The 117,195-nt window shown below is 44.4% G+C and overlaps 8 protein-coding genes across 8 annotated transcripts; 7 read left to right on the top strand and 1 right to left on the bottom strand.

The window, feature by feature from the left end:
- The first annotated feature begins 1,489 nt into the window (after positions 1-1,489).
- On the top strand, positions 1,490-11,138 carry LOC142184143 (cytochrome P450 2A4-like). Its single transcript, XM_075258873.1, has 9 exons — positions 1,490-1,778; positions 1,891-2,053; positions 6,054-6,203; positions 6,643-6,803; positions 7,005-7,181; positions 7,338-7,479; positions 8,050-8,237; positions 9,359-9,500; positions 10,910-11,138. The coding sequence occupies exons 1-9, from the start codon at positions 1,599-1,601 to the stop codon at positions 11,092-11,094; spliced, it is 1,488 nt and encodes a 495-aa protein (XP_075114974.1). The 5' UTR covers positions 1,490-1,598; the 3' UTR covers positions 11,095-11,138.
- A 1,266-nt stretch (positions 11,139-12,404) lies between these two features.
- On the top strand, positions 12,405-23,111 carry LOC142184134 (cytochrome P450 2A4-like). The gene is made up of 9 exons (XM_075258860.1): positions 12,405-12,689; positions 16,077-16,239; positions 17,440-17,589; positions 17,961-18,121; positions 19,199-19,375; positions 19,536-19,677; positions 21,359-21,546; positions 21,676-21,817; positions 22,731-23,111. The coding sequence occupies exons 1-9, from the start codon at positions 12,510-12,512 to the stop codon at positions 22,913-22,915; spliced, it is 1,488 nt and encodes a 495-aa protein (XP_075114961.1). The 5' UTR covers positions 12,405-12,509; the 3' UTR covers positions 22,916-23,111.
- Positions 23,112-25,563: 2,452 nt separating this feature from the next.
- Positions 25,564-33,870, bottom strand: LOC142184135 (cytochrome P450 2C8-like). The gene is made up of 9 exons (XM_075258862.1): positions 33,285-33,870; positions 31,670-31,832; positions 30,551-30,700; positions 30,102-30,262; positions 29,756-29,932; positions 28,742-28,883; positions 27,607-27,794; positions 26,869-27,010; positions 25,564-26,062 (listed from the first exon to the last, which is right to left on the bottom strand). The coding sequence occupies exons 1-9, from the start codon at positions 33,462-33,464 to the stop codon at positions 25,878-25,880; spliced, it is 1,488 nt and encodes a 495-aa protein (XP_075114963.1). The 5' UTR covers positions 33,465-33,870; the 3' UTR covers positions 25,564-25,877.
- Positions 33,871-37,261: 3,391 nt separating this feature from the next.
- On the top strand, positions 37,262-44,491 carry LOC142184138 (cytochrome P450 2C8-like). The gene is made up of 9 exons (XM_075258865.1): positions 37,262-37,468; positions 38,801-38,963; positions 39,609-39,758; positions 40,007-40,167; positions 40,667-40,843; positions 41,709-41,850; positions 42,865-43,052; positions 43,144-43,285; positions 44,147-44,491. The coding sequence occupies exons 1-9, from the start codon at positions 37,289-37,291 to the stop codon at positions 44,329-44,331; spliced, it is 1,488 nt and encodes a 495-aa protein (XP_075114966.1). The 5' UTR covers positions 37,262-37,288; the 3' UTR covers positions 44,332-44,491.
- A 3,982-nt stretch (positions 44,492-48,473) lies between these two features.
- Positions 48,474-57,706, top strand: LOC142184149 (cytochrome P450 2H2-like). Its single transcript, XM_075258880.1, has 9 exons — positions 48,474-48,671; positions 48,999-49,161; positions 50,551-50,700; positions 52,430-52,590; positions 53,569-53,745; positions 54,031-54,172; positions 56,057-56,244; positions 56,895-57,036; positions 57,478-57,706. Exons 1-9 carry the CDS (start codon positions 48,492-48,494, stop codon positions 57,657-57,659), a joined length of 1,485 nt encoding a protein of 494 aa, XP_075114981.1. The 5' UTR covers positions 48,474-48,491; the 3' UTR covers positions 57,660-57,706.
- Positions 57,707-69,121: 11,415 nt separating this feature from the next.
- Positions 69,122-75,174, top strand: LOC142185609 (cytochrome P450 2C8-like). The gene is made up of 9 exons (XM_075261036.1): positions 69,122-69,301; positions 69,943-70,105; positions 71,525-71,674; positions 72,497-72,657; positions 72,887-73,063; positions 73,144-73,285; positions 73,636-73,823; positions 74,365-74,506; positions 74,990-75,174. The coding sequence occupies exons 1-9, from the start codon at positions 69,122-69,124 to the stop codon at positions 75,172-75,174; spliced, it is 1,488 nt and encodes a 495-aa protein (XP_075117137.1).
- Positions 75,175-84,155: 8,981 nt separating this feature from the next.
- On the top strand, positions 84,156-91,402 carry LOC142184150 (cytochrome P450 2C8-like). The gene is made up of 9 exons (XM_075258881.1): positions 84,156-84,335; positions 86,280-86,442; positions 86,842-86,991; positions 87,156-87,316; positions 87,402-87,578; positions 88,433-88,574; positions 89,532-89,719; positions 90,206-90,347; positions 91,194-91,402. The coding sequence occupies exons 1-9, from the start codon at positions 84,156-84,158 to the stop codon at positions 91,373-91,375; spliced, it is 1,485 nt and encodes a 494-aa protein (XP_075114982.1). The 3' UTR covers positions 91,376-91,402.
- An 8,183-nt stretch (positions 91,403-99,585) lies between these two features.
- LOC142184151 (cytochrome P450 2A5-like) lies at positions 99,586-114,933 on the top strand. Its single transcript, XM_075258882.1, has 9 exons — positions 99,586-99,779; positions 101,020-101,182; positions 101,373-101,519; positions 102,413-102,573; positions 102,714-102,890; positions 102,992-103,133; positions 104,648-104,835; positions 105,057-105,198; positions 114,661-114,933. Exons 1-9 carry the CDS (start codon positions 99,600-99,602, stop codon positions 114,840-114,842), a joined length of 1,482 nt encoding a protein of 493 aa, XP_075114983.1. The 5' UTR covers positions 99,586-99,599; the 3' UTR covers positions 114,843-114,933.
- Positions 114,934-117,195: the final 2,262 nt, after the last annotated feature.

Genomic DNA, 117,195 nt, shown 5'->3' with positions numbered 1-117,195 from the left:
TTGTTAATGACCAGGTAAGGCTGTATTTACACTGAGTAACGCTGGCGTTTTTTGTGCTTATTTTTGCACATAGCGCCGCGTTGCGCCGCGTTAACGCTGCGTATACGCCGCGATAACGCCACGCTATTTTGCGGTGGCATTGACCGGCGTTAACGCGGCGTATACGCGGTGCTATGTGCAAAAATAAGCACAAAAAACGCCAGCGTTACTCAGTGTGAATACAGTCTAAGTCAGTATTTTTAAGGGTTAAAGCTGACTATGAGACCTGCATTGCTGTCTTAGACTTTGGATCCCAAAATTTCTGAGCACTGAATGGGAGCGCCTACTTCATCATGAGGCTGAATTAAAGGGGTTGTCCACTGCCTAGCAAACCTGGATACTGATGACAGTTAATGGTATCACTTCAGTTTGGATCCTCATTGATCTGATGTTTCAATGCCCGGAGTCCGATACAAGGTGCAGCTCCTGTGTTCCTATTAAAGTCATTGGGAGCGAGGCTGAAGTTCCCGGTACCACTGCTAGACCGTACAGGAAAGTGTATACACCATATATAGCTGTGTATTTGGGATGTGCAGCCCCGCTCCTATTCCCTGTTTTGGATCAGTGCCGCTTCTGTCCGTACACAGACATTGTATATGGCTGAAACAGCAGACTGGTGCAAGGTCCAATTTTTTTTATGTCTTGGACAACCCCTATAACAGCGCCTTCTGCTGGGCAGGCAACATCGGCTGGCATAAAATGACCCCCCCCCCCCCAATATCTATTCCTTTGCCATCCACATAACTGAATCAGGGCTTACATTTGGTGCAAACTATGGCAACATAGACGTCAGCAGAAGTGACTTCAGAAATTTCCCTCCTAATACATAATCTTCCTTATACGTCCTATTTCCAAGCAAACTCTTACTTCAATACATACGTCTATGTTTACTGCACTGCCCATTATGGCGTCCACCAAGTGTCAGCCATCCCTGCGCGCCCCACCATACTGTGCAATATTATTTAATACCCACTGCATATATATTTGTATACTGTATAGAGGAAGAATCAAATGTATTAGAGCAAAGTATATGGGAGCAAAAATCTGCAAAGATATGTTTTAGTATTGTCTTGTGCAGGAGCGCTGTGTCCTAGGAGCAGATCCAAAATACTTATCATGGACACATCAGGGTGGTCCAGACGTATGAGGGGGATTCATAAATGGGAATGTCATCCTGGTTACGTAGGTGTATGTATCTTGGAGTGCGGAGATCTTGTAGGGCCGTGTCTGGAGAGTCGCTGTCGCTGCTTCTACCCGGCGACTTGCAGGAACGAGCTTAGGAAATGCAGTGGTCAGGTCTGCAGAGCCCGGTGTACACAGCCAATAACACTTCTGGACAGACACCAAGAGGACAAGGGGGGGGATGGAAGAACTACTTGGAGAGACAAGAACAAATAGACTTTGTGACCAGAAACCCCTTTAAATTCTAAATATCACAACATTTCTAGTACATTGCACTCTGCACCCTAAACACACCCAGTGACTGTATTCTGGCAGCTCACCCTAGTCCTGGTCATATATACAGCAGGACACAGTACACACAGCGCTGTAGTCACAGGATGGCTCCGAATGTTGCAGTAACTCTTCTCCTGGCTACTGGAGTCGCTCTACTCATATACTTCATTAAATGGTGGAGTGGGGTGAAACAGAAGAACCTGCCCCCAGGACCGACCCCTCTGCCCGGCCTGGGGAATATCCTTCAGGTCACCCTTTCAGAATTACCCCAGTCTGCCGTTAAGGTAAGTGCAATCATTGGCAAAGTTACCTCTGTGTATCTCTAAATATATTCCCCCAGCTCAGACCTATAATACAATGGTGGGTGAGTAAATATTCTATTCCATATCCCTCTAGCTGAGTGAGACGTACGGACCGGTCTATACCTTCTACCTAGGACACGTTCGGCTCATATTACTCATTGGATACGACGCGGTGAAGGAGGCCTTGGTGGATCACGGGGACTTGTTTAATGACAAGGGAAAACTGGGCTCGGGGGCAATTTTTTCTAATGATTTTGGTAAGCCGGTAACGTGAATGGCTAAAATAACTCTGTCACGGAGCAAAGGTATACGTCTTCCTCCGGATGGTCTTTTGAATCAACACGGACGCAAGAGGTCGGGAGACAACAGCAATTTATTGTAATCCACAAAGTTAGTAGCCGGCAGCGGTCACATCAACCGTAATAACAATAAGTCCACAGAAGTCACAATCCAATGATAACTTTGGTTCCTTGGTCCTGTAACTATATCCTGGCTCTCTGCAGAGCTGTGCACAGGCCGGCTAACACATACTAACTCCAGCTACAACTATATACTAAAACTGTTACACCTATATCTGTGGGTGGGAAGGGCTGAGTCACAGATCCTTCCCCCCTCACCTATACCAAGGAGAGCAGACTCCCTGTCTACTATGGACAATGCACCATCCAACATCTTCTTGGAGACACTGATCAGATTATCTCCACCCATTGTCCTCACTGGTCCTCACTAGTTAGAGGTATTTGCATACAATGTGCTAACACACTAGACCCTAATCAGCCAACTACACATTGATGTATATAACAGGTTAGAGAATACATTCCACATGAAATATATATTACACATTGCCTATAGTATAGACTCTAACCATCCCGTGACAACCCCTCCCCCTGTCAAAACATGTGCATGACACAATTGGCCTACACAGGTAAATTGGGGAATGCACATCAGTCTCTATAGCTCATATGTCCTCCTGCCGGGATAACCCATCTGCGTTCTGGTGTTGGTTCCCTCGGCGGTACTGAATGGTAAAGTTGTAGGTTTGAAGGGCTGGCATCTGGCAGAAAATCCGGTCGATCCATGTTGGCGTCTCTCTGAGCTTGGCTTCGGGTCACTGCTCCCACAAAGTGGCACTGTAGATTTCCAACATCGTTGCCTAACAGAACATCGGCCGGCAGCCCGCTCATCACACCAATTGTGCATCGTTTTGGTCCATAACCATAGTCGAGTTCCACGGTAGCTTTAGGAATACGTCTTTGAGTACCCCCTGCCAACTTGATAGAAATGCCAGGGCCCTCCTCTAGGGCCTCGGGTCGCACAACTCGGGGGTCCGCTACCGTTAGGAAAGCTCCCGAGTCCCGGAATCCAACAACTGTTCGGCCATCCAGTAGGACCTCCTGCAAGTGCTTCCTCTGAAGGTTTGCGGGATGTGTGGCGGAAGGCTGAATCCCATAGACCCCTGGAGGTGGAACAGATGGGTCATTCATGGAGTCATCTGGAAATGGGGCCAAACTTTCTGTCCTAGGGGTGGTTCCCAGGTAGTGAATAGGCCGGGATGCCACGGTGGCCCGTGCCCCCATGTTAGCAGGGCAACTAGCTTGCAAATGTCCAGGCCGCCCGCACCCAAAACATCTGCGCTCTAGCATTCTTCCAGTGGGTCGTTGTCTAGGGACAGGGTTGTTCATAGCTGGAGGCCGATGGGCTGGGGCAGGGGTAGAGGGGGAATTGTAATCCTGAGGCCGGACACGAAAGGTGGGTGGCTGGCTGAAGGGTGTCTGGCGGACTGTGGTAGTTTTCCGCTCCTCTGCAAACAACCTCTTCCACTGCGGCTTGATGGTCAGGCCCTCATCTGCAAGAGAAGCAGCTTGCTCAACTGTGGCTGGGTTCCGTTCCAGCACCCACTCACGGATCTCAGCGGGGCACTGGGAAAAGAACTGTTCCTTAAGTATGACTTGGAGGATCTTATCGACTGTGACAGCCTCCTCTCCTTCTAGCCAGCGCTTGCATGCTTGCTTCAACTTGTGGGCGAACATGTGGAAGGAGCTTCCCCCATTGTAAGACAAAGAGCGGAACTGAACTCGGTAGGTCTCTGGAGTGACTGCATAATACTTCTGCACCGCTCTTTTAATGGCCTCATAGTCCCGCTGATCACTAGGGTCCATGGCTCTGAGAGCTTCCGCAGCCCCATCTCGTAGGTGCCCCACCAGATACCGGACCCAATCCTTCTCTGGGACTTCCATCAGGTGGCACTGGTGTTCGAAGTCCTGAAAATATCCATCAACATCCCCAGCCGCTTCATCAAAGGTCTTGAAGTGTTTATGGGAGACATATGGTGGTTCTCTCACTGTTGGGCTGGGGGTCGGCGTTTGATTATAATTCCTCGTAGTTATCTCAGCCATTCGCCTTTCATGCGCCATTCTTTCCTTTTCATGCGCCATTCTCTGTTCCTCCTTCTCCGTTTCCTGAGCCCTCTGTAATGCTCTACTCCTTTGCTCTGCAGTTGCTCCTAGCCCCAGCACTGCCAATTCCTCCTCATACAAAACAACCCATCTGCTCTTTTGGGTCTGTACCTGCCACTCCCGTATCTCTCCAGTCTCCTGGGGGCAGCCCTCCTCATGGTCGCTTTGCAGGGTCATCTCCTCCAGTGCCTCGATCAGTTGATCTTTCGTTCTTCCCTGGTAACTCAGGTTTAGTTCCCGGGCCCTTACTTGTAGACTTGCCATAGTCCAGTTCCTGTATTCTGAGGTTGTGGCTCCATTAATCGCTGAGCTGCTGTAGTCCATCTCGCTGTCCGCTGTTGATCCCACTGCTGCCACCAGTTGTCACGGAGCAAAGGTATACGTCTTCCTCCGGATGGTCTTTTGAATCAACACGGACGCAAGAGGTCGGGAGACAACAGCAATTTATTGTAATCCACAAAGTTAGTAGCCGGCAGCGGTCACATCAACCGTAATAACAATAAGTCCACAGAAGTCACAATCCAATGATAACTTTGGTTCCTTGGTCCTGTAACTATATCCTGGCTCTCTGCAGAGCTGTGCACAGGCCGGCTAACACATACTAACTCCAGCTACAACTATATACTAAAACTGTTACACCTATATCTGTGGGTGGGAAGGGCTGAGTCACAGATCCTTCCCCCCTCACCTATACCAAGGAGAGCAGACTCCCTGTCTACTATGGACAATGCACCATCCAACATCTTCTTGGAGACACTGATCAGATTATCTCCACCCATTGTCCTCACTGGTCCTCACTAGTTAGAGGTATTTGCATACAATGTGCTAACACACTAGACCCTAATCAGCCAACTACACATTGATGTATATAACAGGTTAGAGAATACATTCCACATGAAATATATATTACACATTGCCTATAGTATAGACTCTAACCATCCCGTGACAAACTCTAACCTGTAATTGTTCTGATTTCAGACATTTTATAAGGGCTGTGGAGTCGGAAGACCAAACCTCTGACTCCAACTCCTCTACTTTTACACAATTGGACTCTGACTTTGACTCTGACTCTTTTGGTCTATTCCTATGACAGTAGATATGTAACAAGTTATACAACTAATTAATAATATTACTAATTGTATAATATAATTACAAATAATTCAGCATTTTATTTTACAGCTAGCCATTTCTTTTTCAATCAGAGCTGGTGATTTCTTTGCAACTCCGACTTCCCCCAAAACTATCTCTGTTTCTGCAACTCTGACTCCACAGCCCACTCCAAGCTTCTGTCCGGTATTGTAGCTCATGATCCTTTATCCAAATGGGACTGACATGCAATATTAGACAGAGCTCAGCATTGGATTTGCTTCTGCGCTTACAAAGCCTTGACAAGTGCAAGAGTCATCTTGGAAGTGGGGCCACACGGTGGCTCAGTGGTTAGCACTGCAGCCTTGCAGCGCTGGAGTCCTGGTGTTCAAATCCCACCAAGGGCATAAAACCATCTGCAAGGAGTTTGTATGTTCTCCCCGTGTTTGCACGGATTTCCATCCCATATTTCAAAAACATACTGATAGGGAAAAATGTACATTGTGAGCTCTAAGTGGGGCTACCAATCTACATTTAAGGAAAAAAAAAAAAAAAAAGAGTCATCTTGGAAGAAGATCCGATCAGGTCGGCTACCCCAGGAAGGCAGAAACTCCATCCCACAATTGCCCACAGATATTCCAAGATAGAAAGGTTTTTGCCAACGCTCCAGCTAAGTTTTATCAAAGTTTTGTTTCTGTTATGGTTGCACTTACAGGGGTCTTTGGAAGCAGCGGAGAGAGGTGGAAAATCCTTCGACGATTTACTCTGACAACTCTAAGAAGTTTTGGAATGGGAAAGAGAAGCATTGAAGAAAGAGTCCAAGAAGAAGCCCGATGTCTTGCCGAGAAATTTATGAAGGAGAAAGGTGGGTTAAGGTCCAAAATATTTGTCACACTCTATGGTTGACCATACATAGATGTCGGAATGTGCCTCGAGTCGGCAGACCCCCGAAACTGGGAGATAGAGACCGACGAGTGCTGGCCACCCAACCAATGGCTCACATACACCAGGAGTGTCACCAGGCATCTGGGAGTATTGTGTTGATCAATACCATCCATATGGAAGCAGATGCTGGGGTCTACCAACTATTGGATAGGAATAAATGGTGTTTTTCTATTCTACCACAGGTGTCCAAATACTTATTGGACACTTATTGGACATTTATTGGTCCTTATTGGTCCTCATCCCAACACTCTGGTCTCTGGGTAGTGGACAACCACTGATCTGATATTGATGATTTATCTTTGGGATAAGTCCTGGAAAACCCCATAAAAGTAATGACGGACCCCCTTTTATATTTACAGAGACTCTTATCAATCCAGAAGACATGCTGAGACTCGCTGTTTCCAATGTCATCTGCTCTGTTGTGTTTGGGGAAAGATTTGACTATGAAGATGAAAAGTTCTTGGCTCTCCTGTCACATATTCACGATCTCTCCGAGATGTTCAGCAGCCGATCAGCGATGGTAAATATTAGAGATTAGAGATTTGGGTGCAATGGAATTATTATGGATTTATAAAACTGGAAGGGTTCCACAAGCAGAAAATAACCTAGGACAAAACAAAAAAAAAATCGAGAAAATTTCCCTTTAAAATCAGTGAAATATTTACATATTTTATATATACATAACAAATAATATGTTCCGCTATTTTTTTTCTCCAATTAGATAATTGCCATCAACCCTACTATAATGTCCTACATTCCGGGTCCACACCAGAAGATGCTCAGAATGATGAATAACTTGAAACAATTTATTAAGGAGATGGTGAATGACCGAAGAGCCACCTTGGATAAGAACTGTCCCCGGGACTTCATCGATGGCTTCCTCAAAAGGATGGAGGAGGTGGGTAACAGAGGCAAAGGCGTCTATAGCAATCTGTAGTCAACAATCTTTACAGATACTGTATGAAATCATCAGATTGGTTGGGAAGGTAATATTGTATTTTATTGTCTGTAGAGTTGGAGTCATGTCAAATAATAATAAAGCCTTCATTTCCAGGAAAAAAATAATCCAGACACAGAATTTCATGACGTAAATCTGGAGGCGACGATATTGGACTTATTCTTTGCTGGAACAGAGACCACAAGTTTGACCCTGAGATACGCCCTCCTGATACTCCTGAAATATCCGGAAATACAAGGTGATAATACAAGTAATACAATAATACAAGTTGTTTTATTTGAATGTGAAAATAACAGGGTCGTAGCTTTGGGCGATGCGGAGCTCGTACTCTTACTTGGACATTGGTGCCGGGGGGCGACTGAGTTCTGTCCACATACAATAAGAAGACATTAGTACTAGGAATAGCACATGGCACTGTAGGTAGGTGATCCCGTTACTTGCATTGAAACCAAGGAACTTAGCTGTAGAGGTCCAAGGAACACGTCCAGCCTTATGGTATTTTTCGGACTATAAGACACATCCCAGGTTTAGATAAGTTTATAATGTACAGAGGGGAAATAATGTCAATATATCCTAACACCTTGTAACGGTCCAGGGAACATTACACATCTTTTTATGCATTGCATCTATACTGGTGACTTTCCAGAGGTCCCTTTATGGGTCTATAGATTTGGGATTGTTGTATTGCTCTGTCCTGAATCTGAGAGTTATGTATTTTACACCTTCAAACAATCTTCAACCAGTCATTAGCTATAATATAACATCAGACTGAGAAATGTGTCCCTTCTTCTGTTTTTGTAAATTCCAGCAAAAATCCACGAGGAGATTGACAATGTAATAGGCAAAGATCGGAGTCCATCGATAGAAGACAGAAGTAAGATGCCCTATACCGAGGCCGTGATCCACGAGATCCAGAGATTCGCTGATATTGTCCCTGGAGGAGTTCCCCGTATTATGGGCAAGGACATGACCTTCAGAGGATATCACATTCCTAAGGTACAATATACTGATCTTCCCACGCTCCTTTACATACCGTATTATTTATATGTGTACAAATCCACACTGACATACAATGCTTCTTCTTTCAAACCTCATACTTAGCATCAGACTTTCCAATAGAAGCCGTCCAAGGGGAGCTGAGTGAAAATAACAATTATACTCAACTCTCCCGGGTGTCTTCTGGCTATCTACGACCTGCAGATGACATCACACGCGCTGGAATCCACCATTGGGGTCACAAGGGATAGCCTGACTTTAAGCCTGAGTAGAAAGCTGGAGATAGCCAAACACCGCAAGGATGCCCAGGAGAGGACCTTCCCTGGGGTCTGAAGAGAGAGAGAATTTAAAGGGGTGTGCTTTAAGTGAATCAAGTTTATTGGAAATACTTTATGTTGGGAATAATACTTTGAGTGGGAGCATATTATACTGTGTGGGTCCACTGTGGAGCATTATACTTACTGGGGGGGGGGGGGGGCTCTGGGTAGGATATTATACTGTGCAGGGCCACTGTGGGACATTGTACTGTGTGGGGGCAGTTTGGGAAGCCTATTATACTGTGTGTGGTGGGGTCTAGCAGGGGCGTAACTAGCAAAGAATAGGCCCCCGGCAAACTTTTGACATGCCCCTCCCCCAAGACACAGCGCTCCCTTTCTCTTTTTTTCAGGATAGGACATCATCATGCTGTTCTCTGATGCCACCGTATACTGGAGTTATACAGTGGATCAAGCCCGATGCTATAAATACCCAGATAACGTTTATAAAGGTCATGACTGCGCCCCAGGAAATGTTTTGACTTATAAGTTTTTCTACATTCCAATAGGTGGCACTGGAGGGACATTGTTCTCCTTTTCTATTAAGGAGATCTAACTTGCCTATTTTTTCCCAAAGTTCCCCGATCCTGCACGACCTTTACATACCACTTGTTCCTGCACGGTGGGTTACAGTATATTGTGCTTCTAGGCATCTTAGTATTCATTGCACTACGTTCCAGCCATGACTCGCGTTGCGGTGCACTGTATTTTTTAGGTCAGTTCTTCCTATCAGCTTTCGACTAGAGCTGACTTTTAACAGATCTGTTTTGTTCCCTTTTTGGATGTATTTCATATATTTACTTTCAGGGAACGGTGGTGATCCCAGTCCTGACCTCTGTCCTGAAAGACCCCAAATATTTCAAGAACCCGGATGAGTTTGATCCTGGGCACTTTCTAGATGAGACAGGTTGTGTTCAGAAGAGCGATGCCTTTACGCCATTCTCTGTAGGTACGAATTTATTACTTAACCCCTTCCTGCCAGAGGAATTTTTTGATTTTAGTTGTATGTTTTTGACTTAATGTTTGCAGGACAAACTATTCTTCATGATACCCTTTATATATATATATATATATATATATATATATATATATATATATATGAAGGGTATCATGAAGAATATATATATATATATATCATAAAGACTATATATATAGTGAAGTGGAGAGAGGTATAGTGTGGGAGAACCGCTATATTTCCCCCAGATTGTTGCAGTACACTCAGGCATTCAGCTGTTAGGTCCCGGACTGGAGTAAAGTTCGGGCCAGCCCTGCAGGGCAATCCACTCCGGGCTTGGAAACAGACCAGCAGGGCTTTGTAGGTAGCACAGGTGTGCTGGTTCACTAAGAGGAGAGACTGAAACACTGACACAGTCAGCCAGTCTGGGAGAAAGCTCTGCCAAAGAGGACACGACTAAAGAGCTGGGTATGTGCAACTTTTGTTGAACTTTAAAACGTTGTTTGTTAGGAGGCCAGCGGTAGGCTGACTCCCTGGTTAGTGAGGAAACAACCTGTGTAGCAAGCTGCCGGAGAGGCGTAGGGTTTTGTTTGCTTTTGTTTGTTTTGATATGCTGAGCCGCTGAGCAGCACTATCTGTACCTTTAAGCTTGTCTGCTGCAATTGCTTTTGGAAAAAAACCAGAGCTTCTGAATTCCCCATATATCACATATGGTGGAGGATGCGGGCACAACACATCCCAGCACGCCTTGACCAGCTGTAATTATACAGACCAGTAACCAGTTAATGTCCTGGGTTAAAGAAGCTGCAAAGTTGTTCAGTAAAGACCCCGCAGGTGCCAAGATGGAGGAAATACTGAAAGCACTGCTTCAAGCTAATGCCACGCAACAGCAAACCAATATTGCATTCCTGGAAAGTGCATGTGAGGATCGTCAGCTCATTCAAGAGGTTGTGAAACAAGTCGTCAGCAGGAAGCTCTAGTGTGTCACGGAAACCGGCAGTGGTTGCTGAGACAGCGGCCAAACAGGTTACCCAATTCCTAAAAGAGATGACAGCTGACGATGAAGTGGAGGCGTTCATGACGCTATTTGAGTGTACTGCTGAGAGAGGGTTTACCAGAGGAGCAATGGGCCGGAGTAGTGGCACCATTCCTCACAGGAGAATTTATATATATATATAAATTATAAAAAGATTAAAAAATATTCCTGCATCATCTGTGATCTGTGAATTTGTCCCAAAATAACTTCAGTTTTCCTGCGCTACCCCCATGTTGACATATAGATGGTTTTACTGATCAGGGGACCTCCCTCCTTTATTGACTTGGAAATGTCTAAAGAGTTAAAATTAATTTTATAACCCTAACGCCTTCAAGTTTAACCTTCTGTTGTGTTTGTGTCTTCTCAGGCAGACGTTTGTGCTTGGGAGAAGGTCTGGCCCGGATGGAGATCTTCCTCTTTCTAACCACTACATTGCAAAAATTTACCTTGGAGCCCACGGAAGACAGAAGAAATCTGAGTATCGGACCCGAGCCCAACACTAACGCTTCACGACCTCGTCCATACCAGATGAAAGTCATCCCTCGCTATTGAGTGGGAGATAAATGACTAATAAAAATGAAACCTGAGGGTTCTTGACCTCACAAAACAAGATGGCTGCTCTAATTTTTGAAGGATATTGATTTCTATCCTGGGTCTGTTGGTCCTAATGTGGAAGTGTGCAATAAAATTCTGTAACATCTGTAATTATTTTATGGGCAGTACGGGAACCAGATGTTATATATGGGTGTGGCTGAATGTATCGCTACCCCGTGTCTAACCAGATAAGTCAATACTTCCTTATTGGCTGGCTCAGGAAAGGATCTCATCATGTAAGGCGGCCATTAGGGTTGAGCCGATCATGAGATTTCAGGATCGATTTTAAAATCCGATTTCTGATAATTTTCCAGCCGATCACGATGGTGAAATTTGCTCGATCGCCAATCGGGATCCGATCTTTCCCAATCCCGATTGCTCAACCCTAATTGTATATTATATATATGGTGGGGTTGAGCCGATCTTGAGATTTCAAAATCTGATTTCCGATCATTTTTCAGCCGATCCCGATCGTTCAACCCTAGCGTCCATTTAGCTGGGATTCAATTGTTCCATCTTACCCCTCGTATCTGCCTAATCTCTAACAGAACCAAAACTCATTTTACCAAGTCACAAATCAGAATATGACACTTTAGACATTGATATAAAATAATCTAAATGGAGGGACGTATTCCCAATTAAAGGGGTTCTATCATACACACAATACTTACCCTCTATTCATAGGATACACTGGTGTGAGGGTCTGACCGCCGAGGCCCCCGCCGATCCTGAGACAGGCGTTACTATACCCCTGTTATCAGTACAGTCAGGAATAAGGCAGCCAACCCCCTGGTGAATACAGATGCCCCCTCTCTTATGCACATTAATGGGAGGGCCGGAGGTAGTGGAGTGCTGGACTTTGGCTCCCATTAGAGTGAATGGTATTGGGGGCAAATCATCCTCTTCTCATGTGGATAGAGAATAAATATTGGGGCGCTATTTCTACAAACTGTTTTTAGCATTCTCAGAAGCAGAATAGAAGTTATATCCTTTATACTGAGCCTGGAATCTAATAGAAATGGACATATAAGGGAAAAAACATGAGCTGCTCCCGTCCTATTGTTGGACATGTTATCACCATGAACTTGAATGATTCTTGCTATTTATTGCAGCATTCACCTTACACCATGTAATTCAATTGCAACTCTGCCCTGTAAACTCGCCCGACCTGTTGTGATCACATGCTGCAATGTTACCCAATATCTGGTCATATACTATATATATATACAGCAGGAAACACACAGCGCAGTAGTCACCAGGGAGCAGGACACAGTACACACAGTGCAGTAGTCACCGGGGAGCAGGACACAGTACACACAGTGCAGTAGTCACCGGGGAGCAGGACACAGTACACACAGCGCTGTAGTCACAGGATGGCTCTGAGTGTTGCAGCGACGCTTCTCCTGGCTACTGGGGTCACTCTACTCATATATCTCATCAAATGGTGGAGTGGGGTGAAACAGAAGAACCTGCCCCCAGGACCGACCCCTCTACCCGGCCTAGGGAACTTCCTTCAGATCAGCACCTCCGAACTACCTAAGTCTTTAGTTAAGGTAAGTCCGGTGCACCTACTTGTTACCCTCTATGGGGCAATAGTTATATAGAGATGTAGAAAACTATAAATCTGTTATTGAAATAGTTCGCAAGTCAGAAGGACCCAGGAATAAACAAGGGAGGCTTTAGGGAATTCAAATACCCCACAGACACTCTATGATCATAGACAGATTATTGTATGGCAGGCTGTGTCTGCTTTTCAATTGGCTACAAACAGTCTAGGCTAAACTCAGTTGGCTATAAAAAGACTAGCCTGAACTCAACTGGCTTTAAATCTATCTGCAGGGCTGGGGTGATATGCTGGGTCTGGTGACAGTAACCTATCTATCTGCAGGGCTGGGGTGATATGCTGGTTCTGGTGACACTAACCTATCTATCTGCAGGACTGGGGTGATATGCTGGCTCTGGTGACAGTAACCTATCTATCTGCAGGGCTGGGGTGATATACTGGTTCTGGTGACAATAACCTATCTATCTGCAGGACTGGGGTGATATGCTGGTTCTGGTGACAATAACCTATCTATCTGCAGGGCTGGGGTGATATGCTGGTTCTGGTGACAGTAACCTATCTATCTGCAGGACTGAGGTGATATGCTGGTACTGGTGACAGTACCCTATCTATCTCCAGGGCTGGGGTGATATACTGGTTCTGGTGACAGTAACCTATCTATCTGCAGGGCTGGGATGATATACTGGTTCTGGTGACAGTAACCTATCTATCTGCAGGGCTGGGGTGATATGCTGGTTCAGGTGACAATAACCTATCTATCTGCAGGACTGGGGTGATATACTGGTTCTGGTGACAGTAACCTATCTATCTGCAGGGCTGGGGCGATATGCTGGTTCTGGTGACAGTAACCTATCTATCTGCAGGGCTGGGGTGATATACTGGTTCTGGTGACACTAACCTATCTATCTGCAGGGCTGGGGCGATATGCTGGTTCTGGTGACAGTAACCTATCTATCTGCAGGGCTGGGGTGATATACTGGTTCTGGTGACAATAACCTATCTATCTGCAGGGCTGGGGCGATATGCTGGTTCTGGTGACAGTAACCTATCTATCTGCAGGGCTGGGGTGATATGCTGGTTCTGGTGACAGTAACCTATCTGCAGGGCTGGGGTGATATACTGGTTCTGGTGACAGTAACCTATCTATCTGCAGGGCTGGGGTGATATGCTGGTTCTGGTGACAGTAACCTATCTATCTGCAGGACTGGGGTGATATGCTGGGTCTGGTGACAGTAACCTATCTGCAGGGCTGGGGTGATATACTGGTTCTGGTGACAATAACCTATCTATCTGCAGGACTGGGGTGATATGCTGGTTCTGGTGACAGTAACCTATCTATCTGCAGGACTGGGGTGATATGCTGGTTCTGGTGACAGTAACCTATCTATCTGCAGGGCTGGGGTGATATGCTGGTTCTGGTGACAGTAACCTATCTATCTGCAGGGCTGGGGTGATATGCTGGGTCTGGTGACAGTAACCTATCTATCTGCAGGGCTGGGGTGATATGCTGGTTCTGGTGACACTAACCTATCTATCTGCAGGGCTGGGGTGATATGCTGGTTCTGGTGACAGTAACCTATCTATCTGCAGGACTGGGGTGATATGCTGGATCTGGTGACAGTAACCTATCTATCTGCAGGGCTGGGGTGATATGCTGGTTCTGGTGACAGTAACCTATCTATCTGCAGGGCTGGGGTGATATGCTGGTTCTGGTGACAGTAACCTATCTATCTGCAGGGCTGGGGTGATATGCTGGTTCTAGTGACAGTAACCTATCTATCTGCAGGGCTGGGGTGATATGCTGGTTCTGGTGACAGTAACCTATCTATCTGCAGGGCTGGGGTGATATGCTGGTTCTAGTGACAGTAACCTATCTATCTGCAGGGCTGGGGTGATATGCTGGTTCTGGTGACAGTAACCTATCTATCTGCAGGGCTGGGGTGATATGCTGGTTCTAGTGACAGTAACCTATCTATCTGCAGGGCTGGGGTGATATGCTGGTTCTGGTGACAGTAACCTATCTATCTGCAGGGCTGGGGTGATATGCTGGTTCTAGTGACAGTAACCTATCTATCTGCAGGGCTGGGGTGATATGCTGGTTCTGGTGACAGTAACCTATCTGTCTGCAGGGCTGGGGTGATATGCTGGTTCTGGTGACAGTAACCTATCTATCTGCAGGGCTGGGGTGATATGCTGGTTCTGGTGACAGTAACCTATCTGTCTGCAGGGCTGGGGTGATATGCTGGGTCTGGTGACAGTAACTTATCTATCTGCAGAGCTGGGGTGATATACTGGTTCTGGTGACAGTAACCTATCTATCTGCAGGGCTGGGGTGATATGCTGGTTCTGGTGACAGTAACCTATCTATCTGCAGGGCTGGGGTGATATGCTGGTTCTGGTGACAGTAACTTATCTATCTGCAGGGCTGGGGTGATATGCTGGTTCTGGTGACAGTAACCTATCTATCTGCAGGGCTGGGGTGATATGCTGGTTCTAGTGACAGTAACCTATCTATCTGCAGGGCTGGGGTGATATGCTGGTTCTGGTGACAGTAACCTATCTATCTGCAGGGCTGGGGTGATATGCTGGTTCTGGTGACAGTAACTTATCTATCTGCAGAGCTGGGGTGATATACTGGTTCTGGTGACAGTAACCTATCTATCTGCAGGGCTGGGGTGATATGCTGGTTCTGGTGACAGTAACTTATCTATCTGCAGGGCTGGGGTGATATGCTGGTTCTGGTGTCAGTAACCTATCTATCTGCAGGGCTGGGGTGATATGCTGGATCTGGTGACAGTAACCTATCTATCTGCAGGGCTGGGGTGATATGCTGGTTCTGGTGACAGTAACCTATCTATCTGCAGGGCTGGGGTGATATACTGGGTCTGGTGACAGTAACCTATCTATCTGCAGGGCTGGGGTGATATGCTGGGTCTGGTGACAGTAACCTATCTATCTGCAGGGCTGGGGTGATATACTGGTTCTGGTGACAGTAACCTATCTATCTGCAGGGCTGGGGTGATATGCTGGTTCTGGTGACAGTAACCTATCTATCTGCAGGGCTGGGGTGATATGCTGGTTCCGGTGACAGTAACCTATCTATCTGCAGGGCTGGGGTGATATGCTGGTTCCGGTGACAGTAACCTATCTATCTGCAGGGCTGGGGTGATATGCTGGTTCTGGTGACAGTAACCTATCTATCTGCAGGGCTGGGGTGATATGCTGGTTCTAGTGACAGTAACCTATCTATCTGCAGGGCTGGGGTGATATGCTGGTTCTGGTGACAGTAACCTATCTATCTCCAGGGCTGGGGTGATACTGTGTGAATAAGATCTTAGTGTTCCCAATATCATATTAGTTTTTTCTTTCTCTCCAGCTGGGTGAGACGTACGGACCGGTCTACACTCTCTACATATCAAACCTTCGGACCGTAGTCCTGATTGGTTACGATGCGGTGAAGGAGGCGTTGGTGGATCGCAGCGATGTGTTTAGCGATAGGGGAGACACCGGAGCAGGAGAGTTTTTTAATAAGGACTTTGGTAAGACGATAAGTAAATGACTATAATTTAGATGACTCGATATTTTCTAGGATTTCAATGTGAATTATTCTCTACCATTCTGGTAATATTTGTCATATTTGACAGATCGGGGGAGGGGCTTTATGTGTAATGTACAGTTATCTCTCAGGTCATACGTCACACTTTCTGTATCAGATTTATGACTATTCCAGGAGTTATTGGGTTAATGTATGTCATCTGTTTTCTTGGTAATTGTCTTACATATTGTAACCTCAGTAGTGAGAGTGCGATGAAGTGATTGAGTATATACTGTAAGGCTACATTCACGACAACAGATCAAGGGATCGGAGGGGCAAATGTTTCCATGCAAAGACTTGAGTCTACCGAGGGCTCCCTAAAATCGTCTCCTACGATGTGACGTTCCGTTATTCAATGGGTTCCAAAAATGGCCGTATTGTTCACGTGAATAAGTCATGTAGTTCCTGTTTAGGGTTTCACGCAGCACAGGGGGGTTTCACGCTATGCCCCACGTTGTGGTAACACTTTTTTGTTTCAGATTTTGCTACATTTTATTGCGCCAAACCCAGGAATGGCGACAAAAGGAATGAAAACTACAAAGAGAAGACTTATATGTTATTCTTCTTCCTTCTGCTCAATCCATTCCTCGTTGTGGCTCAAAATCCGCAACAAAAAAAGCTGCTTCAGCGTAAAAGGGTCTCCAGCTTTATGTCAAACAATAAAAGCCTGATCAATGGATACAGGGACAGATTTAACTAAATGCATCAAAATTCTGGCAGAAGTCACAAAACGTAGAGAAGAAGGAATCAGCTCAATAGAAGATCTAACATGCAGCACATCGCGCCAAAGGTTTGGTACGATTGGTCTAAAGGAGATGAAACAATAGTTGCAAAGATAAGGTTATGTATCATCATGTCCAGCAAGATGCACCGAACGTATCCCGCACCGTTACTGGTGCCCATCTCTCCTCTCCATCTGCAGAAAGTCGGCATTTTTGTTAGATACAAAGGCTCCCGATGTCACCAAATCCTCCGCACACCGGAGGGCAGGGGAGATGACTTCTCTTATATCCACTTTATTAGGTCAGGTTTAACCCTACTTATCTCTAGCTACTATAAAGTTGCCCAATATGGATGACAACGTCAATGTCATTTAAATAGATGGACAATGTCGATGACCCTAACTTGACGCTTGAACTTACAGGGGTCATTGCAAGCAGTGGAGAAAGATGGAAACTCCTTCGTAGATTTTCGTTGACAACTTTGAGAAATTTTGGAATGGGAAAGAGAAGCATTGAAGAAAGAATCCAAGAAGAAGCCCGATGTCTCGCTGAGAAATTCATGAAGGATAAAGGTAATTTGAGTTCCAAAAATATTTGTCTCATACTCTTGGATTGGACCTACCTATTAGACCGCTGTAGACCAGCCATGACCTATCTGCATTGGGGATTCTCTATCACATTTGGGGTAACTGGTGTTTGTCTATTGCCTATAACGTAGGAGTATAATTTGGCCAAGTCTTTTTTCAACTTTATCAACTACAATATGTTACATTGTGGAACTCCAACAAGACTGATCCTTCTTTTCTCCATCCTCTGAATTTGGGGACTGTAAAACTTTTCATGTACTTGAAAGGAGAATTTCCAGAAATGGATGTTTATAGCCCATATAATTTGGTCATCTAGTAAAAGCAATGACTGACCCTCCGATTATATCTACTAACAGACGCTCCATTTAACCCAAGTTATATTCTGCGACTCGCCGTATCCAATGTCATCTGCTCCGTTGTGTTCGGGGAAAGGTTTGACTATGAAGACCAGAAGTTCCTGAATCTTTTGTCCTATCTTAATGATCTCATCCAGCTTTTCAACACTCGTTCAGGGCAGGTAAATATTACAAAATATCTAAAGTTCTAAGGTTCCGGTCATTGACAACATGACTCAATATAGGACCTAAAGTTCTGTGTCCTTACATGATTCTACGTCACCCCCTCCAACAGACTGACTCCGTGCCCTGAACCCCCAAGTCCTGCCCCAGGACCACACTTGTATCACCCACCTTACTAACATATCACTTCATGATCTCCTTGTCTTTGTGCTTTATAAGCTGCAAATCCATGCAAGGAGAACTCACAAACTCCAAATGCTTCCCCTGGTTGAGGTGAAACCATCACGGCAAGGCAACAATGCTGACCCTAGAGTCCCTGAGCTGCCCCAATGTAGGGTGTGAATGGTTACATAACGACGTACACACCAAGTGCGAGTAGTTTTACTGGATCAGACTACACGGGGATTCTTCGTAGTCTGTAGCCATGGAGACAGATAGACCAGCATAAGATCTAAAGACACAATAACTGCAACAAACAATACAAGGATTTGTGTAAAGCTGGACATGAATATTCATGTAATAAACAGGGTTGAGCCGATCTTGAGATTTCAGAATCGATTTTAAAATCCAATTTCCGATCATTTTCCAGCCAATCCCAATTGTGAAATTTGCTCGATCGCCGATCGGGATCCGATCTTTCCCGATCCTGATCCTCAATGCTTCTCTATGGGAAAAGTCACTTTTAGGGTTGAGCCGATCTTGAGATTTGAAAATCTGATTCTCGATCATTTTACAGCCGATCCCGATCGTGAAATTTGCTCAATCGCCGATCAGGTTCCGATCTTTCCCGATCCCGATCCTCAATGCTTCTCTATGGGAAAAGTCACTTTTAGGATTGAGCCGATCATGAGATTTCAGGATCGATTTTAAAATCTGATTTCTGATCATTTTCCAGCCGATCCCAATCATGGAATTTGCTCGATCGCCGATCAGGATCCGATCTTTTCCGATTCCGATCGCTCAACCCTAGTAATAAATGTATTGAGATGTCAGAGCACCTGCTGCACTGTATAGAACATGACCCTAAAAAGAAAAATACTAATGTTACATTCTTTTGCCTTTTTCTTTCCAACAAGCTTTTGAACATATTTCCAAATTTGATGTCCCACGTTCCGGGTCCTCACCGGGAAATCTTCAATATTATAGACAACCTGAAACAATTCATTAGGGAGATGGTGACGTCGCACCGAGCAACGCTGGATGAGAACTGTCCGCGAGACTTCATCGATTGCTTCATTATAAAGATGGACGAGGTGAGCTTGGAGGGCGTTTTACGTTTCCGACTTTTAGATAATTCTACCTCTTGTCACCGACTACATTGCGCTTTTTAATATGATGAATTTATGGGGTTTGACCATTTTGATTGTGAAAATAATAATAATGAATTCAAATTTTTTTTATTTTTTTTTTCAGGAAAAAAAGAATCCGGACACAGAATTTAATGAGAAAAACTTGCAGGCCACAATATTGGACTTATTCTTTGCAGGAACGGAGACCACGAGTCTGACCCTGAGATACGCTTTCATTATACTCATGAAGTATCCGGATATACAAGGTAACTAATGTGACATATTTTATTTATTACTTTGGAAAATTTGTAAATAACACAACATATTTAAGAGTAGCTGCATCTTATGGGTTCTGGTACAAAATATCTGTCTCATAAGACCCCAGGATAATAAAAAGAATGTGGTAAGAAGGGGGCGCCGTAAGGAATCCCCACTAGAACATTAAAGGATACCTGAGATTTCATGAAAAGGTGAAATATCAGCTGAGTCTTACTGGGCAGTCTTCTCTCTGCTTGTGTAAGCCTTCATACCTGGTGTCCTAACAGTTTTTCTACTGCTAATAGCCCCATTATAGCTCCAGCACATTTCACATTTCCATCTCAGGCTGGGGTCGGGTACAATACAGAGTGGTCCCCTATCCATTACGATTACTATTGGTTTTATTACATATAATTCTGCCAGGAGTATCTGCAAAATAGCAAACAAATAGCTGAGAAAAGCTCAAAAGATCACAATATAGGATATCTAAGGACACTGGACTAGAGATGAGCGAACAGTAAAATGTTCCAGGTTCGATATTCGTTTCGAGTCACCCCTCAATATTCAACTACTCAAATCGAATATCGAACCCTATTATAGTCTATGGGGGGAAAATCCTCGTTTCAGGGGTAGGCAACGTTCGATCAAATTACACTTACCAAGTCCACAAGTGAGGGTCGGGCTGGATTCTCCGAGCAGTCTTCTCCTTGCAGCGTCCCCGCGGCATCTTCCAGCTCTGAATTCACTCTGCTAGGCATCGGGCCTGGGCAGAGCCGACTGCACATGCCCAGACTACAAGCACTACAAGCGGACATGCGCAGTCGGCTCTGCCCAGGCCCGATGCCTGGCAGAGTGAATTCAGAGCCGGAAGACACCGCGGGGAAGCTACACTGGTTCTGCATCGAACTTTTCCATTCAAATAGTGAGTGGTACTCAATCGAGTACAAGTATTTCGAATACCATAGTATTCGATCGAATACATACTGGATCGAATACTACTCGCTCATCTCTACACTGGACATCAAATACAGGTGTTGATGCAGCTAAAAAGATCCCTGAGGCAGAAAAAAGGAAACCTTAGCATGGTCAGGAAATCTGCTGCCATCTATGACTAATTCCATCGGCAATAACACAAGCAGCTAGTCAGAAGTAGATAGAAATAGCTAGACTCTCCTTTCATTGTAGAAGCTGTAGAATCCTCTCTGGCAGTCTGCAGGGAAAGTCCTGTGCAGACATGTACAGTCAGTGAGGAGATACCAGCCCTTCCCCTCTCCATTCACCGTATGTAGAAATATCTGACTCTCACCCCTCCAATGACTATGTTACTATCTTGAGGCTGAAGATATTTAAGGATGGAAGTTCCCTAGTAACAGGGAGTGAGCAGCAAGTTAGCATGAAGGGAGAAACCTTTGAGCAGCAACTTTAGAGAGTTTTTTTTATAGCAGAAAACAGCAACATTTTTAAATAATGTTCATTACATTTTGGTCCAGAATCACACAATCTATTAAATGAGACTGAGCTATCTGAAAGGTTACTGACCATATAAGATACGTTTCTGCTCCATATAATATACACTATGACTGCTCCGCCAATGCTATGAGTTTCTCTTTTGTTATAAACAAACATACAATTATGATATGACCCGACAATCAACAAAATATGTATTTTGTCCTGTTTTTGATTTTTCAGAGAAGATTCACAAAGAAATTGACAATGTAATAGGCAAAGATCGGAGTCCATCGATAGAAGACAAGAGTAAGATGCCGTATACAGAGGCCGTGATCCATGAGATCCAGAGATTTGCGGATATTGTCCCAGCAGGACTCGCTCACGCCGCCAGCAAGGACACGACCTTCAGGGGATATCACATTCCTAAGGTGCGCTCTGTTGTCTTCATGGCTATGTAGATGCCTCAGAGACAGGTGCAATGACGTTCTCGCCATCTTGGCTCTACTAGTTCTTTTTTAACACTTCTGTTTCTTCATATTTTCTACATTTTCTTTCAGGGCACCTTGGTCTTCCCAGTCCTGACCTCTGTCCTGAAAGACCCCAAACAATTCAAGAACCCAAATGAGTTTGATCCTGGACACTTTCTGGATGACAATGGTCGCTTTAAGAAAAGTGAAGCCTTTATGCCATTCTCTGCAGGTAAGAGATTGTTACATGATTGTAATTTGAAGCAAAAATAATCTGTAAACTGTAATAAATTGGGCTTCATATTAATTCAGATTTGGTAAATAAATTTTTTTGGAAAATCTTATATTTTGATATGGCTGTTGAATAGAGATGACGAGTAGGTGTTCAATCACATACTATGGTATTCGAAATACTCGTACTCGATCGAGCACCACTCGCTATTCAAATGGAAAAATTAGATGCAGAACCAGCATTGATTGGTCGAATGCTATACAGTCGGCCAATCAACGCTGGTTCTTCTCCTACCTTTAGAAGTCTTCTCCGCGCAGCTTCCCCGCGGCGTCTTCCGGCTCTGAATTCACTCTGCCAGGCATCGGGCCTGGGCAGAGCCGACTGCACACGTCCGCTTGTAGTGCTTGTAGTGTGGACATGCGCAGTCGGCTCTGCCCAGGCCTGATGCCTGGCAGAGTGAATTCAGAACCGGAAAACGCCGCAGGGACGCTGCAAGGAGAAGACTTCTCGGAGAATCCAGCCCGACCCTCACTCGTGGACTTGGTAAGTTCAATTTAATCGAATGTTGCCTACCCCTGAAACGAGCATTTTTCCCCCATAGACTATAATAGGGTTCGATATTCGATTCAAGTAGTTGAATATTGAGGGGCTACTCGAAACGAATATCGAATATTTAACGACTCGCTCATCACCAAAGACAAGACATGTTAGGGTTTAGTAATCCATCTCCTGTATACACATAAAGTTATTGTAACTCATAGACATTAAATAAAACACTCAAAGGCCTCCATGTAGCGGCTGCAGCCAAAAAGCGCTATGGGAAAAAACATGGTGGAAACCTATTTCGGATTTTGCCGCAGTCATTTCAGTTTAGTTCACCTGTTCACTGTGTATTCTGGTTCTGTGTTCCCAGGTAAGCGCCTGTGTATGGGAGAAGGTCTGGCCCGTATGGAACTCTTCCTCTTTCTAACCACAATACTGCAAAAGTTTACCTTGGAGCCCACAGAAGATAGAAGGAATCTGGATATAAGACCCGAGCCCTACACCAACGCCTCAAGACCTCACACTTACAAGATGAACGTCATCCCTCGTATCTAAACCGAGGACTCACAATGTTCTGGAACTTACAATATCATATTTTTGGAAGGTTTTAGTTAAAAAAAAAAATATACAAAGACTTGTTTTTAGAAAACAAAATCATTTCTATTGTATTTTTGATCTTGGTCTTGTCTATGTCTAAGTGTGCAATATTCTAAAATGTTCAATGTTTGTAATTATTTTATGTTAATAAAGTATCGGACTGTATCGTGTCTCTTCTCCTGCGTCTTCTATGACATTTTTGTTTCCTTATTATTTTTTTTAACTTAGGGTTGTAACTAGATCCCTGTTACTTGACAAATGTATATCATCTTAGTAAAAGTCTCTTCTTCACTAGAGATGAGCGAGTAGTGAAATATTCCAGATTCGAGATTTGTTTTGAGTAGAGCCTCAATATTAGACTACTCGATCGAATATCGAATCCCATTATAGTCTATGGGAAACAATGCTCGTTTCAGGGGAAACCACTATTGGACTAAAGGAGAGTCACCAAGTCCACGAGTAGCAGGAGGAAAGTGTATAGGAGGAGCGCTGTGCAGTTAAAGTGTATGGACCCCATTATAGTCTACAGGGTCCGTGCTCTTTAACTGCACAGTGCTTGCAGTTGCGCTGATAAAAAAGTAAGCTCCCTCGTAACCGCAAGTTGCCAGCTCTCCCGACTGCAAATCAACGTTGGTTCTGCAGCAGGCTCATCCTTGATAGTCGGGAGAGCTGGCAGCTTGCTGTTATGAGGCAGCTGACTTTTTTCTCATAGGAATGCATTGACCAGTGTTGATTGGCCAGTGTACAGCATTCGGCCAATCAACACTGGTTTTACCGGAGGCTCGTCTGTGAGGAGGCGGAGTCTAACATCGGACCACAATGGAGACTGCTGTGGTCCGATTATAGACTCCACCTCCTCACAGACGAGACTCCGGCAGAACCAGCGTTGATTGGTCGAATGCTGTACTCTGGCAAATCAACGCTGGTCAATTCATTCCTATGAGAAAAAGGCAGCTCCCTCGTAACAGCAAGCTGCCAGCTCTCCCGACTATCAAGGATGAGCCTGCTGCAGAACCAACGTTGATTTGCAGTTGGGAGAGCTGGCAACTTGCGGTTACGAGGGAGCTTACTTTTTATCAGCGCAACTGCAAGCACTGTGCAGTTAAAGAGCACGGACCCTGTAGACTATAATGGGGTCCATACACTTTAACTGCACAGCGCTCCTCCTATACACTTTCCTCCTGCTACTCGTGGACTTGGTGACTCTCCTTTAGTAGATTAGTGGTTTCCCCTGAAACGAGCATTGTTTCCCATAGACTATAATGGGATTCGATATTTGATCGAGTAGTCTAATATTGAGGCTCTACTCAAAACAAATCTCGAATCTGGAATATTTCACTACTCGCTCATCTCTAGTGAAGAAGAGACTTTTTCTGCTGCAGAACCGGCAGAAGCCAGAAGCCACCATGCTGTCCACCATAACCCCATTAAACTTAGTGGATACCAAAATTTAAATCTCCACCTGTCAAGGACTATCATGGGTATGTTCACCAGTTGACTATCATGGGTATGTTCACCAGTTGACTATCTTGGGTATGTTCACCACCAGTTGACTACCATGGGTATGTTCATCAGTTGACTACCATGGGTATGTTCATCAGTTGACTATCATGGGTATGTTCATCAGTTGACTATCATGGGTATGTTCATCAGTTCACTATCTTGGGTATGTTCACCACCAGTTGACTGTCATGGGTATGTTCACCAGTTGACTACCATGGGTATGTTCACCACCAGTTGACTACCATGGGTATGTTCATCAGTTGACTACCATGGGTATGTTCATCAGTTGACTACCATGGGTATGTTCATCAGTTGACTATCATGGGTATGTTCATCAGTTCACTATCTTGGGTATGTTCACCACCAGTTGACTGTCATGGGTATGTTCACCAGTTGACTACCATGGGTATGTTCACCACCAGTTGACTACCATGGGTATGTTCATCAGTTGACTATCATGGGTATGTTCATCAGTTCACTATCTTGGGTATGTTCACCACCAGTTGACTGTCATGGGTATGTTCACCAGTTGACTACCATGGGTATGTTCACCACCAGTTGACTACCATGGGTATGTTCACCACCAGTTGACTACCATGGGTATGTTCATCAGTTGACTACCATGGGTATGTTCATCAGTTGACTACCATGGGTATGTTCATCAGTTGACTATCATGGGTATGTTCATCAGTTCACTATCTTGGGTATGTTCACCACCAGTTGACTGTCATGGGTATGTTCACCAGTTGACTACCATGGGTATGTTCACCACCAGTTGACTACCATGGGTATGTTCATCAGTTGACTATCATGGGTATGTTCATCAGTTCACTATCTTGGGTATGTTCACCACCAGTTGACTGTCATGGGTATGTTCACCAGTTGACTACCATGGGTATGTTCACCACCAGTTGACTACCATGGGTATGTTCATCAGTTGACTATCATGGGTATGTTCATCAGTTCACTATCTTGGGTATGTTCACCACCAGTTGACTACCATGGGCATGTTCACCAGTTGACTATTATGGGTATGTTTACTGGTTTGTGCCTGAAATGATTGCAGAGTTTCTCTGTAAATATTTTATTCAAAGCACTTGGGGTTCATGATATACCCCCGATACACGATACACAGAGTAGAGATACTAACAAAAGATGCTATACAAAAAAAAATTACAAAGATAAATCACATCTAGGATAATCTACAGGACACGAGCTATGATGTAGTTCAATGTTCTTACTAACATAAAACATTACAGATGTTGGTATATCCATTATCTGGTGTCGAGAGACACAGGGGTGACAATACTAAAATAAAATGTAAAAGTTGTAGCGATGTCTTTGTATTTCTTATTTTGTAAGATTTAGAACATGAAGAATCTTTAGGTTTCCTTGGCTACAAGAGCTTTGCTCCAGTTCAGACACGAGGGATGACTTTCATGTGGTAGGTGTGAGGTCTTGAGCCGTTGGTTTTGGGTTGTGCGTGAATGCTGAGATTCCTTCGGTCTTCGACGGGCTCCAAGGTAAACTTTTGCAGGATAGTTATTAAGAAGAGGAAGAGTTCCATGCGGGCCAGCCCTTCCCCCATACATAGACGTTTGCCTGGGGAGATAGAAGGAGTATAAACAATGTCGCCCTAGACTTACTGTAAATGTTCTGTCCCTAGGAGACCTTATAGAACAGGGCTCACGTCTGCAGATTGTCTTCACTTACCCTTTAAGGAGTTGTTGGGACAAGTCAACCAGAACTTTTTTTTATCTGTTACAGATATTGTATACAATTTGTTAAGCAAAGCGCCTTGGCACGCTAAGCTGTTTGTGTAACGCCACTTAATCATATTGCCTGATAATATCTTTGCTACACAAATAGCCCGGAGCTCGGGGGCGGCTGAGAAAGTAGACTGGAGGTCAAGGTGTTAGTCACTGACTGTAACTTACCGTATATTGCTGCGAGGTGTATAGAAAGACAAGACAACAAACAATTCCCATCAAGTCAGGTTTAATAATCCCAATTTGATCCAATATCAAAATAGGAGATCTGCAAAATCGTATTCAGTCTAGTCTGAGCTCATCTTCCGCCATCGGCTACTTACTCACAACCGTATTGGATTTCACCTCCACAAAAGCGGATGCATAAACCACAAAAAAACCACATCCTCGTTACACGAACGCGCCATGGACTATCATGGATCAGCCAAGAGAGTTAGATGATGCCATAGACTTGTACCACAAGTACGCACAGGAATGGTACCTGCCCTATAGTTTGCAGATGGTTTCTATGGACTGGACATGGATCTGCAATAACTACAGATGTGTGTATGGGCCCATAGAAATGAATGGCTCTGTATACTATATAGTCATGTATATGGGGATTAGTTAGTTATAACCTATAACCACCTTCTGGCTTACCTGCAGAGAATGGCATAACAACATCACTTTTCTTAAAGCAGCCATTCTCATCTAGAAAGCGTCCAGGGTCAAACTCGTTTGGGTTCTTGAAATATTTGGGGTCTTTAAGGACAGAGGTCAGGAGTGGAAACAGCAAGGTGTCCTGAAAGTAAATGCATAAGATACATACAATAGATCTAGAAAAGTGGAAGTGTTAAGTCTTAAGTCTTGGTGGTTGGATCATCTCTTTCATTGGGGGACATCTTATGAAGCTGCTGGCTTTGCAGGAACCATACTCAGTCATACAGACCGGTTCTACGTAGGGTTAATATAAGGTTTGCAATAAAATGTGTTAATCTTATAGAACAGGAACATGTGAAGACCTGCATAAAGAATACTGCTCCCTATGAGCTCTGTGCACTGAAATAATAGTCCACTGAGGGCTCTCCGCCCAAACTGTCTGAAGGTTAGAGTGTCTTCTGCTCTACCATGATGAGGAATATTCCTCCCTTTTCACCACCACCACCCATCTGATCATAATGGGGGCCGGAGGGGATGGTCATAAAGTCACCGTCCAGAATGAAGGTACATTAACCACAGCAGGCAAACTGGGGAAGATTTCTTAAGACTGGCATATTGTACACTAGACTTAATAAAGGGCCTGACGGGCATAAAGCATGGCTGATGTATGAAGAGGCTCCAGCAGTTTGTAAGACTTGGAGAGAAATTGGTCAAGTTCAGCAGAGGACAATACTGCACCTTAGGAATGTGATATCCTCTGAAGGTCGTGTCCTTGCTGGAGGCGTGGGGAACTCCTAAAGGAACAATATCAGCAAATCTCTGGATCTCGTGGATCACGGCCTCGGTATAGGGCATCTTACTCTTGTCTTCTATCGATGGACTCCGATCTTTGCCGATTACATTGTCAATCTCTTTGTGGATCTTCTCTGAAATTTAGAGAAACAATATAAAGGACACGGGTTGCAGTCTAATGTCATTTTACAGTCATTTCCAAACTATTGACTTAAGATGGTTTCAAAGTATTAAATAGTTTAGTCTCATGAGCTTGGCCTGCAACCATATGGTAGATACCAAGCCTAAAGATATCTATGGACTCTAATGTACCTGCAAACACTGGACTCCTACTTGATGTGGACCCCACTATTTAGCACAGATACTGTTGCACCCTGGTTCCTATGGGTTCCTGTTGCCCTTGTCGATGAAACATTACCTGCTACTGTTACCGAGTCTGCATTGTACAGGTTATTCCAAGATCTGTGCATCACTAGCAAAGTACAATGGTTACATAGTATCCGGCCTTATTGGACTGTTACATTTTTGTCATTATATTAGTTGTACGTTATTGAAACTGTTTTGTAACGTTTGGCTGGGATTTTATTTTTTTAGTTATGGTCTATCCTTAAGATAGGTCATCAATGTCTTATTGTGGGGGTGATAGGTGACCCCAGCATGGAACAGCTGTTCAAGGGTCATCTCCATCACCCATATACACAGAACCTAAAGCAAATGGCCCTGGTCTCTGTACCGTGACTTCAATGGAAGCTGAGCTGTAGTGTTGGCGCTCCATAAAGAAACAATGAGTTATTTCTTTCTTGTGGCTTCATAGGTAATTTGTATGAATAAGAAACGTGCCTATATGTTATATTGTAGGAAACATTGCACCCTATGGCTACACACAGAGCCCATTGCTCCAGAACTAGGCTTGCCATCACTTGCCCACTCCTCTAATGTATGCCCCTAAAATGGAGTCTTCATGAAGTTCTATAGGTTAATATAAGTAATTCTTGCTGAAATCAGTCTCATGGCTTATGGATGAGGGTTACGGACAGGTGGAAGTTCTGCAATAAATAATACTAATGGATCGGGCTGTTACCTTGTATCTCAGGATATTTTAGGAGTATAAGAAAAGCGTATCTCAGAGTCAAGCTTGTGGTCTCTGTTCCTGCCAGAAATAAGTCAAAGATTGTCGCCTCCAGGTTGTCCTCATAAAATTCTGTGTTTGGATTCTTTTTATCCTAAAAAATAAAACGTATTTCAATAATCAAAATATGTCAGAATTTGTAGATATGACAGAAGCCGGAACAAGAGCAAATGTAGCAAGCACGAGAGAGATTTCTTTCTGTATCTTATTTTCAAAGATGAATTCTCATTACTATGTTGTAGGGCAGGGGTAGGGAACCTTCGGCTCTCCGGCTGCTGTGAAACTACAACTCCCAGCATGCTCCATTCACTTCCATGGGAGTTCCAAGAACAGCAGAGCCAGTATGCATGCTGGGAGTTGTAGTTTTGCAACAGCTGGAGAGCCGTACGTTCCCTACCCCTGTTGTAGGGGATGAAGACCCTGAACACCTCTATACAAAAACCTTAGGTGCCCAGGAAGCAACCGTGTTGTGTTTAGTATTGTAGGCATTGTATTGATCGTTGGTTAATATGGCATTGCTGATGGATAAGTGAAGAGGCAGAACATTCATTGCACTTAGATTTCGTCTTGAGGTGGGAATTATTTTTGGCACATCCCTGGGCTGGTGTGAAATTTAGGTTATGACGGGGCAAGGACTCTCATTACATGCAATAAGAGAGAGTCTTTGGTCCTTTTCGGGGGTTCAATAGGAGATCAGCGACTCGGCTTTGTGGAATTACTCTCCAGTCCATGAGATCCTGCAACGCAACCGACTTTATAACAGAGTGCTGAGCGAGGATGGGAACAAATCCTATTAGAATAAGGGTGTCGCCCATCGCCCCATAAACATCTGCAACATTGTGGTGAATTGTGTTTACAGTAAATGAGTGATGATTGTTGTGTCACGACCATACACCACCTCATGTGTCACCCAACCTGTGCGAGCGTCACAATACAAATCCTCAAAATATGAACCTCAAAATTTACCTCCTCCATCTTTATGAGGAAGCAGTCTATGAAGTCTCGGGGGCAGTTCTTGTCCAGGGTCGCTCGGTGCGAGTTCACCATCTCCTTAATAAACTGTTTCAGGCTGTGCAAACACTTTAAGATCTTCTGGTGCGGACCTGGAATGTGGGGCATTATCTTGGGGAACATGCTGAAAAGCTGGAGAGATTGGGAAAAAGAAATAGAAAACACATTGTATCAGTAATCTTCTTATATACAATGAATATACCGCAGGGTTGTATACACATGTTATAAATTACAGCTTTAGTTATTGTACATTCATGAAAATTAACTTGCATATATACATAGAGACATTTTATTAATTTACCTGCCCAGAACGGGAGTTGAACGCCTCGACAATATCATTAAAATTTGCCAATAGAGTCACAAATTTTTTGTCTCCATAGTCAAACCTTTCACCAAACACAACGGAGCAGATGACATTGGACACAGCGAGTCTCAGTAAATGTGTTGGATCGATTGGATTATCTGTTAATATAAATGGGATCAGTCATTACTGTACAATATAATCCTGGTCATACATGTCAGATTGTCACCAGCTGTATCCATTGACTTCACAGGATTGTGCACTTGGGCAGCCCGACATTAACCAGTTCTAGAGACCAATGGAAAGAAAGATCAGGTAGGTCAGAATTCAACATGTCCAATCCCTTTATTTCCCCAGGCTGAGCATGTATGTCCATGGTGGAGTCCAGGCCCATGGCTACTAGTCAGCAGGTTTTAGTACGACCAGCCTAAGACTAGAACTCTGCCCACCTTTCTCCTTCATACATTTCTCAGCGAGACAGCAGGATTCCTCTTGGATTCTTTCTTCAATGCTTCTCTTTCCCATTCCAAAATTTCTCAATGTCATCAACGAAAATCGCCGAAGGATTTTCCACCTTTCTCCGCTGCTTGCAATGACCCCTGAAAGTTGAAGAGTGTCGTTAAAGGGGTTCTCCAGGAATAGAAACACATGGGTGTCCTCCTTCCAAAACAGCAACGTCATAAGTTACGATACTATTATAGGAGTGATCATTAGTAGGGTTATAGGGGGGGGGGGGGGATGAGAAGCAACTTCAGGGAATATTTCATCAAGAGTAGCCAAGGCTTCAAACCTTCCAGCAGATTAGTTGGGAAATTTACAATAAGAACGAGGCTCCATGTGGCGGGAGAAAAAAAAACACGTGGCATTTTACAGTCACCGCAAGGTGGAGGGGGACTACATAGGGCCATGTCAACTACATAGGGTCTGTTAGCCTGGCAGGCATAACATATGCTAAGATAACATGGTAACAATATGTGGAGACAGGTGGATTGGAGTGGAGGAGGGGCGGGACTCTTCTAAATTTTATATATTGAACCTATTCATCAAGATGCCAGGCATGTTATATAAGGAGGTTCAGAACACTTGAGATATGTAACCTGTTTTACAGGTTGTGTTCACGCCTAACCCAACAGCCATAAGTTCTGAGAACGGATCCCAAAGATGTGAGGATAATATACTGTCACCGCTTCCCACTGCAGCCATTTTGGGTTCTTACTCCCTGCAATCCAAAAGCCAATAATCTGTTCCCAAATCTGTATGGGAGCTTCTGTATTGCAGATTGTACCTCATTATGGTGACACTTAGTAGTCCATAAGATGTACTGAGAAGCTGCAAATAATTCATAGTGGGGTAGAATTAGAGAGATATGACTGCAATGAGAAAGGGGTCTAAGTCTGAGCATTGCCCCTGAGCGGCCGTTATGTTTAGAGACCCCACATCCCACATAAGAGTATGTAAGTAATGGCTCTTGCTGATATGTCACATATTACGGAATATCCTGTGATCTGAGTTATTCATATGGAAATAATAAAAGATTACTAATTCTTCTCATCGTTCATGGAGCTTACCAAACTCCTTGGTGATAAACTCTCCAACTCCGGTGTCTTTTCTATCACTAAACGTGTCACCGTGGTCCACCAGCGCCTCCCTCACCGCATCGTAGCCAATCAGTACTACCGTCCTAATGTTCCCTAGGTAGATGGTATAAACTGGTCCGTAAGTCTCACTCAGCTAGAAAGGGGAAAAAAACACAATAAAATGAAGTCTATCCTGTGGTTAGACTGGAGGTTCTCACACAAGTGTATCACAGGTTTAACGGGAGCTTTGGGAAAGGCTTTCTGGGTCTCATAGGATGGGATACAATTCATTGACAGACTGGTTATACCTTGGGATGAGCAATTCAAATGAGCCAGGTTTTTACAAATTTTCCAGAATTTTCACTTTTGGCCAAACCCAAAATGTTTTTGGTTCGCCAACCATAAACCAATATTATAGCCTGGGATCTCTTGAGAAAAAAAGCAGAAACCCAAGGGAGGTGCGGAAACATGAGAACCAGTCTTACTCACCTGTCCTGGTGCCAGTCCCCCGTCTGGGTTTGGGTCTCTTCCAGTCTTCTGAATGACATCTGTGGTCCAGGGAACCACTAATGCCTTCGCTTTGTCCTCAGTAGTCTTGCATCTAAGCGTCAGCTCATCTCACTAGTGCCATGACATTGGCATCTGAAGAGACCTTAGAATATAATAGCAGTTCTGGTTCATATCGAACACGTTTGACCTAACACATAAAACGTCAGGATGAACCTCGGCAAATATTTGTGGGACAAATGTCATAAGGCCCACCCAACACAAGAAATACAAAGAGAATTACGAGGATCAATTTCTTCTATTTTACCCTTTGAATCTGTCAGCAGAACACGTATTGTTGTTTATGACCGTTGCTAGCTGTCTCCTGCCAGTCCCTAAACTAGTTGCCCGCTCACCCGAGAATATAAGATTATCGCTTTGACCCATAAATCCTTCCATAGCGCTGACCTCCCTGCGTCTGCTCCCCGTCACTATCCTCCACCCTAACAGTCCTCTATGCTCTGCCAATGACCTAAGACTTGTATCTTTTATTACCTCTCTCTAAGACTTCTCTTGAGCTGCCCCAGTGCCCTGGAATTCTTTACCCCAGACAATCCAGTTAATCCCAACTAAAGTAACTTCAAACATGGCGTAAATTCACCTCTGTTTAGGGAGATTATCACATGACCCGCAAACTACACTAGCACTTCTTATCCTCCCCACTCAGTTCCTCAGATCATGACCCCTCCGTCTAGAAGTTTCCCTGCACTCCCTGCACTTAGTATCTGTATAATTTGCAGGTGCCGGCTGGTGACAGGTGACTTATGTATCACTAGATAGCTGTACCAAACAATCCCTCCCCCTGTTTTTTCATAGATTGTAAGCTCTTGTGTGCAGACTCCTTAACCTGATTGTTTGCTACATGAATTTATTTTTGCAACATTGTATTGTCTTATCTTGTCCGTTCATGTATCCTCTGATTTGTAAGGTGCTATGGAATATGTTGGCGCTGTGTGAAGTTATTATTACTTGTGAGCCATTTTGACAACTGTATTATAGTAGGACTTTCTATACAATGTAACCAGCGCCCCAACGACTATGAAAGCAAATAAGGACTTACCTTAATCATTGACTGTGGGAGTTCTGTGGTGCTGAGATGAAGGATATTCCCCAGGCCGGGTAGAGGGGTCGGTCCTGGGGGCAGGTTCTTCTGTTTCACCCCACTCCACCATTTAATGAGGTATATGAGTAGAGCGACTCCAGTAGCCAGGAGAAGAGTTACTGCAATATTCAGAGCCATCCTGTGACTACAGCGCTGTGTGTACTGTGTCCTGCTGTAACTACAGCGCCTTGTGCACTATGTCCTGTTGTATTTGCACGTCAGTAAATGCTGGAAAGCAATTTAGATAACATGAAAACATTGAGATCCAGCTGTGAGAACACTCCCTGTATCAGGCTGAGAACACATCACATTGCTTCGCTCATTTCCCTTTCAGCTTCGGACACATTCCTCAATGCTAGTTCTGGAGAATGTGCACGCTTTTTCTTTTCTTTTTGCAAACACTGGAGCTCTTGTCTACGACTGTGCCTGAAATTTCAGCTCAGACTCTATTGAAATGGTGGATCAGATGTTCAGGTCACAGCGAAGCTCCTTACAGGGCAGGGAAACGTGACAATGCTGTTTATGTGCCGTAATGACAAAGAGCAAGGAGTTCAGAGAACTCAGGGGGAGGAAACAAACATCTCCCCAGATAATGTGCATGTGAGATAGGGAACCGACGTGGGCGGATAATGCCTCCCCAGATAATGTATATGTGATATAGGGAACTGGGCGGATAATGCCTGGGCTGGAATGGGGCTGGTTGGTGATCTGAGCAATAGGGAACTGGAGAGACTGGTTGGGGGTGGAGACATCGGAGGAGGAAATGTGCAGAGGCAAAGGAGCTTCAAGAGCTTTATTGGTGGTGGAAGAATAAAAGATAAGAGAAAGGCTGAGCAAGTGCAGTTTCTTAGGGGTGGAGACGGGCGAACCTCTCAAGATCTATTTAGTTTCTGGTTAAGGTGATTTGTTTTGGGTCGAACACAGACCTTAAGACGAACTCAAGTAATCAGTTTAATTAAGACCCAAACAATTTGATATTTTTGGTTTGACTTTGGCTTGTAATTGGTTTGCCCATCACTACCGGGGAGTTAGCGGCAGCTCCGGGGAGTCTTGTCGACTGAGAAAACTCTGTTGTGTATTGGAGTCGTTGCATCCTCTCGTGTGGGACGATTGGTTGTTTAGGATGAGCCCGGGGATTTATTATCCCTGCAGATCAGAGGGTGCATCATGGTGCTGAAATGGAGGAGGTCTCAGAGGAGAGAAGGCTGAGTTAGGTGATAATCACAAAGAGACAACGAGGCAAAAAAGAAAATCTATTTCATTTCTTACTAAATGCAACTTTTTGGGGGTTTTTTGTTTCAGATTTTGCTGCAGTTCTTGACTTTCACTCAAAAAAACCTAATCCTTAGTGTTAGGGATAGGCAAGTATCTTTCCCACCTTTCCGAGTCATTGCCTTCTCTCTGCTGATTGTTCCCCATCTTGTACACCCACCCCTGACACTATGAAGTCAGGGGGAGTTGCAAGGTGGCGCCCCCATTCTTATTGAAGGATGTAGCAACCACAGCAGAATGTTTCATTTTTTTAAAAGGTATCAAAACATTACAAATACTCTATAAAATTGGTATCCTCGTGATCTATATTATATATACCGTATATTATATATACATTGCTGTGATCGTCCTGACCCGCAGAATACAGGTAACATGCCATTTTTAGCACACTGTGAACGCCTCAAACATTAAACCCATTATAAAGTGGACGTAAATGCTTCTTTTTTTTTAAATTCCACCTCATTCTGATTTTTTTTCCAGCTTCCTAGTATGTTGTACAGAATATTGAATGATGCCATTACAAAGTACAATGGTGGATCGCCTGGGAATATTCGACTGAAGAATGCAGAGGGGGCCCTTGTTATTTAACAGCCAGGGAGGAGGCTGAACCTTGTTTGTTCTTCTTGAGATTCTGTAAATTGTCATTCCACCATTTTTTTTTTATTGTTGTGGCATTTTCTCCCATAAAGGGATGACAGAGAGGACATGCCAGGTTCTGTTTTTGCTGCTGCTCTCTACCAATGCTATGTTGCTGTGGCGTTTGCTCCCATACAAGGATAACTGGCAGGATAATCCTGGGTCTCTTCTAACTCCCAAGTGCTATTCTCATGATCAGAGGATCCTTTCCATTTTTGAAGATATTCCAGTGTTTTCAGCTGGATGGTCAGACATGTTGGCAGCTTCGCTACTATTTTTTAAATGAAATTCTGTAATTGTCACTCCTCCACCTACAGTTTCATGTTGCTGTGACATATTCTTATATATAGGGATAATTCTTCCTTTTTCAACTGGAAGAGAATCCTGGCACGCTGGCCGTCTGCCACAAAGTTTTCTTCAAATTCTGTTGTTGCCACTGCCACAATGTTGATATACTATCATAAAGCAAACATTCTGTTATAAGCAAACACAGTTCCGAACTTTGGGTTGCCCACGTAGCTTCAAAAACAAGTACAGCAGAGTGGTTTAGAGCACATGGCCCTCCACAGGACCAAGCCTGGGCTACGGACATCTTCACCAGAGCCCATGGTGGTGGGGGTGGACTTGACAGAGTCCTTCAGCCAGAGTTAGGATGAGAGCACAGTGCGCTCAGTGCACCACAAGTTTCAGCAAACCCAGAAGATGGGTAACTCACCAGAGTAGAACTGGAACAGAAAGAAAGCCTGGAGATGTCAGTGGAAGCAGTGAAACAGGAGCAAGTTTCAGGCAAGGTGGCAGAGATGGTCACGAGATCATCAGTCCAGTCAGCAACAAGAGGTCAACGTGGTGCAGGAGCGTCAGAAAGAAGAATCATCCACAATCTGGGTCGTCAATGTGAGGTCAGCACAGTATAGAGATTGGATCAAAGGAGAGGAGTCTAGAAGACAAGAAGAGTCCTTATGGAGAGAAGTACAGGAGCAAAATGGGCAAGCAGAAGCAGGGGTCGAGCAACGGAGCCAAGAGGTCAGGCACAGAGGTCTCCAACAGGTTCAGGGTAACGTTTACTTCCAGAAGGAAACTGAATAGCCAGCAGTGAAAGAGACCCAGAAGTGCGCTAATAAAGACTCAGGCATGTGCTAAGAGTAGACGGGGACCTCACAGACCTCAATACAGGGTCCCAGATGTACTCTTAACACATCCTTACTGTCACTTCTTCCAATGCCAAGCTATCGCAGCAGGGTTCTCCCATAAAGGGGTAATTGTTGGCAATTATAGGGAAAATTATTGTGCAGCTAAGTGGAAATGTCATCGTTGTCAGTTGTCTTACCCCAGGTAGATTGTATAGTCAGATTGTTACCGGTAGCAATCACGTAACGGACTCCTTGATGTTGTATGGTCAGTCCGGGCAGAGCTCTGCGAGGTTCAACCCAGAAACCGTTTCTTTTATCAGCTCAGATACATAAAACACGTCCATCAAAATACGGCTGACCATTGGTATCACTTTCAGCTACATGAATAACCATTTTGGGAATTTAAGCAAGAATACACATCACTACTGGGACCAACCAATACTGTGGGTCTGTATAACCATCTTTGGGTTCTGTGGGCTGGTCACATTGTATGGAAATGTCATCTAGTTTACTAATGGGACAAGAAGGTCTCAGAACAGAACAAATGGTCCATATATGGATGAGAAGACAATCTGCAATGGTACACAATCTGACGGTGTTACATAATCCATGACAAAATGATACAGACCTATGTCATATAAGAATATAAGTATACATATAGGAGAAGAGAATTACTCTAACACAACCCTAACCATCCAATCCCCAAATCTAAGATTGTACATGAGATCGGAGAAACGGAAAAAAAAAAGAAGGATTACTCAAATAAATAAAAATGCCATACGTTCTCAGCCTGACCATAAATGGATTGTGGAATGTATAATACATTGTACAATAAAGTGGTGACTCACCCAACCTGTTCTGTCTGCTCAGCAGTTGGAACCAGATAAATACAGGACATAGTACACACAGCACTGTAGTCACAGGATGGCTCTGAATGTTGCAGCAACGCTTCTCCTGGCTACTGGAGTCGCTCTACTCATATATCTCATCAAATGGTGGAGTGGGGTGAAACAGAAGAACCTGCCCCCAGGACCAACCCCTCTGCCCGGCCTGGGGAATATCCTTCAGATCAGCACCACAGAACTACCCCGGTCACTACTTCAGGTATGCACTATATATACGGTATATTCTAGAGAGAGCCCTGGACCATTCTCCTTGTAACTGTTCTGATTTCTAGCAAATAAAACAAAGTATCAAATTTACAAGAAGAAGAAACATTCATTTACTATTTCATGCCTCATATACCAAACGATTGAGGGTTATGTAGAGCAGAAGGGGTTTTCTGGGACTGTACTATGAGCTCAACTTCTTCTCCGGCCAGTGACATCATGTCCATCAGTCACATGTAGGGTTGAGCGATCGGGAAAGATCGGATCCTGAACAGCGATCGAGCAAATTTCATGATCGGGATCGGCTGGAAAATGATCGGAAATCGGATTTTAAAATCGATCTTGAAATCTCAAGATTGTCTCAACCCTAATCACATGGTGACACTAGAAATATTGCTATTATACTCTATGTCAAAAATACCACATAACAAAAATCAGTTATTTGGGTTGGGTTACGTGGACGGTACACTGGTTAGTTTTTATAGGTCACAACCATCAATATCTTCGTCCTTTGCTGACTAGAGGGTGACACAAAGATCTTTGGTCTTGCAACAAAAATCATGGCCAAAAATGGCCACCTGGCCCCAGCCTAGCTCCTAATGTTCTAATGGTGTATTACAGGTCGGTGCACTCATCGTATCCCGTCTTTGGAGAGGCAGAAAGTCTTTCCTATGTATTGTCAGGGAGACTTTTTGAACCTTAGTGAACAGGATCTTCATATCTTAGTATATAGCCCCTGCTCAGACCTATATGGTTAGTGTTTTGTAAACCAGAACAGGAAACAAGATGGCGGCTCCTCCAGTTGGAGAGGAAGAGCTTTAAGCTCTAGAGAAGACAATGATTCTTCGCCATACGAACTGTGAATCTGTGGAGTAGCCTACTCAGTTTAGGACTAGTCTACCAGAGTAGTAGAGGATCCTCCAGTGTGCCCAGATGTTAACACAATAATGGTCCAGAAGAAGTCATCAAACTTGAAGGGTACTATTATTTCTTATGCGTTTTTGGAAGGTGGGCCCAAGGAACTTCAGTCTGACACGGAGTCTACCCCAAGAGGTGGTCACAGCAGGAACCAATTCAGAAGTGCTTAGATGCCATCTTATAGGAAACAAACATTGAAGCTCATGTAAATGGATAGAATGCTCATTTCCTTTCATCTTTCCTTCAGCCGTGACCTTTCCCATCTCTTGGTTGAACATATGAACATTTCACTTTGCAACTATGTAACTTCACAGTGATACGGTATAATGGAGACACGGTCCAAGACACTGTGGTACGAATGAGGTTTTAGTGTTAGATGCGCCATTTTATGTTTTCTGTATCTCTCTAGCTGAGTAAGACGTACGGGCCGGTCTATACCCTCTACATATCAAACCTTCGGACGATAATACTGATTGGGTATGATGCGGTGAAGGAGGCGTTGGTGGACCGCAGTGATGCGTTTAGTGATCGGGGAGACACCGGAGCAGGAGAGATTTTTTCTAAGGATTTTGGTAAGGCAATAAAGTGAATTATTGTGGGTTAGCCATCGAGCAACTTATTGGTGCGCTCATCGGTGGTTGCTTGTGTATGTTGGAAATAAGCAAATCTCCCAAAATTCGTCCTGAATTCGATCCCTCTCAAAACCACCCTAATTGACCTGCAGGACATCTACTGGACACTATGGACCCATGGTATTATGGCATGCTTACGAAACAAGTCCATCTATAGGTCATTGGTTTTTCTTCTAATTGAAAGTCGGCCAATCTAAACCAACCAATGACATCTGTGATCTGCTGGTTTAGATGTGGTCTGGGAGGCAATTCTCCATTATCAGCCATGTCTGATGCTAATGTCACCTGCCTCACTTGGTCCTGGTTACTAGAGGTCATTTGCCTCCATGAATGACTTCTACTCTCTTTTCCTCTAGCACCAACATGCGGGAGTCCCTGCACTAGGAATGTCAGCCAATGACCCTTGCACTAGAGCTGTAGCCACAATAATGGTGCCCACTAGGGACAGCAATGTAAAAATCACTTGGATATGTAAACAAAGATTATTAACTGCCCAGATTGTGTTTTACCTTTTTACCTAAACCTGATGGTTGGATGTACATGTGTCAGAAACCTCAGTATTTAATCGCGAGCTTGAAATTCCAGGGATCGGTGCAAGCAATGGCGAAAGGTGGAAAATCATTCGGCGGTTTTCGCTGACAACTTTGAGAAATTTTGGAATGGGAAAGAGGAGCATTGAAGAAAGAATCCAAGAAGAAGCCCGATGTCTCGCTGAGAAATTCATGAAGGAGAAAGGTAAATCGAATTTCAATAACGTTTGTCTCAAACTCTTGGGCCAGACTTAGACTTAGATGGTTGTGGTGATGGTTATTCCCAGAATATAATAGTCAATCATGGGAGATGAACCGGTTTGCTCATCTCTAGTTTTGTAGGGATTGTAGGGTTATAGATTGGACTTGATGGACTGATGTCTTTATCCAACCTCATCTACTATGTAACTATGTATCTTTATTATAGTAAAAACAACTTTTATATATCTACAGACGCTCCAATTAACCCAACTTATGTGACGCGACTCGCCGTATCCAACGTCATCTGCTCCATTGTGTTTGGTGAAAGATTTGACTACGAAGACCAAAAATTCCTGAACCTCTTGTCTAATCTTCAAGCTATCATCGAGCTGTTTAACAGTAGTTCTGGGCAGGTGAATAGAATAACATAAAATTACAAAAAGTCAAAGTTTCACATTGCCGACTTTATCCCACATGGTTGAAGGTAAAATATGATTTGCAGTTTACACCTACTGTACAGACAGGGGCGCTAACTAAAGGGGTAAAGGGGAAATAGTCACAACCATGTGAAAGTGTTTGCCGAAATACACCAATGTCAAAAAATATCCTACTAATATTATAAATGTGAAAGTTTGTGTGTTTGGATGTTTGTGGGTTTGGATGTTTGTTCCTCAATCACGGCCACACGCCCGCACGGATTGGCAGCAGGATTGAAACATAGGCTAATTACTTTTCACCTACACTCCCGGGCTGCCCAACCGCAACCGGAAAAGTTCCATTCCTGTGAAATTCAAAGACCTGAAATGTTCCCACTCAATCTAATGCACATAGTACAATCTATATACTGTATAACATGACATTTACCAAGACAAGAATCTTAGTTATTGTATTTGTTTCTTTTTTCCCATTAAGCTTTTGAACATATTTCCCACCTTGATGTCCTACATTCCGGGTCCTCACCAACGAATCTTCACATCTACAAACAACCTGAAAACATTTATTAAGGAGATGGTGAAAACCCACCGAGCGACCCTGGACGAGAACTGTCCTCGAGATTTCATCGATTGCTTCCTGCTGAAGATGGACGAGGTGGGTTTGTAGATCATCTCCGCAGTGGATTTGTTGGTGGTGCGGGCGACATTCCACCATTCTATTACCTGTATTATATCTGCAAAGAGTTTCTGGGGCTTTGACAATTTTTGGTCATTTATAGAGATGAGCGAATAGTGAAATATTCGAGATTCAATATTCGTTTCGAGTAGAGCCTCAATATTCGACTACTCAATCGAATATCTATATGTGCACTTTAACTGCACAGCGCTTGCAGTTTCACTGATAAAAAGTAAGCTTCCTCGTAACCGCAAGCTGCCAGCTCTCCCGACTAGCTAAGACGAGCCTGTGGCAAATCAACACTGGTTCTGCAGCAGGCTCGTCCTTGCTAGTCGGGAGAGCTGGCAGCTTGCTGTTACGAGGGAGCTTACTTTTTCTCATTGGAATGAATTGACCAGCGTTGATTGGCCAGTGTACAGCATTCAGCCAATCAACGCTGGTTCTGCCGGAGGCTCATCTGTGAGGAGGCGGAGTCTAAGATCGGACCACAATGGAGACTGCTGCGGTCTGATCTTAGACTCCGCCTCCTCACAGACAAGCCTCCGGCAGAACCAGTGTTGATTGGCTGAATGCTGTACACTGGCCAATCAATGCTGTTCAATTCATTCCTATGAGAAAAAGTAAGCTCCCTCGTAACAGCAAGCTGCCAGCTCTCCCGACTAGCAAGGACGAGCCTGCTGCAGAACCAGCGTTGATTTGCCAAATGCGATACACTGTATAGCATTCGGCCAATCAACGCTGGTTCTGGATCAAATATTTACTGCGAATAGCAAGTAGTATTTGATCGAATACCTACTCGCTCATCTCTAGTCATTTATAATAATGATAAATTTTAATGTTTTAGGAAAAGAAGAACCCAAGTACAGAATTTCACGAGCAAAACTTAGAGGCGACAATATTGGATTTATTCTTTGCAGGAACAGAGACGACAAGCCTGACCCTGAGATATAGCTTTCTAATACTCTTGAAATATCCAGAAATACAAGGTAATAACCAGTTCGATGTATTGTTACCTATTTTACCTTTTAAGGTCTGAGTATACACACTAGGGGAGATTTAGTAAGAACCATGGCCAGTCTATATATCTCTTGTGTAGGCTGAGGATGCATCTTATATATGACAAATCATGAACCGGGCGCACCCTCCACTGGGCTGTGCGCATGCGCTGAAGACTAGGGTTGAGTTGATCTTGAGATTTCAGGATCGATTTTAAAATCCGATTTCCGATCATTTTCCAGCCGATCGTAAAATTGGCTCCAATCTTTCCCGATCCCGATTGCTCAACCCTAATTGCATATTATATATACAGTGGGGTTGAGCCAATCTTGAGATTTCAAAATCCGATTTTTGATCATATTCCAGCCGATCCCGATCGTGAAATTTGCTCGATCGCCGATTGGGATCCGATCTCTCCCGATCCCAGTCGCTCAACCCTACTGAAGACTTTGATAGTTCAGCTGGGGAAGATTTCAGGCTTCAATAGTGTAAATGCTCATCTGGAGGGATGGTGACCCTGCCCATGCCATGCCCCCTTCTAGAAAACTGCAGAAAGTGGTATAAAATAGAAAACAAATCACAATTTATTTTGTGCAAAAACCAGATTTGCTCAAAAAATTGCAAATTTGTATGCCTTATCAGACAACTGGTCTACAAGACATGATAAATGAGTCCCATTTAGAGATGAGCGAACACTAAAATGTCCGAGGTTCGAAATCCGATTCGAACAGCCGCACACTGTTTGACTGTTCGAACGAATTTTGAACCCTATTATAGTCTATGGAGGGGAAAATGCTCGTTTCAGGGGTAGGCAACGTTCAATAAAATTATACTTACCAAGTCCACGAGTGATGGTCAGGCTGGATTCTCCTTGAAGTCTTCTCCTGGCGCAGCGTCCCTGCGGCGTCTTCCGGCTGGAATTCACTCTGCCTAGGCATCGGGGCCTAGGCAGAGTGGACTGCGCATGCTATTGAACAAATGATCCCTTATTCTGTAAATTTCAGGGAAGATCCACAAAGAGATTGACAATGTAATAGGCAGAGATCGGAGCCCATCGATAGAAGACAGAAGTAAGATGCCGTATACAGAGGCCGTGATCCACGAGATCCAGAGATTTGCTGATATTGTCCCGGCAGGACTCGCTCACGCCGCCAGCAAGGACACGACCTTCAGAGGATATCACATTCCTAAGGTGCGCTCTGTTGTCTTCATGGCTATGTAGATGCCTCAGAGACAGGTGCAATGATCTTCTGTTTCTAAATATTTTCTACATTTACTTTCAGGGCACCTTGGTCTTCCCAGTCCTGACCTCTGTCCTGAAAGACCCCAAACAATTCAAGAACCCGGATGAGTTTGACCCCGGACACTTTCTGGACGACAATGGCTGCTTTAAGAAAAGTGATGCCTTTATGCCATTCTCTGCAGGTAAGAGATTACTTCTTATATATAAATGGGGCTTTATATAAACCCGGATAAAGGATGTTTTCCTTCTTGTATATGACTGGTGACGTGAACTGGGCTCGGGAAAACAAAAAACAGGACTTAGAATGAATCCAATATCTTTATTTACATACCTGATACTATTATTAGTTACAATTACAACACTATAAGACTCTATAAGACTCTATAAGACATACAGGCCTTAGGTCTTGGGTAGGGAGGAGCGAAGAGATTTGGACTGAAACTGATTTGTCCCAAATTTTCAAAAGTTAAAGGCTACCAAGAAACACTGCTATACCCCGGTGTCCCCTCAGACCCAGAGTATGATAAGTGGAGGCCCAAGGGAGGCGAGTAAAAATAAGAGTTATACTCACCTTGACTCTGTGGTGTCCTACAGTTAGGATTAGGTTTAGGGTTAGACCATCCTTGTGGCGTCCTACAGTCCCCCGGTGGTCTCTTCTAGACCATGGCTGACATCATGCACCTTGGGGTCACTGTTGGGGCCTGTGATTTTACTTACTGCTGTTAAAAAAAAAAAATCCTTTACAGAATTGACAAGTGTCAGCCTATCAATAGGCTTAGTGGTCAGAGTGATAATCGCAGGATATTGAACTTTTTTTTTTTCACTTTGTGGCATGGAAAATGTAACCATAAATTATAAAATGCTAAAAAAAAAAATATGTATTGTGATTGTGCTATATCTGAACTCTATGATGGCGCCCGGACGTAAGCTATGCCCATTAGGCAAAATTTGGCTCAGACCATTGAGAACAGGATTTCTTAACCAGACAAATCCTTTAAGTTTGGCTCATCTTCTTATTGTGTATTCTGGTTCTGTTGTCTCAGGCAAGCGCATCTGTATGGGAGAAGGTCTGGCTCGTATGGAGATCTTCCTCTTTCTAATCACCGTATTGCAAAAGTTTACCTTGGAGCCCACGGAAGACAGAAGGAATCTGAGCATCAGACCCGAGCCCAACACCAACGCCTCCAGACCTCACACTTACCAGATGAAAGTCATCCCACGTTTCTAAAATGAAGACAAATTTCTTGCATAAAATAAACCTGGAGGTTCTAGAACTTCAAATTTTAGAAGAATATAAATTGTAATACAAAAAATTTATATATTGTTAGTTTTTTATATAAATAGATCTTATTTGTATCAATGGACTTAATAACTTTTCAGCATCTGCAATTGTTTTATGTTAAATATTGGAGTATATTGTTGTGCCTCATGTCCTGTCCATTGGAGTATTTGTATCTATTGGAGTATAGTACTTGTATCTACATCCTGTATTAGCTTCAGTAGTAGTAGGCAAAGCGGGTTCTGAACAGATAAAGACAGTGACACTGCTGACAGGGTGCAGACAGGGCGCAGATTGGGCACAGATAGGGGGCAGACAGGGTGCGGACAGGAGGCAGATTGGGCGCAGACATGGTGAAGACAGGGTGAAGACAGGGTGAAGACAGGGTGAAGACAGGGTGCAGATTGGGCACAGATAGGGGGCAGATAGGGGGCAGACAGGGTGCGGACAGGAGGCAGATTGGGCGCAGACAGGGCGCAGACATGGTGAAGACAGGGTGAAGACAGGGTGCAGACAGGGTGAAGACAGGGTGCAGATTTGGTGCAGACAGGGAGCAGTCATGGTGAAGACAGGTTGAAGACAGGATGCAGATTGGGCGCAGAGAGCATGCAGATTGGATGCAGACAGGATGCAGATTTGGTGCAGACAGGGTGCAGACCAGGTGCAGACCGGGCACAGACAGGGTGTTGATAAGGTGCAGATCGGGCACAGATAGGACATAGGCAGGATGCATCTATGGTTTATTTTACAGACCGAGACAAACCGAAAAATAATTTTCTTTCGCAAAAAAAAAAGAAAACAAAACATACTTGGTTGAGCTCTAACTAACAAAAATAGCCATTCCTGTCTATAATTGTTTTACCAGGCAGTGGTCACACCAAAATAAGGATGTTTTTGTTCATTTACATCCACAGTACAGAGCCCCAGACTCGGCTCTTCCAATGTATGTCCAAGCCGGAGCCCCTCACCCCTGTGTACACACATTTCTATACAGATGAAGTGGATTCACCGATGGTCTTACTGACCTACATGGACTAGGGATTGGAGACCCAGCCTACTCTCCCTGGTACAACTCCAGAACCCTTACCGGCTCTTCCAAAAGATCAGTAGTGAGAAGTCTGAGCGTTAAGCTACTGACACCATGTTCCTAGAGCACAAATGAGACAAACTTGGGGGGAAACAGATCTCCCCTCCATTTTCCCCATCATTGTGTCTTCTTCATGGATCTAAAGTTGCCCATGTACAGGGTTAATGATTCCATGTGTTTGGATCAGCGCAGTTTATATGTATGTGTATAGAGGTAAAACTATTACTACCCCAGGTATGGGGGGGAGTAGTGCAGTATAAGCCCCCCGCCAGGACTATAAAGTCCCAGTAAAGTAACCAGGCACTAGACCTGTAGCTCAGTCCCCATTGATATCAATGTATTATACAGTTCACGCAGCCCTGTATTGTGTATAGTATGGGCATTGGAGGCAGTGCCATACAGTATGGGGCCAACTGTCCCACACACATCAGATATTTCGGGACAATCCCGTGCACTATTCCTGTGATATGTATGCGCGTCGCTTCTTCCTCTTGGCTGGACACGTCCAGATTCTTTGCGAGTCACAAGCCGATGAGATTTTCTAGACAATATTGTCATCTACCAATGATAATGAATAATTATATTATATTATATGCAGAGTTACATGTTCACATCCCTTATAAAGGAGCAGACACGTCTGGAGAGACATTTGGGAATTTCTCTTCTCCATCTTTGTTCCTCCTTCTGCATTCTTTACTTCCTCTGAAGTTTTTCTCAGGTTTCGTTCCTGTGGTTTCCTCTTTTGCAACAATTCATGTTATTATAGACAACTAACGGATTTACCTTGACCTAAAGTGTTTGACAAACTTGATAAAAAGCTATTTTTGGTGTGACCTTTGCCCTTTGCCTTCCATCAGTTCCTCTCAGCAGATCTGGGCAGGTAGGTTGTCCCCGCCGCCATCTTGGAGAACCAAGCCCAGATCTTCTGTGGCTGTTGCTTGCTCCAATCCGTCTGTCTCCTCATGTCATCCCAGACAGACCAGGACTCTATCTGTGGGGTCGGATCATCACTTCCAGGCTCCTCCTCCAAAGGGTAAAGGTGACACCAAAGATTGATGGGATTTACATTTCTTCTTTTCTTCATTTACTTAATTTTGATAAGAATTACAAATAAACTATTAACCCTTCTATTCCTCTTCTTTAACTGGTTTTATTGGACACGCAATGCAGCGTATGACAACATAAAGCACAGAATATATATTGGTACATCCTATCCTACTAATAAAGTTTGTGGGTTTGGATGTTTGTGAATTTGGATGTTTGTTCCTCAATCACGCAAAAACGGCTGAACGGATTTGCATGAAATTTTCCACATACATAGATAGGAGCCCCGATTAAAACATAGGCTACTTTTTATCCCGGTAAATGACATCACTACACGACCGCAGTGAATGAATTTAGGTTCACACAACACTAAAGGACCTGTGATGACATCAACACAGGTCCTTGAGCCATTCTAGGATAGGCTCATGCTAGGCAGTGGGTGGAGCTACACACTATTTTGTAGGCAGAGTTATATAGGTTGAAGCTACACAGTGTGAAAGCTGATGAAAATGGAGTCTCATGGAAGATCAGGAGACTACAGAACATGCAGGCTGTGTCTGGGCAAGAGGAGTATATCGGGTGTAGAGTTTCAGTTAGTATAACGGGGCATGTGTTGTTCTGCCTCTGATAGAGAACTTTGGCACATTTCAGCAACATCCATTCAGCCCTTTGTAACACAGAAGCTGCTCACACACTGACATAAGAACACCCCTAATCCAAATGGCCAGATGTAGCAGAGTTTAGGCAGCGCTGTAGCACAGCTGAGTATGCTCTCCATATGTAGAGATATACATACAACTGAGTAGGCTGCGCATATGCTGCGATGTAGCAGAGCTGAGACGCGGATCATCCACAACAGCAATTGGCTAAATATAAGCGGCTCAGCGCCAACACCAACCTGCAGACGAAGTCGCGGGCAGATGCTAGTACTCTATAATGAAGACATCTTAGTAAGTTAAAGGAATTAGAACTTGTGTGTAACCGGCGTAGATCAAGAGTTTTGTATAAAATATATAGAAATATGAGGATAACAATATAATAAACCGACCGTTGTACATGTAATAAGTGAATTAGATGCATTAGGAGTTATGAAAGCCGTAATCTAGAGTCTGTCTGCACTGTTTCACATAACCCCTGCCCCAGGTCCATCTATGATCTATGGTGGGCAATTCAACCACACAACCATCCGGCTTCTCTCAGTGTAATGATACCTCCGTAACAATGTCCGTCAAATGGATAAAATGTGGAATGGAAGCTGAGCCGCCAACAATGCCTCACTAAGAGGTACACTACCCAAAAGTAGCCTCTCAGAGTCTCTTTATAGCGCTATGGGGAAGACCCAGTAATCTAATCCGACCACACCTGTGATAAGTTACATATATGCCTGTGATATAACTGCATGTCCACTTATATTTATATACAGTATACAGATGTCGTAGTGTTAACCTAAACTACTGCAATGTGACACCTAATACAAGAAATAACAACGAGAAGTCATTAAAAATAGCCGCTAATGCGTGTATTTATACCTATGTATCTATACTGTGCAGTACTCAATTACTCCATTTTGCCGGAGTCTTTGACATAATGGGAGTAAGTGATGCAAACTGCAAAATGTCACAAAGATTTACAAATAAATCTCTCACAAATCCTTATTTTGCAATTATTTTTTTGCACTGGAATTCTGGATTGCAGGACCTGATACAGTCCTTTTCTGTCCCCTTTGCCTTGTTCTATACTTGTCACTCTCATGTCTTGGCCTTGAATCTTCTTCCCGTCTTTCTTTACATTATTGCACAATGCTCGCTCGGCTCCTTCGCTCTATAGACTCATGACATAGCATTTACAGTCCCCGATGGGTTACAGCTGTGACTCTGCACTTTAAACCTGCCCAGCCCTCCTTAGAGATCACATGGCGTGTGGACAGAAATCTATATAGAAGGAGATCGTGCAGAGAGGTTGTGTAGGTTTGTATGACATGGCGGTGAATATCACCGTCACCCTCCTATTAACCACTGCAGTCACTCTCTTCATTTATCTCATCAAATGGTGGAACAGGGTAACACAGAAGAACCTGCCCCCGGGACCGACCCCCCTACCGGTGCTGGGGAACGTTCTGCAGATCGGCACTTCGGAACTACCACAATCTTTAGTTAAGGTATGTGAGAGGTAATATATCTGGACAGTCACTAAGTCACAGGAGGAATAGAAAGCTGGAAATCGGTGACAGCCCGGCAGTGAAATAGTTACAGTTCTCTATGAGAAGATACTCAGAGTGTGAGTGCACCAGATATCGGCTAGATCAGGGCTCAGGGAAAGCATCTCTGGCAGCCAAATAGTTAAATCAATGGGCTAGTCCATCCATTACTCCTCCTACTCTTAGTCTTACTTGTTACACAATATTCCAGACACTCCTATTCTACAACCCTAAATACTCACGAAATAACATCCCGTACCATGTAACCATTGTAATATTTTATTGTAGCTGAGTGAGAAATACGGACCCGTCTACACCATCTACCTGGCCAACCAACGTGCCGTCGTCCTAACTGGCTACGAGGCTGTGAAGGAGGCGCTGGTGGACCGTAGCGAGGCCTTCAGTGATAGAGCCAAAGTCAAATTAACAGATCTGTTTTTTAAGGATTATGGTAAGTAAAGCCGTGTACACACATATGTCTCATAGAGATCCTTTTAGGCCAATATCATATTCTAGTTAGACTTTGATAGGTCTATACTTTGTACACGCACAGTCGGGATGGACATGTTTATATGGAACTGTTTAAAGGGGGATGTCCTGTCCCAAATGGATTGTTCATGCTGATGACTAGAGATGGACAAACTAACTCGTACCAAGCCAAGCTCACCCCGAATATTCCAAATTGTGTCTGTTTTTCATTAAAAAAATTCCATAGAATAGTTTGTCAGTAAGTGATGGGTGGAGCCTGACATATGGACCCACACAGATCAACTGGTCCAGAAACCTCCGGGCACCCAGCAGCTGCTTCAGGGACAGGGAGCACATGGAGGCTGCTCTTATACAAATAATAGGAGCAACTCTGCAGTTCCGTGTCCATACTATGCACTTGAATAGGTGCAGAGCAGCTTCCATTTTCCTCTTCCACTGCAACAATTTTCAGCACTTGCAGACTGTCAGAACAGATGATGTGTCCAGGGTACAGGTGTTGGACCTCCACAAATAACAGGGTCCTGGCGTCAGACCTCCACAGAGAACAGGGTCCAGGCATCAGACCTCCACAGATAACAGGGTCCAGATGTTGGTCCTTCCCCAATAACAGGGTCCAGTTGTCAGATCTCCACAGATAACAGGGTCCAGGTGTCGGATCTCCACAGATAACAGGGTCCAAGCGTCGGATCTCCACAGATGACGGGTCCAGGCATCGGACCTCCACAGATAACAGGGTCCAGGTGTCAGACCTCCACAGATAACAGGGTCCAGGTGTCAGACCTCCACAGATAACAGGGTCCAGGCGTCGGACCTCCACAGATAACAGGGTCGAGGCATCGGATCTCCACAGATATCAGGGTCCAGGCGTCGGACCTCCACAGATAACAGGGTCCAGGTGTCAGACCTCCACAGATATCAGGGTCCAGGCGTCGGACCTCCACAGATAACAGGGTCCAGGTGTCAGACCTCCACAAATAACAGGATCCAGGTGTCAGACCTCCACAAATAACAGGATCCAGACTTTGCACCTCCACAGATAACAGGGTCCAGGCTTTGGACCTCCACAGATCACATACTAAGGACCCATCCCTTTGGGGCTTCAAAATTCTTTCAAGAAATAAGAGTAATATAATATTTACCATGTCCCCAGTTTACATGACTATTCATCGAGGGTAGCTAAAGGAGTGCAGAGGTACCAGTGAGCAAAGGACCGGGTGCCTGAGGGGGGTCCAAGTATCTCTCTGCCTCATAACACCAATATAACACATGACACACGGCAGCTGAGGACACTTTTACAGATTTGGTTTTGTTTTATACAAAAACAATGTTAATATCTAAAATTAAACTTTAGGAATCCTCATGAGCAATGGAGAAAGATGGAAGACGATTCGTCGATTTTCTCTCATGACCTTGAGAGATTTTGGATTGGGAAAAAGGAGCATTGAAGAAAGGATCCAAGAAGAGGCCCGGTGTCTTACTGAGAGATTTATGGAAACTAAAGGTAGGGATCGAGTGATTGAAATCTTGTAGAAAGGAAGAAAGGAGAGAGCAGGAGAGTTGGTGAGGAGAGCAAAAGCAGGGAAATTGTAGGTCAAGATAAAGGTCTTGGAGAGAATATAAAGGGCTGCAAGTTAGGACCTGCTGCTACCAAGCATTTATGGAGTAGAATGTCGGGTTAGGGCAGGGTTAGGTAACCTCGGCACTCCAATGGTTGTAAAACTACAACTCCCAACATGCACACTAGCTCTGCTGGACTTGGAATTGCCATGAAAGTGAATGGAGCATGCTGGGAGTTGTGCTTTCACGGCAGCTGGAGCGCTGAAGGTTGCTGACCCCTGGGTTAGGGTTAAGTTTAGGGCCAGACCATGCTGGGAGTTGTAGTTTTGCAACAGTCACAGGTTGGAGATCAACTCAACAGAGATATGTATAGTAAACAAGTACATGCGATTTATTACAGGAACACACGTCCTAGATAACATGATCTGTGTTGTAAAACCTGTTGGATGACCTGAGGGGCAGATCCAGGGTTACAGTGTTAGATATCGCAGTACCTGAGTACAATCCTGGAAACCTGATCTGTATGCCCAGGACACTCAGCGCTAGCAAATGGTCATCTATGGCTTATATGTCTTGCAAATTAAAATTGGAATTTGATCTTTTGTTGTCCGATGATTTGTAAAATTCATGGCTATTTTATGTGTTACCAGTTTGGGCAATTTTATTGTATAACCTTTAAGGGGAATAAACGCTGCCACATCTGTCCACAGGCTGAGACTGGTATTGCGGCTTACTTTTCTGTAACTGCTGTAAAGGGACTCAAGTTGCAATACCACTCACAAACTCATGGATAGGGGTGGCGCTGTATAATTGCTCCAAGTCTTATAGGACATTATTATGACTTGGAGGTTTTACTGGATTAGAAAGGAAAGGCTCATGGACATAAGTGGAGCCGGACAACGCTGGTCCTGCCAGAGGCTCGTCTGTGAGGAGGCGGAGTCTAAAATTGGACCACAATGGAGACTGCTGTGGTTCGATCTTAGACTCCGCCTCCTCACAGACGAGCCTCTGGCAGAATCAGCGTTGATTGGCCGAATGCTGTACACTGGCCAATCAACGCTGGTCAATTCATTCCTATGAGAAAAAGTAAGCTCCCTCATAACAGCAGCTGCCAGCTGTCCTGACTAGCAAGGATGAGCTTGCAGCAAATCAACGCTGGTTCCGCTGGTTTTATCAGTGCAACTGCAAGCGCTGTACAGTTAAAGTGCACGGACCCCATAGACTATAATAACTGCACAGCGCTCCTCCTAAACACTCTCCTCCTGCTACTCCTCGACTTGGTGACTCTCCTTTAGTGGAATAGTGGTTTCCTCTGAAACGAGCATTTTCTCCATAGACTATAATGGGATTCGAGATTCGATCGAGTAGTCTAATATTGAGGGGCTACTCAAAACGAATATCGAACCTCGAATATTTCACTGTTCGCTTATCTCTAGTTATAATAATAAGAAATAAAGTGATATCGTAATAAATAAGAATGATATTGTGTAATAACAAAAGGCATCGAGTTCTCCCCATAAGAGTCAACAAACCAAAAACTGATGTCCATAACAAGGAATCCAAACCAAGGAGTCATAATAACACGGGTTATATGATGGGAAATTGCCCCAGGAATATTTCAGTTGCCTCTTGATAGTAAGATGATAAAATTGACTTGTATATCTTTGTTACAGACTCTCCAATCGACCCAGCAAATCCCTTGCGCCTCGCTGTCTCCAACGTCATCTGCTCCGTTGTGTTTGGTGACAGATTTCACTATGATGACAAAAAACTTACGTCTCTACTGTCACATTTCCGAGATTTTGTAAAGGTGTTTAACACTTTCTGGGGTCAGGTGAGTGATACGAAGAAGTGTTGTGTACATTGTAATACAGAATCAAGAATCCAGGGCTAATGTTTTGTGACTACTAAAGAATGGGGTTGGGCCGATCTTGAGATTTCAGGATCGATTTTAAAATCTGAATTCTGATCATTTTCCAGCCGATCCCGATCGTGAAATTTGCTCAATCGCTGATCGGAGTCCGATCTTTTCCAATCCTGATCGCTCAACCCTAGTCAATGCTTCTCTATGGGAAAAGTCACTTTTAGGGTTGAGCCGATCTTGAGAGTTCAAATTACGATTTCCGATCATTTTCCAGCCGATCCTGATTGCAGTCGTGAAATTTGCTCGATATCCGATTGGGATCCAATTTTTTCTGATCTTGATCGCTCAACCCTACTAAAAAATCTGTGTCCAAAATATTTTTGTTTCTCAAATAAATTATTTTTCTGTTGGTTGGCCTAATGGTAGCAGCCGTATATTCTGTACTCATCCATTATCTAACGTCTAGACTTATATGAGACACTATGTCTACCACCGGTGGCCCACCATACATAGACGAGAGGGGCTTTCATTGTGGTGTCAGGTTCTACCACCCGGGGCAGACATGTCTGATGTTTATTTTCCCCTTTGTTTAACCCTTGGGCCAATATTTAACCCCTCATTTGCTTACACTTCAGTTCCCACCACCTTATAGTAGGCATGGACCCAACGAGGACTTGGCCAATACTAAAGGTCTCGTAGTCCTTATCACTTTCTCAGTTGGGTGGGATACAGTTCTCGCAGTGTAAGCTTTTATATAGGAGCAGGTCAGAAGACTATAACATGGAGATGCCGTCATGGTCCCCAAAAAACGTTCTTCGTTTAGTTAAATGTAATCTAAAGTATGGGCCAATGACATCCACTGTAAAGTTCTTACAGAAAAATTACTAAAGTTTTATTTTCTAAAGTTTTTTTTTTTAAAAAAATAATTTTAAATTTTTTTTCATTTAGCTCCTTAATTTTTTTCCAACCTTGATGGCTCGCGTTCCAGGCCCTCACCAAATCATCTTCCACAGTTTCGAAAAGCTGAAAGAATTTGTGAAGGAGGAGACGAGAGCCCACCAAGACACCTTGGATGAGAATTGTCCCCGGGACTTAATAGATTGCTTCCTTATGAGGATGAGCGAGGTGCGTTGCTGGACGATACTTAGACCAGTTTCTAAACATTTTATTGGGTTGTCTCCAGTATTGGTGACTTCAGTGTTGTACATGACTCCAATAATGTAACTAGAGCTCGAGTCCTACTGGGCCCAAAGGTCTTTCTGGTCACATAGGAGGATATTGATGCCACAGGCCGGGTGGGGCTTAGTGCAAATTTTGCATTAGTGCCCGATAGCATTACCTTACATCTTTGCATGGGGCTACCAATAAGTTTAGGAATTTTTCATGTTTAATTATAACATATATTTTTAGGAGAAAAATAATCCAAACACAGAATTTCACGAGGAGAATCTACAAGGGGCAATTACTGACTTATTCTTTGCTGGAACGGAGACCACCAGTTTGACGCTCAGATATGGCTTTCTTATATTAATGAAATATCCAGAAGTACAAGGTAATACAAAGATTAATATGCAAATTACTTCATGAGCGACCAGGGCTGGCCTTGGAGGGGTGAGGAGGTAGGAACCTTCCAGAAAGTAACCATAGGTTGGAAAGTAGGTTAAGTCCTTCCCAGATCGACCAGTGTAACTCTTTACCATATTTACTTATAGCTAAGGTTGAGCCGATCTTGACTTTTCAGGATCGATCTTAAAATCCGATTTCCGATTATTTTTTATTCGAACCCGATCTCGATCCCAATGCAAGTCAATGGCATTTTAAAACCAATACTATTCAGAATACAGTGTGGAATCTAACAATTGAACACTTTAATCATTAGAATCCACGCTGTGTAGTGAATCACTAAGTAGCCAGAGGATTTTTTTTTAATCCTCTGGCTACTTAGTCCCCTGTGGTGTCCACTTACCTGCAGAGATGGCTGCTCCAGTGCCCGGGGTTCTTCTTCGCCTCGCTGCAGCTCCACGCTGCTCTTCTCGCCTCGCTGCCCCCTGCCTCCTAGATTAGTAGAGTGTGGGCGGTAACTGGGAGAGGACACGTCACGTCTCCCCGCCCTGTACCCGCCCACACTCTCCTAAGCCACAAGCCCCGCCTTCCTAGCTCTTTAAACACTAACCTGGGAGGCGGGGGGCAGCGAGGCGAGAAGAGCAGCATGGAGCGGGAGAGAGGCGACGAAGAAGGAGAACACCGCGCACCGGAGCAGCCATCTCTGCAGGTAAATAGCTACCAGAGATGTTAGTTTAGTCTCCCATTAGAATGAATGGAGGCAGCCGGCGCGCAGGGGGTTAAGGCTGTGTGCCGGCTGCTTCCATTCATTCCTATGGAACCGCAGCGGAGCCTTCACACTGAGTATACACTCCACTCAGAATGATCGGAGCGTATACGCAGTGTGAAGGCTAAGTAAAGCATTGTGGGAAATAGTACCGATCTCAATGCCACCTAGAAAGATCATGTTCGGAATTCCGATCGCGATCGTGAAATTTTCTCGATCGCCGATCGGAATCCGATCTTTTCCGAACACGATCGCTCAACCCTACTTGTAGTCTGTGTGTCTTATCATGCTGCACGATGGCCGGAGGTCTCTCCAAATGGATGAGATCTGATCGCACCCATGGCCCGCGGTGGTGACTACTTTGCTCCGCCCACTTACTCTGCGCATTATGAGTTTATGCCTTGTAGTCATGTCAGGTGGGAAATGTTCTTATGATTATAGGGAGGTTTTCCTGTTCCTTTGGGCCTCTGTCCACATTTCCAATCCTACCAGTCCAGTTTTCTGTCCATTCCATACGATCCCTGAACTGAGCCTGAGAATTGGTCATTGAGTTTTGGACATTGGACGGAAACCCTGAGAGAAGTAGATCACTGCGAGTGCCACAAGACCATGAGATATGGCCCGTTCCTGTTAGGAGTTGACCCTTGTTGTTTGATACTGTGGAGCAACTGATGTTAACCTGTGAGTTGCTGAATATCTTCTCAGTAAAGGCTGGTGACAACATTCTTATGTAGGTATCTGGTGACTTCCATGTATTCTTCAAGTGGGCCGTCTGACAGATCTGGCCATGGGTTGGTAGGGTGAGCCATACTCAGAGGAGAAACTTTCTGGCATAGTCTGTATGGGTCGCTATAGAGGAAGGTTTTGTGAGTTACGTCGTGACATATAACACCTAACGTTTCGGTACAGGAGAAGACGTTATCCTTGGTTACTTGGAAAGAACCACTCTTATAGTTTGTGCATTTTGGGCATTGTATGACTGTATAGTATTTCGGCCACTGTATTGTATCCTCAGGGCCCCGCAGGGTATCAGCCATGACCAGCCCTGTCTGCAGCCAATCCATATACAGTGCCATTCTCCATTACATATCTTCTCTTGTATTTCAGACCGGGTACACAAAGAGATTGACAATGTAATAGGGAGAGATCGGAGTCCAGAGATAGCAGATAAGAGTAAGATGCCTTATACAGAGGCCGTGATCCACGAGATCCAGAGATTTGCAGATATTGTCTCCGCAGGACTCGCTCACGCCACCAGCAAGGACACAACTTTCAGGGGCTACAACATCCCAAAGGTGAGCCGATCGTCTTCACACCCTGACTCAGTTCTTCTTGTTTGTTTCTTCTGAAGTTTGTTTTTTTCTCGGGAAACAGCGCCATCTTGTCTGTGGGCGGTGTCTGGTATTACATCTTACATAGGTAAATAGTCCTTCACTTTTCTAAGATCTGAACCAACCATTCTCTTCATTGACTCGTGTTCTACTTTCGTACATTCTTCATTGTTCATCTTTGCAGTTTCCTTCATTAGCTCTATATAGGTCTTATGACTCAGGATGATTTGATTTCTTCAAGGTGATTGTTCTGCCCTCAAACACTCCGACAAACAACCCAGTTTACCAAATGAAATTTCCATCTTTGGGTACATTTGCGCAAAATTACAGGTGCAAAATTACGCGCGTTTTACAATCGTATCCCCCATTGAAATCAATGGGATCTTTTTTGACACACGTATACGTGCCAGATTGCGCGCCAGTTTACACCGTGTGAACTCAGCCTTAGTGCTCGTTTCTACTGGACTGCAATACCAGTTTCTGCCTATGGACAAGAGTGGCGCTGTTTCTGGAAAAAAAAAAAAAAAGACGCTTTTTTTTTTTTTTTAAATAAAAACTCATTAACTAAAACCAGTTTTTCTTGTAAAATATCAATCTATATATTTTACTTTTAGGGCACCATGGTGTTTCCAGTCTTGACCTCTGTCCTAAAAGACCCCACGCAGTTCAAGAACCCACAGAGGTTTGATCCTGGACATTTTTTGGATGAAAATGATGCCTTTAAGAAACACGAGGCCTTTCTGCCATTTTCTGCAGGTAATTATATCAACAGAAGCAGAAGCCTTAGAATATTAATGTGAACAGTCTAATTGTAGCATCATGACTAGAGATGAGCGAACAGGGAAATATTCGAGATTCATTTCGAGTTGAGCCTCAATATTAGACTACTCGATGGAATATCGAATCCCATTATAGTCTATGGGGAGAAATGTTCGTTTCAGGGGAAACCACTATTCACTAAAGGAGAGTCACCAAGTCCAGGAGTAGCAGGAGGAGAGTGTATAGGAGGAGCGCGGTGCAGTTATTATAGTCTATGGGGTCCGTGCGCTTTAACTGCACAGCACTTGCAGTAGCGCTGATAAAAAGTAAGCGGGAACAGCAAAGATCCTCAGACCAGCCAGGACTCTTAGACATCGGTGAAGGAGCTGGAGACGGCCCATGGTCCTGATACTGATTCTGATCATTCTGTCTCCTTAGGAAAGCGGGCGTGTATGGGGGAAGGGCTGGCTCGCACGGAGCTCTTCCTCTTTTTAACAACTATACTACAGAGGTTTACTTTGAAGCCCACAGTGAATAGAGAAGAGTTGGACATCAGACCTGAACCCAAAACCAATGGCTCCCGACCCCGACCCTATGAGATGTACTTTGTGCCTCGCTGAGACTTATCTTGGGAGGGAAATCTCATAATCCTTAATGTTTAATTCATATGGACCTTATATGTTATCACATTTCATTTTCCTATTGTTTTGGTATAAATTTTTACTGAACCAAACTCATTGTCCTTGGTCTCCCTTACTGAGTGTCGATGGGATTTACTCCATGTGGGGCCTCGACTTTAGGCTAAAGACACACCCATGGGGTATTTTGTAACCCAGTCTGATTGGAGCGGCTGGTCAGAAATGTACGCCACATCTTTATTCATATCAATAGGAACCGCCAGAGATACAGTGTTGGCCAAAAGTATTGGCCCCCCCCTGCAATTCTGTCAGATAATCCTCGCTGTCCCCCCCAGATAATGATTACACAGCACAGACTCTTATATAGTATATAAGTGACACAGGGTATATACAGTATAAGTGTCGCCCCCTGCAGTCCTGTCAGATAATCCTCGCTGTCCCCACATAATGATTACACAGCACAAACTCTTATATAGTATATAAGTGACACAGGGTATATACAGTATAAGTATCGCCCCCTGCAGTCCTGTCAGATAATCCTCGGTGTCCCCAGATAATGATTACACAGCACAGACTCTTATATAGTATATAAGTGACACAGGGTATATACAGTATAAGTATCGCCCCCTGCAGTCCTGTCAGATAATCCTCGCTGTCCCCCAGATAATGATTACACAGCACAGACTCTGTATATAGTATATAAGTGACACAGGGTATGTACAGTATAAGTATCGCCCCCTGCAGTCCTGTCAGATAATCCTCAGTGTCCCCAGATAATGATTACACAGCACAGACTCTTATATAGTATATAAGTGACACAGGGTATATACAGTATAAGTATCGCCCCCTGCAGTCCTGTCAGATAATCCTCGCTGTCCCCAGATAATGATTACACAGCACAAACTCTTATATAGTATATAAGTGACACAGGGTATATACAGTATAAGTATCGCCCCCTGCAGTCCTGTCAGATAATCCTCGCTGTCCCCAGATAATGATTACACAGCACAGACTCTTATATAGTATATAAGTGACACAGGGTATATACAGTATAAGTATCGCCCCCTGCAGTCCTGTCAGATAATCCTCGCTGTCCCCCAGATAATGATTACACAGCACAGACTCTTATATAGTATATAAGTGACACAGGGTATATACAGTATAAGTATCGCCCCCTGCAGTCCTGTCAGATAATCCTCGGTGTCCCCCAGATAATGATTACAAGCACAAACTCTTTGGTAATATCTTCAGTTATTTTCCTTGCAATGAAAAAACACAAAAGAGAATGAAAAAAAAAGTCACATCATTGATCATTTTACACAAAACTCCAAAACTGGTGCGGACAGAAGTATTGGCGCCCTCAGCCTAATACTTGGTAGCACAACCTTTAGACACAATAACTGCGCACAACCGCTTCCGCTAACCAGCAATGAGTTTCTTACAAGGCTCTGCTGGAATCTTAGACCCTTCTTCTTTGGCAAACTGCTCGCGGTCCCCCCTGAGATGTGAAGGGGGCCTTCTCCAAACTGCCACCAAGAGATCTCTCCCCCTCCCCCACAGGTGTTCTATGGGATTCAGGGCTGGACTCATTGCTGCCACTTTACAAGTCTCCAGGGCTTTCTCTCACCACCATTTTCTAGTGCTGACCTGAAGTGTGTTTTGGGTCCTTGTCCTGCTGGAAGAGCCCTGACCTCTGAGGGAGACCCCGCTTTCTCACACTGGGCCCTACATGATGCTGCACAATGTGTTGGTCGTCTTCAGACTTCATAATGCCATGCACACGGTCAAGCAGTCCAGTGCCAGAGGCAGCAAAGCAACCCCAAACCATCAGGGACCTCCGCCATGTCTGACTGTAGGGGGCGTCTTCTTCTCTTTTCTCCTGTAATCTCTATGTTGAGGCCTTCTCCTACTTTTGTCTCCTCTGACCAGAGAACATTCTTCCAGAACAGTTTTGGCTTTCTCAGGTAAGTTTTGGCAAACTCCAGCCTGGCTTCTGTCTGTGGGTAAGAAGTGGGGTCTTCCTGGGTCTCCTCCCATACAGTCCCTTCTCATTCAGATGCTGACGCTGGATAGTACGGGGTGACACTGTTGTACCCTCGGACTGCAGGGCAGCTTGGACTTGTTTGGATGTTAGTCGAGGTTCTTTATCCGCCATCCGCACAGTCTTGTGGTGAAATCTCTCGTCAATGTTTCTTTTGCGTCCACATCTAGGGAGGTTAGCCACAGGGCCATGGGCTTTACACTTCTTACTGACACTGCGCACGGTAGACACAGGAACATTCAGGGCTTTGGAGATGGACTTGTAGCCTTGAGATTGCTCAGGCTTCCTCACAATTTTGCTTCTCAAGTCCTCAGACAGTTCTTTGGTCTTCTTTCTTTTCTCCATGCTCAATGTGGTCACACAAGGACACAGGACAGAGGTGGAGTCAACTTTAATCCATTTCAACTGGCTGCAAGTGTGATTTAGTTATTGCCACCACCTGTTAGGTGCCTCAGGTAAGTAACAGGTGCTGTTAATTACACAAATTAGAGAAGCATCACATGATTTTTCAAACAGTTCCAATACTTTTGTCAACCCCCTTTTTTATGTTTGCTGTGGAATTATATCCAATTTGTCTTTTTGACAATTATTTTTGTGGTTTTCCATTGAAGACAAATTAAATGAAAAATACCAAAGAATTTGTGATTGCAATCATTATCTGGAAGAACACGAGGATTATCTGACAGAATTGCAGGGGGGCCAATACTTTTGGCCAACACTGTAGCTGAAGTACAGAGCTCCCCTATCTACCCCCGGGGGTGCCAACTGAAACAAATGGAGTGAAACCTCAGAGATCAGCAGGGGGTAGCGGGGTGTTAGGGGGTAACTTGTGACCAGAATACCTTTAACCAAACCTATTCATCACTTCTAAGGCTGCGGACACAAACTGCAGTGATGAGTCTATTAGGGAAATTCAGCAACTTGTTCTCCTGCCGTGGGGCACCTAGAGGACTCGTTACAGATCTCCTGCAGATTTCATTCTTTCCACCGCAGGTCACTTTGTGCTGTAGGATTCAGTTTCAGCATCTTGACCCAATCACTTTGCTGCCACTATATACTGTAGTGAGTTACCTCCGGCCAGTGCAGATTGGCTAGTCCACTGTAACTGTTGTGTCTCCAGCTATAATGTAGGACAACGGCCAAAGTCCATAACTATTAATAGTCGTAGCTGTGCGATTCCTATCTACAGACAAGACCTTTGGACCCAGTCCGTGCCAAGCAGTAGATCCTATAGCGCTCTGTGTGTTTACGTTGTAATATATGAACTCCGGTGTCCTCTAGGCGCTAGTCACCTGGGCAATCTATATCGCAACGTCCAAGCCCTTACTCTCAAATAGAACGTTCTGCAACGCACACAGATTGTGACTCCATCTTCATTTTAGGCTGTGTATGTATGGGGGAAGGTCTGGCTCGCATGGAGATCTTCCTATTCCTGACTACTATCCTGAAGAAGTTTATGTAAAAACCCATCGTGGATATAAAAGACTTGGACATTGCACCTGAACCCAACAGCAACGCCTCCAAACCTCGCCTATAGGAGGTGTACGGTGTCCAAGACCTTCATATTTAGGTTTAATAGGAAAAAAATATCAAAATAAAAAAGTAAAAACATTAATGGCTCTTAATTTACATATTTCCCCATATGTGTTTTAAGATTTTTGTTGCACCTTCCACAATGGTCAATGGACTCCACAAGGGAGCCTAGAAGTGATATCAATGTTTATTATGTGTAACAACAAATTGGTGGTAAGATGATATTAATAGGAGACCTGTCCTCATGGCACAGATAGACCTGGGACCATTGATGGAGTACAGACCTGTCAGATCCCTGCTCCAACATTCACTCTGTGGTCAACACTGTCTGGAGATTATTCTACTTTATAACCACTAAGGGGGTTGTCATACTGTGTGGAGATGTCTAAGGAGACATTATATTGGGGCATTATACTGTGCAGAGCCTTCTAGGGAGACATTATACTGTGCAGAGCCTTCTAGGGAGACATTATACTGTGCGGAGCCACTATAGGGACATTATACTGTGCGGAGCCACTATGGGGGCATTATACTGTGCGGAGCCACAATGGGGACATTATACTGTGCGGAGCCACAATGGGGACATTATACTGTGCGGAGCCACTATGGGGGCATTATACTGTGCGGAGCCACTATGGGGGCATTATACTGTGCGGAGCCACTATGGGGGCATTATACTGTGCAGAGCCTTCTAGGGAGACATTATACTGTGTGGAGCCACTATGGGGGCATTATACTGTGCAGAGCCTTCTAGGGAGACATTATACTGTGTGGAGCCACTATGGGGGCATTATACTGTGCGGAGCCACTATGGGGGCATTATACTGTGCGGAGCCACTATGGGGGCATTATACTGTGCGGAGCCACTATGGGGGCATTATACTGTGCGGAGCCACTATGGGGGCATTATACTGTGCGGAGCCACTATGGGGGCATTATACTGTGCGGAGCCACTATGGGGACATTATACTGTGCGGAGCCACTATGGGAGCATTATACTGTGTGGAGCCACTATGGGGGCATTATACTGTGCGGAGCCACTATGGGGGCATTATACTGTGCGGAGCCACTATGGGGGCATTATACTGTGCGGAGCCACTATGGGGACATTATACTGTGCGGAGCCACTATGGGGGCATTATACTGTGCGGAGCCACTATGGGGACATTATACTGTGCGGAGCCACTATGGGAGCATTATACTGTGTGGAGCCACTATGGGGGCATTATACTGTGCGGAGCCACTATGGGGGCATTATACTGTGCGGAGCCACTATGGGGGCATTATACTGTGCGGAGCCACTATGGGGGCATTATACTGTGCGGAGCCACTATGGGGGCATTATACTGTGCGGAGCCACTATGGGGGCATTATACTGTGCGGAGCCACTATAGGGACATTATACTGTGCGGAGCCACTATGGGGGCATTATACTGTGCAGAGCCTTCTAGGGAGACATTATACTGTGTGGAGCCACTATGGGGACATTATACTGTGCGGAGCCACTATGGGGACATTATACTGTGCGGAGCCACTATGGGGGCATTATACTGTGCGGAGCCACTATGGGGGCATTATACTGTGCAGAGCCTTCTAGGGAGACATTATACTGTGCGGAGCAACTATGGGGGCATTATACTGTGCGGAGCCACTATGGGGGCATTATACTGTGCGGAGCCACTATGAGGGCATTATACTGTGTGGAGATGTCTAAGGAGACATTATACTGTGCGGAGCCACTATGGGGGCATTATACTGTGCGGAGCCACTATGGGGGCATTATACTGTGCGGAGCCACTATGGGGACATTATACTGTGCGGAGCCACTATGGGGGCATTATACTGTGCGGAGCCACTATGGGGACATTATACTGTGCGGAGCCACTATGGGAGCATTATACTGTGTGGAGCCACTATGGGGGCATTATACTGTGCGGAGCCACTATGGGGGCATTATACTGTGCGGAGCCACTATGGGGGCATTATACTGTGCGGAGCCACTATGGGGGCATTATACTGTGCGGAGCCACTATGGGGGCATTATACTGTGCGGAGCCACTATGGGGGCATTATACTGTGCGGAGCCACTATAGGGACATTATACTGTGCGGAGCCACTATGGGGGCATTATACTGTGCAGAGCCTTCTAGGGAGACATTATACTGTGTGGAGCCACTATGGGGACATTATACTGTGCGGAGCCACTATGGGGACATTATACTGTGCGGAGCCACTATGGGGGCATTATACTGTGCGGAGCCACTATGGGGGCATTATACTGTGCAGAGCCTTCTAGGGAGACATTATACTGTGCGGAGCAACTATGGGGGCATTATACTGTGCGGAGCCACTATGGGGGCATTATACTGTGCGGAGCCACTATGAGGGCATTATACTGTGTGGAGATGTCTAAGGAGACATTATACTGTGCGGAGCCACTATGGGGGCATTATACTGTGCAGAGCCACTATAGGGACATTATACTGTGCAGAACCACTATAGGGACATTATACTGTGCAGAGCCACTATGGGGACATTATACTGTGCGGAGCCATTATAGGGACATTATACTGTGCGGAGCCACTATGGGGGCATTATACTGTGCGGAGCCACTATGGGGGCATTATACTGTGCAGAGCCACTATAGGGACATTATACTGTGCAGAACCACTATAGGGACATTATACTGTGCAGAGCCACTATGGGGACATTATACTGTGCGGAGCCATTATAGGGACATTATACTGTGCGGAGCCACTATGGGGGCATTATACTGTGCGGAGCCACTATAGGGACATTATACTGTGCGGAGCCACTATAGGGACATTATACTGTGCAGAGCCTTCTAGGGAGACATTATACTGTGCGGAGCCACTATGGGGGCATTATACTGTGCAGAGCCTTCTAGGGAGACATTATACTGTGCGGAGCCACTATGGGGGCATTATACTGTGCAGAGCCTTCTAGGGAGACATTATACTGTGCAGAGCCACTATGGGGGCATTATACTGTGCGGAGCCACTATGGGGGCATTATACTGTGCGGAGCCACTATGGGGGCATTATACTGTGCGGAGCCACTATGGGGGCATTATACTGTGCGGAGCCACTATGGGGGCATTATACTGTGCGGAGCCACTATAGGGACATTATACTGTGCGGAGCCACTATGGGGGCATTATACTGTGCGGAGCCACTATGGGGGCATTATACTGTGCAGAGCCACTATAGGGACATTATACTGTGCGGAGCCACTATAGGGACATTATACTGTGCGGAGCCACTATGGGGGCATTATACTGTGCGGAGCCACTATGGGGGCATTATACTGTGCAGAGCCTTCTAGGGAGACATTATACTGTGCGGAGCCACTATGGGGGCATTATACTGTGCAGAGCCTTCTAGGGAGACATTATACTGTGCAGAGCCACTATGGGGGCATTATACTGTGCAGAGCCACTATGGGGGCATTATACTGTGCGGAGCCACTATAGGGACATTATACTGTGCGGAACCACTATAGGGACATTATACTGTGCAGAGCCTTCTAGGGAGACATTATACTGTGCGAAGCCACTATGGGGGCATTATACTGTGCAGAGCCTTCTAGGGAGACATTATACTGTGCGGAGCCACTATGGGGGCATTATACTGTGCAGAGCCTTCTAAGGAGACATTATACTGTGCAGAGCCACTATGGGGGCATTATACTGTGCAGAGCCACTATGGGGGCATTATACTGTGCGGAGCCACTATGGGGGCATTATACTGTGCGGAGCCACTATGGGGGCATTATACTGTGCAGAGCCACTATGGGGGCATTATACTGTGCGGAGCCACTATGGGGACATTATACTGTGCGGAGCCACTATAGGGACATTATACTGTGCAGAGCCTTCTAGGGAGACATTATACTGTGCGGAGCCACTATGGGGGCATTATACTGTGCGGAGCCACTATGGGGGCATTATACTGTGCAGAGCCACTATGGGGGCATTATACTGTGCGGAGCCACTATGGGGACATTATACTGTGCGGAGCCACTATAGGGACATTATACTGTGCAGAGCCTTCTAGGGAGACATTATACTGTGCGGAGCCACTATGGGGGCATTATACTGTGCGGAGCCACTATGGGGACATTATACTGTGCGGTGCCACTATGGGGGCATTATACTGTGCAGAGCCACTATAGGGACATTATACTGTGCAGAACCACTATAGGGACATTATACTGTGCAGAGCCACTATGGGGGCATTATACTGTGCGGAGCCACTATGGGGGCATTATACTGTGCGGAGCCACTATGGGGGCATTATACTGTGCGGAGCCACTATAGGGACATTATACTGTGCGGAGCCACTATGGGGGCATTATACTGTGCGGAGCCACTATGGGGGCATTATACTGTGCGGAGCCACTATAGGGACATTATACTGTGCGGAGCCACTATGGGGGCATTATACTGTGCGGAGCCACTATGGGGGCATTATACTGTGCGGAGCCACTATGGGGGCATTATACTGTGCGGAGCCACTATGGGGGCATTATACTGTGCGGAGCCACTATGGGGGCATTATACTGTGCAGAGCCACTATGGGGGCATTATACTGTGCGGAGCCACTATAGGGACATTATACTGTGCAGAGCCTTCTAGGGAGACATTATACTGTGCGGAGCCACTATAGGGACATTATACTGTGCGGAGCCACTATGGGGGCATTATACTGTGCGGAGCCACTATGGGGGCATTATACTGTGCGGAGCCACTATGGGGGCATTATACTGTGCGGAGCCACTATAGGGACATTATACTGTGCGGAGCCACTATGGGGGCATTATACTGTGCGGAGCCACTATGGGGGCATTATACTGTGCAGAGCCACTATGGGGGCATTATACTGTGCAGAGCCACTATGGGGGCATTATACTGTGCAGAGCCTTCTAGGGAGACATTATACTGTGCGGAGCCACTATGGGGGCATTATACTGTGCAGAGCCTTCTAAGGAGACATTATACTGTGCAGAGCCACTATGGGGGCATTATACTGTGCAGAGCCACTATGGGGGCATTATACTGTGCGGAGCCACTATGGGGGCATTATACTGTGCGGAGCCACTATGGGGGCATTATACTGTGCAGAGCCACTATGGGGGCATTATACTGTGCGGAGCCACTATAGGGACATTATACTGTGCAGAGCCTTCTAGGGAGACATTATACTGTGCGGAGCCACTATAGGGACATTATACTGTGCGGAGCCACTATGGGGGCATTATACTGTGCAGAGCCACTATGGGGGCATTATACTGTGCGGAGCCACTATGGGGACATTATACTGTGCGGAGCCACTATAGGGACATTATACTGTGCAGAGCCTTCTAGGGAGACATTATACTGTGCGGAGCCACTATGGGGGCATTATACTGTGCGGAGCCACTATGGGGGCATTATACTGTGCAGAGCCACTATGGGGGCATTATACTGTGCGGAGCCACTATGGGGACATTATACTGTGCGGTGCCACTATGGGGGCATTATACTGTGCAGAGCCACTATAGGGACATTATACTGTGCAGAACCACTATAGGGACATTATACTGTGCAGAGCCACTATGGGGGCATTATACTGTGCGGAGCCACTATAGGGACATTATACTGTGCGGAGCCACTATGGGGGCATTATACTGTGCGGAGCCACTATGGGGGCATTATACTGTGCGGAGCCACTATGGGGGCATTATACTGTGCGGAGCCACTATGGGGGCATTATACTGTGCGGAGCCACTATGGGGGCATTATACTGTGCGGAGCCACTATAGGGACATTATACTGTGCGGAGCCACTATGGGGGCATTATACTGTGCGGAGCCACTATGGGGGCATTATACTGTGCAGAGCCACTATAGGGACATTATACTGTGCGGAGCCACTATAGGGACATTATACTGTGCGGAGCCACTATGGGGGCATTATACTGTGCGGAGCCACTATAGGGACATTATACTGTGCGGAGCCACTATGGGGGCATTATACTGCGCGGAGCCACTATGGGGGCATTATACTGTGCAGAGCCTTCTAGGGAGACATTATACTGTGCGGAGCCACTATGGGGGCATTATACTGTGCAGAGCCTTCTAGGGAGACATTATACTGTGCAGAGCCACTATGGGGGCATTATACTGTGCAGAGCCACTATGGGGGCATTATACTGTGCGGAGCCACTATAGGGACATTATACTGTGCGGAACCACTATAGGGACATTATACTGTGCAGAGCCTTCTAGGGAGACATTATACTGTGCGGAGCCACTATGGGGGCATTATACTGTGCAGAGCCTTCTAGGGAGACATTATACTGTGCGGAGCCACTATGGGGGCATTATACTGTGCAGAGCCTTCTAAGGAGACATTATACTGTGCAGAGCCACTATGGGGGCATTATACTGTGCGGAGCCACTATGGGGGCATTATACTGTGCGGAGCCACTATGGGGGCATTATACTGTGCGGAGCCACTATGGGGGCATTATACTGTGCGGAGCCACTATGGGGGCATTATACTGTGCGGAGCCACTATAGGGACATTATACTGTGCGGAGCCACTATGGGGGCATTATACTGTGCGGAGCCACTATGGGGGCATTATACTGTGCAGAGCCACTATGGGGGCATTATACTGTGCGGAGCCACTATAGGGACATTATACTGTGCGGAGCCACTATGGGGGCATTATACTGTGCGGAGCCACTATGGGGGCATTATACTGTGCAGAGCCACTATAGGGACATTATACTGTGCAGAGCCACTATAGGGACATTATACTGTGCGGAGCCACTATGGGGGCATTATACTGTGCGGAGCCACTATGGGGGCATTATACTGTGCAGAGCCACTATGGGGGCATTATACTGTGCAGAGCCACTATGGGGGCATTATACTGTGCAGAGCCACTATGGGGGCATTATACTGTGCAGAGCCACTATGGGGGCATTATACTGTGTGGGGCCAACATTAGTTTATTTTTATTTTTTTTTTAGTTTCTAAACTATCATTTAAAGGAAACTTTGAAGCCAACACATTTCTTGTATCCTTGTGTCTCCTAGGTTGTAAATGACTATGCTAATATCCAGTAGCAGGCAGGTCATGCAGGACTTAAGCTGTAGCCGGCCCTTAGGCTTGTCTCTATCTACTAATACACACAGGACATAGTTCACACACAGACCTTCCTATGTGGTTGTTATCACCAGCATGGCCTTCGGTATAACCATCAGTCTTCTCCTCATTACGGGAGTTACTCTGCTTCTTAGCCTTATTCCAGGGTGGAATCAGGTCAGACAGAAATCTCCCCCTGGACCTCAAACTACTACCTGTCCTGGGCAATGGGCTGCAGAGTGTCATCACAGAGGTCTAGTAAAGGTGAGGGGGAGGGGGTGTTATTATATTCACCATTAGCCCTGGGGTAAGTTTGGCAGCCAGAAACATAGAAGGGGATTCTTCACAGTAAGAACAGCGAGGCTCTGGAGGTCTCTGCCCCAGGAGGTGGTGATGGCGGATTCATTAAACAAGTTGAAAGACAGCCTGGAAGTGAACGATATTACGGGTTATCGTAATACGGGTTCCGTTGATCCTCATATCTGATAGATTGCGTAATCTGCCGAGGACTCCGCATTGATGGCTTCTGGTTTTGCTGAGCTCAGCGTTGTATCTTTGTAACCTGCTGAACCTGCGATGGAACTTACTGAGAAGTCTTGTACATTGGTCTCACGTGAGCGGAAATTATAGGTTAAGAGATAAAGGAACTGGTTTGTCCATACTATAAATGTACTTATCTGCTCAGCTATTATATAGAAGACTTCCTGGACTGGAGATGGAGCTGGGCGTCTTGGGAACTCTCCTACTAACTCTCGCTGTCACTCTCGTTCTGTATTTCTTTCAATGGAGGAGAAAATTGAGGAGGAAAAACTTACCCCCCGGACCAGCCCCTCTGCCTATACTGGGCACAATGCATCATATGAGTGCGAGTGAAATGCCAAAGTCCTTGGTGAAGGCGAGTAATAATCATCTTACATTAGCATTTCCTTGACTGCTGAGGAACATGTAACCTGTAATGTGTCTTAAAGGAACATTCCATATCTGATACGTTGTGTTATACAGAGTAGTCTGAGCCTTATAATGTTTGGTTTCTTGTGGATTCCTGAGCCTTGCTCTCAGGTTCTGCATTAGACAGAGTATATAGTATAGTATATATTTGCTATAGTATAATGTTTCAGTCTGACCCAGAGTGTTCCTTTACCGAGGGTTGGGATTCACCAGATTCTCTCTAGTTCTGCCAAGAGACTTAATATGATAGGTGACCGACAAAAAGAAAAATCTAGAGATACCTACAATTCAATGTGATTATACTGAATGCAGTTCATAGCTCCACCCATGCCCTGCTTTAGCCCCGCCCCTGCTTAAACCTGTAACTTGATATTAGTCACAGTCACAAAACAATTTGCTTGTCTTTACCTAAAAAAACATCTATAATTCACCATTTTAAAACAAAATATAACATATACAGAGATAAATCCTGAGTATATATGTACATCCTATATATTGGATGGCGGACCACTATAATGAACTACATTGTGAGACGTTGCCGTTGTGTTTTTTACAGTAAAGTTCTATTGAGTTTTTACATCTTTCTAGATGAGTGAGAAGTACGGGCCGGTGTTCACCATCTACATGGCTAATAACCCGATGGTGATCTTGGCCGGCTATGAAGGGGTAAAGGAGGCCTTTGTGGATCGCAGTGATGTGTTCAGTGCGAGAGCGGTCACAGATTTAGGCCAGCAGGTTTTCCATGGCTTTGGTAAGTTTGGTATTGGGTATCAGTAGGTCTTTGGTGTGGGAGGAAACTCAAGCAAACACAGAGAGAACATACAAACTCCTTCAGATCCTTCACTGTGTTTCTTACATGTGCGTCCTTCTAGACATGGCCTTAGCCTGTGTTGCATCATCGTGCTGCCGATCAGTGAAATTGATAAGGGACCTATCCTGTATACATATTGTATCCTAAACTGTAACTTGTGCATAAAAAGACATATATTTGCATTGATACAAAAAAAATATGAAAACGTTTCTAAAACGCTGAATCGTAAAATTGCGTGCAGAAGCCCAGGACAAAGTGAAAAATCAAAAAACAAAAATTAGGTAAGTGATCAGTCTTAGCTCATGAATTGCAAAAAAAAAAAAAAAAAAAGAACCATTTTGGCCACCATTGATTTATTGACTATTGTCAACTTTATAGGGTATTATGGTGACTCTCCATATCCTGGGACATTCACCAATGACAGTGAAGGGCCACTGGGCCAGATCAGTTCTGGGCCCCTTGTTTTGCAATATCTCAACATAGACAATCTACCTACCAAACTGTAACGGTTTGGGTCTGTTTCGGAGTCTAAGGTTGCTACCACCTGCAGGGTGACTTACTTGCAAGGCTGGTAACGTAGTCAGGAGCTAGCCAGTGGTCGATACACGAGATGAGCGTCAGAGTTGGAAGAGAAGGCAAATACCGTAGTCAGGAGCAGACGAGACGAGACGAGACGAGACGAGACGAGACGAGACGAGACGAGACGAGACGAGACGAGACGAGACGAGACGAGACGAGACGAGACGAGACGAGACGAGACGAGACGAGACGAGACGAGACGAGACGAGACGAGACGAGACGAGACGAGACGAGACGAGACGAGACGAGACGAGACGGTTTGATTACATGCAGAGCACAATAATCTCGTAAGACAGGAAGTGCAAGACTGGGTTTATATAGGATGTACAATCAGAGAACAGGGTGGAGCAAACCAGAGAGGCGGGAACTGGAATTAGAGCTAGCGGGAACTAGGCTGAGATCAGCACTGGAGCTGTCCAGGAGGCTGAATAGCTCAGTTTAAAGAGCTGCCACCTGGGAGACTGAAGTCCCTGGGTTCAAATCCTGACCCAAACAATCCACCAGTAATGGTTGGACATGAAATTCATTGGTTTAGGCATTTACCTGCCATCTAATAGACTACCTCATAGATGAAACTCTTGTGAGCATGGGTACCCTCTCGTAGGCGCTGTACCCTGAGAAACTCATTTTTCATGGAACATTCCTTCTATTCCCTTTCTACCATTTTTTGCAATGGGTTTCTATGACCTTACATCTTGTTTTTCAGCATTTATGCGCTTGTTACTCTGTATAGTTATTATATTGTCTTACTGTATATTTCTACTTGTTATTGACCCATAGGTGTGATACTGAGCAATGGGGAGCGATGGAAATTGATGCGTCGATTTTCCCTCACCACGATGAGGAATTTTGGGATGGGGAAAAGAGGCATCGAGGAAAGAATTCTAGAAGAAGCCCGCTGCCTAGGAGAAGAATTCAGGAAACACGGAGGTACGCTGTCAAAATCTGATTGTAACACCAGCACTCTCCGCTCACTGATATACTATCCCTCTCATGAGATGTGGCCGTCAGGTCAATTCACACTGTGCAGATTCCACCTCCTTCTGTTGCCAGTGCACTTGGTCCTGCCAATATTTGGACGCCCCTTCTTTCTTGCAACTTAAAGGTCCAACTTTGACAGATGTGATATTTCTTAGCCAATCCTAGGCAGTCCTCCCTCATCATGGAGCCTGAGCAATATAGGTCCAGAGCATTGCTAGTTCCTGTGAGGGTTACATGAGTTTTACAGTGTATTGACTTTTGGCTTCATTCCTGACTCTGAATCTGTCTGCTCATCCTGGTCTGGCTGATACCTGCTGCTGACCTTGGTTTGTCCCAACTCCTTTCCAATCTGCTCTTCCAGATCCACCACCCAATAGCCATTACTGACTTTTTTGGCCTCTGACCTCTACCTTACCATGTTTTTTCTGTCTCTTTGGTGCTGGACACTATTGTCTCTGGTCCCTGACCAACCTATACTGGTACCAAGAGGTAGTGACTTGGTAGTCGTATGGGGAGGATAAATGATGAAAATCAGGGAGGTTCCCTCAATAATGCCCTTTAGAGTGGCCAAATTGATTAGATGACACAGTGGTCCATGATCTGCTGTCCGTTACACTGATAGTTACCACAATACATAAAATTATCTATAATTCTACGACCATATCTTACATTATAGTCTAATATTTTCTTTCCACCTCCAGTAGTCTTAGAGAAGTTCCTTTCAATGACTCTTGAGTTAAGGTCTCATTCTTAATCCCAATGTCTCTCTAGATACCCCTTTTGATCCAACTGATGCGCTACGTCTTGCTGTCTCCAATGTCATCTGCTCCATTGTATTCGGAGAACGTTTCGATTATGAGGATGAGAATTTTGTTACTTTACTTTTCTTACTGAAGGAACTCTTCCTCACTCTGGCTTCTCCGTGGGGTATCGTGAGTATATCACAAATTCTGTCCATATTCTTTGGGCATCCTCTTATTGTCCTCTCTCACCTGGGCAGGTCCTTCTTCTGGTCTAGAAGTTGCTCTTTCACCTTCGTGTAAAGCAAAATCATTCATTAGCCCTTTGGTCCTTTTCCTGGGATGAGGGTTATATTTTTCGGTTTGGCTCTTATATGATCTAAGATGTCTCCAAAGAACAACCATACATTTCTTTCCTCAGCTTCTCAATGTCTTCCCCAAAACCCTTTCGTACATCCCTGGTCCTCACCAGAAGGTCTTCAAAAATCTTGAAAAATTGAAAGTTTTTGTTCTGGAATCAGTAGAAAGCCATAAGAAGACCATTGATGTCAACTGTTCTCGGGACTTCATTGACAGTTTCTTGATAAAGATGGAGGAGGTAGAGTTGTCCGAATCTGATAATTCTGTGTCAGATATTTCCACAGGGAGGTCTTAATAAGATCTTATCCTTCATTACAGGAGAAGAACAATCCAAAGAGCGAGTTCCACTTTGACAACTTATTCGGGACAGTCATTGATCTTTTTTTTGCTGGAGTCGAAACCACGAGCACCACCCTGAAGTACGCCTTCCTCATCCTCCTCAAGCACACCGAAGTGACAAGTAAGAATTGGGATCACTTAGAGGCGTTGTCTGGTATCACATAAATGGGTCTCTGTTAGGGGCCACACAGTGGTTAGCACTGCAGCCTTGCAGCGCTGGAGTCCTGGTGTTCAAATCCCGCCAAGGGCAAAAAACATCTGCAAGGAGTTTGTATGTTCTCCCCGTGTTTGCATGGATTCCCATCCCATATTCCAAAGACATACATACCCATCACTACCTTTGGTCTGTATTAGTAATGTTGCCCCATTATTTTATTTCCTTGTAAAATCATTCCAAAAATCTGATCAGCCATATAGATATAATAGAAAGTAGTAAAAGAACATGAGCTGACTCAGAATGTGTCTGAACAGGGAAAGTCCAAGAAGAGATCGACAACGTGATTGGTCAGAGCCATTGCCCGTCCGTCGAGGACCGCGCCAAGATGCCGTATACTGACGCTGTCATTCATGAAATTCAAAGATTTGCCGATATCTCGCCTCTAAGTCTTCCACATGCCACAAGCAAGGACACGGTATTCAGAGGATACAACATCCCAAAGGTCAGAAGAGGGGGATTCAAAGGGGTTGTACAGATTAGAAAAGGGTGACCCATTTCTTTCAGACAGATCTCCCTACCTATATATGGGTTGTGGTATCGCAGCTCAGCTGTATTGAGGGGAACGCATCTGATCTGCGATACCCAACACAACCCAACGCAACCCAACACAACCCAACACAACTTATCGGGGGCGACATGGTGGCTCAGTGATTAGCACTGCAACCTGGAGTCCTGGGTTCGAATACCGCCAAGCATCTCCAAGGAGTTTGTATGTTCTCTCAGTGTTTGTGGGAATTTCTTCCCATTCTACAAAGACATACTGATAGGGAAAAACAAAGTGAATTCCATGAAAAACAGCATGTGTGAATTGCGCCAAATCCATTGTATGTCATTACGTTTTACCAAGGTGATATATTTGGGCTCAGGATTTCTATGGCACTTTGTGCCGACATAACATTTTTGGATTGCCCAAGAAATGTTTTTGACAACTTTGACAGCTTATTACTTTTTGCATTAGTCAATTTCTAGATTCTTCTTCCTAGGACACAATTGTTTCTCCATTGCTGACTTCTGTACTGAAGGATCCCAAGTATTTCAAGAATCCTGAGCAATTTGACCCCGATCACTTTTTGGATGGACATGGAGCCTTTAAGAGCAACGAAGCCTTCCTGCCATTTTCAATAGGTAATAACTTCTATATAGTAAGAGATATTGTAGGGAATATTCCATATGGCCCTGCTGTACCTTCTTAGATGTATACATGGGCCCATACACCGGCGTTTAGGGTCTTAAAGGGGATTTATTACCTGTGAGTGAAAGTGAGAGCAGGCAGATGAATCCTGGGAAATGTAGTCTGTCCACAGATTCACTGCATGGAGCAGCAAGTAAAATGAAACCAAGCAATGGGTGTACAAGGGAACAGCGAGGGTTTAGCACTGCTTGGGATGGATTTACAGATCATTTTTGGAAGCCGGAGAACGCCTTTAACATTCATGTGAATTTTTCACAATCTGTTGAGATTTCTTAAAGATGCAAAACAAAATGCAAACATAACGTGAGCCCTGACCATGGACCACTGAGTGACCTTGTGATAATGAATGAGTCGCTTTTGTCTTCTCTTTTACTCTTTGGAGGCAGAACAAACATTGTCCATTTTATTATCCCCAGGAAAGCGGAGTTGTCTCGGTGAAGGGTTAGCGCGCTCAGAGATCTTCCTCATGGTGACCACCATACTGCAGAAGTTTAACCTGAAATCCAACAAAGCTCCAGAGGATCTAGAAATTACCCCAGAACCTGGCAAAAATGGGGCAGTAGCCAGAAATTACCAGCTGTACGTGGAACCTCGAAGATGACGAAATTATAATAGATCTATAATAAAGGGTTTCTACATTTCCATGTTATCAGGTGACTTGTCTGACTGCCATGAAACATGAAAACACTAAAACGAAGCTTTATCCCGACACCGTCTACACTGAGATCGCAGCACCAAGAAGGACAAAGATATGGAGGTCAATGAAATGGCCGGTGTGACCGAGCTCTGCAAATTATCCAAAGCATCAAGCAGTCGGCTTCAATGGTTGTGCAATACTGGTTCAGTGACTTGTTGCAAACTGAGAGGGAAAGAATCCTGGAACTGAGAGGCTTGCTCCTATTCAAATAACTGGGAGCAGAGCTGCAGGTCCCGGGCACCACCACTATAGTATACAGGGCTCTGTACACTGTATAGCTGCCAGTTCCATACACTGTATTTGTGTAATAATGTAACTATGTATAACATAATAACAGAATAAAGGCCACACTTACCAAATACCAGATAAACCAGGGCTGTGCAGGATGCAGATGGGCCCCATTACAGAATATGATCAGTAATACATACCAAATGAATAAAGAGCCCTGACAAATCCCCAGCAACAAAACGGTAAAATGTTCTAGGTACCAGAATAGGCTGACCCCAGAAAAATGTGTAAAGTGATAAAATATAACAAAATGCAATATCAATACGGAATCGCCAAAATTGTAATGACAAAGCTGCCAGGTCATTACTGTGGTGGAAATATATAGTAGCCCTTGTACCACACGTCCATATTCTCTAGTCATGTGACTGGGGTTGCGACTCCTGGAGCGGCCAATCACAGGGGCTTAAGGAGTTCATATTGCTCATAAAAACCGGTTGCTTAATATTGGGATCTTATTGAACCTCCAAGATGAACAATAAATATATTAATGTGCAAAAGTTCTACGTAAGTGTAGAATCCTCCTGCCTTCCATCAGTTCTTCTCGGTACTTGCAGGCAGTATTTGGCAGATCCGGGCAGGAAGGTTGTTCCCGCCGCCATCTTGGAGAACTAAGCCCAGATCTTCTGTGGAGTTTTCTTGCTCCAATATGTCTGTTTCTTCATGTTATCCCGGACAGACTGGATGGGGTGGCTGTATTATATCATCACTTCCAGGACTCCTCCTCCGAAGGGCAAAGGTCACACCAAATATTGACGGGATTTGCATTTCTTTTTTTGTCCTTTGATAAAATTAAACTATTGTCACTTGTATTTCTTACTCTGCAGCATTCTTACACACCTGCTTATTTTTTTTGCACAGCACTGTATAACAATAGTCAATTGTAGGATATTGTGTTACGTAAGCGTTCCAATATGCAGACCACTGTAGAGGATTATTCTACAGATATCTGATGTGACCAGGGAGTGGACAATGGGGGGCAGGAGGAATGTTAAAGTCCGTCTTAGGGGCAACACAATACTGAATAAAGGGTTACTTTGGTTGGCCCCCACGTTCCAGAGAGAGAGAGAGAGAGAGAGAGAGTCACCTTAGAACTACAGAGATGCCAACATATCTACTTCTGGCTTGGTCACTATTAGATATAACTCATGGTTGGCAGCCTCCGACTAACAGATGGATCTTCTACTTCGCTTGGATTTCTGGACCAAGTTGGGGAAAACCGAAAGGCTGAAGGGGAAGAAACCTGAGCCGAGAGAAGGACTCTGTGCCTGAGATCTATATGGACATGGCACCAGTTATACACCTTGTGTTGTACATGGCGAATCTTCTATAGTTTTAGTTTCTTTTTACTTAGTGGATTTTTGAAGAGACAGTTTTAGTTTCTCCTGTCAACCAACTTTATTACCATGGCAGAGAACTGAACTGGATATTCCCCATATACTGATCCTCCATACTATTACATTACATTACTCACATTGAGATGAGAGGTCTGTACTCATGGGCTGGACCCTCTTCTGCACTTACCACCCCCTTCCCCTCATACGTCCCACTTTTTACTTTCCAAAGATCTTGTCTACATCTTCTCCTCACCCTAGATAGGTCTGGAGAACCCTTTATTGTTCTTATTATGGCTCCATGACATGTACAATGAAGGTATTCTTATTACTATATGGTTTAATAGTCTGTTATACGTGTGTTATGTGTTATTTTGTATCCCAGACTGATATGAAACCTGTTCAGGGTCCTGTGCCCCCTCCTATACACCCTCAATAGAGATGAGCGAACACTAAAATGTTCGGGGTTCGAAATCCGATTCGAACAGCCGCACACTGTTCAACTGTTTGAACCCTATTATAGTCTATGGGGGGAAATTCTCGTTTCAGGGGTAGACAACATTCGATCAAATTCTACTTACCAAGCCCATGAGTGAGGGTCGGGCTGGATTCTTCTCCCTGCGCAGCGTCCCTGCGGCATCTTTTGGCCTTGAATTCACTCTGCCAGGCATCAGGCCTGGGCAGAGCCGACTGCGCATGCCCAGACTACAAGCACTACAAGCGGACATGCGCAGTCGGCTCTGCCCAGGCCTGATGCCCGGCACAGTGAATGAAGAGCCGGTAGACGCCGCGGGGAAGCTGCACGGAGAAGACTTCTAAAGGTAGGAGAAGAACCAGCATTGATTGGCCGACTGTATAGCATTCATCCAATCAATGCTGGTTCTGCATCGAATCTTAACTTCGAACAGCGAGTGGTACTCGATCGAGTGCGAGGATTTCGAATACCATAGTATTCAATCGAATACCTACTCGCTCATCTCTAACCCTCAGTAATAATCACAATCCCTAAATATAAAAAGGTTTTAACTTTGCAAAAACAATCCCAGATTCTCACCCTGCTCAAAAAAATAAAATAGGGACCCACTTAAAGAATAGCAGAATCCCAACCCTGCCACGTTATATTGGCACCATAGCACCTATTCCTCGGTGTTATTAAGGAGTCATTACTGCTATAGTGAAATTGTTACCCTTTGGATATATATTGGCCTGTTCTGACCTGGAGGTGCAATTGTTATTTGCCAATTTTTCATTTTCCTAGCAAGTCTTTATGGCACTGACACTCTCCAATCTATTTGTTTTTTGTGAACTCTGGGCAAGTCCGCTTAGGGACCCAAAAAATAGAAATGCAATCCACGTAAAAAGTGGTCACCCATGGAATAGACTATAATCGGGTCCCTGGGGTTTATGCAAGAAAAATGTGGAGAGTAAAGTCTTCCTTGCAGGACTAGTTGCATTTTTCAAGCAGAATGAGGAGCAGATTCCAGGATTGGTGATCCCAACCTTAATGGCAGCCTGTCCAAGGTGTTTACTATTTAGGGATGGCACTCGACAGGGGCGCTCAGTCTCCCCTAACAAGCTATTTGTGCTAATTATGGAAATACTATTACAATCTGTTAGAAGATGTGAGACAGAACAAGGATCATGGAGTCACATAAGGTGGTCATGTCCACACCTTGCTCCATATTGGATAAAGGTGGAGGCGACAGATAATTAATTCATCAATCTCCCTCACCCCTGAATCAGTGTTGTTATGGCTCCCTAACAGACCAGCAAAAGGAGATCTGGCCACCCAATGGACACCTGCTGCTAGAATGATGATACCCCTGTGGTGGCTTAACCAGTCCCCCCTCCCCCAACAGTGATCTGGAGAATGGAGGAGCTGGCCCGCTGGGGGTTCAGGAAATATTTGGGATCCACTGGGTCACAGAACAAACTTCAGAAAGATTGTGCCCCTCTATGGTGACTATTAGGTGGGCGGGGAGGGGGGTCCCCTCTTTGTGACTCTATGGTGACTATTAGGTGGGCGGGGAGGGGGGTCCCCTCTTTGTGACTCTATGGTAACTATTAGGTGGGCGGGGAGGGGGGTCCCCTCTTTGTGACTCTATGGTGACTATTAGGTGGGCGGGGAGGGGGGTCCCCTCTTTGTGACTCTATGGTGACTATTAGGTGGGCGGGGAGGGGGGTCCCCTCTTTGTGACTCTATGGTGACTATTAGGTGGGTGGGGAGGGGGGTCCCCTCTTTGTGACTCTATGGTGACTATTAGGTGGGTGGGGAGGGGGGTCCCCTCTTTGTGACTCTATGGTGACTATTAGGTGGGGGGGAGGGGGGTCCCCTCTTTGTGACTCTATGGTGACTATTAGGTGGGTGGGGAGGGGGGTCCCCTCTTTGTGACTCTATGGTGACTATTAGGTGGGGGGGAGGGGGGTCCCCTCTTTGTGACTCTATGGTGACTATTAGGTGGGGGGGAGGGGGGTCCCCTCTTTGTGACTCTATGGTGACTATTAGGTGGGCGGGGAGGGGGTCCCCTCTTTGTGACTCTATGGTGACTAATAGGTGGGTGGGGAGGGGGGTCCCCTCTTTGTGACTCTATGGTGACTAATAGGTGGGTGGGGAGGGGGGTCCCCTCTTTGTGACTCTATGGTGACTATTAGGTGGGTGGGGAGGGGGGTCCCCTCTTTGTGACTCTATGGTGACTATTAGGTGGGGGGGAGGGGGGTCCCCTCTTTCTAGCATCATCTTATCTTATTAAGATGAGTTTTTGTGGCATAGGACCTACATGATATATAATCCCTGAACAAAACCATTATGTCATTACTGAGATAAACTTGAACCGTACCCTGGGTCGACCTTTAGACAGTTATTGATTTTGCCTTATACCTTGAGCTCTTACGTTCGTTACTTCCTCATGGCGTTTTGGACAGTAATCCCTACTGCAAACGTTCTCTCCCGGGCACACCGTCTGATAGGGTCCAGGTGAGCTAGCTTGCTTTGGGCCCATCTCCAGTGCTGCCTCTATAGGGGACATAGAATAGATAGGCAGTGAGGATATAGGGGTGCAATGGAAAAGCCAAGTCCCCGGCCAGTCCACAATGGAGAACTTTCCCTCTATCTGATAAAATAACCCCAAAGTAGTTTTCTTAGACCTGGGGAAGGGTCCTTGAGTATTTGGAGTTAGTTTGGCATTGGCCTGCGGTCAGATTAAGCAAATTTTAGAGATTTATCAGCGGAGTGCCTCCCAAAATTATGGTAGAAGAAAAGTGATAAATAATAAATAGAAATCTGGTGCTGACTTAAATATTATGTCAATATCATTTATACTACTGACAACTCTGAACATGAATCCGCCAAAACAATGCTGGAATAATTGGGGTTTAATTAAAAAAAACAAAACAAAAGAAACCACCCTAAAATCATTCAATAGTTTACATGTGCCCAAAACCGGGGTCATCAAAAGTCCTGACGATGTTAATAGTTAAATAAAAAGATAGGAATTCTGAAAAGTTTACAAAATTGCCGCAACCTTAAAGGGGTTCTCCAGATACCAGAAATAATCTGCAAATCCATCCCCAGCTGTAATAAATCCTTGTACAGCTTTTGCTTTGCTTTATTGTACTCGCTGCTCCTTGTATCCCTGTTATTGACATGCAGTGAGTCTGTGGATAGACTAGATTTCCCAGGATGCATCTGCCTGCTGTCACTCTGTGTACCCCTCCCCTCTCCCCTGCAATGACATCACAGGACCTCCCTCTACCTGCTGCAGGTGCTGTGTCCGTGTGTCCGTGTGTCCGCTCTGCTACGTTACAATAAATTCATCAGTACAAGGAAGTGACTGTAAGAATACAAGTAAACTCTGCTGTATCCTTCAGGCAGGAGCAACAATACTGGAGGGGGTGAGGAGGAGGAGGAGGAGGAGGACACGGGGGGGGGGGGGTACAAACAGGGTGGGCAGCTTTAAGCTACAATGAGGTCATGTGCTGCTGTGACATTGGCTGCACTGCTCACCGCTATGGTCACATCACCTGAAAATAAAGCAGAGAAATAGATACAAATGTAACCAAGATGTATATAATAAGTGTTCTCTGTTCTTTGGCCCATATTTTTTTTAAAATTTGACAACCCCTTTAAGACCCCTTAAAGATTATAAGCGAGAGACTAGTGTGATTCTCTGCACAGGGCTGCGGCATATGAAGGCGTTGTATACACAACATCAGCAATGTTTGCAGCCCTATAGGGTAATACAAGTGCTTACCATATTTGGCCTGATAGACAGGAGGTGCAGACCTTTGGACCAGCCTATATGCGACTCCTCCATGTCCTTACATAGAGGGATGTTGTAGTTATTGCTCCTGTTCTGCTCTCCATGTTCTGTCCCATTATCTTTACCATTACGCACACTTCCCTGTGTCAGAACACACCCAGTCACTTGTAACTATATGTCCATATATGTAACGATATGTCCTATATGTCCATCTCAGTATACGGTGCTATACAACACGTGTCCAAATATAGCAACTAGCAGTAGTGCAAGAAAAGGGGGCAGAGGCGACAATCACAAGTACACCAAAGTGTTATAAAGTGTTATACCCCACTGCCCCATGAGACCAATGGCGCCTTACAGAGGGGCAGATACATGGAGAGCATATAACCCAAACCACCGGGGCTTATAGTAATATAATTCATGTTCAGTCCAAGTAGCTATTTACATATACTAAGGACTGGTGTACTGTTCTATGATATATCATCCTATTACAATGTGATACTGTATATTATTACTATTCCATAGGGTGGGCATCAGAGCATTGATAGATAGTCTAGGACAGGGATAGGGAACCTTCGGCTCTCCGGCTGCTGTGAAACTACAACTCCCAGCATGCTCCATTCACTTCCATGGGAGTTCCAAGAACAGCAGAGCCAGTATGCATGCTGGGAGTTGTAGTTTTGTAACAGCTGGAGAGCTGAGGGTTCCCTATCCCTGGTCTAGGACCTTCAATGAGTTATCATCATGGAGATAAGTTTGTAGGCTTTTATGTCATATCTCTCTTTCGGGCCGGATGCCTTTTGATCCTGGTCTCCTACATAATTTTGCATTTGATCCTGTAACTTTGAGTAAATTTGTCTCCACTTTCCAGCCATTATTTTGCAAAATCAATGGTAACCCTCAGTGGCTCATCAAGGTCTGCCACCCAAAATCCACACAACGGTGAAAACCGGTCATGTGACTAGCGCCCATTCAATGACAGTGAAAGTAATATGGCCACATGACATCACACGGTTGCATTAATTTCACTTTTGGTGAATGGGGACAACTCACATTACTAATACTTTGACGGTCTGTTGTCACGGACCATAAAATGTAAGTCATGCTATATCTTTGTAAGTTTTTAGGGATCCTTCTTACAATGTATCCATGATAATGTGTGTCCCCGAAGTGTGCAAACGGCCATTAAAAATTTACATTTTTGCCCAGTCGCTTTCAGTGTTGGTTGCCTGACTTAGTCCTCGGTTGGGTTACCTGGCACTTTCAGCTAAAGATTTGCGGGGCATATTTAGTTCTGCGCCACCTTTGCTACTTGATGTGGGAATTGTACACCAGCTATGAGTAAGGTTCAGTTTCGTTTTCTTGTTTTCAGTCTTTATTTTGTGCCCACATTCCAGTTTATACCCTGCGCCCATGTGCCAGTCCTGTGCCGTATCCTGTTCCGTGTCCTGTGCCAGTCCTATGCTGTGTCCTGTGCCGTGTCCTGTGCCAGTCCTATGCTGTGTCCTGTGCCGTGTCCTGTGCCAGTCCTATGCTGTGCCCTGTGCTGTGTCCTGTGCCAGTCCTGTGCTGTGTCCTGTGCCGTGTCCTGTGCCAGTCCTATGCTGTGCCCTGTGCTGTGTTCTGTGCCAGTCCTATGCTGTGTCCTGTGCCGTGTCCTGTACCGTGTCCTGTGTCATGTCCTGTATTGTGCCCATGTGCCAGTCCTGTTCCTGTCCTGTTCCGTGTCCTGTGCTGTGCCCTGTGCTGTGTTCTGTGCCAGTCCTGTGCCGTGTCCTGTGCCGTGTCCTGTGCTGTGTTCTGTGGCAGTCCTATGCTGTGCCCTATGCTGTGTCCTGTGCTGTGTCCTATGCTGTGTCCTGTGTCGTGTCCTGTGCTGTGTTCTGTGGCAGTCCTATGCTGTGTCCTGTGCTGTGTTCTGTGCTGTGTCCTATGCTGTGTCCTGTGTCGTGTCCTGTGCTGTGTTCTGTGGCAGTCCTATGCTGTGTCCTGTGCTGTGTTCTGTGCTGTGTCCTATGCTGTGTCCTATGCTGTGTCCTATGCTGTGTCCTGTGCTGTGTTCTGTGCTGTGTTCTGTGCCATGTCCTGTGCTGTGTCCTGTGCTGTGTTCTGTGCCATGTCCTGTGCTGTGTTCTGTGCTGTGTCCTATGCTGTCCCCTGTGCTGTGTTCTGTGCTGTGTCCTGTGCTGTGTTCTGTGCTGTGTCCTGTGCTGTGTTCTGTGCCAGTCCTAATCTGTGTTCTGTGCTGTGTCCTGTGCTGTGTCCTGTGCCATGTCCTGTGCTGTCCCCTATGCTGTGTCCTGTGCCATGTCCTGTGCTGTGTCCTGTGCTGTGCCATGTCCTGTGCCGTGTCCTGTGCTGTGTCCTGTGCTGTGTTCTGTGCTGTGTCCTGTGCTGTGTTCTGTGCTGTGTCCTGTGCTGTGTCCTATGCTGTGTCCTGTGCTGTGTTCTGTGCCAGTCCTAATCTGTGTCCTGTGCTGTGTCCTGTGCCATGTCCTGTGCTGTGCCCTGTGCTGTGTCCTGTGCCATGTCCTATGCTGTGCCCTGTGCTGTGTTCTGTGCCAGTCCTAATCTGTGTCCTGTGCTGTCCCCTGTGCTGTGTCCTGTGCCATGTCCTGTGTTGTATCCTGTGCATTCACTTACATAATATATTTCTGTAAAATCATTTTAGCAATAGGTTTGTTTCCCTAGGTAAATGCCCTTATAAGCTGCTTGTGTCCTGCACCTACATTGACTCCTTATATGGATTGCATTGTCTTGTAACTTCCCTTTTATGGCAGTAAACTTCATACATAATTCATTCAGAGCTTCTTATCCTCCTGTGTAAATATTATCCGCTTGTACCTGAAGTCATTCTGCCATATAATAACCTGCGCAGAGCTTGCACCTTGGACTCACGTGACCAGAAATAATAGCCTGCAGCTAACACTCCCCGTGCTGAGATCACCCGCCACCATGTATATATGTATAACACTCCACACACTCTCATATCCAGTGTGCAGGGGAAATGGAGCTGGGAATAACAGGGACCATCCTCCTGACCTTGTGTGTCACTGTCATCCTCTACATCTTCACATGGAGAAGAACATTGAAGAGCAAAAACTTGCCCCCTGGACCTCCCACCCTTCCTGTGTTGGGGACTGCTTTGCATGTGAGCATTACTGAAATGCCCCAGTCTTTGGTGAAGGTGAGTAATGGGGGGATTAAGGGGTCCCAAGGGCTCTGGGCTGTACAGAAAGTGCGCCCTCCCATTCACACTAAAGATCCCTATGACAGTGTTCCGTTACGTCCCTCCGCACAGTATAATGTCCTATATGGCCCCCATACGTTGTAATGTCATATAGTGGCCCCTCCACTCAGTATAATGTCCTATATGGCCTCCATACGTTATAATGTCACATAGTGGCCCCTCCAATCAGTATAATGTCCTTTATGGCCCCCCATACGTTATAATGTCACATAGTGGCCCCTCCGCACAGTATAATGTCCTATATGGCCCCCCATACGTTATAATGTCACATAGCAGCCCCTCCACACAGTATAATGTCCTATATGGCCCCCCATACATTATAATGTCACATAGTGGCCCCTCCGCACAGTATAATGTCCTATATGGCCCCCCATACGTTATAATGTCACATAGCAGCCCCTCCACACAGTATAATGTCCTATATGGCCCCCATACGTTATAATGTCACATATTGGCCCCTCCAATCAGTATAATGTCCTATATGGCCCCCCATACATTATAATGTCACATAGTGGCCCCTCCGCACAGTATAATGTCCTATATGGCCCCCCATACGTTATAATGTCACATAGCAGCCCCTCCACACAGTATAATGTCCTATATGGCCCCCATACGTTATAATGTCACATAGCAGCCCCTCCGCACAGTATGACATAATGGCACAAACGTAGGGATGGTTTAATATTTGGGGTTCATCACCCAAAAAATACCATTATACTACGAGGTCTCATATTAAGCAGAATAAAAATAACCAAGCATTTTTCACCTCTCTTGGAGTCCCCACTCTCTTCGGGAATTTTCTGACCTCCATATTAACATCGGTCAAATGCCAAGCGCTGACTGGGCATCAATGGTCAGATGGGGTATGTCAACATCACAAGCAGTGTGCCCCATGTGACCTCTGAGACCCAATCACAAGCCTCAGTAGTAGGGTTGAGCCGATCTTTAGATTTCAAGCTCAATTTTAAAATCCGATTTCTGATCATTTTCCAGCCGATCTCGATCCCGATCTCGATCGTGAAATTTGCTTGATCGCCGATCGGAGACCGGTCTTTTCCATCCCAATCCTCAAACCTAGTCAATGCTTCTCTAAGGGAAAAGTCACTTTTAGGGTTGAGCTGATCTTGAGATAACCTCCGATCTCGATCCCGCTGGAAAAGATCGGATCGGAATTCTGATCGCGATTGTGAAATTTACTCGATCGCCGATCGGAATATGATCTTTTCCGATCCCAATTGCTCAACCCTACTCAGTAATGATCCCAGGGCACCTGACAAATTTCAGAGGTGGAATAGTCCTGAAGAGGAGGCTGGGACCAGATACCCCAGAGAATAATAGTGTAGAACCAAAAACATTTGGAATCCGTTGGCTTATCCCCTACCCATTCATTCCACTTTGAGAAAAATAAACTATTAACCTTATTATTCTGAAAGATGTAACTAGAACCCATCCCCCAACCCACAGAATGGAGTAAAAACTTGCCTTCCCCTTTGAATCATAGACGTCCGATGCGACTCGTAGCATTGGATCCCAATAGAAGCCATATAGCAGTATTGGGTGATGTGTAGTGTAATGATTTCAGTATCGGTTTGGATTTATTTGCGTCTACTTCAATTTGGGGGTATAGATCTCTGCACCCTTCTTCCATAACCAATGCAGAGATCCACTCCAAGGAGTGGCGTCTATTCTGGAGAACCTGATGTGAATGTCCATTACACGGATGGTCCATTGGTTTCAGTGGGTGCCGCGATTCTGAACCGATGGTTGGTGGATACTTCTGTGGCCGTAGTGTTTGTGATCTCATCTGATGACTTGTTTTATGTGTCGCTCTTCACCATTTAGTGCAATACTCTATTATTACATCTCATGTTTATTCTTCAGCTCAGCAAGCAGTATGGGCCGGTGTTCACAGTATTTATTGGCAATATTCCTATGGTGGTCCTTGCTGGCTACGATTGTGTAAAAGAAGCCTTAGTGGATCGCAGCGATGTCTTTACTGCAAGGGGAAACGCATTTTTCTCAAGTGCGGTTTTCAAGGATTTTGGTGAGTAGTGATAATAGTGAAAAAATTCTGGCCCTTAAAGGTAGACTTCTAAATATGATGAGTTTATTGTTTCCACAATTATAAGCATCCACCAAAACGTTTTGGTCCCATGGACCTTCATCAGGACATTGGATGTAAGGAGGTAAAGGGGAATAGAGTTGAAGCCATGTGGAATGTTCTGGAGATGGAGCGGAACATCCCACCAAGCAATAAGAGTAGAGTCATTGGGCACCAACCTAATGGTCTCCAGGCAATGGAGGACAAAATGAGTGACCCTGAGACACCAAAGAATGGCATGGGAGACAGCAGCAATAACACTGATCGCTAAGGACCCGGAAGCATTACCAAAAGGCTTTATTTATGCAAGTATTTTTTTTACGTTTTTTTTCCTTATGAAAGGGATTGCTCTAAGTAACGGCGAGCGATGGAAACAGTTACGTCGATTCTCACTCACCACCCTAAGAAACTTTGGGATGGGGAAAAGAGACCTCGGGGACCGGATCCAAGAAGAGGCCCATTTTCTGGTGGAAAGGTTCAGAAATAATGGAGGTTTGTAAGAATTTATCACAGTATAACGCAACCAATATTTAGAAACAGACAAGTCTTGTCATTGGATACAGAATTACTGTAATGAAAGAATTGTTAGATGATCGGCTCAACCCTAGTAAGGAGCTAATGCCAATTTCTTAGAGCTCTCTTATGTCTTCATATAGGAAATCTGTTTGACCCAACTGATTCATTGCGTTTGGCTGTCTCCAATGTCATCTGCTCAGTTGTGTTTGGAGAACGCTTTGATTATGAAGATAAGAAGTTTATGACCCTATTGTCTTTACTGCAAGAACAGCTGTCTCTTCTGACCTCTGCTTGGGGCATTGTAAGTCAATATGAACAGCATCTTATACAACGTTAAGCTCCAACTATTGAGTTACGTGAATTAAAAAATTAATTTCTTTTTGCAGCTTCTCAATCTGTTTCCAAGGGCTTCCTATTATATCCCAGGACCTCATAGGAAGGTCTTCTCAAACATTGAGAGACAGAAAGAATTCATCCTCCAAGCTGTTGAGAACCACAAGAAGACGATTGACGTCAACTGCCCTCGAGATTTCATTGATAGTTTCCTTATAAAGATGGAGGAGGTAATATCAATAACTTACAAAATGTATCCTAGTTCAGAGAAGGGAATCCCACTTCCTCCCAGGACTAAAGGTTCTAGTGATACTTGTTTTCAATCTATATAGTCTATATATTAGGATTCATGTTCTAGGTGGAGGACTCAGTTACTTCTGGTGACATGACTGAGCAGGAATTTCTAGTAATACATATTTCCAGAATTTGCTTCATTCACATCATCACCAGAGTCTCTTTTGGAAACCACCAAAAATTGCCAAAGAGAAAAGTCCTGCCTATGGGTCCATTGGTGTCCGTGTGTAACCTCTTAGTGGCCTGGCTCTCCGTCATTTGCTCCCCCAAAACCTGGTGCAGATGTGAACCTAGCCTATGCCAGTTTTCTATACCATCTTTGACACACAGTCCTCTCCTGCACTATATTGTTCCTTCTACACCTCAAGCAGTGCAGGAACCAAGACAGGTCGGGGCAGGAGTCTCCACCCTACAAGTTTATTGTAACTCATAAAATTGACCCCAGTTAGACCTTAAATCTACACCCACTCCCAACCAAAACCTCTCCTGATAAAGACTGGTGAACTGCAGATGCCGCTTATATGAGGCTCCATGTACAAGTCAAACATTTTTATCATTAAATCATACATGAGGTGGAAAGAGTTGAATGATAGTTGCTATTGGGGATGTCCTCCAACAACTGACAACAATTAGCCCAACTATGTGTTCTGTTGTGACAGATGTTGTCAGAGAGTTTCTTCTTGTTCCAAAACTAAATATAGAAGGAGCCTTGTGACATCTTCATTTATCAGATAGGTCATTGCTATAACATTTTGTGGCCAGTGACCATATCATATGTTCAAATCTACAGGAGAAGGACAAACCAAATACTGAATTCCATTTTGAGAACTTGTTTGGATGTGTGATGGATCTGTTTACTGCTGGAATAGAAACTACCAATACAACGATGAAACAAGCCCTCCTGATCCTTCTCAAATACCCCGATGTGGCAAGTAAGTCTGCTATATACTGTAAACTCTATCTAGTGGGACTCATGAAGCCAACCTTAAGTTGTGATGAGGAGAGGTGGATTAGAAAAGACTCTCAAATAATTGCAGCTGTTACACTCTTTGTTAGATAAGAGGCTAGGAGTGCACAGAATGAGGCCACACATCAGTTCACCAGTCAGAAGGTTGTATCCACTGGAACCAAACAATGAATGGCACTAAACAGAGAGAAAACCATGATGAATAAATTCCGATATACAGACGGAAAATTGTAAAAGTTATCATTAAACAAACCATAGCATTGCTCCCATGCTCCCCATCCATTACCACGGTGTTCTGTGCATTGTGTCTTCCTCCTTACACCATCTCTTCTGTGACGTCATGTGCCCGAGGTCACCACTGAGGCCTGTGATTGGGCCTGCGCAGTGACATGGGCAACCCAGCGCCATTTTAGACAATTTGCTATGTCCGAACACAGGACGAAATGGGGTTTGCCCATCTGTAATCTATACTTCCTCATGATTTGCTGTCTCCTGTTGTTAGGGCTTCTTGTAAGCCATTATGGATGAACTTACCTAGTCTTTGAGGTCATGTTATCTCTTTCTCCATGATTTTGGCCGCCATTTATTTGAGTCATACAAAAAAAAAACAACTCACAAAATATTTGGGTTTTCTCAAATCCAAGTAGTTAAAAAAAATCGTAACACGCCCAGCAGTTATGAGGCCTCGTATTTACAGGGTCGAGCCCGGGGTCTAGATTTATTAAAATTTGTATTTGTTTAGGGGTCTGTCCTGAGGACTGAAATAATTTAAGGGTCTTCTCTTTATTATGGGGGTTTGCTCCATAATGTTTGCATTAGTTTTTAGGATGTCTGCCCTGGAGTCCATAGAAGGAGTTAATATGGAAGGTGACTAGGTGTGTGGTCTTGGTTATAGTATCTGATGTACAATGTTTGCCTGCAGGGAAGATACAGGAAGAGATAGACAATGTGATTGGACAAAGTCGGAGCCCTACCATGGAGGATCGAACTAACATGCCCTATACAAATGCTGTGATTCACGAGATCCAGAGATTCGCTGACATCATCCCTCTGGGACTTGCACATGCGGCCAGCGAGAGCACAACTTTCAGAGGATACAGCATCCCAAAGGTGAGGACAAGACAGGACGTTTACTCTTACGTTACATTTATTGTAGATTTTATAGATTCTGCCTTGTAAATGCTGCAAATTGATTGGATATGACATATTAACCTGACAATATTAGACAGAATCTCTAAATCTTTGGTTCATTGTATCTAGGCAGGGAGACCATGATACTTGCCAGACCCTCCTATCAAAGGCTCCTCTTTAAAAAATTCTCCAAACCTTAGGCTAGACCATCAATATGAGGTTGGTGAAGTCCAACTCTCAGCATGGGCTTCATACACAATACCAAAAACAGATGATCTCTGGGGAGCCAAGTGTCAGATCCCCAACGATCTGGCGGTAGGTCATTAGTAAGAAGTCTTGGAGAACCTTTAGTTGATCTTGTACAGTAGCAGTCAGACCAAGCGTGCGTCACTCAATGGCTAAGAGTCAAGACTGTAGTCACAAGATGATCTTTATAATAACTAACCTCTTGATTTTATGTTTCAGGATACAATTGTGTCCCCATTGTTGACATCTGTTCTAAAAGACCCCAAGTATTTTGAGCAACCAGAAAAATTTGACCCAGGACATTTCTTGGATGAAAATGGATGTTTCAAGAACAACGAGGCTTTTATTCCATTCTCCACTGGTAATGGGACATATGATTGGGAGCATTTTCCTTTTACAACCGAAAGGGGCCGTAACTTCCAGCAGTGACCCCATAGATACACTCCAGGCTATTGTGTCAGGGATAAAGTAAGACTATTTGGCTAGGGCCCCACGTTGCGGAAACACAAAGAATAGCTACAAAAGTAACAGGAAATATCTAGGAATTCTTATACTTCTCTCATCTGCTCAATCCACTTCTGGCTTTGATTCAAAAAATCACAGTAAAATCTACAACAAAAAAATCTGCGTTTCCACAACGTGGGGGCTTAGATTTTCACTAATCCACAGCATTTGGAGATGTTGCAACCAGGATTGCTATCTTGAGTCCATGTTGGATTGAGATGAGTTGCTTACAAGGGTGGAATATAATGCATTTTATAGGTGCATCAAGGCTACAACCATTAGGCTAATCTATAAGAATTTTCTTATACATTTGGTGACCTATTCTTTGGGTGGGTCCTCAATCCAAGATCATCAGGAATCCATCACCCCTGGGATCTACAGATCAGCTGTGATTTAGAGACCAAACATTCATAGGATATCTTGTTTCCATTAGTTGGTCCATGTAATTGTGTAATGGATCAGCTCACTGTCCAGCTGACAATCTTTTATACAGAATGAAAGAATATGGAAGGAATGATCGCAACAATGATAGTTCCTCCTCCATGTCCTATCCTCAGTCGGCTTATTGTTCTCAGCCTGTATTGGCTGTGTAATAGGATCCGGGATCTGAAAACAATCCAAGACCTTCCATTTCTATAGTTTATGTCCTATCACTATGGCAGAGGCTGAGAAGTTTTAACACTGTCCATATTATCACCCACAGGAAAGCGGAGCTGTCTAGGAGAGGGGCTAGCCCGCATGGAGATCTTCCTCATGTTGACCGCCATACTGCAGAAGTTTAACCTGAAATCCAACAAAGCTCCTGAAGATCTAGAAATTACCCCCCAACCTGGGACAAGTGGACTCATAGCCCGAACATATCAGCTCTCTGTGGAACCCAGATGACAATAAATGGACTGGACTCCTAGAAATAATGCCCTTGTCTGTATAGTTTATAAGCTTTGTATCGTATTCATGTATTATTAAACCGTGTTCGATGATACATTGGCAGTCTGTGATGTGTGGATGTCTCTGTGGCCTCTGAGGACCAAATAAAGAAAATGGCGTCTTCTTCCCAACCATCATCTGGGACCACATAGTGTAGGGTATGGGATAGGGTTGGGTTATAACATGGCCCTATGTATATAGAGATCACATGAGTTTACTGTAGGCCTCATTTACAAGGGCAAGTCAATACTATGGGCAAAGAAAATGGGCTCGTGGCTTGATCCATGGTATGCCTTGGCAGACTGGTGTATTGTTTCTTCAGAGACTATCTTCAGGCCCTTCCTGGACTAGGATTTTAGGAGACAATATTTATGGCTTCTGGGTTAGTTTATGTGTAGTCTTGATGTCCACATGTAGCCCACATCTACTTAGACTTTTTTTTTTTTTTTGTAGATTGTGAGCCCCACATAGAGCTCACAATGTACATTTTTCCCTATCAATATGTCTTTGGAATATGGGATGGAAATCCATGCAAACATGGGGAGAACATACAAACTCCTTGCAGATGGGTTTTTTCCCTTGGTGGGAATTGAACACCAGGACTCCAGCCCTGCAAGGCTCCAGTGCTAACCACTGAGCCACCGTGTGGCCCCTATCTACTTAGACTTTCACCTATCCCTAATCCATCACTAATCAATATTTGGCATGACTGATCCAGTTTGTAATGAGCTGATTCATTATACATTTTTCAAAAATTTCAAGTTCACCTGAATCGGAAAGTGTAGTTCGCAGGTCTTTTCCCTCTTCAGGCTTTTTCTGGCCATCTGAAAGATGTCGGTGGCCCTTGGGGAGACCAGAAGAGGCCCAAAAAGGTAGAGGACCCGCACTGTATGCTTGATGAACCCAGGAACCTAATAGTGGTTTGTGGGTGCCTAACAACTAGGGTTGAGCAATTGGGATTGGGAAAGATCAGATCTCGATCGGTGATTGAGAAAATTTCACATCGAGATCGGCTGGAAAATGATTGAAAATTGGATTTTGAAATCTCAAGATCGGCTCAACCTTTCTATATATCTATAATATACAATTGGGGTTGAGCAATCGGAATCGGGAAAGATCGAATCCCGACCGGTGATCGAGCAAATTTCACGATCGGGATCGGCTGGAAAATGAACGGAAATCGGATTTTAAAATCGATACTGAAATCTAAAGATCGGCTCAACCCTACTAACAACAAAAATTCTCGGATTCAGCCAAGCTCAAAATTTTTGGAAAAATTCATTGCGACCTTCTTTGTGGTATTGATTATTAATGCATTCGTATTGATGGGCTAGTGATAGAAATCTGACTGAGTTGAGGAGGGAGGGAGAGAAAAGGCTGTCAGACTATGTAGGGACACGCCCCTTTGACAAATAGAATAGTAATGTATCATTATCATTTTATTCTGACAGTTCTACGAGGAGTAACAGAGCAATGTCCCTGTTATATGAGTATAAAACAGGATCAGAATTGCTATTTCATGGAGAATACAAGAATTTGTTATGAAATAACTTTTGGTTCTGATCAGGACACAACTGGGGGGGGATCTTGAAAATATTTGTGAAAGGAATCTCCAAGATTTGCCTCGAATAACAAACTCAAATGTGACAAGCAAACTATACCAGATATTATGCAGAGAGGACGTAACGCTTGGCTGCCACATATGGTGCAATCATCTGTATAGGCTGAGTGGTGTCCCTGGAGAGCAGTCCCGGATGTATATACTGTATACAATCTGTTCACATGGGGTGGGGCTCGCACGAACATAAGACAGAAGTGACAACAGCCTGCACAAATCTCTGCACCTCGGCAGCCTCCTCCTCCTCCTCCTCCTCCTCCTCTCCAGTGATCCAGGTGAGAGCAAGTTCTCTGCAGGCTTCCTTCTTCCACCAAATCCTTCTTCTTGCCTTGCAGACTATTACAGGGAGAATACCCGAGAGGTCGCGTGTGTATCTGCGTTCTGTTGTACTCTGGTGTCAGCCATGTCACTCATTGCAGTAGGATTAAGTCTGATCTTAGCTCTAGTTTATTATGTAGGGTCAGTAGAGTGCATTAGTGTATTATTAGGCACCGCCGGCCCCGTTCCAGTGTTTGCAGGCGGTGCTATATGAGGTGCTGTATGACGGGTTGTGTTTGCAGATTAGACATGATAAAACAACCATGTAGTGTTCAGTATAGACAGCTGTGACCTCTAATGTGACCGCACACAAATGCATCAAGATACAAACATACCATGAAGCCGTTCTGTACACCGTGCAGGAAATATTGAATCTCTTTTTTGACTCTGTGCAATCTGACGAGAGACTTGTAAGACGGCAGAACTATGTTTGCATCATGAGCACCCTGGCCCCTTCTGATGGCGCCCTCAATCACCTACAAGATGTACTGCGGACATTTCTACAACTGCAGGTAGATGTGAGACGTCTGATTGGCGTCGCTTTTACGGCTGGTGCAAAAAATCTGTCTAGTCTGAGAGAAGTGACAACCGATGAGCTAAGAGCCCGGGCTGCAATGTAAACGATGGAAGGTCTAACAATCTAGCCCTCTATTCACACAACAGTCACGCGGCCGCATCAGTTTCACTGTCTACGAATGGGGGCCATTCACATGGCCAATATATTGACCATCATAGTGGGATTATGGTACACTTAGCGGGATCATGGTACACGTAGCGGGATCATGGTACACGTAGCAGTCCATCACGATCTAGGCTATGTTGTATTTTTGTCCGTTTTCACAGATTCCTCCATACATTGCAATATAATATAAGGAATCTGCGCAAACGGCTGACTCTCGGAGGCAAATTGGCTGTAAAAAAGTTACATCTGAATGTAAACGAATGTGATTTCCAGAATATGAGGGATGTATGGGAAATCTTTGCAAGGGAACCAGTTAAGAGGAATATAAAGAATGTCTTATGTAGACTGGAGTTTGCATGTGGAGAGGTATCTGGAGGTTATCCCACATCTATATGGAGGGGGTAGGTCGTATACAGTCCTGTATGTCATGGTTTGAATATTGAACTCAATTCACTGGGCAATGGGAAGCCAAGGAGGCACAGTCTATGAAGGAGATCATCAGGGCATGAGTTGGTGGCTCTAAGAGGTAGTAAGGGCTTGGGTAGAAGGAAAGACTCAACAAGGAGGCAGATATGGGAGACCGGGGAAGTGTGGAGCCATTCACTAATAGGTCAAATGGGCGTGGCGAGCCATCAGGGGAAATAATGAACTCAACAGTCTTTTATTTATGCTGCTATTATTGGGGCTACAATGGAGACCACATAGTAGGATCATGGTACACATAGCGGAATTATGGTACACATAGTGGGATTATGGTACACATAGCAGGATCATGGTACACATAGTGGGATTATGGTACACATAGCGGGATCATGGTACACATAGCGGGATTATGGTACACATAGTGGGATTATGGTACACATAGCGGGATCATGGTACACATAGCGGGATTATGGTACACATAGTGGGATTATGGTACACATAGTGGGATCATGGCACACATAGCGGGATCATGGTACACATAGCGGGATCATGGTACACATAGCGGGATCATGGCACACATAGCGGGATCATAGTACACATACCGGGATTATGGTACACATAGTAGGATCATGGTACACATAGCGGAATTATGGTACACATAGTGGGATTATGGTACACATAGCGGGATTATGGTACACATAGCGGGATCATGGCACACATAGCGGGATCATGGTACACATAGCGGGATCATGGTACACATAGTGGGATTATGGTACACATAGCGGGATTATGGCACACATAGCGGAATTATGGTACACATAGTGGGATTATGGTACACATAGCAGGATCATGGTACACATAGCAGGATTATGGTACACATAGTGGGATTATGGTACACATAGCGGAATTATGGTACACATAGCAGGATCATGGTACACATAGCGGGATTATGGTACACATAGTAGGATCATGGTACACATAGCGGGATTATGGTACACATAGTGGGATCATGGCACACATAGTAGGATCATGGTACACATAGCGGAATTATGGTACACATAGCAGGATCATGGCACACATAGCAGGATCATGGCACACATAGCAGGATTATGGTACACATAGTGGGATTATGGTACACATAGCAGGATCATGGTACACATAGCGGGATCATGGTACACATAGCGGGATTATGGTACACATAGTAGGATCATGGTACACATAGTGGGATTATGGTACACATAGTAGGATTATGGTACACATAGCGGAATTATGGTACACATAGTAGGATTATGGTACACATAGCGGAATTATGGTACACATAGTAGGATTATGGTACACATAGCAGGATCATGGTACACATAGCGGGATTATGGTACACATAGCAGGATTATGGCACACATAGCGGGATCATGGTACACATAGCGGGATCATGGTACACATAGCGGAATTATGGTACACATAGTGGGATTATGGTACACATAGTGGGATTATGGTACACATAGCGGGATCATGGTACACATAGCGGGATTATGGTACACATAGTAGGATCATGGTACACATAGCAGGATTATGGTACACATAGTGGGATCATGGCACACATAGTAGGATCATGGTACACATAGCGGAATTATGGTACACATAGCAGGATCATGGCACACATAGCAGGATCATGGCACACATAGCAGGATTATGGTACACATAGTGGGATTATGGTACACATAGCAGGATCATGGTACACATAGCGGGATCATGGTACACATAGCGGGATTATGGTACACATAGTAGGATCATGGTACACATAGTGGGATTATGGTACACATAGTAGGATTATGGTACACATAGCGGAATTATGGTACACATAGTAGGATTATGGTACACATAGCGGAATTATGGTACACATAGTAGGATTATGGTACACATAGCAGGATCATGGTACACATAGCGGGATTATGGTACACATAGCAGGATTATGGCACACATAGCGGGATCATGGTACACATAGCGGGATCATGGTACACATAGCGGAATTATGGTACACATAGTGGGATTATGGTACACATAGCGGGATCATGGTACACATAGCGGGATTATGGTACACATAGTGGGATTATGGTACACATAGCAGGATCATGGTACACATAGCAGGATCATGGTACACATAGCGGGATTATGGTACACATAGTGGGATCATGGCACACATAGTAGGATTATGGTACACATAGCGGAATTATGGTACACATAGTAGGATTATGGTACACATAGCAGGATCATGGTACACATAGCGGGATTATGGTACACATAGCAGGATTATGGCACACATAGCGGGATCATGGTACACATAGCGGGATCATGGTACACATAGCGGGATTATGGTACACATAGTGGGATTATGGTACACATAGCAGGATCATGGTACACATAGCAGGATCATGGTACACATAGCGGGATCATGGTACACATAGCGGGATCATGGTACACATAGCGGAATTATGGTACACATAGTGGGATTATGGTACACATAGCAGGATCATGGTACACATAGCGGGATCATGGTACACATAGTGGGATTATGGTACACATAGTGGGATTATGGTACACATAGCAGGATCATGGTACACATAGCAGGATCATGGTACACATAGCAGGATTATGGTACACATAGCGGGATTATGGTACACATAGCAGGATCATGGTACACATAGCGGGATTATGGTACACATAGTGGGATTATGGTACACATAGTGGGATTATGGTACACATAGCAGGATCATGGTACACATAGCGGGATCATGGTACACATAGCGGGATTATGGTACACATAGCGGGATCATGGTACACATAGCGGGATCATGGTACACATAGCAGGATTATGGTACACATAGCGGGATCATGGCACACATAGCGGGATCATGGTACACATAGTGGGTTTATGGTACACATAGCGGGATCATGGTACACATAGCGGGATCATGGTACACATAGCGGGATTATGGTACACATAGCGGGATCATGGTACACATAGCGGAATTATGGTACACATAGCGGGATCATGGTACACATAGCAGGATTATGGTACACATAGCGGGATCATGGCACACATAGCGGGATCATGGTACACATAGCGGGATCATGGTACACATAGCGGGATCATGGTACACATAGTAGGATCATGGCACACATAGCGGGATCATGGTACACATACCGGGATCATGGTACACATAGCGGGATCATGGTACACATAGCGGGATTATGGTACACATAGTGGGATTATGGTACACATAGCAGGATCATGGTACACATAGCGGGATCATGGTACACATAGCGGGATCATGGTACACATAGCAGGATTATGGTACACATAGTGGGATTATGGTACACATAGCGGGATCATGGTACACATAGCAGGATTATGGTACACATAGCAGGATTATGGTACACATAGCGGGATTATGGTACACATAGCAGGATCATGGTACACATAGCGGGATTATGGTACACATAGTGGGATTATGGTACACATAGTGGGATTATGGTACACATAGCAGGATCATGGTACACATAGCGGGATCATGGTACACATAGCGGGATTATGGTACACATAGCGGGATCATGGTACACATAGCGGGATCATGGTACACATAGCGGGATTATGGTACACATAGCGGGATCATGGCACACATAGCGGGATCATGGTACACATAGTGGGATTATGGTACACATAGCGGGATCATGGTACACATAGCGGGATCATGGTACACATAGCGGGATTATGGTACACATAGCGGGATCATGGTACACATAGCGGAATTATGGTACACATAGTAGGATTATGGTACACATAGCAGGATCATGGTACACATAGTGGGATTATGGTACACATAGCGGGATCATGGCACACATAGCGGGATCATGGTACACATAGCGGGATCATGGTACACATAGCGGGATCATGGCACACATAGCGGGATCATAGTACACATACCGGGATCATGGTACACATAGCGGGATCATGGTACACATAGCGGGATTATGGTACACATAGTGGGATTATGGTACACATAGCAGGATCATGGTACACATAGCGGGATTATGGTACACATAGCGGGATTATGGTACACATAGCGGGATTATGGTACACATAGCAGGATCATGGTACACATAGCGGGATTATGGTACACATAGTGGGATTATGGTACACATAGTGGGATTATGGTACACATAGCAGGATCATGGTACACATAGCGGGATTATGGTACACATAGTGGGATTATGGTACACATAGCAGGATCATGGTACACATAGCGGGATTATGGTACACATAGTGGGATTATGGTACACATAGCGGGATTATAGTACACATAGCGGGATCATGGCACACATAGCGGGATCATGGTACACATAGCGGGATCATGGTACACATAGCGGGATCATGGTACACATAGCGGGACGAAGACTCACGACCACAGTACTGCAAGGCAACAGTGTTAACCAATAAGACAGTATGTTGCCCCTAAATGGCTGCACGTTCCGGCAGTCGCTGATATAATCTCTATCATATATTCCTCAGTGGATAAGGATTAACCCAGCCCATTGGTTGTCCCTATTTTTTCCCTGAATGTCCCTTTGCATTATTTCCAGTGCAATGTATGATCAGTGGTGAGAGTCACCCAATGGTTTGGGCTGTAGAACCAATAAGAACTGAACCAACAGTGTCACAGGGTCTCTGAAGATAAAATAGGAACTAAGATATAAAGAATATACCTTTCCCCATATTGTTAGACATGATATGTTATTATAGACCACCAAGTCTATCATATTGGGTCACTGTAGCCATTGTCTGTTGTCTGGTGGTCTTGTACAGTATGTTCCACCATGTGTGTCTCTTCGCATTACCGGACTCTGCCCTTTGCAGTGTAACGCTACACACGTGATACCATTATATATATATATATATTGCTCTCTGGCCTTGTAGGGGGAGATTGGATGAGTCCCAACTGGATGATGTCATTGTGCCTTGTAAAGCTAGCACATGGAAAAGATCCATAGGTTTAAAGGTCACATGGACACACCTATGCCCATTGGCTGTAACGTAGAATGTAATTACGTCTCTTCCTTCCTCGTTCTCCAGGTCTGGGATAGTAATGGAGCTGGGAGTATCAGGGACTCTTCTCCTCGCTGTCTTAGTCAGCCTTGTCCTATATTTCTTCATATGGAGGAGAAAACTAAAAAAGAAAAATACACCCCCCGGACCACCCCCACTCCCCTTACTGGGCACCATGCTGCATATGAGCCCCAAAGAAATGCCGCAGTCCCTGATGAAGGTGAGTTGTATTACAATGGCTGTGCGGTATGTCTTATCTTACTATATGTCCTATTATTAAAGCGCCTTCAATCGATAGTCTATAGGCTGCCGCATCGCCAGATATTCTGGATTATTCAACTATTTAGCTTTGCAACAGTGATATATTTTGCTGTTACTGAATGTATATGCTTGCACCAGACACTTTGATACAGCGCTCGGCAATGTCCGTGGCTGCCACTCCATTTCTCCATTACGGAGTCACCTCGACCATCCTCACTCGTGTGCATATACCTTACACAGTTGACAGTAACTTGTATTTCCACTACTTTTTGCACCATCTCTTACTTGTAGGGACATTATTGCTACCAATGCTCTTCCCCTATCAGGGGATTGATTTGATCAGCCCTGGTGGGCCCAGTCTCTAGCATAATATTTGTCCATCAGATTTGAAGGCCACTATTATCTATTTCTTAGGGGTTCCCAGAGGTTGGGCCCCCAGAATTAGAATATCTGGTGAGCCCAAGGAACCCAATACAATACTGGACACGATGTCTTCTTTCTCCACTCATGGATATCAAAGTGTCTTTGCTCTTCTTCTAGGCCATTGACTACCAAGCCCAATGCTTGTGGCAGTAAATAGCGAATAGCCACACATTGTCTAACTTCCTAAGATGCATTTTATTTTGGGTTCAGGTGATTCGTGCCTCTGATTCGCTTTGGGTTGAACAAGTTCGGTACAAACCATAAATGCAATTATTATACTCTCTTCAGATCCCAGAGTATAATAGGTGGAGGCCCAGGGGAGGTGTAAAAAATAGAAAAAAAAACATTTATACTCACCTGCCTTCACCTCTTTTGGGCTTCCTCATGGTGTCTGGCACTCTTTCTATCTCTTCAGTGAGGTCACGTGCCCTCAACATCTTTTGGGCCTCTTCATGGCATTTGGTGCTCTCTCTGTCTCCTTGGTGATGTCATGCACCCAGGGTCACTACTAAGGCCTGTGATTGGGTCATTACGTGACCCCAGGTACCACTAAGAAGTCTGCAAATGCTGCAAGGAGGTCCAAAGGGATCGAGCTTGAAAACAATCTGAAATTGTTTGATTGTGTTGAAAATCTGGTTGAACCTGGCTTGGACCAAAGCGACTTGCCCATCTCTATTCAGGACATCTAACTATCTACCCCGTCAACTAGTAGATACATCATATTGGTATATAGCAGGAGGGTGAATTTTTAATTTATTTTGAGGTTTTTCTTCCAGCTGAGTGAGAAATATGGGCCGGTGTTCACCATCTACCTGTCCAGTACACCAGCGGTGGTCTTGGCTGGCTATGATTGTGTGAAAGAGGCTTTGATAGACAATGGAGACGTGTTCAGTTTCCGAGGTCCTTCAGAACTGGCCGATCTGCTCTTTAAAGGTTACGGTGAGTAAATAAATACTCTGTCCTTCATGTTAATAGCTTGGAACACCGAACTGTCCTATAGGATTGGCAGAGGGCACCGCATAGTGTTGGCTACATCTCAGATAACATGGCACCGTGATAAGTTGGAGATTCACTTACCATGTTACTTGGCACTCTAATGTATAATATGTCTGTTCACTTATTATCTCAGGGTTGATCATGACCAATGGTGAGAGATGGAAACTCTTGCGCCGGTTTTCCCTTTCTACTTTGAGAAATTTTGGTATGGGGAAGAGAAGCATCGAAGAACGTATCCAAGAGGAAGCCCATTACCTAACAGAGGAGTTTAAGAAGAAAAGTGAGGACAATCTCAAATTGTTTGGTTTTGTTGAAGACCATAAGACCTTCGAATTTGTGGAGCATTTGTAAACTAATATATCATAGACTGCTTTGGAATTTATAATATACTGTCAGTTATCATTTACCCAGAATACTAGAGGCGTGTCCGGGGAATATACATTGATGACTTATCCTTAGTCCCGTCTTCAGGATCCTGCTATTGAGTAGAGGGAAAGAGCTAAACTGAAGTACCAGGTATAGCCACAGATATAGAAGAGCTACAATGAAAATGTTAGGTTACTGATGGTCTATGAATCCATCCAATCACTAGTCTCAATAGTCATGATAGCTAGGTGGTTCCATCATTGGTGCAGAGACCATCGTTGCAAATGATGTAAGTTACTACCACATGTTACTGTCCAACTGCTCAATTGAGACAAATGAGTAACTGCAGTAACCCGTTGACTGGTTATCACCTAAGACACTTCAGCAATAATGCCAGAGACTGACCCCCAACCTCTAGAATGATGGAGGGGACATCTAACCTCATTTCCTTCCCTTTCAAAATTTTTGAGGAAAACCATCACAGAGAAAAGAATTGATGATGAGACTGTCCAGAGACTCCTACCATGGGTGGTCCTTTTCCATCCCATCACATGTCAGGTTGCACTATCGTCATGTCATGTGATGCGCTTTTGTAATGTACTTTCAAATAATTTCAATCAACACAGTCGTGCGATAACTTGGGGCACCAGGTGTCTTTATGACCATTAGATGACTTGGTCCTAAACCCCGCCAAAATAGATACACACATTTGGAATCAGAATGCGATGAAACCTTTATATCTCCCGTTACAGATTTGGGTTGGGCGGTCTAGGTTGGTCATTGACAAGTTTGGATGTTTTCTTGCAGGCACCCCCTTTGAACCCACAGATCTCCTGACCTTGGCTGTCTCCAATGTCATCTGCTCGGTTGTGTTTGGAGAACGCTTTGACTATGAAGATGTCAAGTTCAGGACAATTCTCACCTTACTAAAAGAAGTTTCTCTGCTCATGTCTTCTGTTTGGGGAATTGTAAGTTAATATTTAACGTAAGTGTTCATAAAGTCGGAAGTTTCTTGAATATCGTCTACCAACGACTGAATCTATTTAGAGGACGTCAGAAATTCCTAAAATCTACTGAAAGACCGTTTTCCCTCTTACTCTATTTTTAGCTTCTCAATATCTTTCCCAAGACTTTCCGAATTCTCCCCGGACCCCACCAAAAGGTCTTTAGGAATCTGGAGAAAATGAAAGCCTTTGTGGCAGAGTCCTTGGAAAGTCACAAAGAAACCCTTGACCGTAACTGTCCTCGAGACTTCATTGACTGCTTCTTAATAAAGATGGAGGAGGTGACAACACTATTATATTATCTATGTAGTCCAATATTAAATAGAACCAACTACCCTGCCTGTGACAATGGCGTAACCCCAGATACTTTGTGACATTGCAGGAGAAGGACAATCCAAAAACTGAATTCCACTTTGACAATTTATTTGGCACAGTCATGGACCTCTTCATTGCTGGCACAGAAACTACAAGCACGTCCCTTAAATATGGTTTACTGTATCTGCTCAAATACCCAGAGGTGGAACGTAAGTAAGGCGGCTAACATCAAACAGCAAGTGTCCCATAAACCGTAACACCGGCCATTACTAGGCACTAGAGATGAGTGAGTAGTATTCGATCGAGTAGGTATTTGATAGGATAGTACAGTATTCAAAATACTCGTACTCGTTCGAATACTACTCGCTATTCGCAGTAACGATTCAACTCAGAGCCAGTGTTGATTGGCCAAATGCTATACAGTGTACAGCATTCGGCCAATCAACACTGGTTGTGTCGGAGGCTCTTCTGCGACGTGAAGGAGTCTAAGATCGTAAGATCGGACCACAATCGAGACTGCTGTGGTCCGATCTTAGACTTCGCCTCCTCACAGGCGAGCCTCCAGCAGAACCAGCGTTGATTGGCCGAATGCTGTACACTGTATAGCATTCGGCCAATCAACACTGGTCAATGCATTCCTATGAGAAAAAGTCAGCTCCTGCATAATCACAAGCTGCCAGCTCTCCCGACTAGCAAGGACGAATCAATCCTGGTTCTGCAGGACGAGTGAGGGCCGGTTCACATTAGCGCTTGCCTCGCATCTGGAAGGAGTCTGCAGAAGGACCCCCCGAACGGAATATCAGCTCAACTGCAAGCACTGTGCAATTAAAGCGCATGGACCCCATAGACTATAATGGGGTCTGTGTGCTTGCGACGCACTGCCCGCACAAATAATTTGTGCGGGCAGTGCGCTGCAAGCACACTGAGTCGTCATAGTCAATGGGGTCTGTGCGCTTTAACTGCACAGCGCTCCTCCTAAACACTTTCCTCCTGCTACTCGTGGACTTGGTGACTCTCCTTTAGTCCAATAGTGGTTTCCCCTGAAACAACCATTTTTCCCATAGACTATAATGGGATTTGATATTCGATCGAGTAGCCGAATATTGAGGCTCTACTCAAAACGAATATTGAATCTCGAATATTTCACTACTCGCTCATCTCTACTACGCACATCACAACAAGTATCCCATAAACCGTAATACCTGCCATTACTAGGCACATCGCAACAAGTCTCCATGGCTTTGGTACTGCAATTCATCCCCATTCACTTCCTTTAAGCTGGACTGCAATATGAGTCAATCTGTGACCTTGTATGGTGATGTTTTTGGACATAAAGCAGACATGTGCTTCCTATTTTTGGGCAACCCTTTAACCCCTCCGACACATCGATCATAATAATCAGATTCCTCAGTCTGGTCTGTATTCAGAATCCTCTCTCATCGTGGGCATTAACTCTTTCTGTAGCCTCATTTCCCCTTTCACCCCAATGCTTCCCCGGCCCCTTCCCCCAGCCACTCACTTTTATCTTCTGGTATGGCCGTACAGTCACTATTACAACTGGGAGCGGTTCAAGGCCCATAGGGGGATTAGTTGTTTCTTTTTTAGTTTTTAGCACTATGTGTATATCTATGCAATACAATATAACATAATGGTAACAACAATAAGTAATAGAACAATTTATACATTTCCATTACCGTTACTAACTGTGATATTTGCTCATAAGGGAAGATTCAGGAGGAGATGGATTGTGTGATTGGCCAGAATCGATGTTGTTCGGTAGAGGATCGAGTCCAGCTGCCTTACACCGATGCCGTTATCCATGAGATTCAGAGGTTTGCAGATATCACACCTTTGGGACTCCCACGTGCAACAGATAGAGACACAACTTTCCGAGGATACCACATTCCAAAGGTCTGAAGCAAAAGAATTCTAAAGACCATTCCGGATGGGGGAAGGGCGGCAAAGGGCGGCGATGGGGGGGACACATCACAGAAGTGCCATAAGCCCCAGATCGACAAATTGACAGTACTGAGAAGCAGAATGTTTTGCAAGGCGAAACCCTATAAAATCCTGTGAGATTCCTCTTCTATCAAAAGGAAATAAAATGTTTGTTCTGTTCTTCATCTTTGCAGGGAATTCTAGTTTTCCCCATGTTGACATCCGTACTGAAGGACCCCAAATGTTTTAAGAACCCGAAACATTTTGATCCCACAAACTTTCTGAACGACAGCGGCAAATTCCAGAAGAATGAGGCCTTTGTGCCTTTCTCACTAGGTAATGTGTTTGGGTACGGTTCCAGTAGTATGCGGTATACTAGAATATTATCTATAACTTGACGTTATTTGCTGTATTTCTTTTCATTTTGAGGGATATATTTATTATTTCAGATGAGCAAAGATGTCAGAGGCAAGAGTATGTCAGTGATAAGAGTATGTCAGTAATAAGAGTATGTCAGTGATAAGAGTATGTCAGTGATAAGAGTATGTCAGTGATAACAGTATGTCAGTGATAACAGTATGTAAGTGATAAGAGTATGTGAGTGATAATAGTATGTCAGCGCCAAGAGTATGTCAGTGATAAGAGTATGTCAGTGATAAGAGTATGTCAGTAATAAGAGTATGTCAGTGCCAAGAGTATGTCAGTGATAAGAGTATGTCAGTAATAAGAGTATGTCAGTGATAAGAGTATGTCAGTGATAAGAGTATGTCAGTGATAACAGTATGTCAGTGATAACAGTATGTAAGTGATAAGAGTATGTGAGTGATAATAGTATGTCAGCGCCAAGAGTATGTCAGTGATAACAGTATGTAAGTGATAAGAGTATGTGAGTGATAATAGTATGTCAGCGCCAAGAGTATGTCAGTGATAAGAGTATGTCAGAGCCAAGAGTATGTCAGTGGTAAGAGTATGTCAGTGATAAGAGTATGTCAGTGGTAAGAATATGTCAGTAATAAGAGTATGTCAGTGATAAGAGTATGTCAGTGCCAAGAGTATGTCAGTGGTAAGAGTATGTCAGTGATAAGAGTATGTCAGTGCCAAGAGTATGTCAGTGATAACAGTATGTCAGTGATAAGAGTATGTCAGTGCCAAGAGTATGTCAGTGGTAAGAGTATGTCAGTGCCAAGAGTATGTCAGTGATAAGAGTATGTCAGTGACAAGAGTATGTCAGTGATAAGAGTATGTCAGTAATAAGAGTATGTCAGTGATAAGAGTATGTCAGTGGTAAGAGTATGTCAGTGATAAGAGTGTCAGTGCCAAGAGTATGTCAGTGATAACAGTATGTCAGTGATAAGAGTATGTCAGTGCCAAGAGTATGTCAGTGGTAAGAGTATGTCAGTGCCAAGAGTATGTCAGTGATAAGAGTATGTCAGTGACAAGAGTATGTCAGTGATAAGAGTATGTCAGTAATAAGAGTATGTCAGTGATAAGAGTATGTCAGTGATAAGAGTATGTCAGTGATAACAGTATGTCAGTGATAACAGTATGTCAGTGCCAAGAGTATGTCAGTGATAAGAGTATGTCAGTGATAAGAGTATGTCAGTGATAAGAGTATGTCAGTGATAAAAGTATGTCAGTGCCAAGAGTATGTCAGTGATAAGAGTATGTCAGTGATAAGAGTATGTCAGTGCCAAGAGTATGTCAGTGATAAGAGTATGTCAGTGATAAGAGTATGTCAGTGCCAAGAGTATGTCAGTGATAAGAGTATGTCAGTAATAAGAGTATGTCAGTGATAAGAGTATGTCAGTAATAAGAGTATGTCAGTGATAAGAGTATGTCAGTGATAAGAGTATGTCAGTGCCAAGAGTATTTCAGTGATAAGAGTATGTCAGTGATAAGAGTATGTCAGTAATACGAGTATATCAGTGCCAAGAGTATGTCAGTGATAAGAGTATGTCAGTGATAAGAGTATGTCAGTAATAAGAGTATATCAGTGATAAGAGTATGTCAGTGCCAAGAGTATGTCAGTGATAAGAGTATGTCAGTGATAAGAGTATGTCAGTAATAAGAGTATATCAGTGATAAGAGTATGTCAGAGCCAAGAGTATGTCAGTGATAAGAGTATGTGAGTGATAACAGTATGTCAGTGATAAGAGTATGTCAGTGATAAGACTATGTCAGTTCCAAGAGTATGTCAGTAATAAGAGTATGTCAGTGATAAGAGTGTGTCAGTGATAAGAGTATGTCAGTAATAAGAGTATGTCAGTGCCAAGAGTATGTAAGTGACAAGAGTATGTCAGTGATAATAGTATGTCAGTGCCAAGAGTATGTCAGTAGTAAGAGTATGTCAGTGACAAGAGTATGTCAGTGATAATAGTATGTCAGTGCCAAGAGTATGTCAGTGGTAAGCGTATGTCAGTGATAAGAGTATGTCAGTGCCAAGAGTATGTCAGTGATAAGAGTATGTCAGTGATAAGAGTATGTCAGTAATACGAGTATATCAGTGATAAGAGTATGTCAGTGCCAAGAGTATGTCAGTGATAAGAGTATGTCAGTGATAACAGTATGTCAGTGATAACAGTATGTCAGTGATAAGAGTATGTCAGTGATAAGAGTATCTCAGTACAAAGAGTATGTCAGTGCCAAGAGTATGTCAGTAATAAGAGTATATCAGTGATAAGAGTGTGTCAGTGATAAGAGTGTGCCTATAATAAGAGTATGTCAGTGATAAGAGTGTGCCAGTAATAAGAGTATGTCAGTGCCAAGAGTATGTCAGTGATAAGAGTATGTCAGTGCCAAGAGTATGTCAGTAATACGAGTATGTCAGTGATAAGAGTGTGCCTATAATAAGAGTATGTCAGTGATAAGAGTGTGTCAGTGATAAGAGTGTGCCTATAATAAGAGTATGTCAGTGATAAGAGTGTGCCAGTAATAAGAGTATGTCAGTGCCAAGATTATGTCAGTAATAAGAGTATGTCAGTGCCAAGAGTATGTCAGTAATACGAGTATGTCAGTGATAAGAGTGTGCCTATAATAAGAGTATGTCAGTGATAAGAGTGTGCCAGTAATAAGAGTATGTCAGTGCCAAGATTATGTCAGTAATAAGAGTATGTCAGTGACAAGAGTATGTCAGTGATAAGAGTGTGCCAGTAATAAGAGTAATAAGAGTATGTCAGTGATATTAGTATGTGTTAGGATTGGGTCCCACAGGTTGTCATCATAGCGCATTGCGCCACCTGTGGGCCAGTCCAGGTCCAGCTTTTGGCCTACCGAGCATGCTCAGACCTATTGGAGCTGCTCAAAAAACTAAGTGCCATTTCTCCCCTACTGGGCATGAGCGGTGAGGTCATCACCACCCCCTCTACTGGGCGGGACTTCCCTTTAAATAGTGTAATCCAACGCCCACCAGGGGCTCACACTTTGACTAAAAACTCCAAAGTCCATGGAGTGTTTTTGAAAGACAGTAGTGTCAGGGATAGGCTTCCAGCATTGCAGGCAGGTTTCAGACTGGGCTTCTGTGTGGGGTTCCTCTGCTTTTCCTTGGTGCTGTTAGTTAGGACCTGTAAATCCTGAACCGCTAGATAGACACAAGGGCTAGGAGCGGTAGACGCTGTTCCAGCTTGTAGATCTGCAGCAGCTATGGTCACTGAGATAGCCTATGGTACTGTCTGATTTCACGTATGGCTCCAAGCTGTGTGCGGAGCATGTCCTAAAACTTACGTGGTGGCCCCTAGCTGTGGCAGGGGTAAGTGTGTCTGTTTGTGTCTGATGGCCTGGGGTCAGTGTTTAACCCTTGGCAGCCTTGTGTGTTTCACTTGTACTGGTGCACCTGGTCAGTGAGCTAACTGGCAGGTTATTTGCACCCTGTTCACATTGAGTATCACACAGTTCACATTAAAGTACTTCTGCAGTGTTTGCAGTAAATTCACACTTAATATGCACTGCAGTATCTTGGCAGCTGTTCACACTAGTATCACTGCAGTAATGCACATTAAGTACCGCTGTAGTGTTCTTGGCAGCAGTTCACATTTTGTTCCTTTTGAGTTCAAACATATAGCCACCCATCACTGGGCCTGTGGACCTCGTCTGCAGTGTCTTGCAGACTAGCGGGTCTGTTGTTTAAAAATATTCATATATATACACAGAACCGTAACAGTATGTCAGTGCCCAGGGCATGTCAGTAATAAGAGTGTGTCAGCGGTAAGAGTATGTCAGTGCCAATAGTATGTCTGTGATAAGAGTATGTCAGTGCCAATAGTATGTCAGTGCCAATAGTATGTCAGTAATAAGAGTATGTCAGTGATAAGAGTATGTCAGTAATAAGAGTGTGTCAGTGCCAATAGTATGTCTGTGATAAGAGTATGTCAGTGATAACAGTATGTCAGTGATAACAGTATGTCAGTGCCCAGGGCATGTCAGTAATAAGAGTGTGTCAGCGGTAAGAGTATGTCAGTGCCAATAGTATGTCTGTGATAAGAGTATGTCAGTGATAAGAGTATGTCAGTGATAAGAGTATGTCAGTGATAAGAGTATGTCAGTGATAAGAGTATGTCAGTGATAACAGTATGTCAGTGCCCAGGGCATGTCAGTAATAAGAGTGTGTCAGCGGTAAGAGTATGTCAGTGCCAATAGTATGTCAGTGATAAGAGTATGTCAGTGGTAAGAGTATGTCAGTAATAAGAGTATGTCAGTGCCAATAGTATGTCAGTGCCAATAGTATGTCTGTGATAAGAGTATGTCAGTGATAAGAGTATGTCAGTGCCAATAGTATGTCAGTGATAAGAGTATGTCAATGATAAGAGTATGTCAGTGCCAATAGTATGTCAGTGATAAGAGTATGTCAGTGCCAATAGTATGTCAGTGATAAGAGTATGTCAGTGATAAGAGTATGTCAGTGCCAAGAGTATGTCAGTGATAAGAGTATGTCAGTGGTAAGAGTATGTCAGTGCCAATAGTATGTCAGTGGTAAGAGTATGTCAGTGGTAAGAGTATGTCAGTGATAAGAGTATGTCAGTGCCAATAGTATGTCAGTGATAAGAGTGTGTCAGCGGTAAGAGTATGTCAGTGCCAATAGTATGTCAGTGCCAATAGTATGTCAGTGATAAGAGTATGTCAGTGATAAGAGTATGTCAGCGATAAGAGTATGTCAGCGATAAGAGTATGTCAGCGATAAGAGTATGTCAGCGATAAGAGTATGTCAGCGATAAGAGTATGTCAGCGATAAGAGTATGTCAGCGATAAGAGTATGTCAGCGATAAGAGTATGTCAGCGATAAGAGTATGTCAGCGATAAGAGTATGTCAGCGATAAGAGTATGTCAGCGGTAAGAGTATGTCAGTGCCAATAGTATGTCAGTGCCAATAGTATGTCAGTGCCAATAGTATGTCAGTGATAAGAGTATGTCAGTGATAACAGTATGTCAGTGATAACAGTATGTCAGTGCCAATAGTATGTCAGTGATAAGAGTATGTCAGTGCCAATAGTATGTTTGTGATAAGAGTATGTCAGTGGTAAGAGTATGTCAGTGGTAAGAGTATGTCAGTGATAAGAGTATGTCAGTGCCAATAGTATGTCAGTGATAAGAGTGTGTCAGCGGTAAGAGTATGTCAGTGCCAATAGTATGTCAGTGCCAATAGTATGTCAGTGCCAATAGTATGTGAGTGATAATAGTATGTCAGTGATAAGAGTATGTCAGTGCCAATAGTATGTTTGTGATAAGAGTATGTCAGTAATAAGAGTATGTCAGTGCCAATAGTATGTCAGTGCCAATAGTATGTCAGTGATAAGAGTATGTCAGTGCCAATAGTATGTCAGTGATAAGAGTATGTCAGTGATAAGAGTATGTCAGTGCCAATAGTATGTCAGTGCCAATAGTATGTCAGTGATAAGAGTATGTCAGTGGTAAGAGTATGTCAGTGCCAATAGTATGTCTGTGATAAGAGTATGTCAGTGGTAAGAGTATGTCAGTGCCAATAGTATGTCAGTGCCAATAGTATGTCAGTGATAAGAGTGTGTCAGCGGTAAGAGTATGTCAGTGCCAATAGTATGTCAGTGCCAATAGTATGTCAGTGCCAATAGTATGTCAGTGATAAGAGTATGTCAGTGATAAGAGTATGTCAGTGATAAGAGTATGTCAGTGATAAGAGTATGTCAGTGATAACAGTATGTCAGTGCCAATAGTATGTCAGTGATAAGAGTATGTCAGTGCCAATAGTATGTTTGTGATAAGAGTATGTCAGTGATAAGAGTATGTCAGTGCCAATAGTATGTCAGTGCCAATAGTATGTTTGTGATAAGAGTATGTCAGTGATAAGAGTATGTCAGTGATAAGAGTATGTCAGTGCCAATAGTATGTCAGTGCCAATAGTATGTTTGTGATAAGAGTATGTCAGTGATAAGAGTATGTCAGTGATAAGAGTATGTCAGCGGTAAGAGTATGTCAGTGCCAATAGTATGTCAGTGCCAATAGTATGTCAGTGCCAATAGTATGTCAGTGATAAGAGTATGTCTGTGATAAGAGTATGTCAGCGGTAAGAGTATGTCAGTGCCAATAGTATGTCAGTGATAACAGTATGTCAGTGCCCAGGGCATGTCAGTAATAAGAGTGTGTCAGCGGTAAGAGTATGTCAGTGCCAATAGTATGTCAGTGCCAATAGTATGTCAGTGCCAATAGTATGTCAGTGCCAATAGTATGTCAGTGCCAATAGTATGTCAGTGATAAGAGTATGTCAGTGATAAGAGTATGTCAGTGCCAATAGTATGTCAGTGCCAATAGTATGTCAGTGATAAGAGTATGTCAGTGATAAGAGTATGTCAGTGGTAAGAGTATGTCAGTGGTGGTCATCTTGTGGAGATGGCAATATTGTAGAGACTTCCATCATAACCATTAATTCTTTCATCAGGCCCTAGTTCACATTTAATCCTGTATTAGGACATGTGTATTATATGCCTGTGGGGCTGAGTTACCCAAAGGCAGAAGAATGACCGGTGGATGCGAAGAAACTGCGCTACTCTCTTGGGATAAATCACACACGTACTTTATTCCGCTTTTCTTAAGTGTTTTTAAGAAAAGCGGAATAAAGTACGTGTGTGATTTATCCCAAGAGAGTAGCGCAGTTTCTTCGCATCCACCGGTCATTCTTCCTTACATTTGATACACGATCCATTTGAGTGTATTTTGTAATTTTGTGTTGCTCGGTATTATTCCTGTGTCAGAGTTACCCAAGGGGGCACCTCTTTGCCAATATGCAGTAGCCTAATGCCAAGTAACTGGCCACTTTCAGATACACCTAGACTTATATGTGGTAGTGGTAATCAATACTGGGATGCAGAGAGCTGATGAAGACACACATCGGGGAAGACCTCGAGAACCACAACTTTTCATTGTCTCTTTTTAGAAGTTGAATTGTATGACCATGATGGAGTGAGAACTATTTCTCAATTTTTGGGCACTTGCCCCTGCTTAATATTACACAACATTTTCAAAACTTTCCTAGAAATGAGTCGGTGGGCACATCTCGGTGTGTTCTGTTTTTGACCTCAGCTCTGTGGAGATAGCAATGCAAACTATTGGCCTTGGTGACTTTCTTGTATTTTAGGTCAGTTTTTGTTAGGCTATCAGACTGTCTAATAATAATAATAATAATACATTTTATTTATATAGCACCAACATATTCCGCAGCGCTGTACAATTTGTAGGGTTAAAATACAGACAGATACATTACAAAGAGAATCATTTCACACAATGGGACTGAGGGCCCTGCTCGCAAGAGCTTACAATCTATGAGGTAGAGGGGGTGACACAAGAGGTAGCAGGGGCGGCATTACTTATACAGGGGTCAGACACTTCTGTAATAGAGGTGACTGTCATTACACAAACATAAGACTTTATGAGCCGTCACCAGTCGTGTCCTGTAACATGTGGATGGAGCTCGGACCTATAAAGTTATCCTGAGATGACATCATATCATGTGGGGGCGGGGACAGAGGAGGGTTAAGGGTTTACGTTAGACATTGTGATAGGCTTGTCTGAAAAGATGCGTCTTTAGTTTGTGTTTGAAACTGTAGAAATTGGGAGTTCCTCTGATTGTCCGGGGTAGAGCATTCCAGAGAAGTGGTGCAGCTCGGGAGAAGTCTTGTATACGAGCGGGGGAGGTTCTGATAATAGAGGATGTAAGTGTTAGGTCATTGAGTGAGCGGAGAACACGGGTTGGGCAGTAGACAGAGATGAGGGAGGAAATGTAGGGAGGTGCGGCATTATGGAGAGCCTTGTGGGGGAGGGGGAGAACTTTATATTTTATTCTATAATGAATAGGCAGCCAATGTAGTGACCGGCACAGACCCGAGGCCTCGCTGTAGTGACCGGCACAGACCGGAGGCCTCGCTGTAGTGACCGGCACAGACCAGAGGCATCACTGTAGCGTCTAGCCTGATAGATGAGCCTGGCCGCTGCATTCAGAATAGATTGTAGAGGGGAGAGTTTAGTGAGGGGAAGACCGATTAGTAAGGAGTTACAGTAGTCAAGGCGAGAATGAATCAGAGAGACAATAAGTGTCTTTAGTGTATCTCTGGTAAGGAAAGGGCGTATTCTGGAGATGTTTTTGAGGTGGAGGTGACATGAACGTGCGAGTGATTCAACATGAGGGGTGAAGGAAAGGTCTGCGTCAAACATAACCCCAAGGCAGTGGGCCTACTGCCTAGGAGTTATAGTAAGGCCTGAGACTGCAATGGATATATCAGGGACAGATCTATTAGATGGTGGAAACAGTAGTAGTTCAGTCTTGGAGAGATTTAGTTTCAGATAGAGAGAGGACATGACATTAGAGACAGCAGAGAGACAGTCACTGGTGTTCTGTATGAGTGCAGGGGTGATGTCACGGGAAGATGTGTATAATTGGGTGTCATCAGCATAAAGATGGGACCTGAAGCCAAATCTGGCGATGGTTTGTCCAATGGGGGCTGTGTAGAGAGAAAAGAGCAGGGGGCCTAGGACCGAGCCCTGAGGAACCCCAACAGCAAGGGAAAGAGGGGAGGAAACAGAGCCCGCAAATGATACACTGAAGGTGCGATCTGAGAGATAAGAGGAGAACCAGGAGAGCGCCGTGTCATTGAGACCAACTGAGCAGAGCCTATTGAGGAGGAGATGATGGTCAACAGTGTCAAAAGCTGCAGAGAGGTCCAGAAGAATAAGAAGAGAGAAGTCGCCATTGGATTTAGCCATTAGGAGATCATTGGAGACTTTTGTGAGAGCCGTTTCAGTAGAGTGCAGAGCGCGGAAGCCAGATTGTAAGGGGTCAAGCAGAGAGATAGCGGATTAAACGAGAATAGACCAGGCGTTCCAAAAGTTTAGAGATGAAGGGGAGGTTAGAGACGGGTCGATAGTTAGCAGCACAGGATGGGTCCAGGGAGGGTTTTTTCAATAGCGGGGTTATAACAGCATGCTTGAAGGAGGATGGGAAGATTCCAGAAGAGAGAGAGAGGTTAAATATTTTAGTAAGGTAAGTAGTGACAGCAGGCGACAGAGATTGGAGAAGGTGTGAGGGGAAGGGGTCACTACTGCAGGTTGTAGGGCGAGATGAAGAAAGTAGTTGGAAGACTTCCTCTTCTGTAACATGTTCAAAAGATGAGAATGGACAGTCTGAAGTGCGGTTGGTGAGGGGATCCTTGCTATGGTAGGTGGTGGGATCAATGCCACCTGCGGCTTGGGCAGTGATTTCCTGATGGATCTTATCAATTTTAGCATGGAAATACGTGGCTAGGTCATCAGCAGTCTAATATATTATGTCACCCCTTCCCATAGGCAAAAGGAGTTGCATTGGAGAAGGTCTGGCGCGCATGGAACTATTTCTTTTCCTTACCAACCTATTACAACGATTTAACCTGAAATCAGAAGTAGCCCCTGAAGACCTTGAAATCTCCCCAGAACCAAACAAAAATGGAGCAGTCCCGAGGACCTACCAGATGTATGTGACCAGCAGATGACCCCCGCGCTCCCAGGGTGTCCTCTATAGTTTGACCATTGCAATCATTTACAGAGACAAAACAACACTCCCATACCATGGTAGTCATGGTATACGGCTACATTCTTACCCCTTATGGAGCCAATCTTCAAGATATTGAACTACTGCTTGATCACTTTGTCGTGCAGCATCCAGGTCATTTGAGCTTTGCAGCCTACTAGGGGAGTTTTCTTATTCTCTTTTCATGGTGCTGATCTGTTCTTAGATTTTCTGGTGCAATAAATTGAAGATGTTTGCTATACATTTGGACAATATACAGTATATTAAATACTACATTGTGAGAAATTGTTGTGAGTCCTCGTGTAGATACTTGGATAACCAATGTAATATCTCTGCATGCAGTGGAGCCTCTCGCAGGTTGACTTCTCCGTTAACCTTGTGTGGGTAGGTTTATGCCACCGCCTGCCCCTTTCCACCCATCCCCTTTGTAATGTTTTTGTATACTGGACTGTAGCCATAGTATCACGTCATGTGACTACCACAGCCAATGACCGGTGATCCAATGGAGCGGAGGAGGATTCACCCAATAAGTATTGCTACACTTATTCTATTAGAACGTTGTCCACGTCTGCTCCAAACTAGATGGACCCGAGACACCCCCTTTGATGGGACTATACTGACCCTGTATGTACCAGGCTTAAAGGGGTTGTCCGATGCCATAAGAAGCTCTTTAGAATGAAAATTAATCATAATTACTGAAATCATTTCGTTATTAAATCCACCAATTCCAGACCTAACGATCATGGAAATACTAAAGAGAGGAATTGTTCACGGCCGCCTAACTTACATTTTCTGGCTGCTCCACCTGATAACCAATGGGGTCCCTATGTACGGGGATTCCTCCCTAAATCAGGGGTCTCAATCATGTGACCACTGAGTATGAAGAGGATGATTTTTATTGAATCATTGGGGGACTAGGCGGTATTTTATTACTGGGGGGAGGGGTCAGCAGATTGTATCGAAGGGCAGAGCTACAATGTATATCTAGAGATGTACTATTGGATGATAACTGCGAGGAAACTCATCCAAGACGAACCCACAGACGCCTTCCCCAAACCTCATTCTATGAAAATAAGGGCAGTATCACTTTAATTGAATGGGAGCACCAAATGTCTTTGGGAACTCTCCAATTTCTGGTCATTTTTTTTCTATGTGCCTTCCAAGTTTGAGGCCTTTGTCCTAAACGCCTTAAACCGTACCTGGCTATGGATATACAGTCCTATGAAAAAGTTTGGGCACCCCTATTAATCTTAATCATTTTTAGTTCTAAATATTTTGGTGTTTGCAGCAGCCATTTCAGTTTGATATATCTAATAACTGATGGACACAGTAATATTTCAGGATTGAAATGAGGTTTATTGTACTAACAGAAAATGTGCAATATGCATTAAACCAAAATTTGACCGGTGCAAAAGTATGGGCACCTCAACAGAAAAGTGACATTAATATTTAGTAGATCCTCCTTTTGCAAAGATAACAGCCTCTAGTCGCTTCCTGTAGCTTTTAATCAGTTCCTGGATCCTGGATAAAGGTATTTTGGACAAACAATTCAAGTTCAGTTAAGTTAGATGGTCGCCGAGCATGGACAGCCCGCTTCCAATCATCCCACAGATGTTCAATGATATTCAGGTCTGGGGACTGGGATGGCCATTCCAGAACATTGTAATTGTTCCTCTGCATGAATGCCTGAGGATTTGGAGTGGTGTTTTGGATCATTGTCTTGCTGAAATATCCATCCCCGGCGTAACTTCAACTTCGTCACTGATTCTTGAACATTATTCTCAAGAATCTGCTGATACTGAGTGGAATCCATGCGACCCTCAACTTTAACAAGATTCCCGGTGCCGGCATTGGCCACACAGCCCCAAAGCATGATGGAACCTCCACCAAATTTTACAGTGGGTAGCATGTGTTTTTCTTGGAATGCTGTTTCTTTTTGGACGCCATGCATAACGCCTTTTTTTATAACCAAACAACTCAATCTTTGTTTCCAAAATGAAGCTGGCTTCTCCAAATGTGCTTTTTCATACCTCAGGCAACTCTATTTGTGGCGTACGTGCAGAAACGGCTTCTTTCTCATCACTCTCCCATACAGCTTCTCCTTGTGCAAAGTGCGCTGTATAGTTACCGATGCACAGTGACACCATCTGCAGCAAGATGATGCTGCAGCTCTTTGGAGGTGTCTGTGGATTGTCCTTGACTCTTCTCACCATTCTTCTTCTCTGCCTTTCTGATATTTTTCTTGGCCTGCCACTTCTGGGCTTAACAAGAACTGTCCCTGTGCTCTTCCATGTCCTTACTATGTTCCTCACAGT

This window comes from Leptodactylus fuscus, chromosome 11, assembly GCF_031893055.1.
Source record: "Leptodactylus fuscus isolate aLepFus1 chromosome 11, aLepFus1.hap2, whole genome shotgun sequence".
NCBI lineage: Eukaryota > Metazoa > Chordata > Amphibia > Anura > Leptodactylidae > Leptodactylus > Leptodactylus fuscus.
Note: the sequence above shows the minus strand (reverse complement) of the source record. Positions and strands in the feature narration are given on the sequence as shown.

Excerpts from the sequence above, each read along its gene's own strand:
- LOC142184143 (XM_075258873.1), top strand. The coding sequence starts at position 1,599 with ATGGCTCCGAATGTTGCAGTAACTCTTCTCCTGGCTACTGGAGTCGCT. Across the intron at positions 6,204-6,642 it reads GAAATTTATGAAGGAGAAAG|AGACTCTTATCAATCCAGAA; the intron begins GTGGGTTAAGGT and ends TTATATTTACAG. Across the intron at positions 9,501-10,909 it reads CTTTACGCCATTCTCTGTAG|GCAGACGTTTGTGCTTGGGA; the intron begins GTACGAATTTAT and ends GTGTCTTCTCAG.
- LOC142184134 (XM_075258860.1), top strand. The coding sequence starts at position 12,510 with ATGGCTCTGAGTGTTGCAGCGACGCTTCTCCTGGCTACTGGGGTCACT. Across the intron at positions 17,590-17,960 it reads GAAATTCATGAAGGATAAAG|ACGCTCCATTTAACCCAAGT; the intron begins GTAATTTGAGTT and ends ATCTACTAACAG. Across the intron at positions 19,678-21,358 it reads GAAGTATCCGGATATACAAG|AGAAGATTCACAAAGAAATT; the intron begins GTAACTAATGTG and ends TTGATTTTTCAG.
- LOC142184135 (XM_075258862.1), bottom strand. The coding sequence starts at position 33,464 with ATGGCTCTGAATATTGCAGTAACTCTTCTCCTGGCTACTGGAGTCGCT. Across the intron at positions 30,701-31,669 it reads GTTTATCACCAAGGAGTTTG|GGGTCATTGCAAGCAGCGGA; the intron begins GTAAGCTCCATG and ends TTCAACTTTCAG. Across the intron at positions 27,795-28,741 it reads AAAATATCCTGAGATACAAG|AGAAGATCCACAAAGAGATT; the intron begins GTAACAGCCCGA and ends TCTAAATTTCAG.
- LOC142184138 (XM_075258865.1), top strand. The coding sequence starts at position 37,289 with ATGGCTCTGAATGTTGCAGCAACGCTTCTCCTGGCTACTGGAGTCGCT. Across the intron at positions 38,964-39,608 it reads GATTTTTTCTAAGGATTTTG|GGATCGGTGCAAGCAATGGC; the intron begins GTAAGGCAATAA and ends TTGAAATTCCAG. Across the intron at positions 40,168-40,666 it reads TTAACAGTAGTTCTGGGCAG|CTTTTGAACATATTTCCCAC; the intron begins GTGAATAGAATA and ends TTTCCCATTAAG.
- LOC142184149 (XM_075258880.1), top strand. The coding sequence starts at position 48,492 with ATGGCGGTGAATATCACCGTCACCCTCCTATTAACCACTGCAGTCACT. Across the intron at positions 48,672-48,998 it reads TACCACAATCTTTAGTTAAG|CTGAGTGAGAAATACGGACC; the intron begins GTATGTGAGAGG and ends ATTTTATTGTAG. Across the intron at positions 50,701-52,429 it reads GAGATTTATGGAAACTAAAG|ACTCTCCAATCGACCCAGCA; the intron begins GTAGGGATCGAG and ends TCTTTGTTACAG.
- LOC142185609 (XM_075261036.1), top strand. The coding sequence starts at position 69,122 with ATGGAGCTGGGCGTCTTGGGAACTCTCCTACTAACTCTCGCTGTCACT. Across the intron at positions 70,106-71,524 it reads GCAGGTTTTCCATGGCTTTG|GTGTGATACTGAGCAATGGG; the intron begins GTAAGTTTGGTA and ends ATTGACCCATAG. Across the intron at positions 73,286-73,635 it reads CAAGCACACCGAAGTGACAA|GGAAAGTCCAAGAAGAGATC; the intron begins GTAAGAATTGGG and ends GTGTCTGAACAG.
- LOC142184150 (XM_075258881.1), top strand. The coding sequence starts at position 84,156 with ATGGAGCTGGGAATAACAGGGACCATCCTCCTGACCTTGTGTGTCACT. Across the intron at positions 87,317-87,401 it reads TGACCTCTGCTTGGGGCATT|CTTCTCAATCTGTTTCCAAG; the intron begins GTAAGTCAATAT and ends TTCTTTTTGCAG. Across the intron at positions 90,348-91,193 it reads TTTTATTCCATTCTCCACTG|GAAAGCGGAGCTGTCTAGGA; the intron begins GTAATGGGACAT and ends TATCACCCACAG.
- LOC142184151 (XM_075258882.1), top strand. The coding sequence starts at position 99,600 with ATGGAGCTGGGAGTATCAGGGACTCTTCTCCTCGCTGTCTTAGTCAGC. Across the intron at positions 102,891-102,991 it reads TCTTAATAAAGATGGAGGAG|GAGAAGGACAATCCAAAAAC; the intron begins GTGACAACACTA and ends GTGACATTGCAG. Across the intron at positions 105,199-114,660 it reads CTTTGTGCCTTTCTCACTAG|GCAAAAGGAGTTGCATTGGA; the intron begins GTAATGTGTTTG and ends CCCTTCCCATAG.